Here is a 136,778-nt window from a genome sequence, read left to right as displayed (position 1 = left end):
CGGAAGAGCAGTTTTTTCCATGGAAAATGCTTCCTGGAGAGCCAACGATGCCTAGAAAGCAATTTAAGAATTGTCAGGAGAAGCCACCATACGCATTTATCTCCATGATGATTCAAGCTCCAGGTGAACCCATTTTTTCATCCATCTGCTCCCTCCAAGCCTGGACCAGCACCTCTGTGAGTGTCCAAGAAGGTCCCAGTGGTTCCCATTGCTCTTCCACACTTGGCCTGTTCTCCCAGGTTTATATACCGTTTCCCTATGTTCCTGTTCCCACCCTTCACCATTGTTAACATCCCCAGTAATGACTTACCACCCCTTGGGAGCATCTGATGCCATAAAGTCTTAAATATAATATTCTCGGTTATATTTCCTTCTCTACTCTACTTAAAATTATACTTTCTTCGCAAAATCTTTCACTGAGAAAAAGTGGCAGGTGTTCCCTCACCTTTTAAGTCCTGCTCAATTTACAAATATCTCACATAAAAAGAAGCAAAGGAAACATAATCTTCTAGATCTAAACAACAGCTTCTAGAGAATGGAAATGTATTAAGCCCTATTTTAATCTTCTGCTCTGCTTAGAATTTTCTAGAGAAGCCAAAGACTGGGACAGGAGGAGAAATCTGAAGCAAGATTTGACAAAACTATACTCATTTTACATGGTTGAATTACGTCATAGAAAACAAAAAGAGTAGCTACAGTGGCAAGGTAGGATTGGTTGGCAGACAGACTGAAAGCAAGAAGATAAGTTAAGAGGCTCCTGGAGAAATCTAAGCTTGAAATGCTAAGCACCTGGTCTAAGATGATGGAATAGTAATGGAGAGAGAGAAACAAATACAAGATGATTTGAAGGAAGAAACAACAGGACTTGGTGGCAGACTGGATCCACAGGTGAAGAGGAAAGAGTCAAAGATTCCTCTAAGGCTGGGGTCACAAAGGCACAGGCCCTCCAGGGCCACGCAGGAAGTGTAAATGTGAGAGGCAGCTGGATGGGGATTCACAAACCATGAAGGCCCTGCTCCATCTAGAGTGGATGCTACCACTCTGGGATGGAGCCCAGAGTCGCCAGTTCTTACAGTTTTTCCTTTGGACTGTTTTAATGCCTCTGCGACAGGTCTCTGGACCTCCAGTCCCACCTCTCTCTAATCCATCCTCTGTGATGACAGGTTCAGATGCCAGAATGACCCTTTTGAAACAAAAACCTAATTATGTCACTTCTCTGCTTGAACTTCTTCAATGGTTCCCCATGGAAGCTGTGCTTTTCACAGTGATATTTTTAGCAGCAAAACCCTTCCTTCAAACAAAAGTTTAAATGTAAAACAGAAAAGAAGCCCAGGTGCTCCAGGAAAAGTAGTAGAAGTGAGCCCAGAAATCCACAACCCCTGCCCTTCATGCCCTCTCAGAGAGAGCTTCTGAGCCCTGAACCTCTGGGCGGTAGCCTTCAAGCAAGGGGAGTACAGAAAGATTTTCCAAGGGCTATGTATATACAGATCGTTTCAAGGGAATCCATTTCCAGGCCCTAGTCTTCCATATGTACTCTTTCCTAAAATTCATCTTCTGGAAAATGAACTTGGGCTCACATAGTCCTTCCCCCGCTTTACAAAAGAAAGGCATGTCCCTTGCCGCCAAACCTTACTATGATGAATTGTTCTAGAGTGTAAATACTGGGGCACACAACAAAGGGATATATAAATGAAGATATTGGTTAGGGAAATGTTTAAAGATTAATCAAGGGGCCTTAAACTAATGGGGCTTCTTGCCTTCCTTACCATATACATATTTCTGTTAAGGGTAAAACGTGGCATTGTTAATGGGGTGTTTAGCCCATGCTGGGATTCTCTACAATTGGCACAGCCAAAGGAAAATACATTAGTAACATACTTTCTTTTAAAAGTAACTGGAATCAAAAAATCTAGAAACAATAAATGCTGGAGAGGGTGTGGAGAAAAGGGAACACTCTTGCACTGCTGGTGGGAATGTAAATTTATATAGCCACTATGGAGAACAGTATGGAGGTTCCTTAAAAAACTACAAATAGAACTACCATATGACCCAGCAATCCCACTACTGGGCATATACCCTGAGAAAACCAAAATTCAAAAAGAGTCATGTACCAAAATGTTCATTGCAGCTCTATTTACAATAGCCCGGAGATGGAAGCAACCTAAGTGTCCATCATTGGATGAATGGATAAAGAAGATGTGGCACATATATACAATGGAATATTACTCAGCCATAAAAAGAAACGAAATTGAGCTATTTGTAATGAGGTGGATAGACCTAGAGTCTGTCATACAGAGTGAAGTAAGTCAGAAAGAAAAAGACAAATGCCGTATGCTAACACATATATATGGAATTTAAGAAAAAAAAATGTCATGAAGAACCTAGGGGTAAGACAGGAATAAAGACGCAGACCTACTGGAGAATGGACTTGAGGATATGGGGAGGGGGAAGGGTGAGCTGTGACAGGGCGAGAGAGAGTCATGGACATATACACACTAACAAACGTAAGGTAGATAGCTAGTGGGAAGCAGCCGCATGGCACAGGGATATTGGCTCGGTGCTTTGTGACAGCCTGGAGGGGTGGGATAGGGAGGGTGGGAGGGAGGGAGACGCAAGAGGGAAGACATATGGGAATATATGTATATGTATAACGGATTCACTTTGTTATAAAGCAGAAACTAACACACCATTGTAAAGCAATTATACCCCAATAAAGATGTTAAAATAAATAAATTAATTAAATAAAAAATAAAAGTAACGAGTACACATTTGAATTTTACCATATATAAATTATACCTCAATAAACTGACTTAAAAAAAATGTAATTGGAAAGTCTTACGGGCCACAAAAAAATTCAGATACACTGAAAAAACCCATGGATAAAAAATTCAGTAACTTATTTCGTATTTGGCGTGCTCTATTCAATAAGATAGTTCAAAGTCTACTTTGTCAAATCATCGTGAAATATTTTTTATGATTATAGTCAATCCTCAGCTTATTTCAACTTATAAAATGATTAGTATTTTCTATCTCCTGTTAACAATACATAAATGTAAACTTGGATAATAAATGTTAGGTTTCAACTTAAAACTGTGTGAGGAGGCTATTGTTATTTTAGGGAGCTCATGAGCAAAACATCTGAGCTCTGTGGCTCCAAACAACACTTTGGAAACCAATGGCTACATAGTGGCTCTCGATCCTATCAGACCTAAGTCTCCATTCTTCTAATAAATATTTTAAATAACAGCACCTTTACTAACCTAAAATGAAATTCATAGATAATACAAGCTATCTATACACATAATTTCAAAACACCAATAAAATGTCCTAAATCTAATATAAAAGAGAAATAAAAAACAATAACTTATAATAAAATAATAGGTATTTCAATACATAAATGATTGGACATGACCATCATAGAAGACTTACTGAAGCACTCAGATTCTTGCACCTAATTGTAAGGAATGAGTAAGTTAGGGTTTAAGAGAAGTAAGATCAGAAGCCGTTCCTTTAAAAAAAAAAAAAACCAGATTAAACACCAGTGTTAGGATAAGTAACAACAGACCAGATTTATTTATATATGACACCCTATACAAATGTTTAGTGGAACATTCAAAAATCATGCAGAACTCAAGTCATTTGACATCCAAAATGTATTGCCAGTGTTGAAGTACAAAGATTAGCAAGATAAAAAGCCCTTCTCAGACTTCCCTTCGTGGTCCAGTGGTTAATACTCTGCACTTCCACTGCAGGGGGCACGGGTTCAATCTCTGGTCAGGGAACTAAGATCCTGCGTGCAATGCAGTGCAGCCAAAAAAAAAAAAAGTTCCTTCTCTCATAAAATACATGACCTAGTGGGGTACGCAGGTATCTTCTTAAAGACAATATATTCTTTTTTGTTTTATTTTATTTATTTATCTTTGGCTGTGTTGGGTCTGTTTCTGCACGGGCTTTCTCTAGTTGCAGCGAGCGGGGACTACTCTTCATTGCGGTGCGCGGCAGTCTCATTGCGGTGGCTTCTCTTGTTGCAGAGCAGGGCTCTAGGTGCGCGGGCTTCAGTAGTTGTGGTGCGTGGGCTCAGTAGTTGTGGCTCGCGGGCTCTAGAGCTTAGTTGCTCTGCAGCATGTGGGATCTTCCCAGACCAGGGCTCGAACCTGTGTCCCCTGCATTGGCAGGCAGATTCTTAACCACTGCGCCACCAGGGAAGCCCTAAGATGTCGTTTTTAAAGCAGGTAGTTACTTTCTACCCTACCCGGCTAGTTTGTGTATTCTACAAGGGAAAATTTTCTTTCATGTTTAATCTTTGTACGTCAACAGGGGCAATACATTTAAGATGTCAAATAAATGTTTTCTCAACGAACAAACAAGAGTACAGATGGAGGGATTCACTTTACAGAAAAAGAAATATATCCTCTTAGACTGCAGGGGAAGATGGAACAATGAATTCAGCGATGGATTTAGTGATAGATAAATGTAACTGTTGGTTGAGCATTGAACTCAGCTAGGTATAAACATTGCCACCCACCCCATCACAGTCTTCATCTGTGCCTTGACATGTCTCCTTCCCACTCCTCACAATAGCACAGACAGATTCCACAGCTCCCCGCTCCTTTTTAGTTATGTGACAATTCAGTCCAATCCAATTGATTTAAACTCCAATCTCAGGTCCAACCCAGAACTCGTCTCCTTCCCTCTTCCAGCCCAAGCCTGAGCCATGGCTGAAGGAACCTGAAGTGGGCAGGAGAGCATGCTCCCTCCTGTGGCTTCTCCTCCTCTTCTACTTCTCTAGAAGGTCCTCTACAAGGGGTCTAGCTCTACAGGGGTTGGGAACCAGGAGGAGAGCAGAGAGGGAAGAGATAACTGTCTCCTCACTTAATAAGGTATCTGTCATCACAAACCACTGTTGGCTGTGGATGACAGGCCACCAGAGCCTGTTGTTTGACAGATGTCAAAATGCCAGGTCTCTTATAGGGCACTTGTGAGGCCTCTCCACTGAGCTGTGCCCTAGTGGAAACAATCCCGCTCCAGGTCACCTCCTTTAACCCTCCTAGCTTCTGTCCAGCAGGCAGCCTCTTGCATGGACTACCAGCAAGATGGCTCAAGCCCAGCTATCTTCCTCAGTATCCCCGGAACCACGAGAAACTCACATGTCCTTTTTAAGCCAAACAGAAGGAATACAGGCTATTCTACCGCTAAGCCCCTGTCTTTCACGCCTAATTGCCTTTCTTCTTCTCAGATAAATGCAGAGCTAAACAAGTCCACTGTCTAAACACAGAGTCTAGCCAGAGAATGAGAAATCAGCCTCTCTTTCCTGTAGACTCTCTTTGATACCCTCCTGCTTGGTTTGGGGAGCAAAAGGAGGGGGAGGTACTCCCTGGTAGGCTCATGACTCCCTCCCTTGAGTCCTCTTACACCTCACACAGACTAGGAACAAGGTGAGGTGATGAGGGATGGGTGGGGTTAGTGGTTAGAGGTACCAGGGCCAGTTCTGCTATCTCTTTGTAAGCCCTCGAGAGGGTGACTGACCCCAGCCATTAGCTGCTCTCTCCAGAATGTGTGGTGCTTAGTGTTTCTTTGTCCCCATTTTTAGACCCTAGTCACCAATTCCAGGGCAACAGGAAAAATTCGACTCAATATCTTCTATAATATGACAAGTTCTATGAAATAAGGGGCTCCACTGCATGCCTTAATGAAGATGCAAAATCATCTTCTGAGTGAGGGAAAGAACTAGGAGTTGAAGGTTCAGGCAGAATAAAGAAAGAAGACAGAGACAGGCTGGGGGTAGAACATTGAATGAAAGCCATGGACACGTTCTCTCCCTACCCCCCACCCCCAAAAGGCACATACATACATTACACACAAAAGTTTGCATATCGTTTTGGGGACACATGGACCCAGGATCTTCTGAGACCCTTGAAGGCCAAAGGACCCCAGATTAACAAGTCTTAGGCTAAGAGAAAGCAAGCAGGAGGTGAGAGTCCAGTGTTCTCTATGTAGGAGGAAGGGGTGGTATTTATGCAGATAAGGCAAATCCTGAAAGGTCAGACATTTAGGGACGTGCATACACCCAGAAGCAGTCCACACCAGATGTCAGTTTTCTAAATAACATGTTTTGTCCAAACTATTCTGATTGGTTAACACTGTTCAACTTATTTTTCCATATCATGCCATGATACCCACTTATACACAGATTTTCTTTTTCGATTAAATAGGTACTACAGTACTACGTGGTTGGTTGAATCCGCAGATGAGGAACCACGTATGGAGAGCCACCTCTACAATTATACATGAATTTTAAACTGCCTGGAGGGCTGGTGCCCCTAAACCCCATATTACTCAAGGGCCAACTGTACATATATACATATTTGGATGAGAATAGGGCTCTAAAAACAACAGGTGTGCTACATATGACTGCAAAGACCCCATGTCAGTAGATGAGATGGTCACTGTCTTCAAACACCTGCTAGGTCCCTGAGAGAGAAAAATGGAGCAGTGATGTGATGCCAGTCTCTGCCAACAAACGGCAGCTGAGAACATGTCCGTCAGCTACTGAAAGTAACTAAACTGTCTAACAAAAAGGGCCGAGAAGATTGCCCACTATCTGCGATTCAGAAGAGAAGAACCCTGATGTTTTTCTTTCAAATCTAAGCTTTACGCTAGTCTGACAGAGGACAAAGAAACGAATTCCAGGATCCCCAGATTAAAACCTACTTATGATGAAAATGAATGTAAAAGTACTTTGTAAGTTGTAAGGCATTATATAAATGTTAATTATTATGGTAATTATTACGGATATTTCCTACCCAAAAAGGAACTAGACCCCACCATCAGCAGTTTGAGGTCACAGCCCGGAAAGGTGAAATGTTTGAAGACAATGAGTCTGCTTGTTTTCATAGCAACTGTGCAAAGGTCTTCAAAATTTTCATCTCCTCACTGAAAAGTCTAAGAAGAGGAGCCAGTCAGTGATACATGCCCAAAAGAGAGTTTAGGAATTCGGTTAAATTCGGTTCAATATAACAAATATTTATTGAGAGGACTTCAGAGGACACAAAAATAAGTCAGAATATAGTTGCCTGCCTCACCCACCCTGAAGAAGTGTACTACTAACTAGGAAGGGACAAAAGCCAGTTTATGTGGCAAAGTGGTGACGGGCTCCTTCCTGCGCCCACTGGCCCAACCCACCCATTCAGTCCTTGGCCTGTTTCTTATCAGATCCACACCGCTCCCTCTCCAGCGAGGCTGACATTCACAGACTGAGCCCTTGGCTCCCAGATCCCTGCTGAATGCTGTCAGCGAGGGGCACTGACAGAAGAATGTCAGAAGGAAGCCAGAGCCAGTGTTTCCTCCGCTTCTCCCTCTGCCTTGGCCAGCATCTCCCGCAGAAGCTGTGTGTCCCCTGTGGCTGCAGCTGCCCTCAGGCAGGCGCTCCCCAGTTCCAGCATCTAACTCATCCTTGTTCCTTCAGCCCAGGGATGATAAGACGATTCCTGCTGTTGCTAATCTCTGGGTTGCCTCGCCTTCCCTTGAATGGCTTCCCAGCTCTTCCTTCACTTTTATGGCTAATTTTCTGGATGAAATTCCCTCTGACTTAAATACTTAGAGTGATTTCTGTTTTCCTGGCTGGACCTCGAAATGTGGCAGCTAAGCCAAAAATGAACTGACTGCTATTGAGAGCAAAGACCCCGATTCCAACATTGCTAAATTCAAAGCTCACTGCTATTGGTGTGAGTTCAGACTGAGTTACACAGAGGAATGAAGAGACAGAATTGATTTTCCTCTTCTCCCAAAAGAACACAGGAAATCAGGAGAGAAAAAGAGTTGGGGAAAAGAGAGAGAAAGGAGCATTATGGACTCACTTCCCTGTCATCAGGATAACTTGGGGAAGGGGCCGCTGACAAGGGCAAGGACAATCCCCCCCTTAAAATTCGGATGAGTCAAAGAGGAGACTAGACCTGTACAGGGCCAAATTAGGGTCTTTAGAAACCCCAAACACTGAAAGATTATGGTATTCCACCCGCCAAAAAAATTAATAAAAATAAAATCAGTCCTTTACACTTATAATACAATGTAAATATAAAGAAGTACAATAAATTTGATTTTTTTCCCACAGTAACTACTTTCACATTTAAAAAAATATATCAAAATCTTTTCCTCCAAATCTATTTTGTGGCCCTGCTTTGCTGGTGCCCTAAGCACACATCTAGTCTACCCATTGGATCATCCAGTGATGGACCTGGGCAGCCTGCCTTGTCCAGAGGTCCAGTGGCCAGCCTCTCAGGGATGGTGCATGTACTCTTATGGGGGGTGCGGGATGCTGGAAGGCTGAGTCTCCTAAGGACCCGGGAGTGGAGAGAAGGGATTCTTAAATTGATATGGGCCCAGAGGGAACTGTAGGCTTTAGAAGGGAAAGTGAGCTGGAGTGCCAACCCTAAGAGTCTCTGAATGAGCAAGGGGATGTGCAGGGTTCACCTGCTGGCGGTGAGGTAGACAGTGGACATGTCTCTAAGGAGTTATCTATGCATCCATCAAAACCACCACTGGCCATCATCTTCTCAGAACCAGCTATTGGTACTCAGCCATAAAAAAGAACGAAATAACGCCCTTTGCAGCAACATGGATGGACCTAGAGATTTCCATACTGAGTGAAGGAAGTCATACAGAGCAAGACAAATACCATATGATATCACTTATATGTGGAATCTAAAAAAATGGTACAAATGAACTTATTTACAAAACAGAAATAGAGTCACAGACATAGAAAACAAACTTATGGTCACGGGCGGGGGGAAGGGAAGAGGGATAAATTGGGAGACTGGGATTGACATATGCACACACTACTGTATATAAAATAGATAACTAATAAGGACCTACTGTATAGCACAAGGAACTCTTCTCAATACTCTATAATGACCTGTATGGGAAAAGAATCTAAAAAAGAGTGGATATATGTATATGTATAACTGATCCACTTTGCTGTACACCTGAAACTAATACAACACTGTAAGTCAACTAGACTCCAATAAACATTAAAAAAAGGACTAGCTATGGGGAAAGGAGAACGTCACAATCTGTTGCAGAGGGAGGAAATGACCAAGACGAGACTCATAACAAGGATACAAGCCTCCCTACAAGTGCCTGGCTTGCATCCTTGAATTGAAATTCTGAAGGATAGAACTAAACTGGTAGAATGCCCAGAGATATATACCTGAAATGTACAAGAGTAAGTTTTCCTCTCTCAGTGGAGATGGGGGGATACCAGTTCTAAAAACAAAAGTTAAAATCTCTACACCTCCAAGTCTGTGACTTGTGCAATTCATACCAATTACACATTTATCCACTTCCATGATTTTAGCTAGTGCCAGAGGTTGATAATACCTAGATTTCTATGTCCAGCTTTACTTGCCTTCATGCTCAGGTGATTCCTTCTGCCAAGAAAACCCTCCCCACTCCCATCCCATATTTCACAAATTCAAATCCTAACCCTTCTTCAAGGTCTGGTTCAAATATTGCTGCCATCTGTTAGAGAACTGTCTTTCACCTGAACCCTCGCGGTGCTCTATCTGACCTCTTCTGCGAGGCTTTCGCTTTCTGCCTCATATTAGAGTAATGAGGGTACATCTCATCCCTCCTGTGAGGCAGTAAGCTACTTGAAAACAGAAGACATGTTTTATTCGTTTTTGGATCCTCTCAGCACCTACGGTATTTGTTGATGGAAAGAACAGTATCCTTCGGAGTCTAGATGATCACTCCCAAGATGATGCCTTTAAAAAACTGTTTCTGAAACTTCACTTTTGATGCTGCCTTCAGCCAGTTTGAGACCACACGAGAAAATCAGGCTCATCAATGACTACTGCTAATATTTATTCTGTGCCGTATGCCAACTACTGGGCCATGCGTTTTGCATCTAGTTGTCTCATTTAATCTGCCTAACAACTCCCTAAGACAGGTACTATTATAGTGCTCATTTGGTAAAGACTCTGAGGCCTAGAGGCATTAACCAATTGCCCAAGACTATCCAGTTAGTAAGTGACAGAACTGGGATATGGCCACTTCAGGGTCACATCTACATTCAGTCAAAAACTGTACTACCAAGATGGATCATTCACCTTGTTAAAACACTTCTGTTTTAATAAAATTTATCTTCGAAGAGTAAGTATTTGCCACCAACGAATATATATATGCACACACACACACACACACACACACACACATATAAAATGGCTATAAAACTGAAATAACAATGAAGGACTATTTTTTCACCTATAAAAAAGGTTTTTTGAAATAATAATACCTGACGCTAGCAAGTGGGTAGGAAAATGGTACTCTCACATACTACTAGTAAGAGTACAATCTGGAACAACTTTAGAGAGCAACTTGGTGATTTCCATCAAAAGCCGTTAAAATATTTTTACCATTAACCCACCAATTCCACTTCAAGAATTTTAGCTAAAGAAAACAATCATAGATTTAGCTTCAAAGATACTCAATACGGCACTGTTTGTAATAATGAAAAATTAGGAAAGACCTTAAGTTTCTAATAATAGGACATTGTATAATTAAATTATGTTACACTCATACATTAAAATCCAAGCAGCCCACTAAACATTGTTTCAGAGATGTGTGATATCAAAGATTGTTCATGATATAACATTAAGTGAAAACAGAAAGTTGGAAAATGTATGGAATGAGCCCAGTTTCATTAAACACACACATACACACATATAAATACATAGTAGACACCTGGGATGATATAAATCAAAATGTTAAGAATCACTATCTTTTGGGGATGAGTCAGAATTTTACATATAACTGTATTTTCAATGATTATGTATCACTTTTATAATAAGAAAAAATTAGATAAGGATTAAAAAAAAAGGTATCACAGGGATGAAAGGATACCAAAAGATGTTTCTTCAAATGTCACTGAAATAGGTCTGTAGTTTCCATTTAACAAATATACCATTCCAAACTGATGGAGCTTTTTTTTTTTTTTTTTTTTGCGGTATGCGGGCCTCTCACTCCTGTGGCCTCTCCCGCTGCAGAGCACAAGCTCCAGACACGCAGGCTCAGCGGCCATGGCCCACCGGCCCAGCCGCTCCGCAGCATGCGGGATCCTCCCAGACCGGAGCACGAACCCGCGTCCCCTGCATCGGCAGGCGGACTCTCAACCACTGCGCCATCAGGGAAGCCCCTGATGGAGCTTTTATATACAAATTAACCAGTATATTTATTTAAAAAGACATATTACTTTAAAACACTTTCTATCTCTTTTATACAACCCCACCACAGTTAGTATGCAGCTCAGTAAATAGTTTTTTTTTTTTTTTTTTTTTTTTTTTGCGGTACGCGGGCCTCTCACTGTTGTGGCCTCTGCCGTTACGGAGCACAGGCTCCGGACGCGCAGGCTCAGCGGCCATGGCTCACGGGGCTAGCCGCTCTGCGGCACGTGGGATCTTCCCGGACTGGGGCACGAACCCGTGTCCTCTGCATCGGCAGGCGGACTCTCAACCACTGCGCCACCAGGGAAGCCCTCAGTAAATACTTGTTTTATAGAATTGAATAGTCTAGTGTAAAATTTTTATAAATAATCGAGATGAGGAAGAACCCAGTGAAGCTCCTACTTTACAGGGGACAGTAAGTTCCTCCACTATACTTCGAACACATTTGACACTGTCAGCCAACACCTTCTTCTTAAATCTCTTACCATGGCTTCCACCACAGCTCATCCTCCTAGTCATCCTTCCATCTGTGTCCACTGATCGCTCACTGTGGTGTAGATCCTCTTCCTCCTCTGAACTGTGGCCATCCACCCCAACCCCCATCTCCCCACCAACACTCTGGCCCTCTGCTTTTGGCATTCTTCTTCCCATAGTCATTTCCTCGGAGAGTTCATCCACGATCATGGCATGATCTATCACCTCAATGGAGATAATTTCAGGTGGAACATGACCTTGTTTCCCTGGGTGTGGGCATGTGTGCTGTCATTGCTACATATATAAGGCATTTTGATATTGCACAACAGTAATGATTAGAATTTTACAGTATAATTTACCAAGGAAAAGACTGCTTGGAGGAACTGAGGAAGAGTTGTTGGCATCGATGGCAGTAAACTACTTCCCCCGTCCCATAAAGTAAACCAAATAAAAATACACAAATAGGGACTTCCCTGGTGTTTCAGTGGGTAAGACTCCACGCTCCCAATGCAGGGAGCCCGGGTTCAATCCCTGGTTGGGGAACTAGATCCCTCATGCATGCCGCAACTATGAGCCCGTATGCCACAACTAAGACCTGGTGCAGCCTAAATAAATATATTTAAAAAATACAAACAGAAAAAGTCAGCAAAGCATGTGTTTAAAATTCTCAGGTTAATGGTATCATACTTTGTTTGGGGAAGGAAGAAACTAAGTAAATGAAATACTTAGCCTACAAAATATTTTTTAAAGGTCCTAGATTCTATATTTATAAAACTCACTTATATGAACAAAGCACATATTTTTATTAAGCATATCTTTGTTTTTTATTTTTCTGGTGATCAGTCCTAGTCAGCTGGTCACATTACTCTTTGGACTCAGCTTCAAGATGAATCTTCTAACCGCCTCCCTCCCCTTCCAATCAGATTTTTGCCCTTAAGCTTCTGTATAGAAATTACAAGCCACCACTGGGCTTACAGATTCATTATTTAGACCCAGGGTATGTTAATCATGGGTCCTGAAATAAGCTAAGGGCTACAGTCATCCCTCAGACCCCATACATGGAACATAAAGGTTACAAACTTTTGGAATAGGAGGGTAACAATTTGGGGCTAATTTTTGACTAATCCTGGCAGGAAAGAAAGCACATGGTAGAAAGCTCCACAGAATATTACTTCACACGGAAAGCCATCAAAAGCCTTAAGGCCATGAACAAGACTGGGCCCAGATACTAGCCCAGAATAATAGATATAAAAGTTTCACTGAAAATCTAGCTAATAAATATGCTTCAGCCAAGCAAAACAGAAGAGAAGGAGATGACTGAGAACTGAACTTCCAAGGCTCAGAGCAACTAACACCTCTAGAGGGGTAAAGGAAGCACCTACACTTATTTAGGCCTATAAAACTGGGCTGTGCTCGGTGGTGACTGCTTACTACAAGCACAAGGAGGCAGCTTCCAGGGCCTGTCAGTCAAGCAGAGGGGTTATTAGAAGTATGTATATATGTACACACTGCTGCATTGAAAATAGATAACCAATACTGTATAGCCATGGAACTCTGCTCAATATTCTTTAATAACCTAAATGGGAAAAGAACTTGAAAAAGAATAGATACATGGGGGGCTTCCCTGGTGGCGCAGTGGTTAAGAGTCTGCCTGCCAGTGCAGGGGACACAGGTTCGAGCCCCGGTCCAGGGAAGATCCCACATGCCGTGGAGCAACTAAGCCCGTGTGCCACAGCTACTGAGCCTGTGCTCTACAGCCCGCAAGCCACAACTACTGAGCCCGTGTGCCACAAATACTGAAGCCCGTGCACCACAACTACTGAAGCCCGTGCACCTACAGCCCATGCTCTGCAACAAGAGAAGCCACTGCAATGAGAAGCCTGCGCACCGCAACGAAGAGTAGCCCCCGCTCACCCCGCAACTAGAGAAAGCCCACGCGCAGCAACGAAGACCCAATGCAGCCAAAAATAAAATAAATTTTTTTAAAATTAAAAAAAAAATACTTAAAAAAAGAATAGAATACAAGTGTATGTATAACTGAATCACTTTGCTGTACACCTGAAACTAACACATTGTTAATCAACTATACTCCAATATAAAATTAAAATTAAAAAAAAAGAAGTATGTATATATGAAAGCTACTCCTCAGAAAGGGAGAGCAAGCCAAACTAAATCAAAGATCAAGAACCAAGGGGAACCAACTGGGCAGCAGAATCAGAGTGGCAAAGACAGAAAAAGAAAAAAAAAAGATGAGGATACACTTATACACTTCTAAGAAGTGATAAGAATGCAACCAAATCTGTGGGAGGGCTCAGGTCCATAGACTGGGATTCACTCTGATCGTTCCAAACCTCACCAGGTTAAAGGCAGAGGCTTGACGGTAATACACCTGTGTGAGAACCATTTCCTTCCTCCGAGCCCCTGCTACCTCCTGGAGTCCAGGTTTCTTCAGATTCGACAGGCAGAAGGCTGCTTGGTTATTAAGGTAGGTGGGGAGCTCCAGGTGTGCTCCTCTGGTCCTCTGTAGCCCACCCACCCCATCAAACATTATAGGTAACTTCAGCACCATCAGGAGTCCAGCCAAACGCTCTGACACATCTCTAGAGCAAACTGTAGCGGCACACCTTCTGTGACACCACACTGCCGGTTCCTTCCAACCAGTTCTCTCTGTCTCTGACCGACTCTTCCTTCTCTACCTGTCCCTTGGGTTGACTGGTGTTCCTTGAGGCTCTAGATTTTCTCCACCCAACTCTCTTGTCTACAATTATATCTATACGCATAACTCCAATGACCATTTCTACAGGCCAAGAATGAATCACCAGTCCATTTCTGTCAGCTCTAAACTAATATACCCAATTGCCTACTGGATCTCTTCACTTGATGGCCTTGCAAGCACTTCGAACTCCTGTGTCCAAAACCTGACACGTGATTTTCCCCCCCAATATCTTCCCACCCCATTGTTCTCTTACTCAGTAAATGACCCACCATCCACCCAAATGCTCAAGCCAAAAACCTGAGTCATCCTTGAATTCTCCATCTCCCTTACTCTCCACATCCATGTCTTGCTGGATATACCTCCAAAATATGCCCTCAAGGCCATCCACTTCTCCATTGCCTCTACCCTATGGAGTCCAAACCACCATCGTCTTTCATCTGGACCAATGCAACAGCCCCTTAAGTGGTCTCCCAGCATCTAGTGTTGATCCTCTCCAGTCTTCTGTCTATAGAACAGCCATCATGCAGTGCTGGCAACGTCAGTCCTCTGCATAGAAACACTTGAATGGCCTCCATAGTAGGATGAACTACAAACACCTTATTATGGATTTCATGGTGCTCAGTGATTCGGTCCCTGCCTATCTCTTCAGCCTCATCTCACATCACATCCCTCCCCCCCCACCAGGCTCCAGATACACTGAACTTCTTTCATTCCTTTCATATCTGTCACCTTTGCACATACTGTTCCCTCTGCCTGAAACATTCTTCCCACCTTTCACCTGATCACCTCAAAATCATTCTAAAGGTCACAGCGTAAACATCACTACTTCCTTTGTAGACGAGGTCCCCCAAAAATGTGTATTCCAATAATGTTCTGTACTTTCTTAGTAATATTTTTCAAACTTAATACTGCTCAAACTTCATTATAGTTATTTGTGTTTATTTCCTTACCGCTACAAAATACTGTATCCTCAGTGCCTAGCACAGTGTATGGCATAACAGACTCAACTAATATTAGAATAAATGAGTAAATGACAAAATCCAAGAAATTTGGATGACTCCCCAAAAAATGGTCTCCTCAGGATGAGTGAGGTCAGATAAAAGGTAGATGCCAATGGAAAGAGCAGATCACAGGAATCTGTCCTCACAGGTTTGACCGGGCCAGGTGTAGTGGATGTGTTCCAGTCACATGGTTCTTCCTTGGCCATGGGTCCAGCCAGTGCTGGGACATTGGTGGTGCTAAGGCAGGTACACATGGGTAAGCAGTCCCCCTGAATCTGAGTGCACTGAGCATCCATCCTAACCTACCTCAGATGGGCCCAATTAGCCCCTCTTGGAAACATGTGCACAGGCCTGCATCATTCCTCATTCACTCCTGCCTTACCTCGTCAAAGGTGGTAGATGAACTGACTGACACCTTCTACTCACATAAAGGTTTTGTACATCTTCACAGCTGCTGACACCACATCCTTCAGAAGCCCCTGAACCAGTCTAATGTAGTCAGGTCTGATCATTTAAACAGTCTTTAAGGTACTGCTCAGACTCTCTTGAATAAAACTTGCTCAGTCTCTCACATAGCCACCTCTCCCCTGCTTCTCTAGCTGGAGATGGATCTGGATGTACGAGGGGAAGGGGACTTTGTAGCAGCAGGAGAAAGCTGAACTCCTTGAGCTGGTGGTCCTCTGGCTTCCTAGATCTCCAGAGCAATGTTCCTTTGCCCCTGTTTGCTGCTTATTCTGCTGGCTGGTAAAACTCTAGGGTCTCTCCAGGCCTAGAAACGGCCTGAATGGCCCCCTCCAGCAAACTAAATTGCACTGTCTTCCCCGGCACCATCTTTCTTCTTCTTCTTATTTTTTTGGCTGTGTCGGGTCTTAGTTGCCGCACATGGGATCTTTCATTGCAGCGTGCAGGCTTCTCTACTTGCGCTCGGGCTCCAGAGCGCGCGGGCTCAGAAGTTGCAGCGCATGAGTTCTCTAGTTGTGGCACACGAGCTCCAGAGCGCATGGGCTCAGTAGTTGCGGCGCACGGGCTTAGTTGCCCCACGGCATGTGGGAATCTTAGTTCCCCGACCAGGTATCGAACCCATGTACTCTGCATTGAAAGGCAGGTTCTTAACCACCAGACCACCAGGGAAGTCCCCTGGCACTATCTTTCTGAGCCTGGTTGTGATGCCCATCACACCCCTCAGATGCTTGTATTTTCAGCACAGATGCAACAGAAACCCTTCACAGTCTCTGTACCAAGGGCTTCCCGGTTGCACATGGGAGATGCCCCACATCTTAACCTCCAGGGTCAGACATTTTCACTGATACCTCTTTCAAAATATCTCTCCATTTAATGTCTACGTTTTTTTTTTCCTATTATCTAGTTCTAGTCTTACCGGGCTGTGTCCAGGCTCAGTAAGAATGAGTGCCACGATGAACTAATGACATTTGCTATGGCTAGATTATAGGGGAGTTATACCATGAATGGTGTATGTGCTGGTCCTTAATCTCTTTTTCCTCAAATCCATTAAACCAAATTAATCCACCCTCCTTATTTAATCCACCCTCTTTATTATCAACCAAAATCCTACTTAACTTTCAGGACTAGTTCAAGCTTTATTTCTTCTTTAAAGGTCAAGTGGGCCATAGTGATCTCATCCTACTCTGAATTAACACCACTTATTATCTGGTTATCTAATATTAGTACTAGTTTATAAATGTTAATAGTAAATGGCACTTATACTTGAAGTGGCTTGAACAATGGTGGTATATTTAACACAAATAAATTATGACTGGTTTTAAAGAACATACGAATGGTTAGTTATAGAAGATATCTGGCATTCTGGCTATCAGGAAAGAGATCGAAGGGTTCTCTGAAGATACAATCAGTGAAGTCTTTTTGGCAAAAAGACATCAAAAACAGGATTAGAGACAAAAACAAAACGCTTAGCTTAAACCAAGGAAGAGAGCATTAAGTCCAGTCACTATACCTCAGCAGTAACAGGAGCATGAGACCATTTACTACCATTTTCCATCCTGTACTGCTACACCACTTCCCCTACTGCATTATAGGCGGCTGTATGCAGCCCAAGATCCCTTTTCTCTACAGATTAGTGACCCTTTGTGGAAGGAGGTTCCTGCTCTATCATACAATAAGATTAAGCAGATTGCCAAGGATCTGAAATACTTCCTTCAATTGAGGAATCACAGATAGAGGCAGTGACATCTTCTTGACTTTGCCATGCATACAATGGATGCTCACTAAAACCCAACCTCTCCCATTAACATGTAAACTCCACAGAGCAAGGACAGTGTCTAGTGTGTTCATTGCTGTATCTCCAGTGCCTGACTTACAGTAGCTGATGATACATATTTTACTAATGAATAGTTAATACATAGTATTAGATGAAGACAACAATATACAGAAGAAAAGTTTAATATTTTGTTCTACAATATATCTTCTTTTGAGAGAGGTAATCATCTTTATTTTAGATTCCCCCTTTCCTACTGCATCTGTTGTGCAGTGAGTACAAAGTTAAGGAAGTGACCCAAATGGATCATAAACATAAACAGACCTAAATGTGAAAGTCAAAACATAAAACTTCTGGATTGGGCTTCCCTGGTGGCGCAGTGGTTGAGAGTCCGCCTGCCGATGCAGGGGACATGGGTTCGTGCCCCGGTCCGGGAAGATCCCACATGCCGCAGAGCGGCTGGGCCCGTGAGCCATGGCCGCTGAGCCTGCGTGTCCGGGGCCTGTGCTCCGCAACGGGAGAGGCCACAACAGTGAGAGGCCCGCATGCCACAAAAAAAAAAAAACAAAAAAAAAAAACTTCTGGATATAGAGGAAAACACAAGAGAAAATCTTTGTGACTTTGATTTCTTATGCAGGGCACAAGAAAAAAGTAAGAAATTACACTTCACCAAAATTTAATACTTCTGCTCTTCCAAAGACACCGTAGAGAAAATAAAAAGGCAAGCCACTGAATGTGAGGAAATATTTTCAATTCATATACTCACAAAGGACTTGTATCCAGAATATTTTAAAACCTTTATAATAACAAGAATATATAAAGAACTCTTACAATGCAATAACAAGAAGCCAAACATTCTAATTCTTTAAATGTGCAAAAGATTTAAAAATACTTCACCAGATATAAGATACAGGTGGCAACTAAGCACATGAAAAGATGTTCAGTATCATTAGTCTTTGAGAAAATGCAAACTAAAACCACAATGAGATATCACTACACAGCTACTAGAATGATTTTTTTTTAACTGACGATACCAAGTACTGATGGAGATGCAGAACACTGGAATTTTCATACAATGCTGGTAAATGTAAAATTGAACAGCCACTTTGGAAAAGTTTGGCAGTTTTTTCTTTAACAAGTTAAAAACATTCAATTAACACAGGACCTAAGATTTCACTCCAAGGTATTTATCCAAGAAACATGTGTACATATCCTCAAAGACTTGTATGCGAACGTTCACAGCTCGAAGTGGAAAATAACTTAAATGCCCATCACCAGGTGAATGGATAAACTAATTGTGGTATATCCAACAATGAAATACTACTCAGCAATAAAGGGATGAACTATTGGTATACACAAAACCATGGATGGATAGAAAAAACATAATGCTGAATTAAAGAAGCCATACACAGGATACATATCGTATGATTCCATTTACATGAAGCTCTACAGTAGGCAAAACATCTACGGTGAAATCTGATCAGTGGATGTCTGAGGTGGGGTGGGGAGAGACTGACTGCAATGGGCAACAGGAGAATTTGGGGAGGGTGAGAAAAATGTTCTACATATTGACTGCAGAGATGATTACATGGGTGTAAAAATCTGTCAAAACTCAGTGATTACACATTTAAAATGTGTGCATTGGACTTCCCTGGTGGCGCAGTGGTTGAGAATCCACCTGCCAATGCAGGAGACACAGGTTCAAGCCCTGGTCCAGGAAGATCCCACATGCCGCGGAGCAACTAAGCCCGTGCGCCACAACTACTGAGCCTGTGCTCTAGAGCCCGTGAGCTACAACTATTGAGCCTATGTGTCACAACTACTGAAGCCCATGCACCTAGAGCCCGTCCTTCACAACAAAAGAAGCCACTGCAATGAGAAGCCCGCGCACCACAACAAAGAGTAGCTCCTGCTCGCCACAACTAGAGAAAGCCCGCGTGCAGCAACGGAGACCCAACACAGCCAAAAATAAAATAAAATCTTAAAAAAAATTTTAAAAATAAATAAAATGTGTGCATCATCTTGTTATTTCAATAAAGTTGAAAAAATAATTATTCTGCAACAGTTAAGGAGCTATTTAAGTCTTTTTTTGTTATTAATGGTAGCTGGCCAATAAGTCTTTACAGAGGTTAATCAGTCCATTGTGGTATAAGATTATCCCTGGTCCATCAGCCTTCTGAAACATACCAGAGGAATGGACTCTCTAACCAGCAGAAACAGAGTTCGGTCAGGGAATTTGCTTTCCAGTTCACAGAAGTTAGAGTGTAAATTTGCACACCCTCTTGTGATTAACTCAAGTTAATTTTCAAAACGTCAGGCCTAAGCTATGTTAAGAGGTGAAGAAAGGTATTTTTTATCAGAAGGTTAATGCTTCAAAAGTGAAGAATCCCCCCTGTGAGAAAACAAAATACTTTTGGCACATAACTCTGATTGGGGTCTGGACCTTCCAAATACGGCAGACAGTCATCTGGTGTGTGTGCTGGCAGGGACACATACGTGGGAGAGGGACAGAAATGCCTCCCTGGCCACAGTCTACATGACACAGGGGAAGAATGGCTCCTCCATCAGAGGAGCAGGTTGTTAGAACAGCCAGAGGGATAAGGGTTTTATTTGTAACTGGACTCACAAATGTTTATTATGATCATTTTTTAAACTGTCAGTCACTGAAAAGGCTTTCTGTGCAAGCATAGGAAGGGGAGAAAGCAAAGTAAAACCTGCTAACTGCCCTCTCTACCTGCCCTACCTTACCCTTCTCCTCTGCCCCATCCCCTTAACTCACTGCCCCTCATTCTCTAGTAAAGGTTAAAACCACACCAGAGGGACTTCCCTAGCGGTCCAGAAGTTAAGACTTCCACAGCGGGGGGCATGGGTTCGATCACTGGTCGGGGAACTAAGATCCCACATGCTGTGCGGCGTGGCCAAAAAATCTTCAATACATAATTGAGAAGTAAACGCTTCCATCTTAAAAAAAAAACTAACAAAAAACAAACCACACCAGAGGGCTTGGTTGAGCCAAAAGAAAAGGCAGGCCTAGGATCCAGATGCAGATAGGTGGGGGAGGGGTGATGAAGTCAGTGGACATTTGTCATTTCTAGCCCCCAGCATCCTAAGACTACTCTGATGTCCTTTCAGGCTACTGACTCTCCAGCTCTGTGTACAGCCTTGTTGGGAGAGTAAAATCAAATGTTTGCCCTCCCTCGACAGAAACCAAGGAGCTTCCCTAGGGGGTCCTTCCCCCAGATCCTTTCTCTCTATATCTTGATAGGGCCACAGATGGGCCATGACTTAAGCTTGACCAATCAAATCGTCTCATGCGACTTTTATTTCTTTCAAAGAGTGATGCAAGAGGCAAAGAAATGGCTTGCAGTGGAGCCAGGCAAGACAACTAAGCAGTTCTTTCTCTTGTCAGTTCCACGCCTGGTCCCTTAGGTTTCCCTTCCACTCTGTGAGGCTTTCCTCAGTGGAGAAATACATATTTTAAGTTCCCACCTTCCTCCCCTACTTCCCAACTTTTCTTAATCCCCCTCATCAGAGTTAATGTCTGCCACCAGTTTGGTGTGTTTTTTTCTAGTTTATATATATCTCATTTTTGTTTCTAAAAAATGCATGTGTCATATAAATTGGATTATATTATACGTATTGTTATACAACTTGTTTTTTATTAGCTGTGATCTTCTATTTCTTTTGTATCTTATCATCATCCCTGATTAAAAATGTACATAAAAATTCTACCAAAGTTGGAGTCTAGCAGTAGGGTGGGACTTGATTAATCTCACTATTACACAGCCCATAAGAGAATGGGCTCAAGTTCAGCTGGCTGAACAAGGATCCTAAGGAATGCTAACTATGTGCCAGGCTGTAAAGTTCTCACAGGCAACATAAAGGTTCTTGAGCAGGGAAATCTCATGATGAAGACAATGTTTCATGAAGAGTAACTTGGCGACAGTGAAGATAATATAGACAAGAAGTAGAGATTGGACAGCAGGGAGACTAGTTCAGTGGCTAACAGAGAAGAGTAGATCTGAAGAAATAAAATTCTGGATTACTGCGGTGGTCAGAAAAATGGAGAGAAACTTTTCCTGAATTATAAGGTAGACTAGTAGAGTGGAAGAAACAAATGATTGGAATTAAAAGAGTTAGATTTGAATTGCAGCTCTGAAATTTATTAGCTGTGTGACATTTGGTAAGACACGTCCCTGCTCCATATCTTTTCCCCTGCCAATAAGATGAAGAAACTGGAATATCAGGGCCTTTAAGTGTTGGGGTTTTTTTCCAGCAGAACCCCCGCTCCCTGCACAGGTAAAGGGCTCAGAGCCCCAGCTCTCCTTCATTACACCTCTCAGCCACCTCTGAGGCATTCCTGAGGAATCAACAGAAGACTAGTGCACAGCATTAGAGAAGTCTCTAAACACTCTACTACCAAATCTAATATTCAATGACTCACGTGGGTAAACTTGGCAGAAGTGTCTCGGAAAATCATACTGACCACAATAGGTGCCACAGAATCATATTAGAAAAGGTGAATTGACTTCTGATAAATCTGCCTGTTTCTCTTTACAGGTCAAATCCAATTAAATGTCCAAAATCTCATCCAATGCTTTTGCAAATGGTAATCTGACCTCTATATAAACAATACAGTCACAAATAATTCATTGCCTAACAATTCAGCTCATTCCAATTTGAGGTCCTCTAACTATTCAACTGCTCTTCCTTATTAAGTCAAAATTTGTCCGCCATCACTGCCATCTGAAATAAAGGTCCTTATTCCACCTTGTGAAGCTAAACCAAGTAAATCTAACCCCTCTTCCACAAGACAGTCCTGCAATTGTTTGAGAAGAGCTCTCAAGTCTACCTTATCCCCCCTTATTCTCTCTTGCTCTGGCCTACCAGGAATGTTCCACAGAAGTGGCCTGCTCCAGTTTTGTATCAATTCAACATTCTCTGAGCATCTAAGTACAAGTAGATCTGCACTTATTCACAGCTTTAAAGACTTAATCAAATCAGATGGTCTTCCTTGAAACAAATGACTAGCTTTATAATAAAGTGTAAATAGAACCTAAATTCATTATCTGGTAACCATTATTTTCTTACTAAACATTAACTGGTACCAGTGTATCAGAAGTAGATTGCTAAATCTTTTAACCCAAAGCAAATTGTGAAAACATCTACTCAGGGATCCAAAAAGATCCAAGACTCAAGGTGCAATGTAGCAAGTATAAATAACATAAATAAAGCTTATACTCTCATCAGCTCTCAGGGGAATGGAATTCTCACTGGTACAAAAGTTAATTATTACCAAGGTGACTTGGAATATCAGCGTTAGTAAGAAAGCTTCATTCACCATTCCTCATCCCACCCACTCCACATTCCACCACCAGGTCTGCAAAATCAGGGGTCTGTGGCTTAGGCCTGGGTATCCTCCAGTCTGGGTAACTTGGGGATGGGGATTAGGAAGTGTGACTGAGTCCCTAAGGAGAAAGCGAGCTGGCACAGCCAGTCTGTGATGCCTGTGGGAGTGCTGAGCCTCTACGGTTTCCTGTGCCCTGGTTGTCCTAGTAACCTGAGGCCTCCCTATTTGTGTTGGCATCGTGGGGTCAAGAGCGGAAGCAAAGCTGAAGCACCAGGAAGACTTGCAGGGAAAAAATGCGGGTAATGCAGCAGTTATGCCACAGGAAGGTCAAGCCTAGGGCATAAGAATTACCTCTCCCTAAGGGGAGCTGGAGGACGAGAAGCACACCCAAGAACCCTTCTCCAAGGAGCAGGGGGCAGAGGGGTGCTCAAAGAGCATGGACGAGGAAGGCTCAAGGAAGAGGGGGAAAGACGTTTCTGAGAAGGAAGGGAAGAGAAGGGAGAGGGACTTTAGGGACTCTCAGGGAGAAAGATTAAATGAGGGATTTTTTTTAAGTGTTGCTTTTGAGATATGGGAGATGAGATATAGCCTTCATCTTCTACCCCTTCTAAGAAACTTCCAACAAAAACTGACATTACTCATCAGGGCTTTGGGGGTTGGATTTGTGTTTTTTTCTAGTTGTGACAACATGTAAGACTGGCCTCCAGACAGATCAAGAGCCCAGTTACACATGTTTTTACCAGGTCTGAGGTGACCATAAGATTTCTGGAGCAGCCAAAAGACAGCCATGTGACAGTGTACTAACTCCCAGAGTTTACAGCTATGCTAACACAAGACTCACTCACCTCCTCCAGCTATTTAAATTTAAATTAACTAAAATTTAAAATTCCATTCCTCAGTCACACTAGCCACATTTCAAGTGCTCAATAGCCGTGGCTAGTGGCTGTTTAGACAGGACAGGTAGAGAACATTTCCATCATCATAGTAAGTTCTATTGAACAGTGCTGGAGTAAAGAAAAAAGCTTAGATAAATAGCTAACAAAATACAAACCCTTTCAAATCTTTAAAGAGCTGCCACATTGAAAAACAAGTAGACTTTTCCCATATGTTTCAAGGAGCAGAACTACGGGGAAAAAAATGAGATGCTATAGCAAGGCAGATTTAGCTGAACAACCTCTAGTACCTAAAGCTAGATGACAATAGAATGGGCCACCTTCACCACAGGTGGCAGTAACCCATTGCATTCAGTAGAGACAGTTAAGCAAAGACCTCCTTGGTCATATTTCAGAGATAACAAAGAACTAGATGCCTTCTCAGTATCTAGTTTTGAGTCTACAATTTTAAGAAAAGAGCAATTTACAAATGAGATAAAAGTGAGAGTCATAAACGGCATTTTAAAAGTCACTACTACTACAAGTAGACTGTGGGGCAGGCAGGCAAAATTAAAGCATATAAGTAGATAAATAACTTAGTCAAAATTAATGATGGTTAGCTGGGGGTTAATTATTAGTGGTAGGGCTATCATTTATGTACCGATTTATAAGCAGAAAAAAATTAAAAAGAAAAAATTGGTAAGAATGGTTCTAATGGTGCAGAGACAAGGCCGGAAAACTTCAATACAGGTTATCAAGAGAAACTTGACTGTAGTTGAAACCAGTACCACAACCCAAGAATCTTTTATATTCTCTAGCCAGAGAGAATATGAGCTGTTTGGGTACAGCAACTGTCTGTTCTTAGGACTCTGCCCCCTTCATCCCATCCTCCTGCCATTCACCACAGCCTTACAAGTCATCTCTCTCAACTCCTGAAACTCAGCCACCTTCAAACAGTCTCTTGATCTCCACAGGCAAGACTCTCTCCTCTCCTTCTCGTCTGAATACGGAATGCCAAAGGATACTGTCTCTTAACCTTCTATCCTAGCTATGAATTTACTCATCCTCATCTTCCACCCCAAAGCGTATTTGGCTTGATTATAATGTAATATACTGAATATACATATTCATAGTCATTTACTGACTTATGGTTCTGTTATCTGTGTACTTTGGTGTGTATACATATGTGAGAACATTCATGCACACACATGTGATAACATCCATTATTGGTAAGCATTTAGGAATCTGGCACCAGGATTATGAAATGCACTATCACAGTGCCTAGCACGACACCAAGCTTAGGTGGTCACTCAATGGACTTTACAGTAATAGCCACGTCATGACTCTGGATGCAAAATGTTGGAAGACGAGACTGAAGTAGATGTGAATTTGACTTTTTTTTCTTGTAGGAAACAGAATGGAAGCATAAGCATCTTGTGTTGTATATAGAGGAAGAATGTTTAATCACAAGGAGAAGGTTGAAGCCTTGCTGAAAGAAAGCATAATAGAGTGTACAAAGAGTCCAGAATAAGAAAAAAGTGATAGAAGAGGAAGGAAGACAGAAGTGGATCATGCAGAATAAATAAAGCCTAACCTTTTAAAAATCCGAGGTCTTACCAAAGAGAAAGGAAGAAAAAGAGATTTCAACATAAGAGAGTTTAAGATGGAAAAGAGCCAGAAAGGGCTGTAGGCTTAAAAGAAACAAGATCAATGAAGAAGCAGTGGTGTATGTTGGCAAAGAGAAGTGTAGAGTTGAGGGGAGGGAGAGAATTTATGGTAGAGGAAATTGGTGTGCAGTTTTCCTCTAAAGATGCCCAGCAGAGCAAAGAAGGAATGAAGGCAAAGGCCACTAGGAATAAGGTAAGGCTGGGGCTGAAACAGCACAGGAGAAAACAACAGGGCCCAGAGTGGGAAACTATATTCTTTCTAAAAAATTAACTGACCCAGATTTTCTTGCTTGGGGCCAAAGGCAACTGGAATTTAAGGATCTTGAAAATAAATTATAACAATCCTAATCTTTGCAATTGCCTTTGGCCCAAGATAACATCAATTTAAAAGATCATGATAGAATTAGTGTCAGTTTCTGACACTGTAGAGTTGATTTTAGAACATAAATAAGACTAATAAATTGCTTTGTTTATAGAAATACTATCCTGAATAACAACTTTAGCTGTATCTCTCCATCAGCCACAGGGTAAATATAGAAACTTTATAGTTACATAAATGTCCACAGACGATAATAAGTAACCTAACATATATGGTAAAGCTGGTTACTTATCTTTCTATACTATAGCCCAATGAAATGTTTTACTGGATTTAGGATACATAGTGCAAGTTAAAGGGCTGCACAGACAAAAGTTAACGTTAAAAGTAAAGACCGTAAGATGAGGGAGAGGAAAACTAGAACTGCTATGCTACTGACATAGAAGTGAAGCATTAACAACACAAGAACTCCCACGCATCAGTGAGGGGAAAATGGCACAAAAGCAAGACAAAGGAAAAGACTCCATGCCCTGTAACTAATCTTGGTAGCCTCACTTTTGGGTTTTAAATCAAATACTGAATCAAGATTCTTCAACGTTTCTCTTTTTAAAAATTCAACGAAATTACTTAACTCGTTTGATAAATGTAGTCATCCAATTTTAAATGACTATAAAAATTAGAGGATCAATGCCTAATCCTTTGGCAAAGACCGAAGGCGGCAGTAGTGTTAGACACAGATAACCTTGCGTTTAAGCTCCTCACTACTGCTTAGAGACCATCGATTCTGCCTGCGAGGCCAATCCGAATTCCTCATCTCGGCATTCAAAGCCTTTAGTGACCTCGCCACAACTGTACCCAAAGAGCCCTAACTCCCGCTACTCCCTAATCTACCTCTCACTCTCGGAGCGCACCGGCCTCTGGACAGACCTGATCTCTGGGGGGGTGGCCATTTCCCCTTTCCCGCCTGGGTGGAAGTCTCCTTCCATCTAAGGCTCTGGCTGGCCCAGGCCTATCCAGCACTCCAGCCAACCGCGCTGTCGCTCCGCAGCCACGCACTTCTCCCGGCCCTTTCCGGGTCTCTCCTCCCCGACTCTCTCGGTGTTGCCCCGGGGCCCCTCTCCCTCAGCTCCAGTGTTCCCCTGGGGACTCGCCCGCCTCCCCGGGCAGTCACAAGCTCTGCGGGTCGGTGGGTGTCTGTTAGGTGCTTCGAGCCTGGGCGAAACCCAGACCCGGACCCCTCGGGGCCCTCCCCACAACTCTTTCGGGCGCTTCTACGACCCTCCCCCGGCTCCCCACGCCAGCCCAGCTGCCCCTTGGGGCTCCGGCCCCCAGACCTCCCCGCCGCCGCTGCCAGTCCTTCCTATCCTATCCGGCGGGGGTCGGCGGTGACTCACCGAAGGGCCAGCGGCTGGGGGGTCGGAATGCGCTCACTTCCTCCCCGCGCGCACCTGCCCGGAGCTGTTGGAGCGCCGCCCAGCCGAGCCTCCGGCGGATGTTTTTCTGTCCCCGCGTGGGCAGCGCTCGCCAGCCGCCCCCTCCCAGCCCGAGAGCCAGCCGTCGCGCCCCCCCCCCCGCCCACCAACTGGCATCGCGGAGTTGAGCGCTGACCACAGAACCCCCAGCCCCCAACACACGCGCCAACAAGCGTGGCCTCTGGCCCCAAGAAGCTAGGCAGATGCACACGCGAGCGCGCACACCCGCAGGCGTGCAAGAAACGGGTTCAACCAACACCTCCCCGCCGCCCTCTCCCCCACCCAACTTCTGGGAAAGGGCTCCTGGCTCCACCCCAGCCTTTCTTTCCAGAAGACCCCTACTCCTGCCCCTATATACCTACCTCATCTTCATTACAGGCGGTTAACTCTCACCTCTCCTGTCCCATGACCTCACACACACCAATCCCCATCGGGCCCCCCCTGCCTACAGCATGACCACCACCACCACCTTCAAGCTCCCTAGCTCCCCCCTAGGGTCCGCCCCCTATTGGTTTGGCTCCAGGATGCAGGAGCAGAAGGTAGTCTATGGTCCAAACATCAAGGGTGTCAGCTGGTGCCCCACAAAAGCACCAGCAGAGCTACTGACCACTGACAAGACTTCTGGGCCCTTCTATTAGTCAGGCCTTCTAATCCACCTGCTCCAGCCCTGAGCAGTCCAAGGCCATGCCTCCCACACGCCAGCCTACATCCAGGCACCTTGCTCCTCTGTGAGTTTTCTTTTCTTCTCTTGGTGCTCCTCTGAAATGGAACGGATATCAGACCTGACTGGGGGAAGGTGCGGTGCAGTCCGCATCTCCAGCCACTTAAGCTGTCTTCTTGGAAGAAAACAGATAGGGAGTTTGGGGTGGACTGGCGAAGTTGTTTCTGAATGGTGAGGAGGTGAGAGGAAGGGTATCCCTCTGGAAAAGTCAGCCAGAAGTAGTTGGATCTGAACCACTGGGTGGCAGGGAGTGGGAGTCTTGGGGTAAATGGAACTAGAGACTTACAAGGAAAAATAGAATAAATGCCAAAGTGATTGGCCCTGTGGGTAGGAGGAGAATAGCTGGAACAGGGGTCTTTGAAGTGTGAAAAAGGGAAAGAAATCCAGCTTGATTGGGGCAATTAGTACCAATGAGATGGCCAGCATTAGACTGGTCAGAAAGGAGAACTTGAGAGTTCACTTGAGTGAGGATGGGAAGAAGTGGATCAAAATCCTTACCAGAAAAAGCAGGAGTCCTAAAGTTAGCTGGAAGGATGGAAAAAGGATACCTCTTCCCAGGGTAGAAGTGAGGGTACTGACCTAGGAAAAGTAGTCTTATTAGCAACACTGTTTCTCAAAGCAGACATTTAGAATTTCAAGCATACACCAACCAAAAGCAAAATGTTGCTGGAGGCAGGTTTTGAAAGTGGTAGGGATGACAAGAAGCTTAAGTGTGAAAGGGGCAAAAGTCTGTGCCAGGAGATAGCAGCCTCAGCAGAAGCTCTCAGCTGTGCACACAGAGCTGCTCACCATCATTCAAAGAAAGGAACGTCTAGCACCAGCCACAGTAGTCACTCTTTTCGGAGGGCTATGTGCCAGGGACAGTACTAGGAGCATTACACGCATTATCTCATTTCGTCCTCTTGACAACTCTATGAGTTAATATTGCTATCCCAATTTACAGATAAGGAAACAGGTTTAGAGAGGTGAACTAACTTGCCCAATGTCACACAGCTCTTAAGTAGAATCAGGATCTATATCCAGAGTCTGACTCTATAACCTATACTCTTGTGGGTTTTTTTGTTTTTTTTTTTTTTGTGGTACGCGGGCCTCTCACTGTTGTGGCCTCTCCTGTTGGCGGAGCACAGACTCCGGACACGCAGGTTCAGTGGCCATGGCTCACGGGCCCAGCCGCTCCATGGCACGTGGGATCTTCCCGGACCAGGGCACGAACCCGTGTCCCCTGCATCGGCAGGCGGACTCTCAACCACTGCGCCACCAGGGAAGCCCTATAACCTATACTCTTAATCACCCATCTTTAGGTTCTCCAGAACCTTCAGGAAACCCAAAAAAGGATGTCAGAGGATAAGTTCCTGAATTCTCATTCCATAATGTACAGGAGATAAGGGCGGTATCTCTGTGAAACTGGAGTGACCCATACCATTAGGGCATTTAGAGATGTTCTTCTTTGAAAGAACCATCCCCAGACATGGGGAGAACCTTTATTTGCAGTATGTTTAGGGGTGATGAACAATGGATAATCTCTGGGATGCCTGTAAAAAAGAGACACCTGCCCCCTAGCCCTAATCTCTGAGGGGCAGCCATATCTCTAGGATACTGCAAGGAGACCCTGCCCTAGGGTCTGAGAGAAACATTCTCCACTCCAGGTGCCCGTTCGCTCTCCTGGAGCCTCTGGCTGTCGCACCCTACTGCATCTCCTCGGTTTGGCTGGGGCACAGGATTAGCCATCCCCAGGAAATGCCTCCCTCCGGTCCAGGCAGGGATCCCAGCGTACACACCCCTGGAGTGAGAGAGAGAGAGAGAGAGAGAGAGAGAGAGAGAGAGAGAGATTGTGTGTGTGTGTGTGTGTGTGTGTGTGTGTGTGTTACAGGGGCTGGGGGGAGATGGTGGAATGCTTCCTCTCCAGGCCAGGGAGGAGTTCTGGGGACCACCTGGGGGCCCCCACCCGTCCCACCTCCTTGCTGGGGAAGTGCCCAGTCCAGTGCCCCTTCCATGGCCACCTCCCTCCCCCTAGCTGTGTGGGGCATGAATCAGCTCTCACAGCTTGTTAAAGCTAGACCTCTTGTTTTCATGCCCTCACCTCAGGAAACAGAGTTACAGCTTTTCCAGCTCTACTCAGCAGGGGGCCAGGGTCCTCACTTTATAAACATCCCCAAGCCTGTGAGAGGGCACGGAGATGGTGCGAGACAGGAGCCCAGGGGAGAAAGACAGAAACTAAGACTCGACGAGAGAAACAAAGAAAAGCCAAGGAGACAAGACCAGAGTAGCCTGAACAGAAGCCAGGAACGGTCTGAAAGGGCCGTACTGCAGGAATGGCCTTATGGATGCTATGGGCTGGACAGGCTAAGGGGACCCTGGGCGGCTGGGGGATCACCTGCTTGGTGATATCTCTGCTCCTCCAGCACCCAGGAGTCCACAGCAAGTGCTACTTCCAAGCTCAAGGTAAAGCAGGGTGAGGCGTTAGGGAAGGACAGGAGCAGAGGGCACTGGGAGGAAGGGGGCTCAGGGGTGATCCTGTGTCAGAAGACCCAGACCCCCCGAGCTGGGAAACAGGAGAGGGTAAACGCGGGGGCGGCAGCACTTACTCCCTGCGCTCCAGCACACTAACATTTCCTGCTCTTCCCTAGCGCCCTGCCACCATGAAGGGAAATATTTCACCCTGGGCGAGTCTTGGCTCCGCAAGGACTGTTTCCACTGCACCTGCCTGCATCCCGTCGGTGTGGGCTGCTGTGACACGTGAGTGACCACTGAGGGCCAGAGAGAATGGCTCTGATGTGAGTGACTGAGAGATGGCCAGGGCATGACTAGATTGCTGTGGTGTGAGAATGAACAAAGTAGCAGTATGAAGCTGGCCGAACCTGAAGGTACCAACAAAAATGTGAGAGAGAAGGCTTCAGGCTACAAAGTAAGGGGAGCTGGGGTGGATCTGGAGGGAAAATATTCCTGCTATGAAACGAAAAAAATCCATATACGGCAGGCAAGAGCTCGGTCAGGGGGGACAGGGGCACTGGGGGAAGATATGGGAGGAATGCTGGGAGGGGGGATGCGAGGCAGGGATAAAGGTGGACCTTCACTGTCCTGACTCCTTCCCCGTCCTTTGGTTCCCCAGGTCCCAACATCCTATCGACTTCCCCGCTGGGTGTGAGGTACGTCAGGAGGCAGGAACGTGCCAGTTCTCCCTGGTGCAAAAATCTGACCCCCGGCTGCCCTGCAAAGGGGGAGGGCCCGACCCAGAGTGGGGCTCAGCTAACACCCCTATTCCTGCGGCTCCTGCTCCCCACTCCAGCTAAACTCAACCGACCACCCTTTTGCTGACTGCCCACTGCTGCTGCCACTTCCAGGGAAACCACTAGAAGCTGCCCATTTATTCTGAATAAATAAATTAATGCTACAGCTGAAAGCCTGCCTCTCATTATCTGTGCCACTGGACCCCAGGTGGAAAAAATGGGCCCTACTAGAGTCCAGGTGCTGAGTTCTCAGGATCCTGAAGAAAGCAGTGCCACGTGGGCCAGTTTCAGATGGTTATGGTGCTGGTGCTGGGGCCTGGGGCCGCATATGAGGCCAGGGTAGGGCTTGTAGGCAGCACCTTGATGGGGAGGTCCCAGCTGAAGGTGTCCACAGGCACTTGCTCAGGCCCTGTCCAGGTGACAGGCTCGGGCTGTTCCATGGGAGGGAGGAGCACCAAACCTGGTTCTCGGGATGTTACAAATTCAAAATGCAAACGCCACTTAAGGGATACTGTGGGAAAAAAGATAAAAGTAGAAGCATTAGAAGCCAGGAGTAAAACCCAATGACAGGATGTGGTTAGCAAATGAGAAAAAAAAACCAAACCTGTATTCAGGAAGAGCGGGGAGGTGTGGGTCAGGGAGCTAGGATCGAGAGTTTGGCTGAAGAAATCTAGTGTGTAAACTGGAACCGTGACAGTAAGGATGATGGCATCAACTACCTAATAACCCAAGTGTGAGACAGTCAAGACTTCGTAGCTTGAAGTAAATGCAATGGCGAGTCAGAGATCAGTGCATCACAGGGTCCCAGTGGGTAGGGGGAGTGAAGATGTGCAAAGCTGTTAAGAATTTAGGGGTCAGTGCACCCAGGAAACAGGCTGAAGGTCTGAGAAAGTGTTGAGGGTCACAGACTGGATATGGGTATGTCTGGGAGTGTGTTAGGAATCAGGATTCATTATACGCTACCTAAGCGCAGCATCTTACCGTGCCCCCCCACCCCCGGTAATAGTCAGGGTCTCACCAACGGCTGTGCAGAAGCCTGGTGTGGAGCTGAGAGGGATGGGGAGGGAGAAGCTCGTTCTGGTTGTATGTAGGCAGGACTCCTGGTGCCGGGCATGAGTGACATGAGACACAGAGGGGGCACCCCCTGCCCCGCGGCGCCGCTGGTACTCAGGCTGCACACGCTCCTCCGTCTGTAAGCTCACTGAAAACTGGGAGCAAGAAGAGAAGTGCGTGCTGGCAGGCGCTGGGATGCGCTGACTCCGGGTGGGAGGGCAGCCCAACCTCACGCTGTTTTACCAGAGGGATCCTGGGTGACCTCACTGCCCATTTCTACCTGCCACCCCTCTTTATGCAGGCCCTCTCTTTCCACCCAGACCTTCAGACCCAGTTCCCCCAAAGTCCCTCTCCTTTCTCACCTGCAAACAAGCTACAGTTCCTTCCCCTAAGTTTAAGGTCCCCACCACGTCCTCGCCAAGTCTGTATACAGATTTGAAGATGCCAAATGTCCCAACTTTTCCTCGGCCATCACTGATGTTGTACAGATCTGGGGAGAATGGGACACAGTAAGCCTGGGGTCTGCACTGGGGAATGTCTAGGGCTGGAAGCCAGAGGCCAAAAGGTGTGGCTTTTCCTTTAGAATCTGGGGTGAGGTACCACTGGATCCTCGGGAGAATGTGGCAGCTAGGAGACTCAATCTCTGAGACAGGAATACTGAGGGGAGGATGGGGTGGGACAACGTGAAGGGCTTCTCACGGAGGCTGCGGCAGGATGTGGCAGCCATGAGGCGCTCCCCAGCCAGCTCAACGAGCCATGAGTCCTTCTTGCCACATTCATCCTCTTCCAAGAATGGACTGGATGGGGCAACTGCCTCCTCCTGGGGAAAGCGGACATCTTGAAGGCCTGGAGAGAAAATGAGTGGAGAGGTGGTGGGAGAGAACAGAGAGAAGAGTAGTGGGTAGGGTTTTAGACTCCAACCTGAGAGGGCTGTAGGTAAGGGACGCCACAGCTGAGGTACACATCTCACCTATGCTCCAGAACCTTCTCTCCCCAACCCCCTCACACCTTCACTAAGACCAGGAAGCTTCCCTCCAGCCCCTCTCACAAACCCTCTAAGGATCATTTCTGCTTTGGTGAGGCTCTCCTCCAGCCCTTCCCTCCAGGAACCCTTACTTACCAGTCAGCACAAGAACCCTCAGAGGGACCCTGAGTAAAGTGATGGGTGAGTTGACACGCTGGCAGCCAATGGTCAGTTTGTAGACATACTTGACTGACTGACCCCGAAAGGAGGGTGGTCCCTCTATAGGCAGCACTTCGCTGTAGGAGTCTGGTTGGGAGGTAGTAGTCAGGGCAGCCAGAAGCAGCCAGAGAGGTCCTCCCTCCAGGAGCCTTAGAAGGCAATCGAGGGGTCAGGGGGCAGTCACTCACATGACTTCGACTCTCCAGGGTCTAGCCTCAGGTCACAGAATAGGATTTTTGGTGGAGTGGAAAGGATACACTGACCCCTCTCACCTAGAAAAGATAAAACTGCAACTTAATAACCCCATTGTCTAGTACTGGAGGAGGTTAGCACAGCAAGTGGGAGCAGTAAGCACTGCCAACAAAGGGCAACCCAAACCAAGCCACTCCTCTTTTCTCATTGTGAGATAGGAACAGTTTTACGCCGCCAAAGCAATAACTACACTCTTCCACATCCCCAGTGCGACAGAGACTATAATGACCCACCAGAACAATCTGACAATTTCACCCTTGGGTAACAATGATTCCGTCCCCCTCCAAAGGCAAATGCCCCATCTCTAACCTCGGTGTGGTAGAAAGACAGTCTGGCTCTCAGGCTGGACATCTGGCTGATTGGAGTCAGGGGGAGGCAGTGCTACTCGACTCTCACTGGCATGGAACTGGCAGTGGATTTGGGCACTGGCCCATGCCAGAGCCTCACTGTGGGAGGAGGAAAAGAGGACATCAGAGGGCAGTTCCTGACCTTACAGATGCTCCCCCAAACTTCCTACCACTGAGATGACCAACAAACACAGTGAGGCGGCTGTCCTCTGGATCAGAGAATCCAGAACCCCAAAGAGAAACCATTAAACAAAGAGAAGTATACTGGGTAAAAGGGGGAGTGGGGGAGAAGAGAGGAGAGGAGAGTGGAGGGCTATGTCACCCACATCTTAAATTTTAAATAGCCTTTCCTACAATGAGAGCTCAATGAGCAAGAAGATGGTGCTGTAGTCACAGGACAACCTGAGCTCTGGCTCAGCACTATAGATACCAGGCTTCCTCCCAGAAGGACCACCTTCTTCAGTACCGGCATCCCCACCTGGATGCAGAAGTGGCCGTGGGGGGCAGGGGGTTGGTGACGGTCACCACACACTCCAGCGTCTCCCCTGCCAGAAACACAGGACCTCTGCTCAGCTCGGCTACCACTTCAATCATGGCAGCTCCGGAATCGGATCTAGAAGGAAACAAGGGGTATCAGAGGTCAGTACCACGGCCCGGAGGGGTGTCTCAGGTGAGCCTGGGGGTGAGGACCCGGGGAATGGGCGTTCAGCACCAGGGTGTCAGAGGGAAGCGCCCAAATTTGGGATGCGGGAAGGCGGAAGGGAGGTATGGCGGCAGCTGACTCGGCACTGCGGAGAGAGAGGGAGTCGTTCTGGATCCCAGCCCCCAGCCCCGCTCAGCGCCGAATATTCCCCCTACCCCGCCGGGACCCCCAGGCCGCCTCCGCCCCCTTCCCTCGAGGTTCCACGTCCCAGCCCAGGGCCACGGCCGCCCGGCATCTCGCGTCCCTAGCCCGGACACCTCGCACGGTCGAAACTGGGGGCTCGGTGCACCGAGGCCCTCGGTCGCCCGCCCCACCGGGCCGGGACCTAGTGCGTGGCTGCGGCCGCGGCAGAGGCGGGACTTCCCTCGCCCCCCCCACCCCCCGACCTCTTCCCCCTCGGAGCCCCTTCCGGCCGGAAGCACCCGGCCGGCAGGGCCGGAAGGGGCCCGAGTGGTCCCGGTGCCCTGCGTCACCTTCCCACGGGCTGGCACCCGGGTGCGAACGCCGTCCCGGATACTGGCCGGCGGGACCCGGCGCCCACCCCTGGTGGGGGCCTGGTGCCACGGCCCAGAGAGTGGGCCGGGGCTGCCGCGAGCTCCCAGGCCGGCCCCGGGGGCGGTGCCTGGCGGGCTGGTCCCGAGGGCTCCTCCCCTCGCCGCGGGCCCAGTCGCCCTTTGGCAGGGCCAGCTAATCACCGCGGCCCAATGACGTCGAGGCCCGATCCTTCCCGCCCAGGACCCAGAGAGAGGACCGAGGGGGAGACCGTGGCGGCTTTATTGCTGTCGCCGCCACCGCAGCAGCAGCAACAGCTCCCCGGCTCCACGGAGACACTAGCTCACCTCAGCTTTCCCCAGAGGCCGGCCCTCCGAGAGAACACCTAACAACAATCCGCGCCCACATCTGGGCTTGGCTGGCCAGATACTTTGTACCAGAAAGCTCGGGAACCGAGACCACCGAGGTCGTGGGGACCCAGAATCCAGGGAATATGAGAACCGGAGTCCCAGCCTCGGAACAGACGAGCTGTGCCAAAGGGGGTCCACAGGCTTATTGCCCTGAAAATACTGAAGGCACTGAGGCTGTGCAGGTTACAGACTGCCAGAACCCTGAAGACAGTCAACCCCAGAATGAGCAGGGCTACAGCAATCCGCAGGACTTTGGGCAGCTGATGGCTTCCTATGAGGGTAAAGCCAAGGGCTACCAGGTGCCTCCCTTTGGCTGGCGCATCTGCCTGGCTCACGAGTTTGCAGAGAAGAGGAAACCCTTTAATGCCAACAATGTCTCGCTAAGCAACCTAATGAAGCATTTGGGCATGGGCTTGAGGTGAGTAGATCCCATTGCCTAGACTACCTTATTATACCTCACTTTGTTCCAGCAGCGGCAGGAAAGGGTGAGAAATAGGTGGATACCTTGTCCTAGTCAGGTGGCCCCCATTCCCAACGTAATTCTTAAGCCCATGGTTTTGGAGGGTGAGACCAGGTCACATCTCTTTGCAACCCCCTTCCTTCCTGTAACTTGTCTTTTTAGCAAGAAAGAGCAGGAGCATTTGGGCCTTGTAGTCATTTAGGCTCCCTCTCACATACACCCTCTTTTCCAGAGATTGCTCTTTGGGATTAGCTATACTTTGTGACAAGGTAGGAAGGGATACTCTGGCAGCTGTGGTACTGATACAATGTTGTTTTCTGGGGAGGGGGCGGGATTCTCAGCCCCAGATTCTCCTGAGCAGCTGGAGTATTCACTGAACTTTTTTAGGCACAGCAATTAATAGTCCCAACACCCATCAGCTTCTTTCCTCAAGCTTTGGCTCCAGGGAAAGGGTGAGAGCCTTCCTGCTCTCAACCATATGGAGAGAGCGATAAGAGGTGCTGTTCACTCTATTCCGGAATAGACGGCCCGTTATATAAAAAGCAAAGACCTTTGACCAGAGAGGCACTGCCTTAGGTGTCCCCAGAGCTTAGTAATAATCTTCTAGAGCATTTCCTGGTCTCCCCCCACACAAGGGTGGCGGACACTCCAAGAGCTTATCCTGGGCTGTAGAACTCCTCCAGATGCCTCTAGATCCCCACTGAGTTCAAAGACTAGTGATGGGGCCAAGACCTATTAACAGGAGCAGGTGGATGTGAGAAGAGAAAGCATCACCCAGAGGTCATCCTGAGTCAGTCCACACAGTAAACACAGAGCTGGGGAGGGAGGCTTAAAGTTCGGGAAACCCAGGCCTGGCAACCTCTTAAATAGGGGCTCCTTCTCTTCCACAGTCAGTGCTCTGGGGCTGGGGTGGGGAGCCCGTGTACCTAACCCAAGCCCTAGGCAGTGGGAAGGGCCTGTGGCTGCCTGGGTATCTGACTCCTTTGCCAGCTCCCCTGGGTGGCCTGTACCAGACAAAAATAATCCCTCCAGGCTGCTTCTGAAATTGACCCTGCCTAGTTTTGACCCCCAAAGGCTTTGGGTCAAAATAGGATCTAGGGCTGGGGTACTGAGAACAGCACATTGGGGTGCATGTGGTGGGGACGTGGAGGTCAAGAACCCATCTGTAGGCATCCTACCCCCCAGTCCCTAAGTATGAGCCGAATCACAGAGGCCTGAAGCTGTGCTCAGCCCCCTGGACTTGGCTCTGCATCCCAGGACAGGGTGGGGATCACTGACACAGGGGTTTGGGAATGAGATGAGGTCCTGCATTGAGGAGAAAGCAGGGGTGAGACAAGGAAGAATTCTGAATGATTATTCTTAAGTGGGGGCTGAAATTATGGAAAAGGCCAAATAGGTCAGGAATGGCCAGCAGCTAAGTGGAGTGAGAGAAAGGTGGGCTCTGAGAGGGAGCTGAACTGGGGGTAGGTACTGTGATTAGGAGCTCCAGCAAGACAGAGTTCTCTTGGCCTTAGAGCGGTAAGAACTCAATTTTGGTTGCTCTCCCTTTCAGCCAGAATCCATTCATTCAGTAAATATGTATTGAGTGCTTGTTCTGCGCCTGATACTCCTTTGTTCTGCCTATCTTCATATCTTGCATTTCTCCCTCACTGCCCTAATCCGCGCTGTGCCCTCCCTCCCTTCACCAATCCTTTGTGGCCTCCAGTTTCAAAGTCCAGTTTCCTCTAAGCTGGCAAAGAAGATCTGCCTTCCAATCATCCCATCCTTCGTCTTCCCTCCCTCTCCTCTCACCCCCAAAATGTACCCTCCCTGTTCTTTAGTCAGATTTTCCCTCCCCTTGCTCCTGTCCCTGTTCATTTCTCTTATGCCCCATTGTCTGTACATAACGTTCTTTGTAAATTCAGCAAATAGTTACTGACTGCAGACCATGTGCCCTGCCCTGTGCTTGAAGCTGTGGGTAATAATCAACTAGTCTTTGTCACTGTCCCTTTCCCCAAGAAACTTAAAAGTATGTCAGACTCACATGAGGAACACTAAAATAACAGGACAGTGTCTGATTGGGAGTTGAGACAGTGTATGCACAGATATTCCACTTTGTGGCTTTCCTATCTGCTGTGCCATTTGCCCTTCCAACCATTCCTTGAGGTAGGAAGGGCAATAGGTATCCCCATTTTGTAGATGAGGAAACTAAGCCTCAGCGGGGTTACCCAATTACATGGTTACAAGTGGTGTGCTTGAATAATGTGTATAAACTAGCTGGTGAGGGAGAAGAGTGGAATTGGGAGAGAGTTTGGCAGGGCAGGGGTTGCTTAATGAGGACCCACTCTGAATGGGAATTTGTAGGAAGGAAGATTAGAAAATAGACTTGAGAGAGATGTCAAAGCCTTGAATCCCAAACAGAATCTTTTGCCTATTGGATACAGAGCTGTGATAAGACCAGGAAAATGTTGGGGTTTTTAGAACGCTTTACTGGGATATTATGAGAGAGCAAAATTAGAAAGCTTACAGTTTAAATGCTGAACTTAAAAGAAAAAGGAAAAAAAAAAGAAAAAGACTTAAAAGGAAATGCCCCAAAATGTAAACACTGGCTGTATATGGGTGGGATTTTTTTCACCTTCCACCTAGTGCATTCTCCAAATTTTCACCTTTCATAATCAGGAAGAAAATCATCATTTTAAAAAGAAGAAAGTTATCGCAGCAGCCTATGCCTGTATGTGGGGTGGGAGTGATTATAAATCAGGAAACCGTAACTGGCCCTTTCAGCACCTCAGACGAAAGTTCCTGGAGTAAATTAAAGCAGTCGTGTTGGAGTTAGTGGTGTGAAAAGATCAGAAAGCCCCTTCTAAGGAGAGTAGAGAGGAGAAACAAAGACAGTCCCGTACTGTGACCTGGGGTGACTGGGAAGATGAGAGGACCTTGAATTGTAGAGATGTTGAGAGTAGGAGAGGTTTGGAAGTGAAGGCGATGGATCCTCGGGACATTTAATGGGAAGTCACAGCTGGGTGTCCAAAGAGAGGCCGGTGACTGCCGCCCGCTGCCCCTCCACTCACACTGCCCCTTGCTCCTTAGGTACTTGCAGTGGTGGTACCGGAAGACCCAGGTGGAGAAGAAGACACCTTTCATCGACCTCATCAACTCTGTGCCCCTGAGACAGATCTATGGTGAGCCTCACTCCAGCTCTCCCCAGTCACAGAGGGCCCAGCGTCCAGGCCTACTGCAGAGCTAGGCAAAGAGGCTTTCAGCTTATTTAAGTTGCACTGACCCATCCCCTAGGGTTTTTTCCCCAGCTTTATTGAGATATAACATATAGCATTGTGTAAGTTTAAAATGTACAATGTGTCGATTTGATATCCCCATGGTGTTTAGAGGAATCCATCTTTATAGTCTAGAAAGGGAGAAATGGGCTCGTTTTCCTCTCCCATGCCCCACTAACCATCCTGATTCTTTCTCTAGGTTGTCCCTTGGGTGGCATTGGGGGAGGCACTATCACCCGAGGCTGGAGAGGGCAGTTCTGTCGTTGGCAGCTTAATCCTGGAATGTACCAGCACCAAACAGTCATTGCTGATCAAGTAAGAGCCAGGAGGTGAAGGAGAGGTCCAGGCAGTACTTCCCAGGCCAGGAAGGGTCTCTTTGCTAGTGTAGGATGTGGCAATTAGAGATGTACATGATTCAGTCCAGTAAGTACTTTCAGGATGCTTTCTGTGTGCCCAGCCCTGTGCTAGGATGTACTATAGGAACGAGACACTCAGAGCACACGTTCCCTGAAAGAAAAAAGGTACCCCTGTGCCCTTCATTTTTCTAGTAAATGCTTCCTACCTACTTTGCTGCCCCAGTTCCACTAGCTGAGCCAGTAGCCAGCCACAGAGAGTGAGAGAATTCCAGGATCACTTAACCTGGTTGAAAGATCAGAAGGGAAAACAAACCAACAGTCTACAAATGCACAGGAGGACAGGATGCACAGAGCGCCCACTGCTCGCCCTGATTTGCCAGGCTTCAGCCAGAGGCCAGCTTCTCTGCTGGTGGTCACTCCTCTGGAGGTCTCTCTGGCTGGGGGCCTGGGAAGCCCCTCTCCCAGGCATAGATCTCCAGACTTCTTCCCTTTTCTGAAGCTTCACTTCTTTTCCCTGTGTTCCTTCATCACGGAGTGATGAAGGCCTTTGATTGCCAGAGGCATGTGGCCTACCTTTCATCATATCTCTCTAGTGCCCTCCCATGTTGAGTTGTCCACCAAGTTCCTATTTCCTGTCTGAGGGAGGCCTCCAGCTTTCAGCTTATCTTCAAAGGAGAAATGACTAGCAGACCTTGAGTCCTGTTAATGATAATGCCCTTCCTAGTTCAGGTTTACCAGCCTTGCCCAATGGCCCAGGCTTCCTCTGTGGCTCATCCCTGAGGTATCCCGGGGGAATGTCTTCCAGCCTTGTGACTCTTTTGTATAACATTTAATATTTAAAGACAGTCCTACAAGGGAAGTACCATTATTAGGCCCATTTTACACATGAGGAAATTAAGATTCAAAGAGATTTAGTAATGTGCCCAAGGTCACATGGTTGGTAAATGGAAGCACAGGGATTCAGAACCAGTTTTCTCTGCGGTTAAAAGCCTGTGGTCTTAACCATTACCTACTATTCCAACAACATAAAAAAATTATTTGATATATACATTAAAGATAACAGACATATATACATTAAAGATATCAGGCATACTTTGAACCAAGGAAGAGATATTAATCCCTCATAACCCTCCCTTCCAGAGGAGTCAGAGAGTCAGAATGTGAGCACATTATAACATGCTAGACTAGAGGGGTAGGGGGACACACAGCAGAATGACTCACTGCTTGAGGAGAGGAGATGGCATTTGACCTAGGCCTTGAAGGATGAGGGGTTTTACCAAATGGAGAATGAACATGAGCAAAGGCATGGAGAAGGAAATGTAGTGCTCTCAAGGAACAGTATTTGATATGAGCAGAATATAAGGGCTCGAACAGGTAATGAGTCTGATGGGCGGGGAGAGGCCACATCAAGAAGGGCCTTGAAAGCCAGGTAGATGAGTTTAGGCTTTAGGCTGAGGGCCACGGGGAGTCACTGAAACTATAAACACAGACTAACATATCTTGATTTCTCTGTAAGAAAGATCAGTCTGAAATCCAAATTTCAGAAGAGGCAGAAGAGTAAAAGCAGAGATGGTGAGGGCCTGGCTTAGGGCACTAAGACCACATTAGTGAAGGGAGATAGATGGGGGAGGCACGACTCGGTGGTCACTCCGAGCCTGGGGGAAAGGCCTGGGGGATGAGAGAGGCTGTGGTGCGTTGGTCGCCACTGCGGGCTCTGGCAGGGCAGGAGCTACTCTGAGGAGAGGGAGACTTGTTTGAGGTACCTGTAGGTTACCCATTTCCAGCCCACGTACCTTCTTGGTTTAGTTCACAGTGTGTTTGCGCCGGAAAGGGCAGACTGTGTACCAGCAAGTCCTGTCTGTGGAGCGCCCGAGTGTCCTGCAGAGCTGGAACTGGGGCCTGTGTGGGTACTTTGCATTCTACCACGCCCTGTATCCCCGAGCCTGGACTGTCTATCAGCTTCCTGGCCAAAATGTCACCCTCACCTGCCGCCAGATCACACCCATCTTGCCCCATGACTACCAGGTGAGGCTCCCCTTCTGTGTTTCCTCCATTGCTCTCCCTTCCCCAGGATCTGTCTCTCCTGGAAGTTCCATGACCTATGCAAGAGGGGGTGGAGAGTGAACATCACACTGGTTTCCCAGGACCACCGCCCAATTGGTCTTCTGTCTCCTGGCAGACAGCCTGCCAGGCAATATGGGGAGATGCAAGTGGAAGACAGAGTATATTGCCGGGTATTTGAGTCAGATCATCGGTGCCAAGGACTGATCCTGGGGAGTGGGGCCAGAAGGGATACGCTGGGACCATCTGAGTCTGATCTTCTGCTCCCAGGACAGCAGCCTGCCTGTAGGAGTCTTTGTGTGGGATGTGGAAAATGAAGGGGATGAAGCCCTGGACGTGTCCATCATGTTCTCCATGCGGAATGGACTGGGGGGTGAAGACGATGCCCCAGGGGGGTTGTGGAATGAGCCCTTCTGTCTGGAGCGTGATGGGGAGACTGTACAGGGGCTGCTTCTGCATCATCCAACCCCTCCAAATCCCTACACGATGGCTCTGGCTGCACGACTCACGGTATGGAGGAGGCTGCCCCATACCATAGCCTCTGAACCCCTACTCTCAGCCTGGCCCTAGCCCACCCCCCATGCCACCATGGTCTCTTCACTTCCTTACCTCCTGAGTCCCACCCTCACCACCCTAGCCTCTGGAACTTGGAGGCGGGAATATATTCAGGGGAGTTAGGAGCCAGTGTACCTGTGGAGTTTCTCCTCACAGAGTCTTTGGTCCCTTAACAGGCAGATACCATGGTAACCCACCTCACAGCCTTTGACCCTGACAGCACTGGGCAGCAGGTGTGGCAGGATCTACTTCAGGATGGACAGCTGGACTCCCTCGCTGGTGATGGGGGGTCTGACAGGGAGGTGGTGGGAAGAGAGGTTGTCCCTGTCTTGGGAGCAGGGGGGGGAGGCCTGGTAATAAGCAGGCTTTATTCCCATGTTAGGGACCCCTGCGGCTGAAGGGGGTGCCTGTGCTGATTCATCTTGCGCTTCTCTCAGGCCAAAGCCTCCCCTCGCAGAAAGGAGTAGGCCTCGCTGGGGCAGTGTGTGTTATGGGCAAGCTGCCACCTCGAGGCCAGTGCCGCTTGGAGTTCTCACTGGCTTGGGACATGCCCAGAATCATGTTTGGAGCAAAGGGCCAGGTCTACTACAGGTGATGGGAATGAGAGAGCACAGGGTCCATGGTGCTGGGGCTCTGAGCTGGAGCCCACATTCTCATCCCTCCCCTTTCTCTCCACCCCAGGCGGTACACAAGGTTCTTTGGCCCAGATGGTCATGCAGCATCCACCCTTAGCCACTACGCACTGTGCAGATATGCAGACTGGGAAGAGAGGATCTCGGCTTGGCAGAGCCCGGTATTGGATGACAGGTGCCAACGGGGCCCATCTCTTGCCTTTCTCCCAGGCACTCACACCTCAGCTGGGACTCCTTGATTCAGTCTCCACCCACCAAAATCAGCAGAGTTGGGCTGGGATTCACTTGGGACCCCTACTCTGCTGAACCCCAGAATCCGTCCTTTCCTGGGAGGTCCACACTCACTGGACTGTTCCCTCCTCCTGACTCCCCAGATCCTTGCCTGCCTGGTACAAATCTGCGCTGTTCAATGAACTATACTTCCTGGCTGATGGGGGCACAGTATGGCTGGAAGTTCCTGAGGACTGCCTACGAGAGGAGACGGTGGGGAGCATGTGTCAGCTCCGCCCCCTCCTACGAGAGTATGGTCGATTCGGCTACCTTGAAGGTACGGGCCGCTGGTGTTCGCAGTATGGCAGGCCATATCCATGAGGCCAGTTGGTGCCCTGCCCCCAGGCGGGATGATGGGTTTTGCCTATCCCAGGGTACTGGTTGGGATGAGGGGTAAGTGTCAGGTATGGAGTGTGACAGTGCCCCACCCCCAATGCTAGAGGAGCAGCTAGGCAGGGCAGTATGAAGGAGCAGCAGGAATCCTGGCAACAGTGTGTCTCCCTCATTCCTCCAGGCCAGGAATATCGCATGTACAACACATATGATGTCCACTTTTACGCTTCCTTTGCCCTCGTCATGCTCTGGCCCAAACTCGAGCTCAGCCTGCAGTATGACATGGGTGAGGGTCCCTTTTGTGCCTCTTCTGCCCTCTTAGCTCCCCACGCCCCTGAACCTTTGTGGTCCCTCACACTGTCTCTTCCACCCAAACATAATGTGGATCCTGCTTATTGGTTCCCCTCTGGAGTCATACACACACAGTTCTGTGCCCTACCCCAAGCCTACCCATTCCCTGCCCCGCGCCCCCCGCTTGTGTATCTGCTCCCCCAGCTCTGGCCACTCTCAGGGAGGATCTGGCACAGCAACAGTACCTGATGAGTGGGATAATAGCACCTGTGAAAAGGAGGAACGTCGTGCCTCATGATGTTGGGGATCCAGGTAAAAGTCCTTCCACCACAAGTGAGCTTCTCTTCCTCAGTTTTTGCACCCTCTACCCTACCCTGCAGTGCAGATGAAACAGGTTTTCTCCCCTCCCCAGATGATGAGCCATGGCTCCGGGTCAATGCATATGTGGTCCATGATACTGCGGACTGGAAGGACCTGAACCTGAAGTTTGTGCTGCAGGTTTATCGGGACTATTACCTGACGGGTGACCACTGCTTCCTGAGGGACATGTGGCCTGTGTGTCTGGTAAGGGATGCATGTGCAGTGGTCATGCCAGGGGCATGCTGCCTGGTGTTTGGGGAGAGCCCGGCTGGCTACTGTTGTCTTTTCTTAGCATCTAGGTCTTCAGTATCTTGGTCCCTCTCTAGGCCGTGATGGAGTCTGAAATGAAGTTTGACAAGGACCAAGATGGACTCATTGAGAATGGAGGCTATGCAGACCAAACCTATGATGGATGGGTCACCACAGGCCCCAGGTTGGGGGGTAGGGATTTCCAGGGGCCTGAGGTGGGGAACTGAGCATCAAGGGATTGTGGGCTTAAGGACAAGTGACTGCCTATTATTTCTACATGGGAGTGGCTAGAGCTGCCAGGCTAATTCGCTGAACCTGTGTCTCTGATCAGTGCTTACTGTGGAGGACTGTGGCTGGCAGCTGTGGCTGTGATGGTCAAGATGGCTGCTCTGTGTGGGGCACAGGAGGTCCAGGATAAATTTTCTTCCATCCTTAGCCGGGGCCAAGAAGCCTATGAGAGACTGCTGTGGAATGGTGAGTTGGGGGATCCTAAGGAATCTTAAGGCAGCTCTGGGGAGGCAAGGAGCCTTACTTTGTCCTTCCCCTCCTCCAGGCCGCTATTACAACTATGACTGCAGCTCTCAGCCTCAGTCCTATAGCATCATGTCTGACCAGTGTGCTGGCCAGTGGTTCCTGAGGGCCAGTGGCCTAGGAGAAGGAGACAGTGAGGTGAGAGACTAGGAGGAGGAACCGGAGAGAAAGGTAAGGGTTTTTCCTGGAGGTGGGAACCAAGTTTAAGAGACTGTGTTTCTTCCCTTGCCCCATTAGGTATTTCCTACCCCACATGTGGTCCGTGCTCTCCAAACTATCTTTGAATTCAATGTCCAGGGCTTTGCAGGAGGGGCCATGGGGGCTGTGAATGGAATGCAGCCCCATGGTGTTCCTGATAGATCCAGTGTCCAGTCTGATGAAGTCTGGGTGGGTGTGGTCTACGGGCTGGCAGCCACCATGATCCAAGAGGTAATTCACTCCCTTCCCCAACTCTCTGCCATCTGTACCTTGGCCTAGCAAACTTCCTCAGCCATCAGACTTCTGTACAGCCTAATTCAATGTCATCTTATCCATCCAGAGAGCCTCCCCCTTTTCCCTGGCATGCATTCTATCTCCTGCCTTCAGGCTTCTGCCTGTGAGTCAAGTTTATCTCCCCCACTGGCTGGGAACTCCCTGAGGGCACAGACCCTATTCTCTCCATCTGTCCAGCTGAAATAGCTACTCAGAGGTTGCCAAGTAATATGACTGCCATCTCTCCCGACAGGGCCTGACTTGGGAGGGCTTCCGGACAGCTGAAGGCTGCTACCGTACTGTGTGGGAGCGCCTGGGCCTGGCCTTCCAGACGCCTGAGGCGTACTGCCAGCAGCAGGTGTTCCGCTCGCTGGCCTACATGCGGCCGCTGAGCATCTGGGCCATGCAGCTGGCCCTGCAGCAGCAGCAGCATAAAAAGGCCCCTGGGCCAATCGCCAAACAGGACATGGGACTAAGCACCAGGCCCAGACTTGGACCAAAGGAAGCCGTGGCAAACCCAAGCCCAGAATGCGCCTCGTGAACTGTGGAAGGAGGCGCTAACAGCCCAGCCTTCAGCCTGGCCCTTCCTCCTCCTCCACACCCACCCCAACTCTCCTGCAGCCCTGAGCCACCAGGACAATCATGCCCTCCCTTCTCCCCACCCAACCGCGCCAGTAAAGAGGGGTTGAGGGTGACCCATGCATCAGAATCACTTATTTATTTCTTTCTTCACCCCATCCCCTCACTGCATGAAGTGTTCAAGGAGGTCAGTTGATTCCCCCAGGCCCATTCATGGGGTGACAGACATACATGGGTACAAATAAAAGACCCAGAAAGCCAGTAAGTGTGGTGTGTTTGAGTCCTCAGGCTTCCTGACAGGGCACCAGGACCTGAGGCGAGCCCCCTCCCGTCCCTTTTCCTCTGAACACAGACTGGGGGCTGCAGACCATGACTGAGGCCCCCACATCCTCACACCTAGCCTGAATATCTACCCGGCAAGATAACAGACGTGGAGCCGTGGGTAGGGAGCCATCCTCCCTCACTTGTGAGATTTGCATGCAGGGGAGAGATGGGACCTGGGCAGGAGGATGCTGAGAAACTGTCAGGCAGTGGCAACTTCAGGGGAGGCTCTGCGCTAGGAGCTTGAGGCATGTGATAGAAGAGGCAGCAAGAATTGCTAGGAGCCTGGAGCTCATGGTCCAAGCTGTCCTTTGGTACCTCTGACTGAAGGGCAGGCAGCTCCAGCTGGGGAGGGTCCTCGCTGGGGAGGGCACGAAGCTGGCGGGACAACACTGAGGAGACAAATGCCGTTCAGGGCAGGCTGGGCTTCTCCCCTAGCCCTTCCTTAATGGTATCCTCAAGGATCTCACCTCCACGCTCAGCTGGCAGACTCCCCCTTGTGTCCGATGAGTACATCACAGGTACGAAAAGGAGACAGAAAGAGAACAGCAGGACCTAGAGCACAGGAGAAAAGAGATGAAGAAGGGCTTTGCATTGCACCCCTATCCGTGCCACCTGAGAAAAGAATCTCTCCTTCCATCACCATCCTCACCAAGACACAGGTGCTGCCGCTGCTGGCTTTGTTTGCTGTCTGAATCATCATGGCCTGGAGTTTCCTCAACTGATCCAAAAGGGACCTAGAGGAAGAGAGGGGACAGACAGCAGCCCCTGGCCTGGCACCCTGACATACAACAAAACCCTCCTGTTAAGTTCATCTCCTCCACCTGTGCACTGGATCCTCTCTTACTTTTGTACCTATTTTTGCAAGTGATCTCTTCCTCTCTGTGAACAAAATGCCTGACCTCACTAAAACAAACACACACGTCTCTGCCCTGATTTAAACTCCTTTTGCAAACCCCTTCAGTGGTTCTACACTGCCTGATCAGCTCTGCACACAATCCTCACTAGGGATTATACGTTCTCTACCTTCCAGCCCAACTCACCCGTGTTAGGGTTCCAGCCAGACTGGACTATGCTGTGTTCTCTCTGCCTAGAATGCTCCCCACACCTCCACCCAAGAATCCTATCTACTATTAAATGCCATCCGCCACATGAGGTCTTTATTATTCCCTCCTTTCTCCTTCTTGATACTTACCCATAGTTACTTGCAAATTTATTCCCTGCTACTATGAGCTTCTTAGAATCAGAGACCCACTAAAGGCCAAGCACCAGACCTTACACGTGGGAGCTGCCTAATTAGAAATCAAGTGTGGAGCAAGAGAAAGACTGAGACAGTATTAAATGGGAGAGATGAGAAAGGACTGATGTCGAAGAGTTGCTTACAGATTCTCCTCCTCCAGGAGCTGTACTTTGTTCTGTAGCTCCAGATTCTGGGCTGTGTATTTCAGAACCCTGGAGGAATAACAGGGATGTGGGGGCATGGCCTGTATCCACCCTTAAAAAACCTAACACTTCCAATTACCTCTGTTCTCTCCACCCCCGAGTTCCACTCCCTTTTATACCTGCTCTCTAAACGCCCCACATACACCTTCTTCTTCCTGCGGCTCTCTTGAGCAGACTTTTTGTTTCGAATCTTCCTCCGCACTCGTTTCAGAACTTGTTCCTCCATCTGAGAGAAGACAGGAAAAGGGGTATCATCCGAGGAACATTAGACCAAAGAGTTTGGAGGCAACTGAGTTCGATCTTCCCAATGTGGAAATTCCTTCTACAGCTTCCCTGACCAACAGGTACTCTGCTTCTGTCTGAGTGCCTCTGAGGACCAGTTGTTAATGCCGTCATAAGCCAAGCCACTGTAACAATTTTATTAACTAAAAAAAACCTTCCTTATCGTGAGCCAACATCTGCCTCTATTATTTCTACCTATTAGACTTACCTAGCACCTGATCTCTGGGGCTGTAATAGAACAAAGGTCTTTAGCTATTTAAAAGCACTTGACATTTCTTCAGAGTTTAAAAAAAACTGGGCAAAAAACAACTCATCATCTTATCTGCTCTTCGCAGGATGGACTGCATCCTCTTAATATCTGTCAAAGATCGGGGCTCAAAACTGGACACTAAGATGCTTTCTGGCCAGTAAAAAGGAGAGCAAGACGGTTACTGCCCTTCTAGCAGCAACACTGTTAGTTTACTGGTATCCGACGATACAGCTTCCAAACTCCATTCACTTTGTTAGTAGCCATATCACACTGTTGACTCAACCTTTTCTTTTTTCGCAGCTTGTGGAATCTTAGTTCCCCGACCAGGGATTGAACCCTGGCCCTCAGCAGTGAAAGCACAGAGTCCTAACCACTGGACTGCCAGGGAATTCCCTCAACTTGTACTTTTAAGAACTTAAAATTCTTTTAACCTTTCTGTTAATGAACATTGATTTCATCACAGTATCACAATGCTGTGCATGTGAGGCCGCCACTCACTGCTTGACAATCGGGATTTTACACTTATTCTTGTTATACTACTCAATCCAGCCTTGATGAACCCTAATACTTAATTCTACTATTCAGCTATAGGTAGATTAGTGCGAAACCAGTGAAATATAAGTGTCAGGGACCCATGCTTGCACAGTACTTTCCAAATCCCTTTACTAACATTACCCTGATAATTCTGAATTTTTACTTAAAAAGAACACCAAACTTTGTACAAGCCCTGCAAAACCACCATCTGCCCTTGCATCCAGCTTCCTGGTAACAACAAATGTGCTAATCTCTCACCTCAGTTCTTTTTCAAGTTACTGATATAAAATTAACAGAACTGGCCTACTTGGGACTCACAACCCTCCTCCAATGGGAGTCTTACCTTAGTAAGAGGAAGCGTCCCAGGCAGGGTAAGCCCCTCCTTCTCCAAGAGCCTCTTCTCCTCTTCAGTCAGTATTAGCCTAGCAATCTCCTGGGGTTCCTGAGAGGTGGGCAGCAGAGTTGCAAAGGGATGTCAGAAACGAATGGGGAATCCTGCCCCAACCCGTGCAATGCGGGGAATAATCCTCCTGTAAATCAAGTCAAGTACCTGCTCTGCCGGCTCCTCCACATGCAATGGAGTCATCTGAGCCCCCTCTTCTCCATATCTCTCAGTAGCTGAAAAAGGGAAAGTATGAATAGCCAGGCCCGTGAGTCCTCTCCTCCCCCAAAACTTCACTTATTACAGACTTACCTAGATCTATGGAGACATGCTCCCGTGAGAGAGAATAGGTGTGATCATGGTGGACAAGACAGGGGTTAGAATTGCTGAAAACGGTCAACGATGCTGGGGGACTCGGCAGGCAGCTCAGGAAATCCTCTACGTCCCAATTGCTCAGGGCCTGCATAGGGTTCAGATTAACAGGCTTTAACGTATCACCTCCCACTGCCTCAGGGACACACCCCACAACCGGCCCCGGGTCTCCCCGACTCAGACCCCTACCTACCTCAAAAAGTGGCAGCTCCCAACCCAGCGGAGCCTCCAAGGCCTCATCGGGCGCCGCCACCAAACCTCCGCTTTCCTCTAGCAAGAAGCCCAGCAGGTCATGGTCACCCGGGTCCAACGCCAGCTCCATATGAGACATCTACGGAAAGGATGTGCAGAAACGCAGGAGTTCACCCCTCCACCCGGCCCCAATCCCCAACCCTACGCGCGACCCAGACCGTCAGTCGACCCCACCTATAGGTTCCTCAGCGGGGTTTTCCTCCTAGGTGCTAGCAGGGTCTCTGAAAACGGACCCGCCTCCCAGACTCGATTCCCCGCAACTTCCAACACAACACAAGTGACGCACCTACCCGAGAGGCATTCCGGGACTTGGAGTTCCCCCCGACGCGGAAGCGGCGTCGGTGCGCGCCACGTCCCGGGCGCTATGCAAATAGAGGGTACTTGCCTGCCGCCCCCTCACTCCCTGGGGGCGGGCATTCTGGGGAACCGCCCTCGCCTTCTCCCCGGGCTAGAAGAAGGAAGGATTAGAGCCTAAAAGGGAACTCCGGCGCAGTTCGGGCGCCTTCTCTGGCTGCGCCGCACCCTCGCTTCCTGCCGGGGAGGGGCTGCCGGTAGTCGGCGGGCTCCCGAGCATCGAGAGCTGGAGCCAGAGCAGCTTCCTGCAGCCCCCGCGACCATAGAGCGCGGGCCCAGGGCGCCGCCCGCGGGTGGGGGACGTTCCCGGGACGGAAGTGGCCGAGAGAGTGTCGAAGAGAGGGCGAGGCCGGAGCCTGAGAGCCACCCGGAGAACGAGAGGGTTAGCGGACCAGCGGGCGGGGCACAGAGCCGGGCAGCGCAGGTAGGGAGGACCGGGCGAGCTGGGGCTTCAGGGTGGGGCTGCGAGGCCAGGTCCGGGAGGCGGGTGGGCGGGCGGGGCCGCTGACTCTTCTGCGTCTGTTTCGGGTCCTGTTGGAGAGATCAGCGTCCAGTGTATCTCCGCTTGTGCTCGGAGTTAAATAGGCCGTTTTTCGGGAGCCAGGCCCTTCCTGGGAGCAGATGAGTTTGGGGGAGGGTGAGGAGTGGGTGGCAGTGTGGCGCAGGGCGGGGATCGGCTTTGAGGTTAGTTGATAGCGGGTGAGTAGGAACACATTGGGTGAGTTGCGGATTAGGTGGAGTTGGGTTTAGGAGTTAAGGTTAGCTTTTGGAGTTATAAAACCGGGGTTAAAATTTAGATTTATTAGTGTGAGTCAGGTGCGTTTTGTGTAGGTGAAGTTTGGATTAAGAGCATTATTTTGTTTTCTAGGATGGCCAACATAAGTCAAAGTTAGAGTTCAGGGTCAGGTTAAGGGTCACCAACAGGAACTAGGTTAGAAGTCCAGTTTTAGGGATTAGAGAAGGTTGGCATAGTCAGTATTAGGGATAAACGGAAGGGGTGAATCAGGAATCAAGTGTCAAATGAGCTTTAGGTTTAGGGGTCAAGATTTAGGGTTAAGGTCGGGATTTGGTGCTAAAGGTAAAAATTTGATCAAAATTAGGGATCAGGGATTGGATTCAGGTGTGTGCTAAGAAAGAGATGAGTGTCAAAGCCAGTACTGGGAATCAGGAGACAAATTAGGGTCAGGGTTAATGTTAGGAATCTCGGGCAGTTCTCGGTGTTGTAGTTGAGGTCAGGGTGGTTGACCTCGGGCAGGTAAATTTAAGAGATTGGCAGTAAGTAGATGCCCTTGTTTTGCGGGGAGGGCTCTTATGCCTCTGTAGTCACAGGGGCTTCTTTGGCCCAGAGAAATGACAAACTAATTTCAGGCAAGGGTTCTGGGCTTCAGCTAGAATTGCAAGCATCTGGGATTCCAGCTTCATTCTACTGTCTAAGCCTAGGGCTCTTGCTGTGACCACCACAGTTGAGGGGCAGGGGTTCCTGGACCATACTGTTTAAAAGATAGGAGATGCGAAAGGGTTAGAGACTCAGGAGGTATACAAGGCTTAGTAACACGTGGGGGACTGCCTAGGGGAGACGGGATGGTGATTAAGGGGGAAGCAGACCAAGGAAACTGCTCCCATGGGAGAAGGGGATGGCTTAATCCTCTGAAAGTTCAGCCCTACTGCCTCCGTCTTCCCTCATTCCCTGGATATTAAACCTTCCCCTCCAACTCTCCTCCCTGGCCCTGCATTTCACACCCTTCAGGCCTACCCACTTACAGAATACTTCCCTTGCCTTTAATGCTCCCGTGTTGTTCACCTTACCATCCATTCTCAGTGTCAATTCTGCCTCCCTTCCCACCCCTGAATCCGCACATCCTTCTGTCATGCAAATCTGAGCTTTCCCATCATTTTAAAGCACTCTCCCACCATTTTCACCCACTCATTCAAGTGCATACCTCCTGGTCATCTGCTGAATACCCCACCACCAGTCCAACACTACTGCCAGGTCTTTACGGTCCCTGCTATGTGCCATTCCCTGATTCTAAGCCTCCTTAATTTCTTGGTCTAGTTATAGTTCCCCTTCCCCCACTGCCCCAAGAGAAAAGAGGAAATGAGACCCAAAGAGGAAACTGGATCTTGCTGATCCCACGCCCAGCCAGGCCACTGACCACACCCCCATTTCACTCCCAGCCTGACCCTGCCACTGACCACAACACTATCCCCTACTCAGCCTGACCCGGCCACTGGCTGCATCCCATTCCCCTCAACTCCATCTTTACTTAGACACTGCCAACGTCCCTTCACTCTCCCCCCATCCCACTAATGTAGCCTAATTTAGCCACTTACCACATCTCTTCTCAACCTCTTGCAGCCTGACTTGGCCTCTGACCTCACTCCATCATTCCCTGTCTTAGCCACCATCCACATAATTATTCTTCCTCTTCCCCCAGCCTGATCCAGTGACTAACTATAGATGTATTTTTCCTACTGTTACCTTCCCAGTCTTTCTTTACACTTTGTCTTCCCCATTTCCAGCCTGATAGAGTCACTAACCCCATCCCTTCTGCCCCTACCTGGCTGCTAACCACATCCCCTAACTGCAGCCTCATCTTCACATTCTCAGCTCCATCTGCTCCTTTCTTTCCCCCTTTCCCAGTTCCTTGCCTAAACTCAAGCTCTCCCAGCCACTCTGAGTGCCTACTGATGACGCGAAGCAATGGGACCCCAGCCTGACTTTGGGCCTTTGTTCCTGAGGACAGACTGTCATCAGCTCCTGTCAGTTCTCCCTCTTAAAATTTGTAATGAGTGATGTCCTCCTCTCCACCTTTCTAACTCTGGCTTCATTACCTCCCACTTGGGCTAATGCAGTGTCTTTACAACCAATCTCCAAGGTAGATGCCAGAGTTATTTTCCTAAAGTTTACTTCTGATTATGCCCCTTCTCTGATCAAAGCCTCCCTTTGCCTCCTGTTGCCCTCCGGTAGGTGAAATTCCGCATACTCCTGCCGAGTTCTCCCCTGCCTTTCCACCCTAACCTTGACTTCCCCATCACTGCTCACTTGCAGGTACCCTGTGCTTCAACCAGCCTGCCTCCTCACTTCCCTGAATGCCCCTCCGTGATTTTCTGCTTCTCCACCTTTGCTTATGCTATTCTCTCTGCCTGGAATGCCACCCCTGACTCATCTCCGGCTGGCTGGAATAGTGGAGAGAGCTTGGGCTTCGGAGTCAGAGACCTGGGTTTGGATCCTGGCTTCACAGCTTATTCGTTTGTGTGACTTATTAGCTGTGTGACTTGTTCAAGTTAAATACTTGAACAAGTGCTTAACTTCTTTGAGCCTCAGTTTCCTAATCTGTAAAAATGGAAATACCGACACCTACCTTGCAGGGTTGCTGTAAGGATTAAATGAAATTACACAAAGAAATTGACATATAGTCAATAAAAGATAGATCATTGTTATTTTTTATTATCTTTATTTTTTTTAATCCTAACTTCAAATGACACTTTTCATGAAGACATTTTAGTCCCCCTTCCCTGACCTAAAGGGATCTCTCCTGTGAGCACATGCCACCTGGTTCTTACCACATCCTGCCTTCTGTAACTTTGTATGTAGCTCATCCACTCTGCTGACCAGGAGCCCATGGAGGGCAGAGGCTAGGGCTTACCCGCCACTGAGAGTTTGGCCCAAGGCCTTCCCATAACATGCCCTCGAAAATGCTCACTGGATGGATGGAAGGAGAATGTCTGTATAATGAGAGGAGAGGTGCTGGGGCCGAGTGCTGTGTGCTTGCCGATAGAGGTGTATTTGTACGTCCCAGCTGTGTGCGTGGGGTGGAGTCCATGGGAAGATGACGTGGTTGTGATGGATCTGTGTAGGGCTGTGTGTTTGAGATAATGTGTATGTAGAGACTGTGTAAGTAGCTTTGTGGGAAAGAGCTCTCTGCATAGGCTGGGGTACATCTAGGGAGAAAGAATATGCATGGATCTGGATGTAGGTGGGGAAGGGTCGTGCTGGGGGAAGTCAGGTCCAGCCCTTCAGCTGCCCAGTCCAGCCCTAAATGAGCCTCCAGCAGCCTGAGGCCGGATATGTCAGTCTCACCCACAACCCTCCCCTCCCTCTCAGCGGTTACAGACTCAGAGGCCAAATTTGGTAACAGACTGAGTGTTACTCCCCCAGCCCTCTTACATTCTGACTCTGTCTTCAGCTTTCTCTCTCCCTTTGTCCCTCTCTGTAACTCCCTGTCTTTCTGCAGCTCCCTTTGTGGGTACCTGCTCTGACTCTATTCTCTATGTACCCCAAATTCCTTACCCCCAGTACATTTACATTCCATTCCTTGCTGGGATTTGACCTCCTGTCCTCTATTCCCCCCCCCCCCCCCCCACAATTGCCCAACTCCTCTGGAATGTATCTCAGGAATGTCTTGAGGGAGGAGGAGTTCTCTGGGAGGGGGACACGGAGGGGGGAGCATTGTTGCTGTTCCATAAAACATGATAGAAAGGGGAGCAAAGTTCTCAGGCCGGAACAGGAATTGGATAGCTTCTCCCCATACTTCCAGGGGCCTGGTTCTGTGCTATCATCGCCCCCAACTCGCTCAGTTCCCTTTCCTCCCTCACCCTCTTGTAGCCATGTGGATGTCCACTGAGGACCAGCCTGAAAGTGAGGGTAGCCATGACTCAACTCCCTTATCGGGGTCTCACCAGAGGTTTCCGTGCTTGAGGAAGAAGGGGGTGTCCATATGTCCGGAGGAAATGGGGGGAGACATGCAATTTCAGCTTAGGGTCTAAGGTCTTTTCAGTGTGCCCTCAGCTTCGCAGACCTTCCAGCGACCCAACAGCCAGGTCTGTCCAGCTATGGGGAGAGGTGCTCCAGGAATGGGGAAGGGAGTAGAAACCTAGTAGTGGGGAGACTGGGAGAGTCCGCTCTTGGGAGTAACGATAGAGGACGAGCTGTGGCTGTTGCTTTTTTGAGACTCTGTACTATTTATAAGGTTAGAAATTGTCTATCATATCCCTGGTCCAGACCTTTCCCACATCTGCCTCCCGCCTCCTGTTTCTACCTAGATTTTCAATCCCTCCTAATCTCTTCACCCTCCAAAAACATACCCCTTGCCAAGTTCCCTGATCCTCAGCTGCTGTTTCCTAACACCCCCACCTCTGCTTCCAGCCTTCTCTCTAGTCTGCTTTCTCCCCTTTGGGGCTAGCAGTTTGTAGAGAGGGCAATGGGCAGGCTAGATTTGCTCACTCTCTTAGGTAAGAGGCACCAATCTCTGTGCGGAGCTGGGTCACATCATCAGCTGCTAGGCAGACGTGTGGTCTGGTACACTCTGCACTGCCTGCCGCCTCCACTGAGAGGTGGTGCCGGGAGGGCTCGGTGAGACTGGTGTCCCTGGCCGCAATGAAAATACTATCAGGAGAGGCAGCTGAGGTGGAGGGCAGAGTTTCAGAAGGACTAACTGAAGATGAGAGAGCATAGGAGGAGTTACAGTGAGAACTGGGTAGTAACTTGGTGACTTAGAAGGAGCAAGGACTGAGTTAGAAGGACTGGGCTCTTTCTCTGACCTGCTTTGAAACACACACACACACACACAGACACACACACACACAGACACACACACACGCACACACACACACACACACACACACACATACACGGTCTGATTCCCCTTCAGCAAAATTAAAGAGTTGATTAGATCACTTCTGAGATCCCTTTGGGTTAGAAAATCATGATTCTAGCTTGACTGCTGGGAAACCAAACATGGGCCAAGCTCCTCTGGGAGGCCCCCAGCACGTCAGGTTAGAGGAAAGCTGAGACAAGTGGGCCTGGATGGATTGAACAGCAAGTGTTTGGCCTCCCTGCCGAACTAGCTAGAGACAGTGTTTGCAGGTCTCAGGAGCCCTTGGGGATTATCTAATATAACGTCTTCATTCTGCAGAGGAGGAGGCTAAAGCTGTGAGAGGGAAGATCATATGATGAGTCAGGGCAGAGCTCTGAAAATTCCAGACGGGAAGAAACCAGCAGGGTATAGTAAGAGACAAAGAGGGAAGAAGACTGAACCAGGAAGGATGAAAACAGGGCAGAGGCGGGGCTGGGAAAGGAGGTGAGCAGGGACAAGGGTAAGAGAGAAACACTTGGAAGAAAAAAGGGAGGCACAGATTCCAGTGCTGGGGGCGGAGCGGTGTCCTCGGGTAACACTGCGTTTCAGACCTGCTTTTGTACCTTGCAGACCAGCCTCTCCTTCAGATGTCTTAGACACCTTAGGCATCCATCTGATGCAACTCATCTTTCATTCTTTAAAATTATTAAATAAAACAAAACCAACTTCACCGCTATCTGCTTTGGTGACTCCCTTTCCTGGGCCTCTATCTGGGGGGCCTCCTCTCCTCCAACAAGGGTGTATTCTAATGCCCTGATGCCACAGGTCAGGTATAGCCAGGCTGGAGAGGAGAAGCCGCCACCATGGTTGCACTTTCGCTGAAGATCAGCATTGGGAATGTGGTAAAGACGATGCAGTTCGAGCCATCTACCATGGTGTATGATGCCTGTCGCATCATCCGTGAGCGGATCCCAGAGGCCCTGTCTGGCCCTCGTGAGTCTGACTACCCAGATGGCTGGGGCGGGAGTCCTTGGTCCCTTCTCATTCCCAGGCTCTTGGCCTTGGGGGATGACTTTCTTGTCCCCCAAGGCTTTTCATCTCTCAGGTCTGTGCTCCTTGGTTCCCTCCCTCCCCTTTAGGCCTCAGATCACTGAGAAAATAATAAGGGGCAGTGGTGCAGCCATTCAGCCACATTGGGGTCCTTATGAGTCTGAGGTGATCCATCCTCTCTTTTAGCCAGCGACTTTGGGCTATTTCTGTCAGACGATGACCCCAAAAAGGGTATATGGCTGGAGGCCGGGAAAGCTTTGGATTACTACATGCTCCGAAATGGGGTGAGTATGACTTCATCAAGGACCACCAATATCCTCTTCCATCACTTCCCTCCTTCCGCTTCCTATTTTCAGCACCCGCATCTGTCGTCTCTGACCTCCCCCATGCCTTCTTTCTATTACAGGCAGTCATAATACCCTGCTTTCGAGCGAGCCACCATAGTCTTCCTTTTAGTAATCTACTTTCCTCCCGCCTCTGGCTGCCTGAAAAGGAAGTAATACCTTTAGCTTAAAGTGGGCCCCTGCCTCCTATTCCTGCCCCAATAGGACACCATGGAGTACAGGAAGAAACAGAGGCCCTTGAAGATCCGTATGCTGGATGGCACTGTGAAGACTGTCATGGTGGACGACTCTAAGACCGTCACTGACATGCTCATGACCATCTGTGCCCGCATTGGTAAGGGGCTAGTGGGGCCGGAGGCTCAGGGGGAGGCCCCAGTTCTGCCAGAAGACCTGGCTGCAGTGCCTGGGATGCTGCCAACCCACCCCCTCCCCCAGGCATCACCAACCATGATGAATATTCACTGGTTCGAGAGCTCATGGAAGAGAAGAAGGAGGAGGTGACAGGGACCTTACGAAAGGACAAGACACTGCTGCGAGATGAAAAGAAGATGGAGAAACTAAAGCAGAAATTGCACACAGATGACGAGCGTAAGCAGAAAGGGACAGAAGAGGGCATTCGAAACAAGCAGGGTGGCAGGGGCAGCCGTTTCTGTGTTATTTACTGAATACTTGCTTTTGCAAGGCAGTTTAAACACTGGGGATGCATCTGTAGTAAAACAAAGTCCTACACTCACGGAACTTAACATATTAGTGAGAGAGGGTAGGAAATGAAGAAACAAACAAAAAGCCAGAGATTAGATGGCATAGGGGCTCTAGGGGCTTGACATTGAGGGGACTCTCTGTGTCCCAGTGAACTGGCTGGACCATGGCCGGACGCTGAGGGAACAGGGAGTGGAGGAGCACGAGACGCTTCTGCTCCGGAGGAAGTTCTTCTACTCAGACCAGAATGTGGACTCCCGGGACCCTGTCCAGCTGAACCTTCTCTATGTGCAGGTAGGGAAAGGACTTGCCTGGCATGGGGTGGTAGGGAGAGAGGCAGAAGCGCAGTGGGGGTATCTCTGTACCCCAGACAACATTCGCCTCCTTTCGCTGTGCTCTGCAGGCACGAGATGACATCCTGAATGGCTCCCACCCTGTCTCCTTCGACAAGGCCTGTGAGTTCGCTGGCTTCCAATGCCAGATCCAGTTTGGGCCCCACAATGAGCAGAAGCACAAGGCTGGTTTCCTCGAGTGAGTGACCCTCATCCCATACCCTGGCAGGGCCCAGGACTCCCTGCCACTGTGGCCCCAGCACAATGGGCCTGTCTCCATCCCAGTCCTTCTCCCCTGTTTCCTCTTCTCAGGTCCCAGGGTCTGACCCATATGGGTACCTTTTCAGCGTCCATCGTCCATTTGTCTCCTCCCTGGCCTCATGTGGAATATAAATGTAGTCCAGAATCCCTGCCCCTGCCCCCTACCTCTGAAGTGAGCTTGTAACTTTTCTGAGGTGCTCTGAAGAATTGTACTGCAATAGCCAGAGGGAAAGTACATTTTCGTCACAGGGAACATCAGATTTCCGAAGTCTCACAGGTCTCAGCCACTGGTGTTTCTCAGAATATCTACAGTTTGGTGTGGCTTTCTCAGCTTCCTACAAGCATGGTCATCCTTCTTGTGAGCTCCTTCTGCCCTTGGTCCCCTAAAGTTGTGCTCTTGACCCTCTTTTCCTGAAGGAATGAGCCTCCAACTCAAGTTCCCTTAGTCTCTTTCCCTGTAAGGAGGGACACAGGCTGTATTCAAGAGTTAGTATGAAGTCATCTCGATTTCAGGGACAATCCAGACTCTAGTCCCTTGAGTCTTCTTTCTCCCCAAAGATAATACTCTCCTAGACATTTCCTTACAACCCTAGGCCCACAGTCCATGGCCCACATAGCCCTGATGCTGTCCACTACATGCTGACCCTCCCTTTTCTGGTGTAGCCTGAAGGACTTCCTGCCCAAGGAGTATGTGAAGCAGAAGGGAGAGCGTAAGATCTTCCAGGTGAATGGGGATGGGGACAGTGTTTGGGATGACCCGGGAGCTTTGCTGCTTAATCCTACTGACTAAATGGACCCCCGCCCCCTCCTTGTCACCCCTACCTTGCTTCCACCCTCCAAGCTGTTCTCCCACCCCTCCTGCACCGAGAAAGCAGAAAACCTGGGCTTCTGGTCTTCACCTGCACACTGCATCTGCTGTGGAACTCAGTTCAGTAATCTTGTTTTCTTTTCTTTACCTCTAACATGGGATAACTACCTTCCCTGAGTAGGATTGATAGGGGAATCAAACGAGGTGGTATGCCTAAATTACTGTGAAGAGTATATATCTTCGTACAGACGGAAGGTGTTATCCCCACTCTTTGAATCCTCAGCCCAAAAGGCCTTGTATTTGACCTTCTACTTCCTAACCATCCATTCGTGTCTACAGAATGTCTGCAAGTTCCTTAACTGTATCCTTCACTTCTTGAATAATTGCTTCTGCATATCCTTTATCAGCCCCATCCCCTCACCTTCTCATTTTTTATAGCCTGCATCCCCCTAACTCTTCCTCTGTTCCCATCATGCTCTCCCATCATAGTTCACATCCCAACTTAACTCCTCATCTGCGATATCATCCTCCCCACATTTTGCTAAATGTTTCCCCATTTCATACTCGAAGGCACACAAGAACTGTGGACAGATGAGTGAGATCGAGGCCAAGGTACGCTATGTGAAGCTAGCCCGTTCCCTCAAGACGTACGGCGTCTCCTTCTTCCTGGTCAAGGTGGGTTACGGATACTTCTCTCTGCCCGCCCTTACTTCCACTCTTACCCTTTCCTCTCTGAGTCTCTAACCCTGCCCCCAGTCACATTTCCCGTTGTTCCCCAAGAATCTCATTCTCTTCCTTGTGAAAACTTGCCCCTTTGTCAGTTCTCCACCATCACTTCCCTCCTTACCCTGCATTTTCCTTCCCTTTCCCTTTATCCTAACATAGCCTTGTCCCAGGTCCATCCATAGACACCCTGGTTCACCCCTGCCCACCTCAGCACCCCACTGTTGTCTGGATCTGATCCCCTGACCAATAACACCAATGACAACCTCTGCCCTACAGGAAAAGATGAAAGGAAAAAACAAGTTGGTGCCCAGGCTTCTGGGCATCACTAAGGAGTGTGTGATGCGAGTGGACGAGAAGACCAAAGAGGTGATCCAGGAGTGGAACCTCACCAACATCAAACGCTGGGCTGCCTCTCCCAAGAGCTTCACCCTGGTGAGCTGGGGTCTCGGGGGAGAAAGGGCTTTGGAGTTTTCAGAGAAGGGGCAGCCACAGAGGTCTCCCCCGCACCCCTGCTCAGGGGTAGGTGCACTGAATGCAACTCCAGAAAAAAGGAAAACTTTGGAACTATTGCAGGAACGTGGAGATTAGAATAGAGGGGAAACTCTCCTGGAGAATGAGGAAAGCTTAAATGAAACATTTTTTTAAAATCAACAGAACAAAACTGTAGCCAGCAAGCTGAGATCACAGGAAACTTGGGGAGAGGGAAGAAAAAGGTGACAGAAAGAAAAATAAGCCTCCCCTCTTTCAGCAACAGCTACTTACAGTAGTTTCCTCCTCTAGCTTTATGTTTTGGCATTATGAATTGAAAACTGATCCCACCTTGAGGAAGTGCCCCACTGAGAAGGGAAATTAGTAAAGGTGGTTTTTCCATTTTGGGTACTAGTACTAATCCTTAACTATGGTCATTTAATGATAAATGATAAGTGTGTCCTCCCAATTCAGGGTGAGAGAAGAGAGATTTCCTAAATGCCACACATTTGAAACTGTAGCATAAAGAGCACTCCTCGGAAATAAAATATTTCCCTCCAAGGAAAATAAAGAAATAGGAGATTGAAGAAAGGCTGTTGTCCTAGAGGCTCTTGGCATGGGACGGGGAAGCGCCCCTCATCAGCTCAACCTTGGGCTCCTGCCCCACCCTTTCCCATCCTGGGTGGATTCAGGCTTTCCCACTGAGTCCCCACCTTGTCCCCCTAGGATTTCGGGGACTACCAAGATGGCTACTACTCGGTGCAGACAACCGAGGGGGAGCAGATCGCACAGCTCATTGCTGGCTACATCGATATCATCCTTAAGAAGGTGAGCGCTGCCTGACCCCCACCTTCTCCTTCTCCTCCCTTACCTTGTCCCCAAGCCGGTCCTTTAGAAAGGGGGACCCAAGTTTCAGAAGATGGCTGACTGCGGAATGAAAAGGCTGCCTTCCCCACTTCCCTCTTCTTTAACTCTTGTTCTTTTTTTCTCCCTACAGAAAAAAAGCAAGGATCACTTTGGACTGGAAGGAGATGAGGAGTCTACTATGCTGGAGGACTCGGTGTCCCCCAAGAAGTACGAGGGGAACTGGGCTGACCCCATCCCTTGGGCAGGGAAGGCAAGGCAGAACCCCCAGGGACTGTGGGAGGTGGGGAGTCCTTAGGATGCCTCTAACCAGTCGCAGGCTGTGGTGAGACCTCACGCACCGCCCAGACCATAGGACGTGCGGAGGCTGTAGAGCGGGGTGGGAAGGGATGAGAGGAGGAGGTCCTCGGAGTGCTCCCCGTACGTCCCCTCTCTAGGTCAACAGTCCTTCAGCAGCAGTGTAACCGGGTGGGGAAGGTGGAGCATGGCTCCGTGGCCCTGCCAGCCATCATGCGCTCCGGAGCCTCTGGTCCTGAAAATTTCCAGGTGGGCAGCATGCCACCTGCCCAGCAGCAGATTACCAGTGGCCAGATGCACCGAGGACACATGCCTCCTTTGGTAAGAGTGCCCCCACTGCCGCCATGATTCCGGGCCTAGCCCCCCTTGGCTGGGCCTAGCCAGGAGTTCGGCAGTCTTTCCCGTGTCCCTATTTGTCTCCTTCTCGGCCTCAGGCTCTCTTTTGCCTTCTCTCTCCTCTGAATGTTCCCTGTTACTTCTCTCTTTGACTCATAGACGTCAGCCCAGCAGGCACTCACTGGAACCATCAACTCCAGCATGCAAGCTGTGCAGGCTGCCCAGGCCACTCTGGATGACTTCGACACTCTGCCCCCTCTGGGCCAGGATGCTGTGAGTATGGGATGCAGGAGAGGCCGATGGTGCTGAAGCTGGGACTCCAAGGAGCAGGGTTGGGGTTAACTGCAGCAGAGCAGATCCTGAGGTTTGTTCCTCTTTCCTCTCAGGCCTCGAAGGCCTGGCGTAAGAACAAGATGGATGAATCAAAGCATGAAATCCACTCCCAGGTAGACGCCATCACAGCCGGTACTGCCTCCGTGGTGAACCTGACAGCAGGTAGGCTGGATGCCCAGCCCTCTGTGTGCGGTGGCGGAGGGGAGGGCGAGCATGTGCAAGCGTGAGTGTGACTGGCTCGGTGTGACTGCACCTTGACTCACGGGAGGGACTTCGTGTGTACGTCTCTCTCAGGACGTGTGTGTGACTAACTGCCTGTGACTGGCCTCCTCTTCTTCCTTCTGCCCCCAGGGGACCCTGCCGAGACAGACTACACCGCAGTGGGCTGTGCAGTCACCACAATCTCCTCCAACCTGACGGAGATGTCCCGTGGCGTGAAGCTGCTGGCTGCCCTGCTGGAGGACGAAGGTGGCAGTGGCCGGCCCCTGCTGCAGGCGGCGAAGGGCCTGGCGGGGGCGGTGTCAGAACTGCTGCGCAGTGCCCAGCCGGCCAGTGCCGAGGTCAGGGGCCAGGGGTTGGCACTAGGGAGAGGGGAGGGTTTGAGCCCAAGGAGAAGGGGGTGGTCCATGTTGCGGGATGGAAGGGTGAGACCCATGGGCGTGTAGGACCCGTGGACATGTGGGCAGGGATTAGGCAGCTTCTGACCGGTGTTCACTCTCCACAGCCCCGTCAGAACCTGCTGCAAGCAGCTGGGAACGTGGGCCAGGCCAGTGGGGAGCTGTTGCAGCAAATTGGGGAAAGTGATACTGACCCCCACTTCCAGGTTGGTGACTTACCCAACCCCCAGAACCCCAGCTTCTAGGAGGTAACCTCTGATCCTGAATCCAGCTACTGTCCTTCTACTGTAAATTGACCCCTCAGAGCCAACCTGAACCTCTGTTTCCAGGGATGACACTGGGAACCCCCAGTCCCTTTTTTGGGGATAAGGATTCAGAACCCCTGAATCCAAACTTAACCTGTTAGTTCACCCTTGGCCCTTATTGGTGATACGTTTTTGGCTGCCTGTCATCTTTCCCGTATGTAGCCCTCACCCCAACTTGAGGGCATCTTGAACCCCAGCTTCCAGTCCTGTGGACCACACACCCAGAGGACGCTGTTCCTCTCGCTCCCCCTTCCCGCCCCATGCCCGTCTCCTCAGCTGACTTGTCATCCTGGATTTCCCATGCAGATCTGTGCGCCCAGAGGGGCTGGGGTTCCATCTCCCCCCGATCCCCCCACGGTAACGGCCTCTGGCCTGGGCCTTCCCAGCTTTGTCCTCTCTGAGCCGCATACACTCGCTCTGCCCCCTCCCCTGGCCTCCTGGGGGAGCAGAACATGACGGGAGCTGGGGAGGCACGGCCCAGGCAGGACTTGAGAAAATGGGGTCCGAAGGGTAGTACAGGGACTTGTTCCCAAGACTCCAGGGTGACTGCTTCCAACCAAGATTGAGAAGAAATGGAGAAAAGACGCTGGGGGTGGGAGGGACCCCTCCCTCCATCCCATTGTAACAGCGCTGCCCACCCTCCCTCCCCATTGCCGTCCGAGTGTATCCGCCTCATGCGTTTCTCCCTTTGGTGTAGACACTGTTTCTCTCGGTGTGGGTTTGTTCCTTGGTGGGGGTTCTGTCCCACTTGGTGCTCGAGGCGGGGGCTTGGGGTAGGTTCTGGTTGCTTCTGCGCACACTGTTCTGTGATTGGGGTCGGTGGGACTAATGAAACAGCTCATGCCTCTGAGAAGGTTCCGTGGACCCCAAGCTGGATCTCAGGCCATGCTGACTGCTGTTTTCTCACAGGAGGTGCTCATGCAGCTAGCCAAGGCCGTGGCAAGTGCTGCAGCTGCCTTGGTCCTCAAGGCCAAGAGTGTGGCCCAGCGAACAGAGGACTCAGGGCTTCAGACCCAGGTTATTGCTGCAGCAACACAGTGTGCCCTGTCCACCTCCCAGCTGGTGGCCTGTACCAAGGTGAGCCCCAGAGGTTGCTGCAGCCTGTGCCTAGGGGTGATGCTACCACACACACAAGAGCCTCTCATTTTACCTCTTTGGCCCCCAAGGCCTCACTACCCAACCTAATAACTATTGTGAACACCACAGACACCCCTACCTCACGACTCCTTTCCCTCGCCTACATCTCTGACACTCACTTTGCCCACAGGTGGTGGCTCCTACTATCAGCTCCCCTGTCTGCCAAGAGCAGCTGGTGGAGGCCGGACGACTAGTGGCCAAAGCCGTGGAGGGCTGTGTGTCTGCCTCCCAGGCCGCCACAGAGGATGGGCAGCTATTGCGGGGAGTAGGAGCAGCGGCTACAGCTGTCACCCAGGCCCTGAATGAGCTGCTGCAGCACGTGAGGGCCCACGCCACAGGGGCTGGGCCTGCTGGCCGCTATGACCAGGCCACTGACACCATCCTCACTGTCACCGAGAACATCTTTAGCTCCATGGGTGATGCTGGTAAGGACAGCCCCCCTGGGAAGACAGAGAATCCCAGTGAGGTTCCCCGAGTCCACTGGAAATTCCCGTGCAGACCCATCACCCCCTCCACCAAGCACTCAGCACAGTGGGCTGGGTGTTTAATCTCTGAAATCTCCAGTTCCCCATCTGTAAAGCAGGAATATGATACCCGCTCTGCCTTCCTCGGTGTATTTAAAGAACATACCAACGTGTACACAAAAATAGATGGAAAATGATATTATTAAGAGATAGCCATCCCCATTCTACTCCCTAACCCCCAAAATCCTTCACAGAGTCTCTCATCCTCTCAAGACTACTTACGGAAAATACCCATTGGAGACTGCCCCCCCCCGCCCCTCCTCCCATCAAAACGCACCAGGAAATCTTTTCCTTTCCAAGATCCTAAACCCAGGAAACAGTAACTCCAGGGAAATCACTTCAAGAACTGTCCCTAAAAGCCCTACCTACCTTGCCTGCACCACTTTCCTCCACCCCCAACACCCTCTCAGTGTCTCTGGCTCCCTCCGCTGACTGTGCCTACGCTCTCAGGTGAGATGGTGCGACAGGCCCGCATCCTAGCCCAAGCCACCTCTGACTTGGTCAATGCCATCAAGGCTGATGCCGAGGGGGAGAGTGATCTGGAGAATTCCCGCAAGCTCTTAAGCGCCGCTAAGATCCTGGCCGATGCCACAGCCAAGATGGTGGAGGCTGCCAAGGTAGAGAGCCTTCTGTGCACACCCCCAGACTGGGGCCCTGTAGGGAAGTAGAAGGGTCCAGATAGTCACCCTCATTTATGGGAGGCGAAAAGCAGAAGATACAAGAGAACAAATACAGGAGCACTGAGGAAATAAATGCGCCCCTAGGCGGTGAGTGGATGGCACCAGGCTTCCAGCCAGTGTGACTCCCAGAGTCCTTGCTGACTGATAGGAAACTGTACCCTTTTTCTTCCTCTAAGACCAAGGCCTGCGGTTCCTACTTTGCTGCCACCACCTGTCTGCTTCCTGGATCCCTCTGCTTCCTGGTCTTCTGTGAATGCACGCGGGCATTCAGTCCCAGGGGATCCGCTGCTAGCAGCACAGAGAAAGACAAGGCGGTGGGACACAGGGACACAGGGTGCAGAGGACTGTCAGGAAGAAGCCAGTAGATTCCCAGGCTCCCTGGGCTCTGGGGCTTTTCAGTTTGCAGGAGTAACCAGGGCCCCTGCTTTGGTATCCCTGAGATCCCTGCTCTAAACCGCATCCTTGTCCCAGAGAGCCCTGCTCACCCCTATTTGCTAGTGGTGTTTTGTGTGTGTGTGGGGGGGGGAAGAAATATGGCTGCTTCCCCAGAGAGGGGAAGCAGAAACAGTCCTACCCAAGAAAGGGATTTCAGCATCCCAGACGGAAGCCAGAGCCCCTTTAGGCTCCCCTTTTGCCTGCCTGAGGTAGCTCGTCTCAACTATGATTACCTTTCAGTGGGGGTAGTTAGAAATGACTTCAGGAAAATACCTCTGAGTTTGGAGGGGTCAGGGAAGAGCTTATTTAGGGTCCACAGGGACGCAGGGTGGTAACTGTCCCCTCGCCACCTCTCAGGGAGCAGCCGCCCACCCTGACAGTGAGGAGCAGCAGCAGCGGCTGCGGGAGGCAGCTGAGGGTCTCCGCATGGCGACCAACGCAGCTGCACAGAATGCCATCAAGAAGAAGCTGGTGCAGCGCCTGGAGGTGAGGCTGGGAACCAAGCCAGTGTAGGTGCTCTCGGAGGAATGAAACTGGGAGGGATGTGCGGGGACACTGATGTTTCCTTGGGGGATAGCACGGGCAGGGTAAGCCAGGGACAGGGTATAGGAATGTCTGGGCCTCGTCCTCACTATTCTGTCCTTAAAGCACGCAGCCAAGCAGGCTGCAGCCTCAGCTACACAGACCATCGCTGCAGCCCAACATGCAGCCTCCACCCCCAAGGCCTCTGCCGGCCCCCAGCCACAGCTGATGCAGAGCTGCAAGGTGAGACGCCAGGAAGCACATGGGGGCGGGAGGAGGCGTGGAAGATGGGGGACTTTCCCCCAGCCTGCGGAGAGGTGGCCCTGATGACATTTTCATCTACAGGCTGTGGCAGAGCAGATTCCACTGCTGGTGCAGGGCGTCCGAGGGAGCCAAGCCCAGCCTGACAGTCCCAGTGCGCAGCTAGCCCTCATCGCTGCCAGCCAGAGCTTCCTGCAGGCAAGGCATCTTCCACTCACCGCTCAGACCAGACCCCTCCCACTCCTCTATGAGACCTTTAGATTTAATCATTTTAAATCTCTGCCAATAGCCTCTCTCCCAGTACTGAGCCCCAGTGCTCACCACATTCTGACCGTCATCAGTCCCTGTACCCAAGCCCAGAGGGCGTATGGTACACTTCATCTGCCTACCTGTTCCCCAACAGCCAGGTGGGAAGATGGTGGCAGCCGCGAAGGCCTCAGTGCCAACAGTTCAGGACCAGGCATCGGCCATGCAGCTGAGTCAGTGTGCTAAAAACCTTGGCACCGCACTGGCTGAACTCCGTACCGCTGCCCAGAAGGTATAGGAGCTGGCTACCTTTTTGGAAGATGAGGGGGGAGTCCTAGGATGATGGAGAATCTGTTCAGAATATCCTAAAGTGGGTAATTGTGTAACCTGAGGCGTGAATGAGACACAGTGTACCTCCTACACCTCAACACCCCCTCCCCGCCCCACATATCTTTGTAGGCTCAGGAAGCATGTGGGCCTTTGGAGATGGATTCTGCTCTGAGTGTGGTACAGAATCTAGAGAGAGATCTGCAGGAAGTGAAGGCAGCAGCTCGAGATGGCAAGCTTAAGCCCTTACCTGGGGAGACGGTAGGTATTCGAAAGACCTCATTCCTTCTCAAACCCTGAGGTCTTCCTTCTCACCTGTGCCCCAGAGCTGCCCAGAACCTTCACTCAAACTGCCAGCTGTCCCTGAATAGCTGCTCAGGTTCCCTCTTCCCAGTTCCTCCTGCGCCTGATCCCCTGAGTCTCCTCCTTCATCCCTAGATGGAGAAGTGTGCCCAGGACCTGGGCAACAGCACCAAAGCAGTGAGCTCCGCCATCGCCCAGCTGCTGGGGGAGGTTGCCCAGGGCAATGAGAATTACGCAGGTACGTGGACAGGGCTGGGAATGGGGCATGTGGTGAGGAGGATGGGGGAATGGGAGCTGTACGGAGGAAGCCACTGGCATCAGGGCCTGGCAGTGACGGTGCCTTTTCCCCTCCTTCCTCTCTCCTTGTTTCCCCAGGTATCGCAGCTCGGGATGTGGCAGGTGGGCTGCGGTCACTGGCCCAAGCCGCCAGGGGCGTAGCTGCCCTGACATCAGATCCTGCGGTGCAAGCCATTGTGCTTGACACAGCCAGTGATGTACTGGATAAGGCCAGCAGCCTCATCGAGGAGGCGAAGAAGGCAGCTGGCCATCCAGGGGACCCTGAGAGCCAGCAGCGGCTTGCGCAGGTCAGGTATTGGGACAGGGCCACTCCCTGCCTCTCCCCCAGATCCCATCAGAAGGCCCACCCTGACGGGGGAAGAGTCTCATCGACACCGCAGCTCCTCTCTGGATTCCGTCCTTCCTTCTCAGTCTTAGTAGACTAAGTGTCTTAGCTAGACTGAGGCAGGGGCCTAGCTGAAAGCCACATTTGGGGAAGTTGGGTCACCATCACTTGATACCCTAACGTGATACCCTGGCCTATTCAGCTAAAACACCCCTTTTCTGCTTTCACTTTCAGAGTCTCCCATGGGTGGAGGAGGGGATCTCCCAGTTGTTTCCATTTTGGCAACCCCCGTCTCCTTTCCCACCTCAGGTGGCCAAAGCAGTGACCCAGGCCCTGAACCGCTGCGTCAGCTGCCTGCCTGGTCAGCGAGATGTGGACAATGCCCTGAGAGCAGTGGGAGATGCCAGCAAGCGACTCCTGAGTGACTCGGTAGGAGGACAGGGGTGTGGGGGGAACACAGGGAGGATGAAGGACTCCAAGCTTCTACCTCTGGACCTCTCCTTGACCCTGACTCCCCAGATGTATCCCTTTTCATTGCCCCCAGGCTCTGTGCCCACCTCTCAGCGCTCCTTTACCAGACTCTCCCTCACGTCATTTCCCATTCTTGCACCTGACTTTGTCTCTGACCCTGCAGCTTCCCCCCAGCACTGGGACTTTTCAAGAAGCTCAGAGCCGCCTGAATGAAGCCGCTGCTGGGCTAAATCAGGCAGCCACAGAACTGGTGCAGGCCTCTCGGGGAACCCCTCAGGACCTGGCTCGAGCCTCAGGTCGATTCGGACAGGACTTCAGCACCTTCCTGGAAGCTGGTGTGGAGATGGCAGGCCAGGCTCCGGTACGAAGAGGCACTGGGTCCTGTTCGAGGGTTAGATCAGAGGCATCTCTGTGACCACAGAGTCCTCACCTGCTCCTGGCTCACTCCCCTTCCCGGTCTCTAGCAGTACTTGAGTGTCTGGGACAGAAGATCCCTTTTAGAGACAGATATGAAAGGACTGGACAATGTGTTGACCTTCTTGCCTTCAACAGAGCCAGGAGGACCGCGCCCAGGTTGTGTCCAACTTGAAGGGCATCTCCATGTCTTCAAGCAAACTTCTTCTGGCCGCCAAAGCCCTGTCCACAGACCCTGCAGCCCCCAACCTCAAGAGTCAGCTGGCTGCAGCTGCCCGGTACGTGGGAGCTGGGAAGCCCAGCCCTAGAATGTTGAAGAGACTGGGGAGGGGACATCTCATGAGAAGTCCCTGGCTTAGGAGTTGTTCCAGGCAAAAGAGAAATGGCTAGACTTCCTATACGTACAGGATGCAGAAATGATGACCTTTGCGCCCATTCACTTGACTTTCTCTTCCTCCCAGGGCAGTGACTGACAGCATCAACCAGCTCATCACCATGTGCACCCAGCAGGCGCCCGGCCAGAAAGAGTGTGACAATGCCCTGCGGGAATTGGAGGTGGGCCCTGTCAGGCTAAATGGGGTTGAGGTTGAGGAAAGGGTTCTTGGTTGGAGGGTGAGGGGGGTGTCTTGGATCTCACTTCACCCTCCCCCTCTACAGACGGTCCGGGAACTCCTAGAGAACCCAGTCCAGCCCATCAGTGACATGTCCTACTTTGGCTGCCTGGACAGTGTCATGGAAAACTCAAAGGTAAGTGCACCCAGGAACCCAGGAGGGCAGAGGACAGGAAGATGGAACTAACCGGGGGCTGCTCTGTCCCTCTGAGGACAGGCTCTGACTCTCTTGACACACTGTGTTCCTCAGGTACTGGGTGAGGCCATGACTGGCATCTCCCAAAATGCCAAGAACGGAAACCTGCCAGAGTTTGGGGAGGCCATTGCCACAGCCTCCAAGGCCCTCTGCGGCTTCACCGAGGCAGCTGCACAGGTTATGCTCCTGAGATGGTCCCTGGAATGCCCCTGCTTTCCCTCCCCCACCTCCTCGCAGCCTGACACACTTGCAGAAAACTCAAAAAGTTATGCTTGCAAAGCCAACTGTATGGAAACTGGGGATCTTTCCCCCTTCTAAAGTAGAGATATTTGTCAGCAATCATAGAACACCAGCAGTTCTGATCACTGTCACCCCTGAGCCCTGGTGCTTTGAGGTATGGTTACACTGTCCAATCATTGGGCTGTTTCCAGACCCAGTTTTCTTGGTATATGCTGATTAGCATATGCAAATTATTTTCACATAATTATTATTTGGGGGGGCGGGGCAGGGGGGTGTGCCGCAAGGCATGTGGGATCTTAGTTCCCTGACCAGGGATCGAACCTGGGCTCCCTGCAGTGGAAGTCTTAACCACTGGACCACCTGGGAAGTCCCCACATAATTGTTACTTTATTAGAATAGTACCAGGGACTAAATTTCCAGTTACTTGCGTCACCACTTAACTTTGCCTTTTTCTACATTATGAAGTGTAAAACGACCTATTAGCTCAGAGTATTCTGCTTTCGTATATGAATCCTTAAAACAAACTGGCTTGAGAGTTCATCATCTCAGACTGTGTCCCTGAAGGCCTATCATCCTGCTCCTTCAGTCGCCCTACCTCCCCGTGTCCTGTTCTGTTGGGTGGCCTGCGGTATATGGTTTAACTTATTTCTGGAATAGCATGAAGAGGAAAAAGCAAAGTTACCATGTGTTGGGTGAAGTAAGAATCAAACCTTATGATGGTCTTCCAAGCAAAAACAGATTTTGGCAACCATTATACCCATCCCTTGCCCCCTTCCAAATCTCTGAAGCTTGGAGGTATCGTAAGTGTTAATTAGCCTAACACCCTCTATAGTTTTACAGCTATCTCTAAAAGGGGTTTTGTGTGTGTGTGTATGGGGCTTTCAAACTTTTTTTTACTGCCACTTACAGTAAGCAGTACTTTTCACCTTAAGACCCAGCATACAAACACATACACATAGAATTTTAATAAAAACCTTATTTTGTGTCTTTCCTTTTTTTTTTTTTTTTTACTTTTTTAATCTTCTGAAATGTTTGAACAAATTTAACAAAACAGGAGAGGTTTTTTTCCCTCTTATAGTATAACTATAGCTAGCTAATATACCTCCACTCACATAGAACCCTGGCCACTAAACTTAGCCCTGCTCCCCTTTGTCCCCACTATCGCTATTCAAGTCCCACCTAAGGAATATTCCTTATTCCTCACCCCACCTCTTCTCTCTCCCCAGGCTGCATATCTGGTTGGCGTCTCTGACCCCAATAGCCAAGCTGGACAGCAAGGGCTGGTGGAGCCCACGCAGTTTGCCCGAGCAAACCAGGCAATTCAGATGGCCTGTCAGAGTTTGGGAGAGCCTGGCTGCACCCAGGCCCAGGTAACTCAAAGGGACAGGCACCATGGACAAGCCTGGGAAAGGCTGCTGAGCCAGGACAGACCAGCCCTGTGAGGGGGAGAGGGAGATGCAGGACATGTGGGGAAGGAGAGGTTGGGGCCCCAGCTCTGACCCCCTACCCACAGCATCTCTGGGTCATTGTCTTCTCCTGCCGTGCTTCTCATTGTTCCTCCACTTACTGCCAAGTTCACCACCTCTTTATGGGTGTTTGAGCTCACTCTCCTACAGAGCCTGTATTATTCCTCCATTAGTGTGTCGGCTTTTCATCTTTCTTTCCCCCACACCCTGCTCATGCTCATCTTTGGGTATCTCTCTCTCCCAGATCCTGACTTTTCAGGTGACTTTGTCTTTCCTAATTAGACTTCTAAGGGTATTGCTATCCATCCCCCAAGCGAAAGGGGCTGCTCCCTGGAGTGGACACTTCCCTCCTGCCCTCATTGTGGCTCTTCCACGTTTCTGTCTCCTCAGGTGCTCTCTGCAGCCACCATTGTGGCCAAACACACGTCTGCACTGTGTAACAGTTGCCGCCTGGCTTCTGCCCGGACTGCCAATCCTACAGCCAAGCGCCAGTTCGTACAATCGGCCAAGGAGGTGGCCAACAGCACAGCCAATCTTGTCAAGACCATCAAGGTTCCCGGTGTTGGAATTCTCAGCCTCTCCCTGACCTATCCAGTTTTCTCTCCCCTGACCCCCTGTCATTCCCTGAGGCTTTCTACCAAATCCCACCTGCCCGAGCCCAAGGCCTTTCTTATCCACGCTGGTCATCACCAGCCTCTCCCCACACCCTTTAAGCTCAGGAGGGAGACCTGGGCTGCACCGCCTTTGTCTACAGTCCGTCCTGAGGGCCTCCCCATCACTCCCTTTTCAGGCGCTGGACGGGGCCTTCACGGAGGAGAACCGTGCGCAGTGCCGAGCAGCAACAGCCCCGCTGCTGGAGGCTGTGGAAAATCTGAGTGCCTTTGCGTCCAACCCTGAGTTCTCCAGTGTTCCCGCCCAGATCAGCCCCGAGGTGAGGAGGCCGGGTGAAGGCAGAATGGATGGGCCGTCTGCCGCTTCATCTTCCCAGGAGTCTTGAGATTCACCTCCCTGCTTCTCCTCTCCCCAGGGCCGGGCTGCCATGGAGCCCATTGTGATCTCTGCCAAGACAATGTTGGAGAGTGCCGGGGGCCTAATCCAGACAGCCCGGGCCCTGGCAGTCAATCCCCGGGACCCCCCGCGCTGGTCGGTGCTGGCTGGCCACTCCCGTACTGTCTCAGACTCCATCAAGAAGCTCATTACAAGCATGAGGTACAGGGGGCGGGCTGGAGAACCGGTGTGACTGGGGGATATACGTTGTGACAGAATGGAGGGGTGGGCACTTAGGTGCAATGAGATGGGATGGTGTTGGAGAACACCTGTTGTCCAAGATTCGGGGGATACGGGGAAAGGCAGGCTAGCCTTATATTAAAGGGACATTCTTGGTGTTGGAGCCTGTGATGTGTCTGCAGGGACAAGGCTCCAGGGCAGCTGGAGTGTGAGGCGGCCATTGCAGCTCTGAACAGCTGTCTGCGGGACCTAGACCAGGCTTCCCTTGCCGCAATCAGCCAGCAGCTTGCTCCCCGTGAGGGAATCTCTCAAGAGGTAAGGGGGAAGGGGGTTCTATGAAAGGTGTCTGGGAGGAGCGATGGCAGGCTTGAGGAAGGTGGGGGATCTGGGAATGGGCTTCATAGAAACATCGAGGGTATGGAACATGCCGAGAGGGTTAGTTAGTTGGATGTGGAAGGAAGAGTGGGGTCCTGTGCAACTAGAGGGTCCCTTTGCAGGTCACAGTCAGAGCTAAAGTTCGCTTCCTCCCCAGGCCTTGCATACCCAGATGCTCACTGCAGTGCAGGAGATCTCCCATCTTATTGAGCCACTGGCCAGTGCTGCCCGGGCAGAAGCCTCCCAGCTGGGACACAAGGTACCTGGGGAGACACGTGGGGAGACCGGGATAGGGTAAACAAGGGTACCTGGCCCGGCTGACCCATTCCAAACCCTTGCCTCAGGTGTCCCAGATGGCCCAGTACTTTGAGCCACTCACCTTGGCTGCAGTGGGTGCTGCCTCCAAGACCCTGAGTCATCCTCAGCAGATGGCACTCCTGGACCAGACCAAAACCTTGGCCGAGTCTGCCCTGCAGTTGCTGTACACGGCCAAGGAGGCTGGCGGTAACCCCAAGGTACTGAGGGCCGGGTTGAGAGGCTGCTACTACAGTAAGAGAAGCAGGAACAGCTGGGCCCCAGCTCACTCAGTCTGCCCCACAGCAAGCAGCTCACACCCAGGAAGCCCTGGAGGAGGCTGTACAGATGATGACAGAGGCCGTGGAGGACCTGACAGCCACCCTCAACGAGGCAGCCAGTGCTGCCGGGGTTGTCGGCGGCATGGTGGACTCCATCACCCAGGCCATCAACCAGGTTGGAGTCTTGGGGTGCCCATGGACAGAGCCTACTGTGGACCAGGGTCCCTGAGCCCAGTGGCAGAGACCAACAATCTTTCCTCTTCCCCCATTCTCTCTCCTTAGCTAGACGAAGGACCAATGGGTGAACCAGAAGGTTCCTTTGTGGATTATCAGACAACTATGGTGCGGACAGCCAAGGCCATTGCTGTCACCGTTCAGGAGATGGTGAGTTTGGGAGAGAAGAGGACTGCTCTTGGAAAGTTGAGTTTGGACATAACTTCACTTCTTCCACTGTCTCCAGGTAACCAAGTCAAACACCAGCCCTGAGGAGCTGGGCCCTCTCGCTAACCAGCTGACCAGTGACTATGGCCGTTTGGCCTCACAGGCCAAGCCTGCAGCTGTGGCTGCTGAAAATGAAGAGGTAACTTGGAGGCAGTTGTGACCTTCCCCAGCGCCTCACAGAAAACCCCAGAGGCATGCCCCTTGTCCCATCATGTCAGCCTCTGGGGCTGTCCCACCCTCGCCCCCTCTGATCTCTCATAGAAAGGGGAACTCCTCAGGGCCACTCCATGAAAGAGTGATCAGGGCTCCGCATAGGGACAGCATCAAAGCCTTCGGTCACAGGCATAAAGGAGACAGCCCAGGATCTAGAGCTTTCCTGGTCTGCCACTGTTTCTCTGCTGACCCTCTTCTGGGCCTGTGGCTGTGCTGCAAGCCTGTATTCCCTTCCTGGTTCTTCTGTTGTAAAGCCCTGAAGCGCTTCCTTCCCTAAGCTCCTGGCTTTCCAAGAAAGCAAGTAAAAATGGATCTTAGCGTGATACACCTAATCCCCAGCCCCAAACCCCTCCACAACCGCACCGCACACAGGCCAAATTGTAAGCCGTGGCCTCTGACTCAGATACCCCAGCATGAAGTGCTTCTCCCCTCCTCCTCACCGTGCTTAACAAGGTCCTCACAGCTGGTGCCCACAGGCCAGTATTTTCCATGTGTGGGAGGTGACCTCCTGACTAAAGGCTGTGAAACAGGACAAGTCTGTGCTGGGCGCTTTTTCTCACTACCTCCTCAGTCTGCAGTGCATGGTTTCTTAGGTCCTTAGTGACTCCTCCGAGCGCACTGGACGTACCCGAGCGCCTCTCGTAAAATTCATCTCCCTCTTTCATCTGCTCACAGATAGGTGCCCACATCAAGCACCGGGTTCAGGAACTGGGACACGGCTGTGCTGCTCTGGTCACCAAGGCAGGCGCCCTGCAATGCAGCCCCAGTGACGCCTACACCAAGAAGGAGCTCATAGAGTGTGCCCGGCGAGTCTCTGAGAAGGTGACAGAGCTCATCCCCACGGACTGAGGGCCAGGCTCCCCAACCCTGCAGCCTTTCCCATCCTCCTCCAGCCCTCTCCTCTGTCCCTTCTCTCAGACACCGGTGACCTTTCCCTTTCACGGGACACCGGCCACAGTCGCCACATGACTCTCCTCCCCCAGGTCTCCCACGTGCTGGCTGCGCTCCAGGCCGGGAATCGTGGCACCCAGGCCTGCATCACGGCAGCCAGTGCTGTGTCCGGCATCATTGCCGACCTCGACACCACCATCATGTTCGCTACCGCTGGCACACTCAATCGAGAGGGCGCTGAAACTTTCGCTGACCACCGGTGAGGAGGGCACTGGGCCTCATGGAGGCAGGGTGGGGTTTGGGCCACAGAGGATGGAGGGGCCGGGGGAGGCCTGAGAAGAGCTGACTGGGCCGGACCCTCCCCCAGAGAGGGCATTCTGAAGACTGCAAAGGTGCTGGTGGAGGACACCAAGGTCCTGGTGCAGAACGCAGCTGGGAGCCAGGAGAAGTTGGCACAGGCTGCCCAGTCCTCTGTGGCCACCATCACCCGCCTCGCCGACGTGGTCAAGCTGGGTGCAGCCAGCCTGGGAGCCGAGGACCCAGAGACCCAGGTATCCAACTCACACCCCTAATTCTGGCCAGAACCACTTCCTGTTCCCCCTTTTCTTCCCACGGACCAGAGCCTCTGCTCCCCCACACAGGTGGTGCTGATCAACGCAGTGAAAGATGTGGCCAAGGCCCTGGGAGACCTCATCAGTGCAACAAAGGCTGCAGCTGGCAAAGTTGGGGATGACCCTGCCGTGTGGCAGCTCAAGAACTCTGCCAAGGTGGGAGGAAATGAGAGCTGCTTCTGGGGAGGGAGCGGACCATTGTGCTTCCTCCTGTTCCTTAAAATGATCCCTCCTTCCCTCCCTCCTCTGATGCTCCCCAGGTGATGGTGACCAATGTGACATCACTGCTTAAGACTGTGAAAGCTGTGGAGGATGAGGCCACCAAAGGCACACGGGCCTTGGAGGCAACCACTGAGCACATACGGCAGGAACTGGCGGTGAGTGCAAGTCTGGGGCATCGGGGACTTGGGTCCGAGAGCAGGGTCGTGACAGATTGTGAACTTGCGCCGCACACACACACACACAGATGTAGATACACAGTCTCCTGCTCGTTGCCAGACTTCTTACACGAGCTGCACTCTTGTCTTCCCCTTCCTCACCTATTTCCTCCCTAGCGTTTGACACCTCCCTTTCATCCCCCCACTTTCTCTGGTCACCAGTGGCCTCTTAGTTGCCACATGCAGTGGCCGCTTCTTGGCCTTCATCTTCTTCAGACATTTCCAAAGCAGTTGACTCCCTTAGCAAGCCTCTCTTTGAAAGCCTTTCTTCCTTTGGCCTTCTTGACACTGGCTTTTCTCTTGCCTCCCACGTCTCTTCTGTAGTCGTCACTGAATCACCTTCAACCTAGTAAACGTAGAGGCCTTCCCAGGACTGCACATATCGGCCTCTTACTCTATCCTCTTCTTTGGCAAGTTTAACCACTCTCTTTATCGTTCTCTAACAAGTTGAATTCCAATTCTGAGTTTAGTTATTTCCAACTGCCTGTTTGACATCAGCACCAAGATGCAGTGCCTCCCAACCAGCTGTTCTTCCTGACGTGCTGCTTCCCACTAACGATGGTAACAGCCTCCCGGTCCTGAAGGTTCCCTCAGTCATCTTTGACTTCACTGCCTCACTCACCATATTCAGGCCATCGCCAGGTCCTGCCAGCCACCCTCCTCTGTTCTCTTTTCCTTTCATCCCTCCTCTCCGGGCCCACTGGCAGCATTCTCCCTCACTTTGACTGCTGTGCCAGTTTTCTACCTGGTGTCCCTGCCTTCAACCTCTGTCACTTTCATCTTTCCTACTCATCTTTCTAAGTTGTTTTTTTTTTTTTTAATCTATTTATTTGGCTGCGTTGGGTCTTAGTTGAGGCATGCGGGATCTTTCGTTGTGGGCTCCAGAGCGCGTGGGCTCTGTAAGTTGTGGTTCGTGGGCTTAGTTGCCCCACAGCATGTGGGATCTTAGTTCCCTGACCAGGGATCGAACCCGCGTCCCCTGCATTGGAAGGCGGATTCTTAACCACTGGACCACCATGGAAGTCCCTCATCTTTCTAACTTCTAAATTCATCTTTCTCATCTTCTGTTTTCACCTCTCCTTAGAGATGTCTAAATTGAAATTCCTAACTTTCTGCTTCCCAAACCTGATCATTCCCTCATCTTTCCCATATCAGTAAATGGCACCTCTTAGTAACTCAGTTCCTAAAGATAGAAACCCAGCTTTAACATCTTTCTCTCATTCCCTACATCTGAGCCCATCAGCAGTTCTTTTAGTGCTCCCTCCAAATAGATCTCATTTGCCCTTTGCCCCATCTCTGCTACCACCACCTTGTCCAAACCATCATCGGTCCTTAGCTGTGTTTATGTGATAGCGTCTGTCTAATCTCCCTGCTTCCCCACTCCACTCACCCCCTCCAGTCCATCTTCTCTACACGGTAGCCAGAATAATTTTTTTTTTTAGGCCGTGCCGTGCAGCTTGTAGAATCTTAGTTCCCTGACCAGGGATTGAACCTAGGGCCATGGCAGTGAAAGCGCCACGTCCTAACCACTGGACCGCCAGGGAATTCCCAGAATTATCTTTTAAAAATATACATCAGGTTATGTCACTTCCGTGCTTACAACCCTTTAGTGACTGCCCTGGCATCTGTGGTAAAATCCACTCTCCTTACCATTGCCTCCCAGGCTCCAGGGCCCCTGCTCTCCTCCCCTTCCAGGCCCCAGGCCCACTGCATTCTCAGCTCTGCCCACTGCAGGCCCTCGCTCTTGCTCTCTTCCAGCTTTTTGAACATCTGGTTCCTTCTACTCCTTTAGGCTTCAGCTTAAACAACCCCTCCTCCTGAGGCCTTCCCTGACCACCTTTATGAAAAAGGACTTCCTTTTTCTTTCTCATCACAGCACCCTCTTTTTTTCCTTCACAGTCTAGTTTCTCTGCTCGTTTCCCTATGTATAATCTGTATCCAAAACCAGATTGTAAGCTCCACGAGAACAAGGGCCTTCTCTATCTTATCCCCCATTGCATTCCTAGCACCTCACACAGAATCTGCCACGTAGCTGATCTTTAGTAATTTGTTGGATGAACACATACATCAAAATATTTTTATGACTTTTACATATTATATGAAATTCTAACTTCCTTATTCTGATATTCAAGACCCCCACAATCTTTTCTCCTTCATCCGTGTATTCTAGAACATTCCTTGATACTCTCCCACTTGATGTCCTGGTTATTCATGCTCTGCCACTTGCCTAAAATGCCCTCCCAGAGCTTCCCTGGTGGGGCAGTGGTTGAGAGTCCGCCTGCCAATGCAGGGGACACGGGTTCGTGCCCCGGTCCGGGAAGATCCCACATGCCGCGGAGCGGCTGGGCCTGTGAGCCATGGCCACTGAGCCTGTGCGTCCGGAGCCTGTGCTCCGCAACGGGAGAGGCCACAACAGTGAGAGGCCCGCGTACCGCAAAAAAAAAAAAGCCCTCCTGTTATCTATATTTCTTAAGACCCGGCTCCTTGCCCACCTTCACCACTCACCCTGTCAAGGCTTCTCTTTACTTTACGAATGAAAACCCAGCTCAGAGGTACTTCTTTAATTTCAAACAGATAAATTCTCCCTGATCACTTCAGTCAGAAATGACGACCAGTTGCCTTCTATTATATTAGCTGTGAATGTGTGAAAGTCTCCAAGCACTTGACCTATGATAAATATTCAGTGAATGCTTGTTGAGTGAACACATGGATGAATAAACCAATCACATGACTGCTGTGCTATCTTACAGCCTCACTCACTGTGGAATTTTTCTGCTTGTTCTACCCCCAACAGGTCTTCTGTTCCCCAGAGCCACCTGCCAAGACCTCCACCCCGGAAGATTTCATCCGCATGACCAAGGGTATCACCATGGCAACAGCCAAGGCTGTTGCGGCTGGGAACTCCTGTCGCCAGGAGGATGTCATTGCCACAGCCAATCTAAGTCGCCGTGCAATCGCAGATATGCTTCGGGCTTGCAAGGTAGACATCCTTGTGGTGAGGCAGAAGTTTGAGGCAGTGAGGCAGCTTTAGGGCAGAACATGGTAGGGAGAAACTGTAGGGACTTGGGGGACTGGGAGCTCCCGAAGGATCCTAAAGCTAACATATTACCCGGTGCTATAGGAAGCAGCCTACCACCCAGAAGTGGCCCCTGACGTGCGGCTTCGAGCCCTGCACTATGGCCGGGAATGTGCCAATGGCTACCTGGAACTGCTGGACCACGTGCTGCTGGTAAGGCAGGAGTTGTCTGCTCCTCACACCAGCCTCCCTGAACACACAGTGCTCTTCCCACAGGCCTCAGACCCCGCTCTCTAATTTTTTGTTCAAATCTCCCCCCAACTCCACCATCTATTCCCCAAATCTGTTCTCATTTCCAAGTCTCCTTTCCACTGGGGCCCCATCAGTCTTAGCATCTTTGGTTCTCCCACTCATCTCTTCCTCTTTTTGTTTTCTCCTCTCTTCCCACCTGACCTTCTCCTTCTCTACCTCGTCATCTCTTCTTTCTTCTCATTTCATCATTCTCCTTGTTCCTTGTCAGCCGGTGAGTGACTCACAGCCCAGCCCCACTGTCTTCTCCATGTGTGCCGTGTGATGCCTGGAGTCCACCTGCATAGGCTGTGTGGTGTTTGAGGCTGTGGTGTGGAGCGGTCTAGGAGTGGGGGCGGGGTGGGGAGGGTTTTGATCTGCCCTTTTTCAAAGGTCAGGGTAAACGCTAAGATCTGATGTTCCCTGCTCCCTGCCCCCGTCTTCCCCAGACCCTGCAGAAGCCCAGCCCAGAACTGAAGCAGCAGTTGACGGGGCACTCAAAGCGTGTGGCTGGTTCAGTCACTGAGCTCATCCAGGCTGCTGAGGCCATGAAGGGTGAGGGGGCGACCAGGGGCAGGGAGGGAAGGGAGACGCTTGTCCCAGGGAGACCTCTACTTCCGGTAGTCTGCTCAGAGCTGGCCTCTGCCCATAGTCCTCACAGATGCCAAGGCCCCGGTGCTAGTAACCGTGCTGCCCAGTGCCCCTGACCTCCCTGCTCTGCCTTAGCCTCTTCCTTTCCCACTTCGTCCCACCAGGAACAGAATGGGTGGACCCAGAGGACCCCACAGTCATTGCTGAGAATGAGCTCCTAGGAGCTGCGGCTGCCATTGAGGCTGCAGCCAAAAAGCTGGAGCAGCTGAAGCCCCGGGCCAAACCCAAGGTCAGTCCTGCTCCCTCCCTCTCCCCTACCCTCAGAACATCTGCACCTTCAGCCCCTCTTACTTTCCATCTCTCTCTGCAACCTTCGTCTGTTCTTTGCAGGAGGCGGACGAGTCCTTGAACTTCGAGGAACAGATACTAGAAGCTGCCAAGTCCATCGCAGCAGCCACCAGTGCCCTGGTGAAGGCTGCATCAGCTGCCCAGAGGGAACTGGTGGCCCAAGGGAAGGTAAGGACTCGGATAGCCAGCAGAAAGGGGACAGCAGCAGCTTTGCCGTCCACACCTGCCTGCATTGTAGCTGGGAGGCCCCTTAGGACCTGCGGAGAGCACAGGTCTAAGCAGGCTCCCGCCTTCCTCCACAGGTGGGCGCCATTCCAGCCAACGCACTGGATGATGGGCAGTGGTCCCAGGGCCTCATTTCTGCCGTGAGTGTATAACTCCCCCTACATCCCTCTGAGCTTTAGAGACTTGAGAAGGCTGGAGAGGGGATGGACCAGAGCAAGAGGCATATTGTAATCTAATCTCCCTGTTTCAGGCCCGGATGGTGGCTGCAGCCACCAACAATCTGTGTGAGGCAGCCAATGCAGCTGTCCAAGGCCACGCCAGCCAGGAGAAGCTCATCTCATCAGCCAAGCAGGTCGCTGCCTCCACAGCCCAGCTCCTTGTGGCCTGCAAGGTCAAGGCAGACCAGGACTCTGAGGCAATGAAACGGCTTCAGGTGAGGAACCCTGACCCATCCCATTGTACCCTGAGCTGTGCTGCTTTAAACTGTCAGCCCCGAGGCATGCTTTCTGTGAGGGAGTTGAGGGACTCTCTCAGCTGGGACCCTACCTGAGTTCTCAACTCATGCTGCCTTCTCTCTACCCAGGCTGCCGGCAACGCAGTGAAACGAGCCTCGGATAACCTGGTGAAGGCGGCACAGAAGGCTGCAGCCTTTGAAGAGCAGGAGAACGAGACAGTGGTGGTGAAGGAGAAGATGGTCGGGGGCATTGCCCAGGTAAGCTCTGTGCCAGACACTCTGAGGGACACTGTCAGCAGGGCGGTCCCAGTGCCCGTGCCGGTCTCAACAACCCTAAACCCTAAGGCACATACGCACTGACCTGAGTCCCTGATCTCCATCCCTCAGATCATTGCCGCCCAGGAAGAGATGCTTCGGAAGGAACGAGAGCTGGAAGAGGCACGGAAGAAGCTGGCACAGATCCGGCAACAGCAGTACAAGTTCCTGCCTTCAGAGCTTCGAGATGAGCACTAGGGCAGCCGCTTCTGTTCGACGCAGACCCAGCCCAGAGACTGTGCCTGCCACCACCAAAGCCTTCTGGGCTGTCGGGCCCAGCCTGCCACCCCAGCACTGCCCGAAGTGCCTGCCAAACCCCGGGCCTGGCCCTGCCCAGTCCCACTGCACATCCCCTGTCCCTTCCCGGATCCAAGTGCCTTCATGCCCTAGGGCCCCCTAAGTGCCTGCCCCTCCCCAGAGTATTAACGCTCCGAGAGTATTATTAACGCTGCTGTACCTCAGTCTGAACCTGCCAGGGCCCCAGCCCGCTGCACCCCGCCAGCAGCTTCCAGCCAGTCCCCACAGCCTCCGCTCTTCTCCTCCTTTTTGATACTGGCGAGCCCCACCGCCCAGCTACCTGTGGGGGCCGTGAGGGTGCAAGCCCCCAACAGGTCATGCTCCAATAAAGGTGATTCTGCCTGCAGCCTCTGCCTGGCTTCATGAGGAGGTTCCCCCAGGGCAGGGCAGAGAGAGTGGGATTCAGTTATGTACCCACTTGATCTGGCTCAGAAATGGAGCGGGGGCAGACCGGCAGTCTGCCCCGAGGCCCCTTCCTCCTACTTGCACCCAGATCCCTGAAGTCATCCTCGTCGGGAAGCTGTCCCCGAGGAGTCGCACTCCTGTTGTCCCCTAGCTCACTGGCCAGCGCCTACGCCTCACCAAGTGTCATTCTTCTGCTGCTGGGACAGCAGCTGCCGCTGCTCTTTGTGGCTGCAAGGGATACTCTGTGCTTCATCACTGCTCAGAGTATGTGAACAAATCCAGTCCCTAGCCAAATCCGAATTTTCAAAAAGCAGCTTTGCTGAAAACAGTAAGCCTATGGATACAAGTGTCTGGGCCTAAGAGAATTGTGGCCACAGATTTGGTTGAGGCAGTTAACAAGCAAAAAATCCAACCTGAGGCTGCCTCAGGTAGGCTCAACTGTTGACTGGGTTGGGCACTTCCAGGCCCTCCCAGGCCTTGCTGCTGCACTGGCCTAGAATAGCGCTAGAACAGAAGTAACTGAAAAAGCCGGACCCAAGTGTGAGGCCGCATAATCAGAGACCAGAGCTCCCCTAGTGGCCAGGCGGGTGCTCGCAGCCCTGTTCCAGCTGCCCTGCTAACCTGTAGGTTGAGTGGAGGGAAGCGGTCAGGGAGCTGGGTGCTGTGTGCTTCCACTTCCTTCCACGTCCGCCCACGCTGCCCACACTGCCCACACTGCATGGACCACCTGGCAGTCCCCTCAGATCTGCCGCTACTTTCATGCATGATTCTTTAACCAGCCCTGGGGCCCAGTTATTTCCTTGCTTCTCCCTCCAAGTAGAACACAAGTACCGCCCATCTGCTGCTACTCTTGTCACCTCCTGTCACCTCCTTGAAGCCATGACATCTTCTACTCCTATACCATTAGAGTAAGTTTAAAGTAGACAGAATGAGTTTGTCCTCCCCAGGGCTGCCCATTAGGGGAGGTGCCAACTTCCTACCATCACTCCTGTCGCCTGTGAGTAATTCATTCAATATTTACTAAGCCATGCCCATGCTAAGCACTGGAAAACAGAGATGTATTATCAGTACTATCACCTCTCTGACGCAGACTGGCAACTGCAATACGTACTGCTGTGGCCCCCTAACCCCGGATACAATGTCCTAGCATCGTTGAGGACCTTAGAGATCAAATCCCTTTTAAAACTTCCCCAACAAGTGGTAGTCCAGACTGTTTGAACTCCTCCAGCTATGAGCCCAGGACAGCTGCTGACTCCTGCTACCACTTCCCTGCCATATCCTCAAGAAGTGTGACCAATCACGTACCTCTCACTAGTGATGCCTCAGGGAGCCTTCTGGGGAGAGACTTGAATACCCATTAGACCAGCAGTTCTTAAACTGTGGTTGGCCCTCCGTCCCCTAGAGGTTCCCAAGACCCTTTCAGGGGTCCATAAGGTCAAGATTATTTTCATAATGATACTAAGACATTATTTTCCTTTTTCACAGTGTCAACATTTGCACTGACGGTGCAAGAACATTGGTGGATAAACTGCCTTAGTACAAATCAAGGCAGTAGCCCAAACTGTACTACAAATAGTCATTGTAGTCTGCACCACCATGCACTAGCAATTTAAGAAATAAGTGCTGGCTTCTTACTTAAGAATGTCCTTGACGAGGCAGTAAAAAAATATTAATTTTATTAAATCTTAGTCCTTTAGCAACAAGTCTTTTCAATATTCTGTGTGATGAACTGGGAAGTATGCATAGAGCACTTCTGCGGCACACCGAAGTACGGTGGTGTCTAAAGGAAAGCACCTAGACAATTCTTTGAGTTGTGAGCTGAACTAGCTGCTTTTTTCATGGAGCGCCACATTTACCTGCAGGAATGACTGACAGACAAACCATGGTTATCAGACTTGGGTATCTGGCAGGTCTTTTCTCGAAAAACAATACAAAAAACCAGAGTGTGTCACTTCAGGGAAAAACCTGACGGTACTTGTTGCCAATGATACAATTCAAGCTTTCAAGTGAAAACTAGAATTTTAGAAAACTTGTTTCTGCCATGAGCTTTACAGCTTCCCCACACTTAAACTTTTCTGTTGAAACCATCATGATTTTTTAAATAATATATAATGAAATGTATTGACATTTGAAACATCTGCATAGCTCAGTGAATCATTTTCCAAATGACCAATGCTTGATGTTACAAAATTATCCCTGGGTAAAAGATCCAACCAAAGTGCAATACAGACTAATTGGTTACAATGAAACGTTGTACAAAAAGGTTATTGATATAGTTTCATTGCAACTAACCCTTAAGAGCATACCATCTGTCAAGTGTTGATGTAGCATCAAAGAAGAATATCCAGGATCACACAAAAAGGCTACAAATACCAATGACCCTCGAACAACATGGGTTTGAACAGCACTAGTCCACTTATATGTGGACTAGTTTATTACAGTACTATGTGATCTGTGGTTGGTTGAATCCAGGGTTGCAGAATCATGAATACTGAGGAACCGAGCATACAGAGGGCTAAGTTATGGGTTTTCAACTTCACAGACCCCTGTCTTGTTCAAGGGTCAGCTATGTACTATTCTCTTTTCCAACTACGTATCTGTGTGAAACTAGATTCTCTTCCTATACGGTACTTTAAACAACCAATACATAGCAACAGATAGAAAGCTCAAGTAGATTTTGAGAATCCAGTTGTCCTCTATTAAGCCAGATATTAAAGAGATTTGCAAAAATGTAAAATAACTGCCATGCTCTCACTAATTTGGGGAGGTGAATATAGTTATTTTTCATTAAAAGTATGTTAACATGGTAATGTGTAATGGGTTTGTTTGTTACTTTTAATGAATTAATAAATATTGAAATTTTTTCTTAGTTTCCATTTTAATATGGTAAGTATTGACAGATTGATAGATATGATAGATATGACTCCAACAAAAGCTTTTTGGATCTTCAAACGCCACTCTCAATTTTTAAGAGTGTATGGGGGTTCTAAGATGAAGAAGTTTGAGAATTGGCCCACTAGACCATGAGTTCCCCTAGATCCACATAGTATCTTTGTGAATTCTGAACCTGGTGCACAAAAAATTCGCCAGGCAAATGTTTACCAAGTGCCAACTCTATGCCTGATGCTGTGCTACACTGGGGATTCAGAATTGAAAAAGACAGTCCCTGTTCTGGAGATCAGTGAAGGAGGCAAACAGGTACAAGGACAGTTATAACAGGGACTATGAGAATGTCAGTTAGGAGCCTTCACCAAAAACATGCACCTATTAGGTGCAAAGGGTGGTCGGGACAAGTGGCTAGGGAAGGCTTCCCAGAAAAGCTGCCACTTGGTCTTTACAGCCACCAGGAATCAGCCAAGGGAAGAGCATTTTAGGGAGAGAGAACAGAAAGGTGGAAGCTTCAAGAAAAGTATGGTGATTTCCAGTTCCTGCACTTAGCTCAGTATGAATGCTGCACAGAAGTACAAGTCTGTGTACTGGGGGTGAGGTTGGAGATGAAAGGAGGTAGAGCTAGAGAAGTGGGCAGGAGCCAAAACAAAGGGCCCTATATACCATATTAAGAGATGTGGATTTTTCCCATCAAAAGAGGGAGGGCGAAGGGAGGGGTTTGGGAGGATTTTAGGGTCCTATTTGCACCAACTTTAAAAAAAGACTTCTGTGTAACAATGTGGAGGAGAGCTGGGGAACCAGGAGTAAGACCACAACAGACACAGGCAGGAGGTAATATAAGGAGCTGCCCAAGGCAACCCCAGAGACTTCAGAGGAGGAACCTCATTTGTAGGAAGTAGAACCTACAGGATTAAGTGGATGTGGGAAGTGAGGGACGGGAGCTCTTGATTACCAGCCAGGGGTCTGGCACTGGCTACAGGGTGGATGGAAGCGACTCTCAAGAGTTTGGGGAAACAAGGAGACGGAGTGAACACCGCGAGATCAGTTTTGTTCCATGTGTAGCAGCAGTCGCCTAAGCAGATCTAAATACATTTCAGAGCCCCCTCCCTCCCCGCCCCCATCTCACCCGGGGCCCGGGACCCCTGGTTCCCACGGTTCCCGACCCGCCAGCAAAAGCCAGGCCTCCCGCCCCTCTGCCCCTGGGGAGCAAGGCTTCCTCCGCCTGGTCTCCCCGTTCCCCCCTTCCAAGGCAGCTCTCCGCTTCCTCTCCCCCCACCCCACCCCGAGAAAAACGAAAACAGCCTGGCGCCCGTGCCTCTGATTTCCCGACCCTAGGCCCCAGCTCCCGGAGCTCTTTCTGGTGGCCTCGGCCCGAGGGGACACCGCACCCCCAGCTCCTGACGCCCAGCAGCTCAGTAACTCTTACCCTCGCCCCTGCCTTCTTCGCCCCAGCCCGGCTCCGCCTCCCCACGGGAAACATCCCAAAAAAGGGCAGAAAAGAAATTTCAGCGTAAAGCTGGCTCACAAGGGAAGAGAGGAGAGTCCGCCGGGAGAAGGGGAGGAGAAGGGAGGGCGCACGGGGAGGTTAGGCGAGAGCGGGGGTGGGTGGGGGTGAGTGGAGGAGTGGTGGGTCCGGTGGAGCCCGGAGCAGGGCAAGGAAGGGACGCAGAGGGACGCGTCCCGGGAGGGGATGGAGACGGGGGAGGGGAGCGCGCCGCGTCCTGCCCGGCAGAAGCCGCGTGGAAAATATGCGGGGCACGTGGGGGTGGGGCAGGCGGGGCACGGAGCTGGGTTCCGAGGCCCGGCGACCATGGAGGAGGGGCCCTGGCTCCAGAGGCAGGGGCTGGAAGGGGCTGGAAGGGGGAAGAGAGGTCAGGCCCGCCCTCGGGGACAGCCAGCCGGGCCTCGCCGCGCACTGTGACTGGGGCTCTGGGCTCCCCTCCTGACTCAGTTTCCCCAAGTCCCTGGAGAGACGCTCCGCTATCACTGCCACGTCGGTAACGCAAACCCAGAGTCTGGGACTCAGGGTAAACTGAGGCACTCGAAAGGCGGAGGAGCCCCGCCTTCCAAGAGACATTTAATCCGAGGGGATTTACAGGAAACTTCTAAATTAAGTGCAGCGGCTGCTGCAGCTGATGGGGGGGACACTCCGGTCCTTGCGCCCGGGCAGCTGCCGTGAGCTCAAACCCCGAAATAGCCCCAGGGCCCCCAGCCGCAGCTGCCACTGGGCCGGGCTGTCACTCATAAGAAGCGCGGAGCCCCCAGCCCCAGGGTCCCCTCCCCTCTGCAACGCTACGGCGTTTTCTTTCGACAGACTCTCCATCTACTTTCCCTTCAGACGGCCGTGGGGGGGGGGTTTGGGGGGGGAAGGGAGGGGGGAGAGGCGGAGCCCCGAGGGGGTGGGCGCAGGGGGTGGCCGCGCCCCCCGACCCTGCAGCGCTTCTGCCCCTACAAGGTTTGGGCTGCGGTGGGGGAGGGTCCTGGCCCCCGGCTCCGCCCGGTCCCTCCCCGCCTTTTAGGCGCCCGCGCGGCTGGGACATCCCAGTCCCGGTTGGTCCTCCTTGCCTGCCACCCGTGCAACCACTTCGCGCAGCCAGCCCAGTCAGCCAGGTCCACCCCACAGCCCGCCGGCCGGCCGGTCTCCCACCGCAACCATGGACGCCATCAAGAAGAAGATGCAGATGCTAAAGCTGGACAAGGAGAATGCCATCGACCGCGCTGAGCAGGCTGAGGCCGACAAGAAGCAAGCTGAGGACCGCTGCAAGCAGGTGGGGGCCCCAGGCCCGGTGCATCCCCTGCCACCACCCCACAATGCGGGTGGGGTAGGCCCTGCCCGGTGCCCCCCAGCCTCTGGCCTGCTGTCCAAGGCTCTCTACTGTCCAGTGTGAGGGCCAGTGTGAGGGCTGCTGGGCCTTCACGGTGCCCCCCAGGGCCCTAGCCAGAGCCACGCTTCATCTCACCCATCATAGCCTGGGGAGCCCCGGTGCCCCCCTTTCCACTCCTGCCCTTGCAGAGCCATGATGGCCCTTGCTCCTTGGGGTCGGAAGCTCTCTCTCCCCTCCCGCCAGGTCCCTACAACACCCCTGGCTGCACTGTCCCTCCTCTGCTATCCCTCTTCCTCCCTGACAGCCTCTACATATCTCTTAGTACCCCCTCGCACGCACCACTGCCTCCTGCCTGGGCCTGGGCCTGGCTGACTGAGGCTTTTCTCTCCCAGCTGGAGGAGGAGCAGCAGGCCCTCCAGAAGAAGCTGAAAGGGACGGAGGACGAGGTGGAAAAGTATTCCGAATCAGTGAAGGATGCCCAGGAGAAACTGGAGCAGGCTGAGAAGAAAGCCACCGATGTGAGTGTGGACCTGGGGGATGGTGGGAGAGTTAGTGCACTGGGAGGGGTCCCAGACATGGGGATGGAGGGGACCTTCAGCACCAGGACAGAAACCGTTTCCTCGCAGGAACCCAGGCTAGGGCAAAAGGTGGCACAAATAATCCAAGACAGTGGGTAAATCAAAACCACTTCCCACTTCCCCCAGAGGACACAGTGTTGTAATTTCGTTTGGTTCCAGCTCTTAGTGTGTACAGTGACCAAGCAATGAGTCACCGCGGGGGTGGGTGGTACAAGAATTTACCATCCATCTCAACTAATCCCCCAGCCGAACATGGAAAGGAGCCTGCAGCTACCTTTTCGGGGTGCGGGGCAGGGGGAGGGGAGAGGAGTTCAAAGAGGGGCCCTGACTTGAGCTACACCCCCGGGGGGGCCATTAGAAATTCCCTGGCCTTGACTTCTGGCTCCAGCGGCCCTGCTGTGCACTGGGGCGCCAGCTCAGGTTCTGTCGGTCCCTCACTTACCCTCATTAAGCTCTTGGCCTTGAGACCATGCCAGGCCACAGGGCAGAGGGACAGAGCCACAAACGCCACGGCAGCCACCTTGGCAAGTTCTGCTCACTTGGAGATTCCTCTGCCCACCGCCCGCTAACCAGACTTCTCCACCTCCTGCCATTCCCAACCCCCCCCCCCCACGAGGTAGGAGAACGGCCATCAGACTTTGGACATGGTACTTTCTCTGCCTCATGCTCCCCGTTTGCCTTCCACCCAGGCTTAAGTTTAAGATGAGCCTGCGGTTGGGTGGATGGGGGGATTCGCATACGCACGGTCTGAACATCCAAGATCAGAGATGACATTACTGTTCATACTGACCATTATCCTTGTTCCCCATCCCCCCCTAGCCCCAAGGTTGGTTTCTCTGACCTCCAGCCTTCGGTTTTGGTTCTTCACCAGCCCTGGCACTTGGGAGGGAACTGACCTGCAGCTGCTAGTGAAGACGACCCTGGGCATCTGACACTCTATAAATAACTGAGGCCCAGTGCAGCTGGAGTAAGGACTGGAAACCCAAGGAGCTAGGTGGGGGCTGGAGGGAGGAGGGGAAGACAGGGACAGAGCTGGGGAAGCAGGGCAGCAGCACCAGTAGAAGATAGGAAACGGTGCCCAAACTTATTGTGTGACCTTGAACACAGCACTTAACTTACACGGTGCCTCAGTTTCTCCTTTCTCTCTTGCTTCTTATTTGTGCAGAGGGGACAGCACTGCCTGTCCTGCAGTTAGAGGGCAGCATCCGTAACTGGGAAGAACTTGAGAAGCAGAAAATGGCAAAAGTCATTCCTGTGATGCGGGCCCCAGGACTTCCCAGATTCGCCAGTCATTTCTCACCCCACTACCATGAAGAGTTTCCCTTTTGCAGAGTCTCATCTCTCTCTAGAATAGACCTCCAGTGTCCCCCAGAGTCATTCTTACCAACCCCAGTGCTGTCCCAGAATCCTTCCACACTGAGTCATATGGCCCTGTGCCCAGGATGGGCTCTTGTCACTCTAGGTGGCCTTCAGCACCTGGAGGATAAGCTGCAACTACTTTCTATATATGGTGTTGTTTCCCCTGCCCTACACTATCACTCAGGACCTGCTTTCTACTCCCTCTACCCCCAGTGCTGCCACCCATCTCTTCCCTGTCACTCTCTTCTTCTCCTACACTGGTCCTTTCTCCTTTCCAATCCTAAATCCCGCGGTTTCTGTGTTTTGTCCTTGAGGGAGAGACAAGGGATAACCTAACGTTTATGGGGTGTGGACTCTGCAGGCACATATTCAAGTGCTTTCTGCATATTATTTTACTATTTCCCAAGATTGCTTATCATCAGAATCCCTTGGAAGCTTTTTTAAAAAAAAAAAAAAGGGGCTTCCCTGGTGGCACAGTGGTTGAGAGTCCGCCTGCTGATGCAGGGGACACAGGTTCGTGCCCCAGTCCCGGAAGATCTCACATGCCATGGAGCGGCTGGGCCCGTGAGCCATGGCCGCTGAGCCTGCGTGTCCGGAGCCTGTGCTCCGCAATGGGAGAGGCCACGGCAGTGAGAGGCCCACGTACCGCAAAAAAAAAAAAGATGGAAAGATTTCCAAGCCCCTGCCCTGGAGATCTCAGTTCAGTGGCTCCAGCATGGAGCTAGAGAACCTGGTATTTTTTATACACCTCCCAGATGATCCTGTTATTAATCCAGTATTAGAAGCACTGCATTATCTCAGAACAGCCTACAAAGTAGGAACTGCTATTGTCAACTCCAATTTAAAAAGGAGGAAACTGAGGCTTAGAGAGACTAAATAAGTTACCCAAGGTCACACAAGTAGCTCAAAGACAACAGTGTCACTTAGAGCTGACGCTCTTAACACCAAGTTGCACTACTTCTCTCATTTTCCTTTATTGGGGCCCTTCTTGCTCTGTCCTCTCTTTCTCAAGGTATCGTCTGTTTCTGTGCACGTTCTCCAAAACCACCATGATTTTGCCTCTGTACTGCAGGATCAGTGGCTGATCTGCCACTCACACTGCCCTCGCACCGACCTCACTTGCCTCGGGCATTGGCAGGGAGTACCCTTGGTACGGCCTAGGGTGTCCTAAATAGGCCTGGCTTGCTTCCGGAGCCTCCCGCTAGGGGTCTGCCTGGCAGCGAGTGACATCACGTAGCTTGATTCTGTGATTGGCGGTTTTTAGCAGCACTGCAGTCTGGTTGGCCTGATTCTTCCCCACCCCTTGCCTGAGCCAGGCTCTGTGGAGGAGTCGTCAGGGCTGCCTCAGACCTGGTCCCAGCAGTTGGAGGGCTCTCAGGAGGGATGGAGGGATCTGTGTGCAGATAACCATTGGAGATTATGCACCGTGCTAGAAGAGGCCCTGTAGCAGGGGAGTGGAGCTTGTACAGGAGGGCATGTTTTGGGCTGGAGCACAGAGTCTGCACAGAAGATGGTTGGTTTGGGGGAAAAAAAAATAGGTTGAAATTCTGGAGGTCAGGAAACCTAGGTTCGTTCTGACAAGAATCTTAACCATCCTCTGAAGCCTCTCTGACCTCTGACCTCTGACTCACAGGCCGAGGCAGATGTGGCCTCCCTGAACCGCCGCATTCAGCTGGTAGAGGAGGAGTTGGACCGGGCGCAGGAGCGCCTGGCTACAGCCCTGCAAAAGCTGGAGGAGGCTGAGAAGGCAGCTGATGAGAGTGAGAGGTGGGCAGGGGCGTCCTCAGAGGGTGGGCCGGGGAGGGGGCTGGGAGCCTGTCTCTGCTGGTCCTAACCCGACCCCTACCCCTCTCCCTGACTCTCAGAGGAATGAAGGTCATCGAAAACCGAGCTATGAAGGATGAGGAAAAGATGGAGCTGCAGGAGATGCAGCTGAAGGAGGCCAAGCACATCGCTGAGGATTCAGACCGCAAATATGAGGAGGTGAGAGCCCTGCCCCACTTTCTTCTCACTCCCAAGTCCCAGACACCCCCAGTCATTCACCATGGATCTCCTCCTCCTCTCTTCCCCATCCCCACAGGTGGCCAGGAAGCTAGTGATCCTGGAAGGAGAGCTGGAGCGCTCAGAAGAGAGAGCTGAGGTGGCTGAGAGGTGAGGACACCACAGGGCGGCAAGTGAAACTCGGCTTGAGCCCATGGCTCTGGGGTACTCTGCACAGTGGGGAGGCAGTTTCCCAGGCGTGGGACCACAGGGACAGGTCCTGCCTCTGACCCCTACCTGCTGCCCCCAGCCGAGCCAGGCAGCTGGAGGAGGAACTGCGAACCATGGACCAGGCCCTCAAGTCCCTGACGGCCTCAGAGGAGGAGGTAGTCACCTCTCTGGACCTTTCTGGGCAATGGCACCTTCTCTAGGCTCACCTTCCCCTCCATCTCAGGCTGCTCTCTCTCACCTGCTGGGGGCCGGGAAGGGCCTGGGGCTCCTAAACTCTGCCTGCTGTCACTCTCACAACTTTGCTCTTCTCTTCTCTCCTCCACCCCTCCCCCACTGTGCCATCTCCACTGTCTCCCCCACTGTGCCCTCACACCCCACCCTGCCACACACCCCCTGCAGTAAATGTGGGGACCTAGAGGAGGAGCTGAAAATTGTTACCAACAACTTGAAATCCCTGGAAGCCCAAGCGGACAAGGTAGAGGGGGGTAGAGGGGCAGTGAGGATGGGGTCCTTCAGGGGAGGGAGGCGATGGGCCCAGGCAGGGCAGGGCCGGATGTTTGATGGAGACAAAATCAGGAGTAGCCTGTGGGGCTCCGTGGAGAAATGAAGGACTTGTGGAGGCGATGAACTGATGGCATGTGTCTGTCCCTAAAAGTATTCCACCAAAGAAGATAAATATGAAGAGGAGATCAAACTGCTGGAGGAGAAGCTAAAGGAGGTGAGAGTCCTTCCAGTCCAAATCCCCCTCAAGCCCCCCAGTACCCGCCAGAGACCTCCTGTGGCAGGGAATTTGGGGACAGGGACGGAAGAGAAAGTTGATAGCGTCTGGGAGGGCCTAAGCTCCTGTCATTTTCCCCATCTTGCCTTTATGCCCAGGCTGAGACCCGAGCAGAGTTTGCCGAAAGGTCGGTGGCAAAGTTGGAGAAAACCATTGATGACCTGGAAGGTAAAAGGGATATTCCTCTGTACCCCTGAACCTTTTAAAATAGGTCCATATTCCCCATGACTTATCTTCCCATCCCATGATACCTGCCAGTGGTAAATTAGGGTTGGACCACCTAGGACTCCACAGACTCTGGCGGTCTGTGCCTCCCATCCAAGCAGATGTAGCCCCGTCAACTCCAGTGCTTCTCGAACTTGAGCGAGCATGAAAATCCCCTCAGAGTTTTTAAAACACAGATTCCTGGGTGCTGCTCTGAAGCGACTGCTGACTTTGGGCTGAATCTGTGTCTAACGAGCTCCCGGGTAATGCAGATGCTGCTGGTCCTCACATCACACTCTGAGTAGCACTGATCTAGACAATTCTGTGTCCAAGTGCAGCACCTTCTTCATTAAATAGAGAGGTATTTGGTTTAATATCTAGGTTTTCATGATAACATTAATGGAAAATACTTTTTGAAGCTAGATTTGGTGAAAACAAGTATCCAGGGATTTGCTAGTCTGTAGCTACTTCTCACTGTTACCGACAACGTTGTGCCTAAAGCTGTCTTTCCTTTTTACTTCACTTTCACAACTCGCTCTTCTCTTGCTTCCAGCCTTCTCAGGCAAGCCTCAGTTTTCTCTCCAACTTTAGGACTTTAGAACTTTCTGGCTTGAGCGCCCTCCCCTTGAAGCAAGCACTCCTGCTTATGCAAAGCACTGTGTCCCCAGGCCCCTGGGGGAGGCAGGAGCTCCTGGGGGGAAGCACCAGTTTGGGGTACAGAGAAGAGCAAAAGACATAGGGGTACAGAGAGGGGAGGAGGGGGCCCTGACAGCTGTCCAGCCTGTTCTCTGGCCTGTCTCTCTCACTCCATCTTCATCCACCTCTCTCTGATTCTTGTTCTCTTTCCATTACCCTCTCTCCTTCCGTTCCTCTTTCCCTCCATTCCCTCTCCCCACACTCCCACCTGGCCCCCCTCCCCTGGACCCCCCAGACGAAGTCTATGCACAGAAGATGAAGTACAAGGCCATCAGCGAGGAGCTGGACAACGCACTCAATGACATCACCTCCCTCTGAGCCTCTCACCAGTGTGGCCCACGGCCCCTTCTCTCTTCTCCTTTCCATTCTCTGTATGGGGAGGGGGGCAAGCAGGAGGAGCGGAAATTGCCAACATTGCACAGCCAGGCTGGACGCAGCCTAGGAGAGCCCCCATCACAGCTGCTGCCCACCCTGGCATTTGCTTCATCCTTCTATATCCATCCACTCCTCCCTCTACCCGCCAGCCTCTCCCACTCTCTGCTGCTTAATAAACTCAACTTGGTCTCCACGCTGTTTTCCTGCCCTCCAGAGAGCACTTCCATCACCCCCACAGAGCACTGCTTCACTGCTGAGACCCTGGCTCCTACGGGCACCCCTGATCTTGTGACCCCCCCCTCCTCTACTGATCTCACCCACAAAACACTATGGCCCACACCGGAACCCCCTCTGCATGACTCTTACTGCTGCATGTGGGCACGTATGACCACGTCAGTCAACCACGGGCCCTCTGGTGCCTCTGAGACACACGCCCTTCTACAGATCCAGGCATGTCACTGCCCTTGGAGCATTCAAGCTGTGATTCCAGGATCTAACAGAATGACTGGAAGGGAAGTGGAATGGTGAGGTGCAGGGGAGGGGCGAGAAGGTTGTGAATGGTCTGGGATGAAGTTTGGAGAGACACTGGATGGCAGCACCATGGGGCTTTCCCTGCAGGTCTGTTTTCTGCCTCAAGTCTGTCTGTCTGTCTGTCTGTCTGACATTCCCTTTCCTGGCTCAGTCTTTGTCTTTCCTCCTGCTTCCAACTCTCTTCAACCTTTTAAAGAAGGAGGGTAAATTAGTTTATGACTCAGGCCTTCCCATCCCACCTCCACGGCCCCAAAGCCTTGAGTGAGGCATCCCTGTCTGCCTTGTTCAGTCCATCCATTTGTCCCACCCACAGGGTCCTCAGATCCCTGAATGTTTGGGTCTTCCTGTGCCTCCAACCCACTCCGTGTCTATTTGTCACATCCCCTGTCCATGACTCCCCATGTTTCTCCCCCACAAACCTCACGGGTTGCTTCCCCTCACAGAGACCTTGGCCAGTGCCAAGGAGGAGAACGTGGAGATCCACCAGACCCTCGACCAGACCCTGCTGGAGCTCAACAACCTGTGAGGGCTGGCCCTGCCCCCAGCCAGGCTGTAGTTGCCACCAAATAAAACTGATGTTACCAGTATCATGGGGCCCTTTAAGCCTTTCTTGGGTGTTGGGGATGGTGGTGGTGGTTTTCCAAAATGGAGAAGGTAGAAAGGATGCCCCAGGGGAAGAGTGGAGTTGGAAGGACCCCTGCGTGAGCCAGAGGGGTGGGGCACTGGGCTCACTGAGGAGGGGTTGTGAACAGGCTGTGTGAAGCAGAGAAGCCTGGCAGGGCTGGGGGAACATCTGGCCCTTACTCCCCACAGAGCAAAGGAGCTGCTATCAGCGGCACTGCCCCATTCCAGCAAGCAGCTGGGCCGGACAGCACAACTGGAAGGCAAAACTGTAAAGCTACATAGCTTTTACTTGAGCAGGGTGAAAACCCAAAAGCCTCAGTGTGATTTTAAGCCTAGAGACCAAGCCTGCCCACACACACACACACAGTCATTCCAACAATACCGGTCGTTTCTCCCTGCTTCCTGATAACATCTACATGAGGCAGAATCATGTCCCCCCACCAAAGATGTCCATACCCTAATCCTGTGAAATATTACCTTACATGGGAAGGGGACTTTAGTTAAGCTAATGATTTTGAGATGGGGAGGTTATCCTAGGTTAACTGGGTAGGCCCAACATAATCACAAGGGTCCTTATAAGAGGGTGGCAAGAAGGTTAAAAGCAGTTGTAGGAGATGTGACAATGGAAGCTAGAGATTGGAGTGATGCAAGGAAGGGGCCACAAGCCAAGGAATGCTTGGCTTCTAGAAGCTGAAAAAGGCAAGAAAATGTCCTCTCCTCAGGAGTGTCCAGAAGGAACCAGCCCTGCCAACACCTTGACTTTAGCCCAGAAGATTCATTTTGAACATCTGACCTCTAGAACTCTTAAGAGGATAAATTTCCGTTACCACTGTTTGTGGTAATTTGTTACAGCAGCAATAGGAAATGAACACACCATCCTGTTGATTTGGGGAACAAGTATACACCTTCCACAGATTTTATTAGAAATATTTATTTAAAAAAAATATCTTTGGAGGCTTAAAAGGAAGTAGTGTAATGGGCAGGACAAAGTCTCCAGCTCCCCCTCAGATTCCTCTGGCCAGCTTCTCTGCACATTCTCCAAGTTGCAGGCCTCTAGGCAACAGTCTCCGTGACCTCTGCCGGGTGGTACCTGACACTTCCTTTGGTCCCACTTGGGTGTCTACACAACAGGGAACCCTAATCAGAAATCTCACCAAGGATGAGCTCATTTGCATGCAATTTGCATGAAGCTGTTCTGGACTCCACTTGGGGAGCAGGGGCTGGGCCTAAGGGAGAGGGTTAGTAAAATACCTTTGCTGCCTTCTCATTTGCACAAGGAAGGCGATGCTGGTAACAGCAAAGAGAAGGCCAAAAACCAGGGCCAGGATGTCTCCTGGAGGGAGGAGGAGAGAGACTGCCTAAGGGAGTGAAGAGGAGTCTGTAGGGTTCCCTCAGAGCCTCTTCCACCTGAACCCCACCCCTGCCCCAAGTTCTCCAGCTGCCCCCAGCGTCTCCAAATCCAGCAGAGGCCAGCAAAGGGATGGGGGTGGATAAACAAGAAGGGGTAAGATAAGCACTTTTTTCCTCTCTAAAAACAAAACGAAAGAGGTTGTTTGGGAAGGAGGATGCAAGGAGATTTCTGGAGCTTCATTCTGACCAACTCTTGCACTGGGGACAACAGGGGAACCCCCCTGCCTTGATCTGACGCTATCCTATTGGGGTTGGTGTGTGCTCTGCAGAAATAGAGAGGCAGCAGTGGTGGTCCTGACTAGCCCCTGAGGCTGATCGGTGCCAAGGGATGCCCCCAGCCTCAGGAACCAGAGGAGGGGCACAGACTCACCAGCAGCGAGACAGGAATTCAGGTGGACTGAGGAGAAAAAGGAGACGTTAGAGCCAGGGGTTGTGATCACCAGTGACAGACAAATGAGGACACATGGGGAGGATGAGGGACCTGTGGCTGGGGGTAGGGGGCATGGCATCAGTAGACAAAGCTGCACCTGGCCCAACGGTCCCAGGGCTGCTGTCCACTCCAGCAGGGAAGGAGGCCTCAATTATTCGCCCATTCAAAGGCTGTGTAGCTCGGAAGTTCAGCTGTAGCCGAGTGTCATCAGGTCCCCACAGGGAGTCAGAGAGGGCGTGGAGCTAGGGAGGTCAGCAGACAGTGGGGGTGGGCTCATGACACAGAAGCAAAAGGGTCACAGGCTTACAGCCAGCACCTCAGGGACCCACTGTCCACGTCCCCCTCATCCCCAACACGGCCACTTCATCTCTTTATGCCTCCTCTTTCTCACCTCCACCTACAACCCTTTCCCCCTCATCCCCTATGTCACCACCACACCCCAGCCCCACCTGCTTAGCACTCAGCTTTACTGTCTGGTTGAACACAATCCAGATGACTCCCTGGGCACAGGGGGGTGTGGTGAGAGACCCCTCATATCGGAAGTAGCGGCTGAGGTCAGAGGGCAGCAGTGCAGATACATCCAGTCCTGGGACCCAAGTCTCAGAGTCTGTGGAGAGGACCTGTGCTGGAGTCCCACATAGATTGACCCCCCCCTGCCATACACACAACAAAGCTTTGGGGTACAGGAATACATTTTTATCTCCCAGAAGCCAAGCTGACTCAACTCCCTGAAACCACTTCTTCACTGAGTGTGTCCCTTCCCATAACTCAGCACAACAAGACATGACTCAGGAGGAAGTAAAAGGCTTTGGGGCGCACAGAGTGAGAGAATTGCTCCCCTGGCCCTCCCTCTGAGTCTTCACTCTTAGTTTGCACACTGTGATAACACACTGGAATGCAGATTTAAGCCCAGAGTAAATCAAAAGAGAAAATGAGTTGAATAACTTGTAAATAAATACCTATAACTTTAAAAACAGACACAAAACTCAAAAAAACACAGTTCTCTCTAGTTTAGCAAAACTTAAGGTCCAGTTGGGCAAGTGAGGTTTAAAATGACCTAGAGTGACTGAGAAGGAAAGAAAGATTTCCAACAAAAGCATTTACAAATTTAAAATATTTGATGCTTATGAAGGAGTAATAGACATCTCTCAGAAAAATTTTAGACTCAACCAGACTCAACCCCTGAAAGTTCCAAACACTATTTTTTTGGTCTTGTTTGGTTTTTGTCTTATCTTAGTTTCTGTTTGGTTTTTAAACATAAAGCCTGTAGCCAGCAGTTTGCCTTTGCCTGCTTGCCTGTGTTCGGCTTCATAGTTATTATCAAGTTCACAGTAGGCCAGTTCACATTTCAACCCCTCTGTGTGGGAGGGAGCCCTTCTCCATCCTCAGACCTGAGGCTCCCCAAGCGCGGTTCTTTATGAACAAGGGTATCAAGGATAGTGGCCAAACCAACAAACTGACCTTCCTCGGCGATTTCTCCCAAATGTGACAGCAACTGCTCGTAGGCGCTGTTTTCTTCGGGGCCTTCCTAGGAGATGATAATGCAAGATAGATTCATACATGTATTTAGGGTCATGGCTGGAGGCCTGAAGGTGAGGTGGGTTCCCATAGTCCTCCCCCAGTTCCCAGCTCTGAGAACGCTGGGGAAACACAATATCTCATGTATTATTACTCAAGGTCGATATACTCCTACTTTGCAAACTGATGTAACTAGGCAGACTAGTTTTCAATGGCAAATTGGAGGAAGAGGAGGATGGTGGGTCACTTTACTAGGATACAAGGTTCTCAATGATGGGCTCTACTTACTTTTCCAATCTCACTCATTAACTCCACACACATTCTATGTCTCCACCACAGGAAACCCCAATAACCTTTGTATTCATGTTAGCTCTGCATTCACCTTAATAATTCATGTGTTTTGAGTTTTGGAGCCAGGGCATGCTATTTCCAAGGTGCTTCTCTGAACTTTGCGCTGTGAGGCTGGCGTTCATGAGTCAGGGAGGGAGTGAGCCTAACAGGTGTTTCACCATCCACAGGTGTCTCACAATCCCTCCAACCTACTAGCCTCCTCTAATCATTGTGTATGTACTCCTGATCAGTATAGGTCCAAAGAGGTCACTAAATACTTCTCTAGACAATATTGCATTTTGCAAAGGGGAAATTATGGGTTATAAGAGTATTAGAGAAATGACTCTTCCTTATGTCCATTCTACTGCATCTGCCATTCCCCGAATGGGCCATATTCTGAGTCTTTACATGTACCGTTCGCTCTGCATGGAATATCTCCTTTTCTTTCCCACTAGTGAAGGCTTCAAGTTTCACCTCCTCTGTGAGGCCTTCCCTGACTACCTTGTTGACTCTGCGTCCTGTGTATATGTCTATCCTGTCAGCCTCCCTCACTGGCTGTGGGGAGACAAGGATCCACAGTTTCGGAATCTTTTGTTGGAGCCCAGCTCACAGTGGGTGTTAATGAAAGAACTAATGAGTAAATGAAGATGATAGCCAGGTGCGGGGTGGGGTCTCTGGGGCAAGATACTCTGAGCCCGAGGGCTGGGGAAGCAGGGGTGGGGGGTGTCCAGGGCTGGTACCTGCAGAAAGGCAGCCAGCACGGCCAAGCCCCCCGGGCGCCCCAAGGCCTCGTCAGCTTTGGCAAATGCAGTGCTGAGGTGAACCACGTGGATCTGGAGAGGACACGGTAGGAGTGGGCGAGATCCCCTACCCCGCGCCCCACTTCGACCCTCCGCGGACAGCTGCGCGCTCACCTCGGCAGGGAAACGGTGACCGCCAACAGTGTGCTCCGAGCCCGGGCGACCCGCAGCCCCCCAGTGCAGATGCAACTGCAGGGCCCGGTACTCCTGCCCGGGACCTAGGGCCATCTCCAGCCCGGGAGGCAGACTCAGCTGCACTGCGCGGTGAGAGGCAGGTGAGCCGGGCCCGCCCCTCTCTCCGCAGAGCGCTAGCCTAACTCCCAGGGACAGTCCCTCATCCCCAGCTAGCGTCCGCCCCTTCCCCGAGGCTCCGCCCCGAGACCGCCTCACCGGTGTGGCCATTGTTGCGCAGGCGCAGTTCTGGTTGTGGCGGGAGCTCAAAGCCAAGGAGTTCCAGGGGTCGCAGGGCTGGGCAAAACGCGGTGAGCTCTGGACGGATATCTACCGGGGACTGAAAACGGCCAGCGCAGGCGGGGGACACCTGGGGCCATGGCGGAGCGCCTGGAGTGGGAGAGTATGTACAGGAAGTTTGATGACAAGATCAGGAACTTTTAGGGAAGCTGAGTAGAAAAAGTGATGGGGTCGAGTCAGGAGGCATCCAGACAGGAGATAGAAATAAGGGATGTGGAGGGAGAGAGGCAGCGGGTGGTGTCAGGGACTGGCAGACGTGGATGCGGGGGAAGAGGGCGGGGGGTGCAGGCACTAGCAGAGCTGGGTGCCCACATTGGGTCTGTACAGGGGGTGGGTGTCTCACCTCCATAACGCCAATGACTGTGGTCATCCCCTGCATAAATGAGAAGAATGAAGCTGATCTTTGAGCCCAGTCCCTCCCCAGCGGCCAAAAGGAGGTGGGTCTCCTTCACTAGCAGAGGTTCGCAAATTCAGATGTCTTACAGAAGCATAGCAGGTAACAGAAATGCCTGAAGCAGGCCAGGTGTAAAGCACTATAGATGGCAGCCAAGTAAAACGCCACAGCTTGACGGGCCACACAAAGATCCTGCTGGCCCCGGAGATACCAGTTTGCGACCACTGTCTCAGGGTCTCTAAAATGGGTGGAGGCCTCAGTTCCCAGGCCTAAATCTGTAGACCTTTTTCTCTCTTATTCATCCCTCCTCCCCACTCATCCTGTTCCCTTTCTGGTCTCCAGCTCATTTTCCAAAGTTCCTGGCTTGAGAGTCAAGATACCAGGTTCTCCTACCTGCTGTTTCCTTAGTCCTAGGTCTCAGTTTCCTCATCTGTAGGCTGAAGATGAAGTAATTTTTACAAGCCCTTCCTGCTCTCCCTCTGGTACACCCCCGTCCTTCCTCTTCTCTCCCCTCATACTCTTACTTCTCTCCACCTTTGTTTTCTCTCCACATTCCTATCTTTCTCCTCTCCAGGATCCCCCTTTCTTCTTTCCCATCTCTTCCTGCTTACCTCTCTCCATCTGTGCCCCTTTTTGTCTCCCCATCTAGCTCTGAAAGGGGGTAAAGGGCTAGTGGCATGGGAGCCCCTGGGGTTGGGAAAAACTACATCAGAGTACAGGCTCCTCTCCTTCCCTGAATAATCCCTACCTGGGTTGGGGTTTAATGAGGGGAAGCATCAACCTCCTGGAGCCTAGATTCGCAGAGCTGATGACCACTTACCTTTTTTGTCTCTGTGGGCATTATTCTGGGGGCCTTGAGTATCCCTGGGAGTCCCAAGAGTAGGTAGATCCTCTATCTTCAGAGAATCCTCCTCTCCTGCTTCAGTCTTCATTCCAGGTGGATCCAGCTTTCCAGGTGGGTCCTCTTCTCCAGGTGGGTCCTCCTCTCCAGGTATATCCTCTTCACTGGGCAGGTCCTCCTCACGCAGTGGATCGTCTTCCCCAGATGAATCTCCTCCTGTGGTGGGAGCCCCCTGCATCCAGAGCAGGCTCTGGGGATGGGCAGGCACCAGGAGGAGCAGTAACAACAGCAACTGCACAGCGGGGCCTGGGGCAGGGGCCGGGATCCACAGAGGGAGCCAGGGGCTGGGACACAGGGGAGCCATGCGGCTGACTGTGGGATGTCCTGGGACACGGTGTGTAAGGTCTGTACATGCATCAGAAACAGGAGCTGGATGGGGGAGGAGCAAGCCTGGAGGGGAGCAGACTGGCTCACAGAAGGTCCTTTTGTAGAGATGGAGCCAAAGCCCTGCAGGTCTGTCTGGCCCTGTGCCCCCTCCCTGATAGCAAAGTTGGGCATGGGGTGGAGTGAGCGGCAGGTATGTGCGCAGGCAGAAGGTTATCAGGGTCATGGGCTCAGCTTGGAACCCAAGGCACCACCTGGCACTATACAGGTTCCACCTGGCACTATACAGGTTCTCCCTGGCACCGCCTGGCTGCTCGCCAGCCAACCTCAGCTAACCCTGGCCTGCTTCCCAGTCCCAGGCAGCTGGGGACCCCACATCCTCTGGCTGAGAGGGGAAGCAGCCCATATATACATCCCTGGCCCAGCCAGGGAGCAGGTGAAGGGGTAGGGCAAGCTGCGGGGGGAGTCTGGGGGTGGGAGGGTGGTTGGATGGGTAGGTGGGAGGCGAATTTGAGTATGAATGGAAAACTGTATATATTTATTAGAGAGTCTGACAGGTTTAAACTAAATGTATTATTCATCATATTACACCTTTGCTCAAAAACCTCCATTGGCTTTCCACACTCTACCAAAGTATCTTCTATCTGCCCATCTTCTCCCTCTAGTTGACTTCCAAGTCCCCTCAAAATACTACCAAAGAGACTTTTCCATCTTTTCTCCTACTACTCTCCCTCATACCCTAGCCAAATTAAACTATTCATTTTTTACCCAAACCTTTGACCGCCTTTGTTCATTTAGTTCTCACTGCTGGGAATGCCTTTCACTCTTCTATTTATTTAGCATCTACCATATGTCAGGCATTGGGCTAATAGACTAGATGTATGGAAATGAATAAGACGCAGTCCCTGTCCCAAGGAGCTTGCTGTCTTGTGAGTGAGGGCAAAAATTATCATAATATTTGGGGAAGAGAGATGAATTCTGCCTCAGAAAGTAATACAGAAGTAGGCAAAATTTGATCCGGGCTTAAAGAAGTAGCAGTTCAATTGGTTTAAAAAAGAATGGGGGAGGGGCTTCCCTGGTGGCACAGTGGTTGAGAGTCCGCCTGCCGATGCAGGGGACACGGGTTCGTGCCCCGATCCGGCTGGGCCCGTGAGCCATGGCCGCTGAGCCTGCGCGTCCGGAGCCTGTGCCACGACAGTGAGAGGCCCGCGTACCACCAAAAAAAAAAAAAAAAAAAATGGGGAAAATGGCATTCTGGGCAAAAGGGAGGCACCAAATACTTTGAGCAGAAGAATGACAGAATCCAAATCTCATTCTAGGTTATGTTGAAGGGTAGTGTGGAGTACGAATTGGAGGGGGAAAGTGGGTGCAAGGAGATGAATAGTGAGAGGACCCCAACAATGGGCTGGGATTCCCAGTCTGCCTATTCACTTAACATTTGGTAACCTTCCTCTAGTCCTCCAGGCACTGTTCTAGACCCTAGGGATGCAGCATTGAACTGGAGAACAGCCTCTGCTGTTCTACAGCTCACATTCTAATAAGGCCCCTATGGCTTCAACAAACCAGAAGAGAGTAAGGCCATCTCAGGAGATCCATATCTGGGGCTAACATTCAGTAGGTACACACACCAGTATGGTTGTATAGGTAATTAAATATATTGAAATATTTATAATCTGGTTTGTAACTAGTCCCTAACTCCAGGGTGCTCCTGCTACCCCACTCCTCCCTAGGGACTGTCCTGACCTTATGAACTCACTAAAGAAGTAATGCTTGACACAGCAGGGGCTCCAGGACCCCACTTGAATGCCCCAACCAGTTTCCACTCTGGTAGGTCAGTAGTTGTGCACGAATGCACCCACTAACATGTTAAACAGCTTTACTATCTCCTCTGTCTAAATCCCTTCTATTATTCAAGACTCAGTTCATACAACCACTATGGAAAACAGTATGGAGGTTCCTTAGAAAACTAAAAGTAGAACCACTATATGATCCAGCAATCCCACTCTTGGGCATATATCTGGAGAAAAACATAATTTGAAAAGACACATGCACCCCAATGTTCATTGCAGCACTATTTACAATAGCCAAGACATGGAAGCAACCTAAATGTCCATCGACAGAGGAATGGCTAAAGAAGATGTGGTCCATATATACAGTGGAATGTTACTCAGCCATTAAAAAAGAATGAAATAATGCCATTTGCAGCAACATGGATAGACCTAGAGATTATCATAGTAAGTGAAGTAAGTCAGACAGAGAAAGACAAATATCATATGATATCACTTATATGTGGAATCTAAAAAAACATGATACAAATGAACTTATTTACAAAACAGAAACAGACTCACAGACTAGAAAACAAATTTATGGTTACAAAGGGGAAGGTGGAGGGGAGGGGTAGATTAGGAGTTTGGGATTAACCTATACACACTACTATATATAAAATAGATAACCAACAAGGACCTACTATATAGCACAGGAAACTCTACTCAATATTCTGTAATACCCTATATGGGAAAAGAATCTGAAAAAGAATGGATATATGTATATGTATAACTGAGTCACTTTGCTGTACACCTGAAACTAACACAACACTGTAACTCAACTATACTCCAATATAAAATAAAAATTAAATAATAAAAAAAAAGACTCAGCTCAAAGGCCATCTCTTCTAGGAGGTCTTGCTTGACCAACTTTACACCACAGGAAGAGATTTCTGGTGCCTCTGAACCACCACAGTTCTTTGCCCTCACTAACAACCTTGTCTAGCATCCAATTCATATTAAGGTGATTTATGACATTATATCTGCTCTGATAGCCTCGGGGGCCATAAGGGCAGGGTCCAGTATTTGACTGATTGAGTCTGTCTTTTGTTCAGTATTACTTTATTATTGATCATCTTTCTCTCTGCAGATCACCGAGACAGGGCTTGAGAAAAACCAAACTAAATGCCTTCCCTGCCCTCAGGGAGCCCATTGTCAATGGCCTGTGTGTGTCAAACCGCAATTATTCCAGGAGCAGGACATCACATTTCTACAGCATCCCAAACTGTCTGCCTTGTCAGAGTGACTGTCATACTGTATGCCAAAACTTGTATGGCTGAACAAGCAGTCTTCTTAGGAGGTAGTCAGCCTAACGATCTAGGTTGCCATTTCTGGAGCTAAATTAAGAGCCATCCATGGCAATCTGATCCAGTGTGAACTCCTGATGGTCAGCTCATTGTCTTGGTCAGCTGTGTTGTCAGAACCTTGGTTGGACCCAGACACATGGAAAGTACCTGGTAATATCTAAATTGGATGGGCCCGGACAAGACAGAATGTGGTAACAACTAATCTAGTTGAGGTGGAGGAGGTCATGGGAAGCATGGAGGACAGAAACACCATGCTAACTGAAGTCTGGAGTCTGTATGTCTAGAATTTTCTCCAATACCAATCTTAGTTTTATTTCATTTTCCCTCTTTCCAAATGTTTTGAATGTTTCCACCTTTTTCCTTTTTAGATCTCCGTCAGGGTCTCCTTGTACAATTCTCCTTGGCACTTCTATGTGTCCACGTGTCTCCCCTCCATCTCTGCTGCTTTTTCTCAGTATTTCAGAGTCCAGATTGCATCTAGGTACAGCTCTCTCTGTGTTACAGCTCCCTAATTTCCCAAGTGCCATTCTCCATGGTGCTGTCTCTTCCTTGAGCTCTCTGTCTCTGTGTGTGACTATGTCTCTGGTCTGGGTGGGGAATGTGGACTCTGACCCAAGATTGTGCTTTTGCAACTGGGAGTCTGCCAAACCCTAAAACAGGTTTGAGCTCCCAGAGTCTTGTTTCCTGAGTCTCCCCAGGGACAGAGTGTACTCAGGACTGATTGACTGAGGACACCCCCCTCCCCCCACCCCGGCCTGACACACGACCTCTCTGTGGTTGTTTAAGGCCAAGTTTTTGGTCATTAGGGTCTGTGTCTTAAGACATCGAGGGCCATGTCTCTGCTTATCCCAGGGCTGCAGAGGAGGGAGCTATTTGCTGGTGAAGTAGGAGGAAAAAGAGCCCCCTATTCCCCAGATATGGATTGGAAGCAAAGACAAATCACAGCCCTTCTGGGGCGCTGGGGACTTGTCTGTAGACTATAGTCTGTACAGGAACTACAGGGACTTACCTGTAGTTCTGGCCCAGCTCACCATCAGTATTATTTTCCTAGGGCTGCTGTAACAAATTAACACAAACTGGGTGGCATAAAACAACACAGATTTATTCTTTCACAGTTCTGGAGGCTAGAAGTCTGAAATTAAGGTGTTGGCAGGGCCCTGTTCCTTCTGAAGGCTCTAAGGCCTCTTCTAGCTTCTGGTGGCTCCAGGCATTCCTTGGCTTGTGGCTGCATAACTTCAGTCTCTGCTGCTGACTTCACATGGCCTTCTTCTCTTGTCCTTATGTCTTCTACTGGATGTCTCTTATAGGAACACTTACCATTGGATTTAGGGCCCACCAGGATAATCCAGGATGATCTTAAGATTCTTAATTTAACTACATCTGCAAAGACCCTTTTTCCAAATAAGGTCACATTCACAGGTTCTAGGGGTCAGGACATGGACACATCTTTATGGGGGCCACCATTTAGCCCACTACACCATCAGCCATTTTGGAACTGAAGTGGGTGCACGGGATGAGAAGGAATGAGCTTGTGCTGGGGACCCTCATGTCTTCTGCCCATATCCCTCTTCATGTCCTTTGTAGGCAGTTTCATTTACTCCCATGGCTTCTATACTAGATGACAGCCAAGTATCTCCAGGTTGGACTACCCCATGTCAGATCTATAACCACCTGCCAAATGGATATCCCCACTTGGATGTCCCACAAGTATCTCAAATTCAACAGGCATCTAGCCAAATTCATTTGTCCCCAAAACCTCTTCTTCCATACTCCACCAAGTGGTCTAAGCCAGGAACCTGGTGCCATCTTTCATCTTTTCCTTCACGTCTGAAGGAAAGTCAAGTCATCAAGCACTACGGATTCTACCTTCTAAACTTTTCATCCTCATTTTTCATCCTAGTCCACACTTCCATCACCTCTTACCTGGGTAACTGCACCAGCCTCCTAATGGGTCTTGCTGAGTCCAGCTAGCCAGGGTGATCTCTCTAAAATGCACATATAATCTCACTCCCTATTTAAGACCTTTGAATGTTTCCCATTGCCCTCAGGATAAAGTCCATAGTACTACTTGACATGGCCTTCAGAGGGCAACTTAGGTGGGTCCAGTCAGAGTGAAGCTCTCTGTCTCAAGTATTTGATAACTGAGGGAATTCACTTTCACTTTGTCCAGACATGGATGAGGAAACACACAGCCTCTGGAACTGTGGGCAGCCACCTTGTAACCCCAATGGAAGCCAGCCTTAAGATGATAAAACCATGGAAGGCAAAGTAGAGTGGTAGAAAGCAGTCCCTGGTGATTTGACTGAGCTGCTGGATTAAGCTAATCCAAGTCCCACCCCCCCGCCACCGCCCCGTATCTGGACTTTTCAGTTGCATGAGCCGATAAATTATCTTATTGTTTAGCTACTTTGATTTATGATTACTTGTGACACAGTCTTACTGATATAAATTCCCTCTATGGTTTGGCCTGTGTCTACCTCTCCAGTCTCCTTTCTCATCACACTTTCCTTTGCAATCTGTGCTCTAGTCTTATTAAACTTATAGCAGTTCCTTGAATGCATTGCATGCGTGTGCATGTGTGTTTTATCTCCGAGCCTTTGTCCATGCTATTTGTCTCTCTGTCCACCGCACCCACATTGCCGGCCCTGCCTAGCCAGGTTTTGTTTTGTTTATCCTCCTGGCATCCTTCAGTTCACATGTCACTTCCTCCAAGAAGCCTCCCTGACTCCTAGGCTAGGGCCTGTCCCTTCACTCCTGCATGCATAGAAGCCTATATTTCCTTTGTTACGTGTATCTCACTTTATGGTGACTCCTTACCATGTGTGTCATGCTGGATTAAAAGCATTCATAAGGGCAGGGGTCACATTTCTCTTGTCCCCATGCCTAGCATAAGACCTGGTGCGTGAGAGGCATTTAATTTTTGTAGAATGACTGGTAATTATTATTCAAAGCATCCCTAGGGCTTCTTCAGTGAGTTGAAAGCAGAGGTTGAGGGTAATTAAAGGACAGAGGAAAAAAAAAAATTTTTTTTGGCCAAGCTACGTGGATTGTGGGATCTTAGTTCCCTGACCAGGGATTGAACCTGGGCCCCCAGCAGTGAAAGCGCCGAGTCCTAACCACTGGACTGCCAGGGAATTCCACCCCCCCCAATTATTTTTATTTTTAAAATTTATTTATTTGCGGTACGCGGGCCTCTCACTGTTGTGGCCTCTCCCGTTGCGGAGCACAGGCTCCGGACGCGCAGGCTCAGCGGCCATGGCTCACGGGCCTAGCCGCTCTGCGGCATGTGGGATCTTCCCGGACTGGGGCACGAACCCGTGTCCCCTGAATCAGCAGGCGGACTCTCAACCACTGCGCCACCAGGGAAGCCCTAAATTTATTTTTTTAATAAAGTAATTAATTTATGGCTGCGTTGGGTCTTTGCTGCTGCGCGCAGGCTTTCTCTAATTGTATTGAGTGGGGGGCTACTCTTCACTGCAATACGAGGGCTTCTTATTGCGGTGGCTTCTCTTATTGTGGAGCACGGGCTCTAGGCGCGCGGGCTTCAGTAGTTGTGGCTCAGGGGCTCTACAGCACAGGCTCAGTAGTTGTGGCACATGGGCTTAGTTGCTCCACAGCATGTGGGATCTTCCCAGACCAGGGCTCGAACCCGTGTCCCCTGCATTGGCAGACGGATTCTTAACCGTCTTCCCTGGCCCCTCTTTCCTTTGGCTTTAGGGGGGAGCTGCAGGCAGAATATGGTGTGCCTGACTTGCTCTGTGGGACACTTGGTCCCCAGGGAATCAGTTGTCTCCAAGTGTCCTCACTGTGTCTTGCTCAGCTTTGCCGTCTTCTTCCTCAAAAGTTGAGTGATTTCCCAACCTGAGCTCACAGCAGGCTCTATTCCCCTGTCTTCTTCCATCCACCTAAAGCACATTCGCACACTGGCAGGATACCCAAACACACCCATCACTGACTGCGCCCTGGGAGTGTGCTCTGTTCCCATTACCTGGGCTCATGGTGATACCAATTGTCATGAGATTATCTGCGCCCTTCCACCCTTGAGCTCTTAGTGTGGACTGTCCCACATTCACCTGAGACAGTGTAGCCAGTCCTCCACCTATGTGGCTTCACCAGTTCCCCTGTGACCCGTCCAAGGTACAGTCTGACCCAAACTCTCTCTTGCCTCCATCGAGCCCTTCAAGTTTTTCCCTGATCTAAGTCCAGCATTTCTCCTTCCTCAGCATACTTAGAATGTCAGAGAGCTAGAGGCGACCTCAGAATCCTGACAATACCCTGGTTCTTGGCTTCGGGCCCAGATTCTTAGGAGTCCTCAGTGGTAGGAATAGGGTCTAAAGTTTCTAACATTTTGCTTTTTAATAGCTTTTTTTTTCTAATTACAAAGTAATGCAAGCATGCTCAAGCAGAAAACTTGGAAAAAGCAGAAAAGTATAAGGGAATTTTAAAAGTCACCCTATTTATCCCATTCACCCCCTCAGTGGGCCAGTGCCTGGAACAGATTTGGTGTGTAATAAATATTTGTTGAATGAATTATCTTTGATCCCATCACCCAGAGATAAAAGCCACAATCACCTTTTGATTGTTTATCCTTCCAGTCATAGATATGTTATACTTCCTAAATAAGATCATATTGTACACAGTTTTACGGCCTGCTTTTTTTCTCTCAGCAATATACTATGTGTTTTCCCATATTGATAGCTTTTTTACATCATTAATGCTTTCATATTATTCTTCAAATGGCTCTACCATAATTTTCCCAGCCAATTCTCTACCATTGGGCATTTGTGATTTCCAGTTTTCTGTTGTTACAACATCTTGCCACCCATCCTAGTACATATGTTTTTGTCCACATATCTATTTTTTAGGATGCATTCCTAGAAGTGGAATTGCTGGGTTAGAAGAGTAGGCACATTTTAAGATATCTCATGCATACTGACAAAATGGCACTGCTAATTTACCCTCCAAGGCTATTGCCAGTTTTCAAAAAGACCTAACTAAGTAAAGAAAACCGGGTACATTTTATCCCTGGACTAGATAACACAGACTCATCAACTCTAAGCTTTTGGCCAGAATTACAGCAATTCCGACCCACCATGTTAGTTATTGACACTTGCTGACCGGAAGCTAACTGGCTATCAGGTTTTGGATCAGTATGGAAAGAGAAAGCAAGTTAGTGACTTAAAGCCTATCAACTTTTCCGGGGGCCAAAATATTCAAAACCTGGTGACCCGTGAGGATTCCTAGTAATAAAAGCATTGGGGACAACTGGACCCCAGTGTCTGGCATGGGCCCAGGACAGAATCTTAATTCTACAGGTGGGGCACTGCGACCCTGCCCGTGTCTAAACCCCCAACTCTCCTGACTCAAAGTCCACGCTGCTGCCCCAACTTAGCGCTGCTCAAAGGAGGGCCACCCACTTGCCCCAACCTGCCCTGCCCCGAAAGGTGCCGCACACCGGCAGCGCCGCCCTGGCGGTGACCTGATGCGGTTCAGCTGGCAGCTGCGCATGCTCCGTCCTGCGCGCAGCCTCTAGGCGCCAGAGGGCGCGCTCCCCTCCAAGGCCACGCCCCCACGGCCCCGCCCTCTGAGCCGTTGGGATTTGAATCTCCCGCGGGCTGCGGCTGGAAGTGCCGACCCTTCAGTCCGGCATGGGGAGCCCGGGCCCCAGCGTACGGTGCCCGGTGCAAGAGCAGCGTGCCCGTTGGGAGCGGAAACGCGCCTGCACTGCCCGGGAGCTGCTGGAGACCGAGCGGCGCTACCAGGAACAGCTGGGGCTGGTGGCCACGGTGCGGGGCCCGCACACCCTCCCGTAGGGGCGGGGACCCCAGGGTGTGAGAGGGCCCCTACGAGGTCGGTGACCCTGACTGGGGTACCGTGGGTCCTGACCTGGACGCCTGCACGTAGGGACCTCAGGCCGACTTACACAGTTTCTAGCGGCGCCTTGGCACTGGCTTCATGTTTCTGCGGACTGCATACCGGTATTCTCTCCTTCCGCAGTACTTCGTGGGGATTCTGAGAGCCAAGGGCACCCTGCGACCACCAGAGCGCCAGGCCCTGTTTGGGCCCTGGGAGCTCATTTACGGCGCCAGCCAGTGAGTAGAAGGGGCGTGGGAAGAGAGAAGGAGGGAGAGCTCTGGCCTCTGGCAGTGCACGGAGCTCAGAGTCGGAGCGACCCCGGTTCCCATTCGGAGTCTGCCAGTTACCTCACTTGTGGTCTTGGCCCAGTGCCTTAATCTGCCCCAATTCTCCACCCGTAAAATGGGGTAATAGCACTACCTCCGGGGCAGGGGTAGGAGAATTAAAAGAGGTGGTGCTTGAGTAGTTCTTGGGCTGCTCTTTTATTGTCCTGACCTACGCAGAGAGCTGCTTCCCTACCTCGAAGGAGGGCGCTGGGGACAGGGGCTGGAGGGCTTCTGCCCCCACCTGGAGCTCTACACCCAATTTGCTGCCAACGCTGAGAGGTCCCGGACCACCCTGCAGGTAACCTGAAGATGACCTCAAGTCCTCCTTCCCCTCTTCCTCCATACATTGCCTCTTCATCTGCAGACCCAAACTTCATTTATACTGTTCCTGCATTTATAGAGCCCTGTGGGTGTCCAGCTCTGTACTAAGTTCCCTGTAGGGAGACGGGGTTCTCTCAGGAGCACACAGCTTCCTGAGGGCTGGGGATGTGTACCCCGAAGAATACAATAGTAGGAGAGGCTTCTCTCCTTGCTGCCAACTCTTTCCCTGTCACTCTAGGAGCAATTAAAGAAGAACAAACGTTTCCGGAGGTTTGTGCGACTTCAGGAAGGTCGCCCTGAGTTTGCGGGCCTTCAGCTCCAGGACCTGCTCCCTCTGCCTCTGCAGAGGCTCCAGCAGTGAGTGAACTCACCCTGACTCAGCCAACTTCTCTTAGAATTCTAAGTCTGTATGATTGCTGCTCTCAGCTTTGTGGGATTCCATGGGATTTGTCCCACTGTGTCTCTCCTGGGACAAATTGCTCCCAAAAACTTTGCAAGAGTAAATGTGAACCCACTGGAGTACCTGGGCTGTGCAGCCTCAGGCCCTTAGCTGGGATCGTGGAACTTACACTGAAGTGAGGGGCCTGTAATAAGGCTAGCAACAGGGTTTCTGGAGATGAAAGGCTCGCCTAGCTTAGAATTTGTCCCTGCGGATGAGTCAAGAACTTAGTTGTCTGTAGCATCCTCCTTAAGTTGATTAACTTTCACCTTGGGATCTGGCCTCCTGAACCTTGGTCATTCTGCCCCTCTGACTCTTCAGTGTGGAATGGAAGAGGGCCATGTGGTGTGAACCCAGCTTCTGAGTCTCAGATGAAAGAGGGGGATAAAATAGCCACAAGCAGGTCTTTCCTGGCTTTGCAACTGAAGTTTGTACAGGGGGTGATCTGTGTGTCAGGCAGAGGAAATTTTGCCCAGCTCTACTTCCCCTCATAACTTCCAACTGTCTAATTCCAGGTATGAGAATCTTGCCATTGCTTTGGCTGAAAACACAGGTCCCAACAGCCCTGACCATGAACAGCTCACAAGTATGTTCTTGCTCCTCCACAGCAGTCCTTGGAGACTGCTCCTCTTGTATCCATTTCTGGTTCTGACCTCCAACAATGTCTGATATGCCCCTATCTTCCAATGACTTGTATACAATGTTCCTATTGCCCTACATACTCTTCAAGAAGTTAGACTCTGACCCTGGTCCTCTCTGGAATAGCCTGTCTTTCACCACCACCATTCACCCAAAGTCAAAGTTGTGTTGGGAGTGGGGCATGGAATATTATTCCAGGGGCTGCCCGGCGGATAAGTGATACTGCCCAGAGAGTCCACACCATCAGTCAGAAACAGAAGAATGACCAGCACCTCCAGCGTGTCCAGGCTCTGCTCAGTGGACGGCAGGCAAAGGGGCTTATCTCAGGTAGTCTGTGTGCTTCCCCTCAATCCTCAAGCTGCCCTTTTCCTACCCCCATCCTCTCTTTTGCCAGCACATACCCCCCATTTCCTCAGCCTCCCTTTCCTTCTATTCCTTGCATCACGGTCCTGAAGCTGCACCAGAATAACAGCTCTCCCATCCCCCAGGTCGCTGGTTCCTACGCCAGGGTTGGCTGCTGGTGGTGCCTCCCCGAGGGGAGCCTCGGCCCCGAATGTTCTTTCTCTTCTCTGATGCACTCCTCATGGCCAAGCCTCGACCTCCATTGCATCTGCTGCAGAGTGGCACCTTTGCTTGCCAGGCCCTCTACCCCATGGCTGAGTGTCAACTCCACAGGGTCTTTGGCCACTCAGGAGGCCCCTGTGGTGGACTGCTCAGCGTAAGTAACAGGCGAGAGCCCTAGGTGAGCTAGGAGAGGCCCAAAATATACCTCAAGGGCCTGTGCACCATTCATCTCCTAGGCCTGGACCCCCCTCACAGGAACTGAGCCACCTACATTGAGAGCATAGTAGGGCTTGGGGTTCATACCTGGTTCTCACTTCAGCCCTAAATTACCTCAATGGAAACAGCAGGGCCTTTAGCTTAAGGCTGGACATTTCTGAGCCATGTGCTAAGAGGTGGTCTCTCCCTAGCTGTCCTTTCCCCACGAGAAGCTACTGCTTATGTCCACAGACCAGGAGGAGCTGTCGCACTGGTACCGCAGTCTGACTTTGGCCAGCAGGTAAGTTATTTTCCTTCAGAAGAGCGCTGTGGTGAGGCCCACGAGCTGGAGGCAGCAGTTTGGGGCCTCTCTCACATGTGGAACTCACTCGCACCCCTCACCCCACTCCTCCATCCAACACCCTTGGTGGTTTTGTCAGAATAAGAGTGCTCGTGCCAGTGCCTGAACTATCTTCTCTCCACAGCAGCCAGAAGAACTAGAGGAATCTTACAAATTCGAGTCCAGGATACCTCAGAGTCGGGAGTACAAAGGAATCTTCTTCAGTACTAACAAAACACAGACTCTTCACGGTTTGAGAAGGGTCATTCTGTGTTTGCGTGAGACCAAGACACGCCATGTCATTTGACCAGCTCTTGAGAATCCGGACACCAAACCTGACCCAACTGAACCTCAGCTGAACCAGCTATTTTTATGTTGTATGTAGTTTCTATAATTTATTTTCCCACAGGATTTTAGTAAAGTTTTTTCTTTTTTGGAGAAGGCTTTTTATCTCAGCTATGCAATATGAGAAAAGGGGTTTCTGTGCCCTGAAGGCTGGCATGACGGTGGCCTCAGGAATACAAAGAGAAGGACTGGAGCTCCCTCTGTCTTCTCAGCTCCTGCACTGGAAGACAGCCTCTTTATGTCCTAATAAGGGAAGCTTTTCAAGAAGGCCCAGTTGTTTTTAGGCACCTAGTATGGGTGTGTGTGTGTGTGTGTGTGACCAGCTGGAATGGAAAAAGCACACAGGATCATCCAGTCACAAGAACAGACTCTGTTTTACTAAACTGTCAGCTGTTGTCCCTCCTTCCCGGTGGGGGCTGTGACTGGGGCCCTTTGCTGCAGCCTTCCGGCATCTTCTCCTTAGCCCCTGCTCCATTTCCCTGGGAGTAGCTAGGTTCCTCGTCCCTGTGCTCCAGTTTAGGGGCTCCTCCCAGGCCTGACTGTCACCAGCCTCTTCCTCGTCCTCCTCTATAGATAAGTCCTCAGGAAAGGGTGTGCTGGCCTCTGTGAAGAGGAAGATCAGGCATGTTCCAGTCTGAGAGGCTTTGTCTCTACCTCCACCAGACTCTCACCTCCCAACCCTGTACCTGGTTCTGGAACCTCCACACCCTTGTTTGGTTTGCTCTCTCGTAGCAGCTGGTGGATGGCCTGTAGCTTCATGTGCAAAAGCTCCTGCTGGGCTCCAGCCAGGGTAGTCACACTGCAGATATGTCCACTCAGAGGCTGCCCAATCTCTGTGCCCACCTCTCCCACCTACCACAAGTTCCCCTGGCCACAGGGTCATTGCTCTGCTTACCGCTCAAAAAGGGGCTCCAGCTGGGCCATCAGACTGTTCAGGTGTTGTTCTGTCTGGGCCAGCTGTTGTGTCAGCTTGGCCAGCTGTTGCTCTGGGGGTAAGGGAGAAGAGGAGAGCAATGGTTACCAACCTTCTGCTGTCCCTTAATCCCCCCCCAAGTACAGATTTCTGCAAAACCCACCTGACTGCAGTGAATCCTTCTTGCCTGCCTCCTCTTGGAGAAAAGTAGCCTCATCTTTCCCCTGCTGTGGAAAAAGGCAAGGGCAATGAGGTTCTCAATAACCTCAGTCTTGGGGCTTCCCTGTGTGGTGCAGTGGTTAGGAATCCGCCTGCCAGTGCAGGGGACACGGGTTCGAGCCCTGGTCCGGGAAGGTCCCACATGCCACGGAGCAACTGGGCCTGTGCGCCACAACTACTGAGCCTGCGCTCTAGAGCCTGTGAGCCACAACTACTGAGCCCACGTGCCACAACTACTGAAACTTGCACACCTAGAGCCTGTGCTCTTCAACAAGAGAAGCCACTGCAGTGAGAAGCCCGCACACCTCAGCAAAGAGCAGCCCCCGCTTGTTGCAACCAGAGAAAGCCCACGTACAGTAACGAAGACCCAATGCAGCCAAAATAAAATAAATAAATTTACAAAAAAATAAGTAAATAAATAACCTCAGTCTCCAAAGCCAGAAGGAGGAGGAGGACAATTTCAGGTAGACAAAACTAGTGGGTTTTTACCTCAGAGAATCACAATCACAACTCGTCCAGCTCCTCACCCAGGAAAGGAAGCAACATGTCAGTATGCCCCGCACGTGGTTGTTTAGTCTACTGAAACACTTCCAGGAAGGAGCAGCTGTCATCAGTTTGATAAAGTTCTGGTTGTTAGTTTATACACAAAGCCAGAAACTGTCCTGTGTGCATCTTCTTTTCATGGTACTGATCAGAGCCTTCCAAAATCATATCTTTTCAACGTGATAGCCCCTCAGGAATTTGAAGAAATTGGTCATACCCCCTGTCTTCTCTGGTTTCATAGTGCCAATCTTTTGCAGTCAGTGCTCATTTGACACGGTTTTCTCTGGTTGCTTTACTCTGGTTTGTTTTAAGAGCATGTACTGCTCTTAAAACAGTGCCCTCAAGATAGTAAAATTCTCCAGGAGTGTTCTGATCCGAAGATAAAGCACAATACCTCCTTCCTAGCATTGATTTGGGAAGTGGGTTATCACATCACACAACTGAACTCTGTCAAATAATAAACTGCGGCCAAATTACGTTTCTTTCGTACTATACTTGGGTCCAAGAAGAGAATTTATTATCTATCCTTGTCAAATTTCATCATTATATTCAGTCCCTCATTCTAGCCTGTCAAGTCTATTCTGGATCACGATTAGCCATCCCTTCTAGTTTTCATATCATCTCCAAATTGGCTCAGACCTCTATATTCCAATGCAAGTAAGTGATAGGGCCAGGGCTAAAGGGAGAGAGCCCTGGGAGGTACTACTTTCCATTTCAACAGTTTCAATCCACCACAATATACTGTCAGTTCACATTGCAGGGCCTCCTTCCCAAGGAGAACTTGAGACTGCTTGTTACCTCGAACTCTAAAAGCACTTTGGCTACAGTAATCAACTGCTCGTGCCAAGGTTGGAATCTCACCGGGAACTGCACTTACTGTAGTATGGACATTTGCTGGGTTCAAATCCCAGCTCCACCAGTTACTAGCTCTGGGTGGTCTTGAGCAAGTGACTAAACCTTTTCACTGGATTGTTGGGAGGATTAAATGTGATGATCATTATTTATTTACAATTTACCAAGGGCCCTTCATATCCACTACCACGCTGGATGCTCAAAATAACCCCATAATTTTAGAAAGCCAGGGAACTCTTGTCATTTTACAGACTGAAGGGAAAATGTGTCTTCTTCTTGGTACCATAGCGTCCCCCTGGGAGATTCAGGCTCGGGGCATCCCCACCCCTGGTCGTCCCGCACCTGTAAACACTTGTATAGCACAAAAGCCACGGCGGCTGCGGTGTACAGCGCCCCCAAGGGCAGCGCCCCGGCCCAGGCCCGCTCGCGCTGGTTCTTGGGCGGTGGCGGCGGCGGCTGCCGCCGGGTTTCCGTGGCCCCAGGGCCGACCTGGGCGGCGTCCCCTGAAGAGGAGGGCAGAAGCGGTCAGTACAGCTGGGGTTTGGGGCCTGTGGGCAGTCCCAGCCTCCCTCCAGCTGCCCTCGCTGGTACCTGGGTGTGCCCGGCGGTCGGGGCTGGTGCGGTCTCCGAGCACCTCGGGCAGCGCTGACACAAGTAGCAGCCCCAGCGAACCCGCGAGCGACACCACGCTCGCCATTGCAGGAAGACACCACGAGAACCGAGGCGGCGCCGGCGTAGGTCGGACGCACCCTAGCGCTCCCGAGCCCGTTCAGCTCCGGGCTTCCCAGGAAGGTCACGCCCACCTAGTGTGTGGGCGGGGCCAGGCCTATTTGCATAGCACTGTGGGTCCAGCTTAGTTCATTTAAGAAATTAGCTCATTTCTTACCTCTATATAGGTGTTCTGTTAGCCAGGATGTCTCCAGAAGCGTACAGTCTTAGAAGATTATAACTGGAAGTGGTTTTTATTTGGCACGCCACCAATTTCCTCACCCTAACCGTAAAATAAATTTCCCCGTGGAGCTATAAAAGGTTACAGCGCGCCACTTACGACGTAGCTCGTGCTGAAGGCCTGTTTCCTAGGCTACGAACGGGGGACTAGTTCCTTACTTGCGCCTAGGGGAAAGTCCCCGGACTTCTGGCAGAGAGTGCCGCGTGCGCATGTACGTTAGACCTTCCCTGCTTCTCACAGTTAAGCCCGCCAAGAAGCGATCCCCGCAGCTGATGGGGGAGCCGAGCGGCGTGTTGCTGGGGGTGTCATCCGTCTACTTCTATAGTTACGCAGGCAGTGCGCCATCATGCGCACCAACCACACGGGGCTCATTCTCAGTACGGCGGCTACTTTTGTACCCTTATAGAAAGTAGCAAGTTACCCCTGAGCTACTCCTTAATCCTCCCCTTAACTACTTGTTCCTCCTGTGGCCTAATACATCACTGTATCATTTTTATGCAATTCCCATTTCGTGCAACGGCTGCCTCTTCCCCACCCTTTCCATCTGGCAAGTGCCTGTAATATCCACCATTTATCGTGTAGCATGGTAACACGATAAAATTTGATCTCTGCCTGGGCTAGAATCCTGCCTCTCCTATTTGACTAGCCGACCACCCAGAGGCAGCCTGGGCTGCAGAGCAGAGTAGTCCAAACCTCGACTCTAAGCCAGTTGACATAATCAATGTAAATAAGTGGTTCAGGCCAGGTGTAATAGGATAAATGGGCCCCAGCTGATTGTTGCCTTTAGGGAATTTGGGTCCACTATTGCCAGGTCTTCTGATTTTTTTCCAATAGATCAACAAATCGGGATTTCAAAATTTGGAAATCTCCAGTTTTTAAATGTTGACGAGGAATCAGTGGCAGACTAAGCATATTTGACACCTGAGAGATTTTTAAAGTCTCCTCTTCTATATAACAAAATTATTTTCAGTAATAATCAGGAAATGAAACAATAGGGTCCAGAAAAGAAACTAATAAGGGCCAGAAATTCAAACAGTGAATTATTTCTTTTATTGAACTCTGTAGATACAATCTTGACAATATAAAAAAATAGTTAAAATTAAATATACATTACAGAACAAGAAAGGGTAATGGGTTAATATTTCTTAGTTACATTATTGTTATTTTTTGAGAAAGGGGCAAAAAACTTATACTTACATTTAACCTATCTGAGTAATGGATAACTCTAATTTCTTTTTTAAAGTTAACTTCTGCAAATTCGTCAAAAGTAATTTTTGCATATTCCTATTTAATAGAGAATATAGCTAGATTTGTCAATCTCCACGCATAGTTGATTAAAGAATGCTTTTTACTAATTTTCATATCAAAAAAGTTTCTTTCACATGAAGCAACAGACATACAAATAGGAAAAGAAAGTCTTAAACATAAAGATGTTTGGCAAAGATTCATTAAAATTCCATTTGTCAGTAAATTCCAGAAATTTTCAATACAAATAAAAACTAAGTGGTCACCTAGAATGACAGAATTAAAGTAACTCAACGTCATTTTATTTGACTTTTTAATCACTGTGCTACCATTGTTCATTGTAAATCTACTGGTTAAATGCAGGACTGTGTAATATCATAGGAGACAGAAATTGTGCCCAAACCAAAGAATAACTCCAAATGGTTAAGAACTAATTCTGGCTATAAACACATGTAAGATGAACCTGTTTGTGTCAGGAGCCAGTTGTATAACTGGGCGTTCTACAGATTAACTTCCATGTAGATTATAATAGTTTTTTTTTTTTTTCTGGCCGCGCCACACCGCAGGCAGGATCTTAATTCCCCTGACCAGGGATGGAACCCTCATCCCCTGCAGTGGAAGCATGGAGTCTTAACCACTGGACTGCCAGGGAAGTCGTGAATTAGAAAACTTCTAAAGGATAAGTAATATAAATGTGCTAATTTGAAGCTTATATAGTAGTATTAAAACTCATCAGTAACTACAACAATTTAGAATGTAGATCTACAAAATATTTTTGAGAAAGGATTATGTTATCACTGACATTTTTTAGAATTGCTGAAACTTGGTGATAATAAAAAAGGACACTGATTTTTAGTCAGTTTTGTTTTTAAATTCTCTACAGACAATACCCTCTTACTGCCTGGAGGGGCAGGATCTCTCCTGCCAACCCCATCCTTGGCACATTACTGCAATGATTTTAAATTTTTAAAAAACATTGTATGGGCCAGACAAAACAGATCTCTGACCTCTGGGTCTAAGGTTTATATTTGGAACTTAAATCCCTCTTCCCACATCAACAGCCTCCCATGTGGTTGGGCTGTTTCTGGGCAGGGCAGGTACTCTGCTGCTCCCTGAAGCAAACAAGTGCAAACACAGGGCTGTTTCCCAGGACAGATCTGGGGCAGAGGTTGCTCTAATTCAGCTAACTTTTTTTTTAAAGCCATCTTTAAATTTATTTTCCAAATATAAATCTCAATTAATGTTCATACACTGTCATTTAGCTTCAGGCTTTTTTAACCTAGAAAAAAATTCTCTTTTAAAAAGTACATCTATTGAGGTATAACTGACAAACAATAAAGTACAAACAAAGGTGCACAATTTCATGATTGCTGACATATGTATAATGCATGAAAGCACAAGCATCACCAAAGCAATGAAAACATCCATCAGCCCCCACTCATCTTCAATCTAGAACACTGCTCCTGTCCCTCCCCATCTCTGTCTTTCATGATATTGACTTTCAGGAAAGCTTAAGGTCACTTGTCTGGTGGAGTGTCCCCCATTCTAGATTTGCCTAATTGTTTCTTCATAATTTGATTCCCATTGAACATTTTTGTCCAGGACATCACATGGGCAATGTAGAGTTCCTCCCACTGCATCCCATTAGGGATACAGAACATCACTTTGGGCACTTGGTTCAAGAGGCGTCTGCGAATGTCACGATAAAGGTCCCTTTCCCTGTCATCATCACAAGTGGTCTGTCTCTGGTATCCTGTTCCTTAACAAAGGCTTTGACCACCCGTGAGGATTCTTGCTGGCTCAGTGATGGCATTGTGGGTAGCAGATGGTGGTTCTCTAATTCTGCACAACTACACTTCACAGCTGGCATCTTCTCTAAAGAAGACCTTTCCTTCCCCGCCTCCCGCTCCTGTGTTTTTAAAGGCACCCTTGCGTTCATGAATTCTTTTCCTCCATCCAATGTGTGTAACCCAATATCTTCCTTTTTGAGGTCCTTTTTGAGTGTGCTGCAATGTGCCAGTAGAGCCCTTCACCCTGCCTCTGCATCCTTCTGGGTCCTAATTAGTTTTCAAGTACATCACTGCTGTCAGATATGAGCTTTCATTCTACTTCTTTCCTGAGAGTGGACCCAGAGCCAAGCATTTCTCCATGACACCCTGACTGCCTTTATTGGTGAAGGACATTGAAAAATCAAGATCTGGGGAAGTAAACCCTTTTCAGTGTTTGATGTAAAACATTTGAGGGTGTACATGTTAAGAACTATGAAGGATCTGAATCAGCTAACTTTTGAGCTTGACAGCTCCTAGGGACAGTTTGGATGAAGTGGACCAGGGGGAGGGAATCAAGCTTCCTCTAGCCCCCAAGCTATTATACCAATAATAATAACAACGACAAAGGTCATCTTAACACATGCCCCTCGGGTCAGCCTTAGGGTGTAGTGGGACTGTAAGTACCAGGGGGCCCCCTCATCACATTTCACTTCAAAACATGCTCACTGAGGAATACGTTCTCTGTTCTCTGTCATGGGACTCAGAGTTGGAGAGAAAAGGCATACACCCTGTGGCAGAAAGGAATCTCTGTCCTAAGGCCTGGCTTCCTTGTCTTGTCGCTCCCACCTCATGCCACTTCTGCCCGCCTTGGGGTCTTCATGAGCTCACCTGCCCAGTGGCTCAGTAAACTCAGGCCTGCCTCTTCTCTGGCCGAAGTTGCTACAGGGTACAGGGGAGAGATGGGGGTGGGGGCGGAAGCCCAGGATCTGCTGGGTAGTGCAGGTGCAGGCACAGGGTGGTGTCTTTGTTCTTTCACTCATCCCTCCCCGCCCCCTTCCTCCCCGGAAACCAGTAACTTTGCCACCATCCGTATTGGAGGTGCTGAGCCGTGGGGGCCAGGCCCAGGGAGGGGTGGGAGTAAAGGGGGCTGCCGCAGCTGTGTTGGGCCATAAATCAGGCTGACCCCTTGGCTCAGGGCAGGATGCCTGCAAATCTGGCTTCTGTAACAGCAGGTCTGAGCAGAAGTGACAACTACACGGATCTGCTAGTGCCTGGTGAGATGGGCGGGGCAGGGGCAGGGGGAGGGGTCACGTGGCTCCATGTCCCACCTGCTGGGACCTGGAGGGTTAGGCTGGGCAGTAACACACACCCCCCCCCACCCCCATCCTCTCACATCTACAGGAATCCCCTCCGTGACCAAGGCCTGGGGACTATGGGCCCTCTTAGGGGCTGTGACGCTGTTGCTTCTCATCTCACTGGCTGTGCACTTATTCCAATGGACTAGTGGCTGGAGCAGGAACCATCCGGGACAGGGACGGTGAGTGGGGGGCAATAGAGATGGGTTGATCGAGAGTTCCCCCTTACCAACAAGCACCCTCTCATCCCCTAAACTCTGTGTTGCAGGCCTGGAGAGTCTGCGGAAGAGGTCCCTCTGTACGGGAACCTGCATTATCTACAGACAGGTAGGAAGCTTTCAGAGGGTAGTGGCACAGTGGCCAGGGTGCAGGGGGAGGAACAAGAAGTGACCAGATTCCTGTTCCCTGTCCTAGGACGACTGTCTCAAGAACCGGGGCCAGACCAACAGAATCCAACACCTGGAGGCCCTGCCAGGGTGAGTCAGTTGTGGCTGAAGAAGAGGGGAGGAAAGGTAGTGGGGGATTTTTCAAGGGTCCAGTGAACTTCTAACAGCCTTGCATCTCCAGGCTGCAGAGGAGGTGATGTGCTATACCAGCCTGCAGCTGCGGCCTCCTCAGGGCCGGATCCCCAGCCCTGGAAGCCCCATCAAGTACTCGGAGGTAGTGCTGGACTCTGAGCCAAAGCCCCAGGCCTCGAGCCCCGAGCCGGAGCTCTACGCCTCAGTGTGTGCCCAGACCCGCAGAGCCCGGGCTTCCTTTCCAGACCAGGCCTACGCCAACAGCCAGCCTGCACCCAGCTGAGACAGAGGGCCTGGCACAGTGGGGCATACAACTCCCCTGCCTCCTCTGTTGCCAGGGTTACCCTGTCTGGGGCATGACTGTTTCCCAACCACCCCCTAAAGACAGGCAGCCATTGCTCAGTCACAGGAGTTATGCTCCCCGAACTTCCTATCTGAGCTGTGAGGGAGACATCAGAGGAATGGCAGGCCCCCCGTTTCTTGAGGGTGGAGGAAGCAAAGGCAGTGGCCCCCTCTCCACCGGTTTTTTCCCTCTATCTATTCCTCTCAACCCCCAAACTCCCAGGTTCTCACTCCTCCTTCCAGAGCTTAACCAGATCCTCCCCACTCTGGCTGCCTCTTAGTCTATCCCTGACACCACAGTGTCTCCTCAGACACAAGAAGTGGGGGGGGGGGAGGGGGTAAGAGTCTGAGAGGACACAGATGGGCATCCTCCTCAGGAGGGGTCCTGGGGCTCAGTGACCTGAGAAACCCAAGCATGGTCTCTGACTTGAGAACCCTGGCAGAATACCAGTCTCCATCCTGCCATCTCTGTTATGTGCCCAAGTTTTTAAATAAAACTTCTGAAAAAGTGTTTAGATTTCACCTAGAAAGCCACACACCTGCAACAGGCCCCACATGGTGGGGCGGTGACCTCTGCTCTCTGCACAGAACACTTCTGGGAGCGTCTACCTGGGAAAGAGGGGCCAAGAAGGGCCGCAGCATCAGTGATGCAGGGGTGGGTGCTACGGGTGGAGGCCGGAGCCCAGCTGCTGCGGGAACGTCCCCAGGATTTGCACACAGAGCCTCCCCACTCCCATCACCTGCGGTCTGCAAGTTTCCCACCCTCTGACCTACTTTCCCCAGGGCCATCACCCACAGCCTGAGGTCTGGGCCATTTTCCCCTCCAGCCTCTGTAGCTCTCTTGACAGACCCTACTGAGGTTTGAGCAGAAAAAAAGGGGAAGCTGAGGCTTTTACTTCCAAACTTCTCTCCTTCCTACTTAGAGTCCCAGAGAAAATCACAGAGAAGGGAACCTTGAGCCTGAGACCAGCCTGGTGGTCCCAATGAGAAGGGTGACACGCCTCTCCACGCACACACAATAACCCAAATGCCCCAGGGTTCCTGGACCTCTGAGGACCCCCAACCTGGGCCTCCCCAGAAGAGGCCCCGGCCGCGGTTAACGGCAGGCAGCTGGGACCGTGTGGGAGGGAAGATGGCTTTGGGGGCGGGCACCGGATGCAGGGAACCGCGGGCAGCGGGATGTGGGGTTCTGAGGGCTGCTGCGCTAAAGACGGCTCAACGTGTCCGCGGCCTGGGAGACGTGACGCCCTGACCTTGGAAGAAGCAAGGGTTGGGGTCCCGCCAACCTCCTGGGACGAGCCGGGAGCCGCAGCCGAGGTCTTAAACGCCGCCAAGCTAGGAAGCCGACCTACGCTCCGCGATCTCCCTCTCCCCGCGGGGTTCCGCGGCGCCCGAACCAAGGCCTGAGCGCCCCCGCCTGGTGCGACGCGGCCTCGCCACCACCTCTGCGCAGACGTAATGCTGCCCTGCCCACAGCATGCTGGGAGTTGTAGTCCAGACCGTGCGGGGCTGACCCCGAATGTCTCTCGGGACTTCTCGAAGCACTGGCCGTGTAGCTCTCAGAGCTGCCGCCTCCCCCGTTCGCGGAACCTACCGGACTCACTCTGTCTGAAGCTGGGTGCTATTTGAACTTTGTTCTCCTTCCAGTTCCCGAACGGTTTTTCTTACCGTCTTATCTCGCCTATCACCGAGGCTCGTGCCCTAGCTTAGGCCCCCAGGACTGAACGCCAGGACTGTGGCAACTTACTAATTGATCCCTGAGTCTAGGAAATAAGTCGGGGTAGCCAGATCCGCCTCAGACACCCTTGCCACATCTCGCTAGCTGATCAACTCGCCTCACGAAATACCTGGTAGTTCTCGCCCCTTCCACAGCTCCAGGTGCTTTCCCTAGCAGCCTACCTTCCCTCACTGGTGTCTGTTTCCAGCCAGAAGGAGAGCCCTGTCCTCGGCAAATTCCCAGGGGCGAATCCTTAGGGGAAGCCACCAGGGCCCGCGGGGGTGGGGGTGTGGCCCCGCGTTCCCCCTCTTCCTGAGATTCCGGCTGGGAGAACAGGGTTACGCTCAAGGCTCAAGAAGCAAACAGGCAGGGTCTTTGGGTCGTCAAAGGCTTAATGATAGGAAGTTCTTAAGGAATTACTTATAGGTGGGGGAGGGCCTCGAAGGCCCTTCAGGCAAGGCCCCTCCAACGTTGACCTTGCTCTGCACTGTCAAGATAACTCTAAACTTACAAGCTGGTTTTGTCTACAAAGGAGGGAAACAAAGCTGGGACACGGAGAGAGACCAAATCTTAATGACTTCATCTGAAACCTTGAATCCAGCCATGCCCAGAGCTAGACCCGCCTACTGAAGTTTTTGGTTATGTAAGCTAATACAGTTCCTTCTTTGCTTAAGTCAGACTAAGTTAGATTTTCTAACTCTTCCAACTACGAGTTCTGACTAATTCTGTGGGGAAAGACCAGCTGACCAAGGCCAGCTGAAGATGCTAAACCTCATTGCTCAACTCCTCCACCAGCCACCCTCCTCTGATTTAATACTTGAATGTGCTATCATGCCATTTGACCCTAAGAGATTTCTGCATACTCTGTGAGTTAACCTAGCCTCTTGCCAAGCTTTTACATTTCTATAGCATTGTATAGCTGGAAGGAGGCTGACAGATCTGACCCAAACTTATACCCACTGCAGGAACCACACTGTGAGCTTCTTCTTAAACACTCCCAGAGATTCGGAGCTCACTACCTTACCAAATGCTGCTTTCCTATCTTTCTTATTGAGACTTTTTTTTTTTGGCGGGGGGAGCAAAATCTGCTTGCATGTTACTTTTCACCAATTCTGCCTCCTAAGCTACAGGCATACAATCAGTCTTCTTCCTCCTGTACATGACAGCCCTGGAGGAATTGGAAGCCAGCCTTGCTGGATGGCCTAAGCCTTTTTTCCCCCCTTCCTCCCAGGAAGAGCTTTCTAAAGTTCCTTTTACAGTTCTTTTATAGACCATATTTGCAGCCTACTCATCCTTCCCATTGTTTCACTTGACCAGAATCTCTCTTAAAGTGTGGTGCTAAGAAGGGAATATAATACTGGCAGCAACAGTGGGGAGCCATCTCTTTATTGGGCACTAAATCTACAGGGACTTTGCTGATAATCAATACACTCATTTAGCCTAGCTTAAGTAAAGGGGTATTTATTGTAAGGAAACCTGGGGTAATTAAGAGACTGGATGGAATGGGAATCCCAGAACAGTGGCTGTGATCTGACTGGGCCTGTGCAGACTGTTATTGGATCTCAGATCTTGGCATCACTGGGGACCTTGGGACAGGAGGATGTGGGTCTTCACACTCCTGCTCCTCCAGTCCTGTGACTCAGATTCTCCGTCTCTGCCTCTTTTATTTATTTCCCAATTTCTTCCCACTCTGCTAATTTGCATCAGCGTCCCTTAATGTATATTCTCTACTTCATGCTTCTGTTTCCTCACAACAGCTTTGTATTTCCTCCTCTGTCTCATAACCTCAGTTAAATGTTTAATTATAGGAATAGTGTGAGCACATGATAAAAAATCAAATAAATCTGAAGGGTATACAATAGTGGTTCTCAACCAGAAGTGACTGTACCCTCCAAGGTTTATTTGGCAATATCCGGAGACATTTTTGGCTGTCACAGTTGGAGAGGGAGTGCTATTGGTCTATAGTGGGTAGAGGCCAGGGATGCCGCTAAACACACAGATCAGCCAATCTCAACAAAGAATTTCTGGCCACAAAAGTTAAAAGTGCCAAAGTTGAGAAATCCTAGAAGAGGGGGAAAAAGCAAAGTAAAAGGTTGTAGTTCCCAGAGGCACCTACTATTAATGGCTTCTGTTTTTAAGTCTTTTGGTGAATATCACTATATCTGTCAATAATACCTAGACTACCCAGAGCAAGGGGATTCTGGGCATGTGGCCACCCTATAGAAGCTTCCACACACCCCCAAAAGCTCCCAGCTATAGGTGATGAACTTTTTTAAAAAAATTTATTTATTTATTTTTGGCTGCGTTGGGTCTTCATTGCTGCACGCGGGCTTTCTCTAGTTGAGGAAGTGAGGACCACTCTTCGTTGCGGTGCATGGACTTTTCCTTGCAGTGGCTTCTCTTGTTGGGGAGCACGGGCTCTAGAGCACAGGCTCAGTAGTTGTGGCGCTCGGGCATAGTTGCCCCACGGCATGTGGGATCTTCCCTGACCAGGGCTCGAACCTGTGTCCCCTGCATTGGCAGGCGGATTCTTAACCACTGCACCACCAGGGAAATCCCTAGGTGATGAGCTTTACGTGGGCTCTGCTGAACTCCTGGCTGAGAGAATTCCCTGCAGACAAGTTTCTGGAGAACAGTCTCAGAGCCAAGAGCAAAGACCTTCAGGAAGGCAGCAAGTACCAGAAACAGCCTGCTTCCCAAGAACAATGAATGGCTTTACTGAGTTTCCCTGACTCTCCAAAAAATTCATGGTGGATTGACTTTCTCAGCCCTTGAGGCTGGGAGAATGCAAACAAACCAGAGGGCAGAGAGACCTGCTGGAGGAAACAGATGAACCTCTGACTGAAAAAACGAGAGCCTGGAGGAGATATGTGTGAAGCCCAAACACAAAGGATTTTCCTGAACGTGAAAATGTGATATCAGAACTAAAAATGTCCATAGATAAATCAAAGGAGAGGATAGTCACTGATAAAACTCAAAAACAGGTCTAGAAAATCAAATAGATGAAATATCTCAAAGCATGGAACAAAAATATGCAGATGCAAATCATGTGGTGAAAGATGGAAATTGGAACAGACCCAGGAGACTTAACTGCAAATTCTATGAGTTCCTGGAGAAAAAGGAACAGGAGAGGAGTGGTCATAGTTAAATAATAGATGAAATTTCCCTGAGCTGAAGAAAGACTCAAGTTACAGACTGGATTGGTAGGAAAACACACACACTTATGAAGGCAGTCGAAAGGCACAAACTTCCAGTTATAAGATAAATACTAGGGATGTCATGTACAGCATGATAACTATAACTAACACTGCTGCACGTTATATATGAAAGTTGTGAAGAGAGTAATCCTGAGTTCCTATTACAGGAAAAACATGTTTTTCTATTTCTTTAATTTTATATCCATATGAGATGATGAATGTTCACTAAACTTATTGTAATAATCATTTCATGATGTATGTAAATCAAATCTTGATGCTGTACACCTTAAACTTATGAGTGCTGTATGTCAATTATATCTCAATAAAGCTAGAAGAAAAAAACCACACACTTAGCCACATACAGGTTAAAATTCCTAAGCTCTAAGGATATGAGAAATCTTACACATATCCAGGGAGAATGAAAGTTCTTTCTTCTTATCTGCTACCGTGGAAGTTAAAAGACAGCAGAACTGAATTTGAGTTAATGAGAGAAAAGGCCTGCAACCCAGAACGAGCCAAGAAAGAAAGAAAGATCTTTGAAGATTTGCAATAATCACTCAGTAGCTCATCTGAGAAATACTTTTAAGAGAAGACTCTAATGAAACAACAAATGAATCAGAACAGAGACTTCAAGATAGGGGAAGATGAAGAGAAGAGGAAAGAAAGCAGTGGGGAGCAACGAACCATGATCTATGTATTTATATCTATATCTCTATGTATTTATAACGTGTAATAAAAATGCTAAATAAGGATGCTTGGAACAGATGGAACACACCGTGAGGGAAATTCTAATAATGACTAAATTATCTCAATAAAACTCTGGAATCAGGTAGTGGAGATAAGGGGAAGGTAAGTGTTCTAGCACTTAAGTGGCAAGGGGTTGGGAGGATGAAAGAGAGAGGGAGGGGTAGTGAAAATCAACTAAAGACCATATCTTATTCGGGTGTAGAGGAAGTAGAAGATAAATCGAGTAGGATGGAAATAGCTGTTCTGGGTTCACACACTAGGAGAGTCATGTGTGCCTATATAGAGAGCAGGGCAAAGGATAGTAACTATTAGTAGAATGATGAACTCCAAATAACAAGGGGGGAAATGGGACGAACGGCCATTCATTCAATCCAGCAAAGGCAAAGAAAAGAAGAATTCACAACAATGTTAAATTTAAAAACAAGTAAGATGGAAATAAATCAAATACATCACTCATTACAGTAAACATGAGTGGACTGAATTCTTCCATTAAAAGTCTGTCAGACTCGGTTATAAATCAAATTCTGGTCCATATTATTTAAAAGAAACACACTTAAAGTGATGAAGAAACTTTCAAAATAAAGATGTGGGAAAGGGATACTAGGCAGATAAACAGAAAACAGTGGTAATGCTGATATCCAACAAACGGAATTTAAGTTTCAGGCTGAAACTGGTGTGAGGACTGCTTAGAAAGCAGTAGGAGAGAACTTTTGGGGTGCTGGGAATCTTCTGTATCTTGACTGTGGTGGTGGTTACATGACCAAATACATTTAGCAAAACTCATAGGATTGTAATTTAAAATTGATAAAATTTAATGTATGTAAAAAAACTTAATATATATATAAATTGCAATACAGTAAAGCTGGTTTTAAAAAATGACAAAATTACTGTGTTCGCAAAATTTAAATGCTGAATGAAAAAATAGTGTAATACCAGAAACCATCTCAATTACCCTGTATCATATAATATATTATATCCCTGAAATACCATAAAGATAGCAAGCTTTTAAAAAGAGAGGTAAAATAAAGGGGATAGTTATTTCAAAAAATTAGAAAAATAGCAAGGAAAGAAACCAAAAGTAATCAGGAAATAACAAAAGCTGACATGAATGAATGGAAACAAACAAAAATACTAAGAAGCACAAATTTTTAAAAAGTTCTTTAAAAGTGCTAATAAAATAGAAAAACTTCTTGCAAGCCCAAGCGAGGAGAAAAAAAGAGAGAGTAAAAATAGAAAACATTAGTTATGAGAAAAAAAACATTATTACAGTTAGAAGAGAGAATTAAAGAATTATTAAAAAGTGCAACTTAAAATTACTCAGCAAACAGTTTGAAAATTTAGAGGAAATGGATACATTTCGGGAAAAATATAAATTACCAAAATTGACCCAAAAGAAAGAGGAAAGGTTGAATGGTTCAACTGATCTTAGAAAAAACTAGAATAGAAAGGTAATTAGGGATCTATTTTTGGAAAAGACTGCGTTCAGTTGGTGCCACAGCTGAGCTTTATCTAACATTCAATAAGGGTAATTTCCATGCCATTTAAACTTGTCATAGAAAAAGAAGAAAAGCTCCCATATTTAATACATAGAGCCAGCATAACTTAATACTGTTCCTAATAAAAACTCTAAGTAAAAAAGGATACTGCTTAAATATATCAGACTTTTTACTAAATAGCAAGTACTGTTCTTAATAGTGAAACACTAAAATCACTTTATTAAAATAAAAATGTAGACAGAAATGTAGCCTGTTATTACCCTCATTGTTTAACATATCTTGAAAGTTTTATCAAATGCAGTAAGACAAAAGAATGAATTGTTATGATTATCTGAGAAATTATAAAGCTTTTTTTTTGCTGATATGATTATATTATCAAAAAATTCCAGACTAGTAAAAAAAAAAACTAGTAAAAAGGCAATACAGTTTGGAAAGTTGACTGGATACAAGATAAATATAATGAAAACAAATTGCTTTTTTCCTATTCTAGCAATAAGCATCTTTTCAAATTGAAAATGGGGAAATATTCAATTCAGTTATAAAATTATAAAATTCTTGGATAATAACAATTATAGTCACCATAATGCCATGCACTCTTCTAAGCAATCCTCACAACACCCTCTTGAGATCAATTACTATTATCATTCTTATTTTACAGAAAAGAACACTGAGAAACAGAGAGATTAATTGATTTACCCCAGATCACTGGCTGGTAACATGTTAAGTGTTCAGATTTGAATCCTGGCAGCTGGCACTGAGACTACCCTTGTAACCACTATGGTATAATATGTAAAGTTTTTAAAAATTGAGATATAATTGACATATAACATCATATTAGTTTCAGGTGTACAATATGACTCGATATTTGTATATATTGAGAAATGATTACCACAGTACCTCTAGTTAACATCCATCACTGCACATAGTTACATTTTTTTTTTCTTGTGATGAGAACCTTTAAGATCTACTCTGTTAATAAGAACCTCTGTATAACACAGGGACCTCTACTCAATACTATGTAATGACCTATATGGGACTAGAATCTAAAAAAGAGTGTATATATGTATATGCATAACTGATTCACTTTGCTGTACAGCAGAAACTATTGTAAATCAACTGTACTCCAATAAAAATTAATTTTAAAAAACTACTCTCTTAGTAACTTGTTTTTTAATAAATTTATTTATTTATTTTTGGCTGCATTGGGTCTTCGTTGCACGGGCTTTCGCTAGTTGTGGTGAGAGGGGGCTACTCTTCGTTGCAGTGCACGGGCTTCTCATTGTGGTGGCTTTTCTTGTTGCGGAGCATGGGCTCTAGGCGCGTGGGCTTCAGTAGTTGTGGCATGAGGGCTCAGTAGTTGTGGCGCACAGGCTTAGTTGCTCCATGGCATGTGGGATCTTACCCGACCAGGGCTTGAACCCCTGTCCTTTGCATTGGCAGGCGGATTATTAAGCACTGTGCCATCAGGGAAGTCTGTAACTTTTAAATATACAATACAATATTATTAACTGTAGTCACCATGCTGTACATTACATTCCCAGGACATTTTTTTTTTATGACTGGAAGTTTTATAGTATGTAAATTTAGTCAAGAATTGACTTCATATGTACTCATATGAAGAAAGTTATACAATATAATTAAAAGATACAAAGCAAAAGTAGGACAAACAAGAGAGCTTCCCAGGTGGTGCAGTGGTTGAGAGTCCGCCTGCCGATGCAGGGGACACGGGTTCGTACCCCAGTCCGGGAAGATCCCACATGCCGCGGAGCGGCTGGGCCCGTGAGCCATGGCCGCTGAGCCTGCGCGTCCGGAGCCTGTGCTCCGCAACGGGAGAGGCCACAACAGTGAGAGGCCCACGTACAGCAAAAAAAAAAAAAAAAAAAAAAATGACTTCATATGTACTCATGTGAAGAAAGTTATACAATATAATTAAAAGATACAAAGCAAAAGTGGGACAAACAGAAAATGCAACCATCTCTTTGGCGGTGAAAGTGCTGAATCCTAACCACCAGATCACTGGGGAACTCCCTCAACCCTCCCTCTTCCCTTCCCTTGGAAGGGAACATAAAATATCAGAAAAAAATGTCAATTCTTCCAAAATTAAAGTATACCATTAAGATAGTTCCAATTTGTATCTCAAAGAAGAGTCAAGGACAAATATTTTAAAAGAAAAAGAGAAATTTGCCTTACCAAACATCAGAACGTGCTCTAAGACCACTTAAATCAATAAGTAAAAGGGAATCAATAGGTAAACAGGAATCCCAAACTAGGTGTTTGTGTATAAGGGAACATGGCAATTCAATTCATTGGAGAAAGGATGATATAATAAGAAATGGTCCTGGAACAGGAGGCCGTCCTTACTGAGAGTGGAAGCTGGGCTGGGACTGTGTACCAGCTGGGCTTTTGTTCCAGAGCAGTGGCACCTGGTGGGGGAGGGCACAGCTTCTCTTGTAGAACACTCACAGCATCATAGCTGGAGGTAGTAAGAGACTGACTGGGCTTCCAAGCTGTCTTCATGGGTCTGGCTTATCCCTGCCCTCCCACTTTCCATTCGCCTTGCCTCCCCAGCTGCCTGCCCTGCAGACTCCAAACTCCAGCATCAGAAGCAAAGATAATGACCTTTCAGAGACCGTTTAACTAGTTCTTATAAGTGCATTAATTGGGTAAGGGCAATTTCCTGTAACAAATCTCTGAATTGAAAAAAAATTATGTGCGTGTATGTATGTGTGTACACATACCCTAATGGTCTACTTCTCTGCCCCATTTTTTATTGAGATATAATAACATTGTGTAAGTGTAAGGTGTACAATGTGTTGATGTGATACATTTATATGCTGCATTATGCTTACCACCATGGTTAGCTAACACCTCTATCATGTCACATAATTGTCATTTCTTTTATGTGGTGAGAACAGTTTGAGTCTTGACTGGCATACTAGATGAAGGACATATAAGTATTCATTGTATTATTCTTCCAAGTTTCCTCTAGGCTTCGAATTTTCAAAATAAAATTCTGGGGGGAGAAAAAGAATACAAAGGATCTAACATCAATAGAAGAGCAAATCCAACTGGTTAACAAACATGAAAGTATGTTCAAATTCACTAGGAGTCAGGGACATGCAATTTAAAGTAATAAGGAGGTACCACTTTACATCCATGGTGGAAAACTGGGGCTCAAAGCCATTGGGAAACGCTGAGAGCCAGTGTAGACCATGTGCCCTCAGTTAGCCCCCCAGGGTGAGGTTGCTAGGGGGTACACCAGTTCCCACCAGTCATCGGTTGAGCTGCTCTGGTGCGAGGTACTGATTTCCAGCACTTTCTCACTGCCTGCCAAAGAAAAGCTGCAAAGATGCTGGCAGTTGGAAGCCAGGCTGAAGCACACCAAGTGGAAAGACCAGGGGGACAGGGATGGCTGAGGCTCTGCGTGCTTCTGCCTGCATCACTCAGATCCACTCATGCCCCTCCTTAGGTCACGCTGTCACTGCTTCTCCAAGGTCACAATTTCTTAAAAGTGGAGGAGGAAAGAGAGGAAGAAAACCTTACACTAGGAGGGTTAGTGGGATAAGCTACACTACTGTAGCTGGTGCTAAGGCTGCAGCGGAGATTCTTCCTTCTCTCCATCCATTCTAGACTCCCCCTCGCTCTCAAGCAGCACTTGATGCTGGTCTAGATGGCTTGTCTGGTCGGTAACCCAGACCTTCATTTCCAAGGGGTCGGAGCTCCGACAACTGTGTCCTTTTCAGGCTGGGGTGGTCATCCTTGCCCATTTGTGGATAACGTATCACTGGGCACGAAGCACCAAGGGGTGCCCACAACTCTCCTGCGTGCAGGCCCGCTCCCCCTGCTCGCGATAGGTAGCAGCAACCCCATCTCCCTGTGATGGTCAGGCTGGCTTACCTGCCGGGATAATCCCCCTGCCCCAAGTGTGTGAGAGGGTTGGAGCCAGGCACAACTGCTAAGCGTGGGAGGCTCTGGGCACCACATGGACTCTCTCTCTGCATCCTTTCGCTTCTGCTCCCACTGCTACCTAAGTGCTCATCTCCATGTTCTCCCACTGAAATTCCTGAGAACGAAAATTTGATAAGCTCACATCCTCTCTGATTTCCAGGCCAGGCCACCCCAGAGGCCACTGGCTGGTCTCTGAACAGGCCAGCCTTGAGTTTGCTGTCCACTTGGTTATCTCAGTCAGCTGAGGTCAGAGGGGTTGGAGGTCACATAACACAATTCTGGGGGTCTAGGGCTACCTCATCAGCAGGGGTTTGGCCCCCCTTAGAAGGGGCTGTAGGTGTGGCTGGCACAGTGTTTGGCATATTTGGTAAAGAAGCTGTAGTCCTATGGGACAGCCTTGTGTCACCAATCCTCCTAGTCATACGGTTAATTCATAATGAACTTATAGCCCACTGAGTGTAGTTTCCTAATTTGTAAAATAAGTGGGTCAAACTAAGATCCTTCTAGCTCCAGAACAACTGACAACTGTCTCTCCCCTCAGACATGTATACATAAACTATTTTTAAGCCAGGACTGCCTCCAACCTATGCTTATGTAATTTATTTTTTGAGCCCCAAGTTTCATTTTTCAACAGATTCTAGCTGTTTTATTTATCTTTATTATATTTCAGTCTGTGGTTGGAGCCATCATTTTGCTCTGCTGCAATGTTTGAATCATGAGTTTGCCTTTTGGTGTATTTGCTTTTCTTTCTTTTTTTTTTTTTTTTTTTGCGGTACGCGGGCCTCTCACTGCTGTGGCTTCTCCCGTTGCAGAGCACAGGCTCTGGACGCGCAGGCTCAGCGGCCATGGCTCACAGGCCCAGCCGCTCCGCGGCATGTGGGATCCTCCCGGACCGGGGCATGAACCCGTGTCCCCTGCATCGGCAGGCGGACTCTCAACCACTGCGCCACCAGGGAAGCCCTATTTGCTTTTCTTCAGAGCTCTGTGCCATCAGCATATATGAATGTGCTTTCTGTGTCACCATTCAAGACAGGGCCAAGCAGAGGCCTAGGGCACTCACTGGAGACCTATTGGCACTCTGCCTTCAGTGATCAAAGAGCTGCACGAATCCCCTTAATAGTGCTGTCAGATGGCCCACAGTCCTCCCTCCTGACTCTGAAGCTATTTCAACAGACTTTTAGCGATGCTTTTGCTAAAATTAACACCTACTATATCTCCAGCCATGAACCCCTTGAGTGATGTCAGATATCATCTAGAAAATTCCATATTTTACAGATAGGAAATTGTGACTTGCCCTAAGTCACACACTGTGGCAGGGCTGGCTTCTTTATCTATGCCATGTTCTTTCCATTACATCATGCTTCCTCCACAGTTCAGGAAACTTATCTCTTGCTGCCATCACAAATTACCACAAATTTAGCGGCTTACAAAATACAAGTTTCTTATCTTACAGTTCTGTTGGTAAGAGGTCTGACACATATTTCACTGGATTAAAGTCAAGATGTCAGCAGGGCTGGTTCCTTTCTGGGGGCTCTAGCTGAGGATGTGTTCCTTCGCCTCTCCCAGCTTCTAGAGGCTGCCTGAGTTCATCAGGTCGTGGTTCCCTCCCTCTAGCTCCAGAGCCAGCATCTGCAGGTGGAGTTCTTCTCATGTCATATCTCTCTGCCCCTCCTTCCATGGTTGAATCTCTTTCTTCCCATGGCCCTGAAAGCTTCATCCTTCCAAAGACTTGTGATTAGATTGGTCTCCCGGGATAAAACAGGATGATTTCCCCATCTAAAGGTCCTTAACTTAATCACGTTAACAATTTTATCAGGTAAAGTAACCTATCCTGTCCACCGGTTCTGAGGATTAGATTGTGAACATTTGGGGGAGGCCATTTTTCTGCCTGTCACATGCTATCTGTAGATTAGGACCTCCTGGAGTCAGTCAGTGGGTTAAGGTAATGATGATGGACAGAACCTGACTTTCAGAGTCTCAGGAGACTTCCTTGACTTCCTGATGTTGGCTGGACTTCACGAAAGTTTATACAGATGAGCCCCTTTTTTTAAAAAAAAAAAAAAAATTTACTTCGCTGCACCAGGTATTAGTTGCGGCATGAGGGATCTAGTTCCGTGAGCAGGGATCGAACCTGGGTCTCCTGCATCAGGAGTGCAGAGTCTTAGCCACTGGATCACCACGGAAGTCCCTAGATGAGCCCCTTTCCATACAGCACATTCTTTCCCGAAGCCCTCATAGCTGGGCTCCCTCCTCTTGTTTACTGTAGAACCACTCCCTGAAATAAGCATGGAGGGGTCAGGAGAGGGCAAGAAATGGGCTTTGGTGTTTGTCCTCTAGGATCTCAGATGAAATTATGATTCTGGAAACGCTGAAATGTACAGCACCGGCCCCTCAGCTCTGAGAAGCCCCCAGGCATTCCTGACATTTGGGTAGGTGAGGTGTAGCTCAGAGTTACAGCTGTCCTTTCTGATGTCCAGCCTCGAAAGGAAATGTACATGTCAATATTGCAAAGACCCCATGTGGCACACATGGGGAAGGAGACGTACTCTGCTCTCATATCTTCTTCACCAAAGAAGGCCACACGATGGTCTAGGACTGAGGGAATGCAGAGTGTCATAAGGAGATGTGTATCCATCACCAAAAGAGCTAAAGAGGACAGAAACACAGACCGGCTGGCCTAAGACA

General features: G+C 49.7%; 10 protein-coding genes across 19 annotated transcripts; 6 read left to right on the top strand and 4 right to left on the bottom strand.

The window, feature by feature from the left end:
• Window positions 1-30,353: 30,353 nt before the first annotated feature.
• On the top strand, window positions 30,354-31,331 carry MSMP (microseminoprotein, prostate associated). The gene is made up of 3 exons (XM_065879589.1): window positions 30,354-30,483; window positions 30,669-30,777; window positions 31,151-31,331. The coding sequence occupies exons 1-3, from the start codon at window positions 30,354-30,356 to the stop codon at window positions 31,329-31,331; spliced, it is 420 nt and encodes a 139-aa protein (XP_065735661.1).
• Window positions 31,332-31,555: 224 nt separating this feature from the next.
• RGP1 (RGP1 homolog, RAB6A GEF complex partner 1) lies at window positions 31,556-34,697 on the bottom strand. The gene is made up of 8 exons (XM_065879588.1): window positions 34,582-34,697; window positions 34,066-34,202; window positions 33,693-33,776; window positions 33,442-33,591; window positions 33,021-33,167; window positions 32,684-32,811; window positions 32,287-32,476; window positions 31,556-31,779 (listed from the first exon to the last, which is right to left on the bottom strand). The coding sequence occupies exons 1-8, from the start codon at window positions 34,695-34,697 to the stop codon at window positions 31,556-31,558; spliced, it is 1,176 nt and encodes a 391-aa protein (XP_065735660.1).
• Window positions 34,698-35,588: 891 nt separating this feature from the next.
• On the top strand, window positions 35,589-46,371 carry GBA2 (glucosylceramidase beta 2). 2 transcript variants are annotated; one of them, XM_065879647.1, is made up of 17 exons: window positions 35,589-36,126; window positions 39,238-39,329; window positions 39,622-39,737; window positions 41,585-41,803; window positions 42,110-42,349; window positions 42,571-42,673; window positions 42,832-42,985; window positions 43,076-43,201; window positions 43,401-43,573; window positions 43,811-43,915; window positions 44,125-44,232; window positions 44,333-44,484; window positions 44,607-44,713; window positions 44,861-45,003; window positions 45,083-45,198; window positions 45,298-45,489; window positions 45,785-46,371. In XM_065879647.1, exons 1-17 carry the CDS (start codon window positions 35,792-35,794, stop codon window positions 46,070-46,072), a joined length of 2,769 nt encoding a protein of 922 aa, XP_065735719.1. In that variant the 5' UTR covers window positions 35,589-35,791; the 3' UTR covers window positions 46,073-46,371. The 2 variants fall into 2 exon arrangements, with proteins under 2 accessions (XP_065735719.1, XP_065735720.1); XM_065879648.1 differs by lacking the exon at window positions 45,785-46,371 and adding an exon at window positions 45,633-45,659 and having other exon boundaries at window positions 35,792-36,126.
• Window positions 46,235-50,521, bottom strand: CREB3 (cAMP responsive element binding protein 3). 3 transcript variants are annotated; one of them, XM_065879650.1, is made up of 10 exons: window positions 50,233-50,521; window positions 49,888-50,025; window positions 49,635-49,782; window positions 49,491-49,558; window positions 49,284-49,373; window positions 47,994-48,100; window positions 47,815-47,883; window positions 47,084-47,168; window positions 46,902-46,986; window positions 46,235-46,823 (listed from the first exon to the last, which is right to left on the bottom strand). In XM_065879650.1, exons 2-10 carry the CDS (start codon window positions 50,023-50,025, stop codon window positions 46,507-46,509), a joined length of 1,107 nt encoding a protein of 368 aa, XP_065735722.1. In that variant the 5' UTR covers window positions 50,233-50,521; the 3' UTR covers window positions 46,235-46,506. The 3 variants fall into 3 exon arrangements, with proteins under 3 accessions (XP_065735722.1, XP_065735723.1, XP_065735721.1); XM_065879651.1 differs by lacking the exon at window positions 50,233-50,521 and adding an exon at window positions 50,121-50,224; XM_065879649.1 differs by lacking the exon at window positions 50,233-50,521 and having other exon boundaries at window positions 49,635-49,806; window positions 49,888-50,177.
• Window positions 50,439-82,418, top strand: TLN1 (talin 1). The gene is made up of 57 exons (XM_065879646.1): window positions 50,439-50,724; window positions 56,707-56,869; window positions 57,113-57,210; window positions 57,475-57,604; window positions 57,706-57,858; window positions 58,121-58,263; window positions 58,373-58,500; window positions 59,226-59,286; window positions 59,941-60,045; window positions 60,373-60,528; window positions 61,291-61,392; window positions 61,562-61,638; window positions 61,866-62,046; window positions 62,221-62,334; window positions 62,448-62,556; window positions 62,746-62,954; window positions 63,119-63,217; window positions 64,226-64,393; window positions 64,584-64,878; window positions 65,428-65,594; window positions 66,450-66,578; window positions 66,741-66,857; window positions 66,960-67,073; window positions 67,279-67,413; window positions 67,581-67,709; window positions 67,887-67,989; window positions 68,127-68,335; window positions 68,683-68,802; window positions 69,008-69,205; window positions 69,397-69,536; window positions 69,720-69,813; window positions 69,916-70,005; window positions 70,120-70,242; window positions 71,532-71,675; window positions 72,162-72,323; window positions 72,562-72,702; window positions 72,799-72,980; window positions 73,181-73,313; window positions 73,531-73,632; window positions 73,718-73,888; window positions 73,974-74,123; window positions 74,231-74,332; window positions 74,409-74,528; window positions 75,278-75,424; window positions 75,586-75,752; window positions 75,861-76,044; window positions 76,135-76,260; window positions 76,365-76,481; window positions 79,336-79,521; window positions 79,663-79,770; window positions 80,295-80,400; window positions 80,601-80,725; window positions 80,827-80,952; window positions 81,087-81,149; window positions 81,260-81,442; window positions 81,593-81,721; window positions 81,851-82,418. Exons 2-57 carry the CDS (start codon window positions 56,740-56,742, stop codon window positions 81,974-81,976), a joined length of 7,626 nt encoding a protein of 2,541 aa, XP_065735718.1. The 5' UTR covers window positions 50,439-50,724; window positions 56,707-56,739; the 3' UTR covers window positions 81,977-82,418.
• Window positions 82,419-87,837: 5,419 nt separating this feature from the next.
• TPM2 (tropomyosin 2) lies at window positions 87,838-95,511 on the top strand. 7 transcript variants are annotated; one of them, XM_065878496.1, is made up of 9 exons: window positions 87,838-88,137; window positions 88,587-88,712; window positions 91,765-91,898; window positions 91,997-92,114; window positions 92,212-92,282; window positions 92,422-92,497; window positions 92,998-93,060; window positions 93,219-93,288; window positions 95,370-95,511. In XM_065878496.1, the coding sequence occupies exons 1-9, from the start codon at window positions 88,024-88,026 to the stop codon at window positions 95,450-95,452; spliced, it is 855 nt and encodes a 284-aa protein (XP_065734568.1). In that variant the 5' UTR covers window positions 87,838-88,023; the 3' UTR covers window positions 95,453-95,511. The 7 variants fall into 7 exon arrangements, with proteins under 7 accessions (XP_065734568.1, XP_065734566.1, XP_065734569.1 ...); XM_065878494.1 differs by lacking the exons at window positions 92,422-92,497; window positions 95,370-95,511 and adding exons at window positions 92,742-92,817; window positions 94,256-94,353 and having other exon boundaries at window positions 87,919-88,137; XM_065878497.1 differs by having other exon boundaries at window positions 87,933-88,137; window positions 94,256-95,511.
• Window positions 95,512-96,603: 1,092 nt separating this feature from the next.
• CA9 (carbonic anhydrase 9) lies at window positions 96,604-102,108 on the bottom strand. Its single transcript, XM_065879606.1, has 11 exons — window positions 101,724-102,108; window positions 100,853-100,882; window positions 100,429-100,599; window positions 100,153-100,295; window positions 99,979-100,071; window positions 98,852-98,918; window positions 97,840-97,997; window positions 97,488-97,632; window positions 97,331-97,357; window positions 96,808-96,883; window positions 96,604-96,670 (listed from the first exon to the last, which is right to left on the bottom strand). The coding sequence occupies exons 1-11, from the start codon at window positions 102,106-102,108 to the stop codon at window positions 96,604-96,606; spliced, it is 1,362 nt and encodes a 453-aa protein (XP_065735678.1).
• An 8,757-nt stretch (window positions 102,109-110,865) lies between these two features.
• ARHGEF39 (Rho guanine nucleotide exchange factor 39) lies at window positions 110,866-114,304 on the top strand. The gene is made up of 9 exons (XM_065879303.1): window positions 110,866-111,044; window positions 111,256-111,350; window positions 111,618-111,738; window positions 112,000-112,118; window positions 112,716-112,786; window positions 113,038-113,166; window positions 113,328-113,557; window positions 113,811-113,899; window positions 114,084-114,304. Exons 1-9 carry the CDS (start codon window positions 110,907-110,909, stop codon window positions 114,097-114,099), a joined length of 1,008 nt encoding a protein of 335 aa, XP_065735375.1. The 5' UTR covers window positions 110,866-110,906; the 3' UTR covers window positions 114,100-114,304.
• Window positions 114,305-114,638: 334 nt separating this feature from the next.
• On the bottom strand, window positions 114,639-117,551 carry CCDC107 (coiled-coil domain containing 107). The gene is made up of 6 exons (XM_065879531.1): window positions 117,402-117,551; window positions 117,153-117,313; window positions 115,360-115,423; window positions 115,179-115,269; window positions 114,970-115,082; window positions 114,639-114,886 (listed from the first exon to the last, which is right to left on the bottom strand). Exons 1-6 carry the CDS (start codon window positions 117,505-117,507, stop codon window positions 114,639-114,641), a joined length of 783 nt encoding a protein of 260 aa, XP_065735603.1. The 5' UTR covers window positions 117,508-117,551.
• Window positions 117,552-117,968: 417 nt separating this feature from the next.
• SIT1 (signaling threshold regulating transmembrane adaptor 1) lies at window positions 117,969-122,929 on the top strand. Its single transcript, XM_065879912.1, is given in 7 exon segments — window positions 117,969-118,095; window positions 121,872-121,930; window positions 121,933-122,047; window positions 122,175-122,310; window positions 122,397-122,455; window positions 122,543-122,604; window positions 122,696-122,929. Coding segments are annotated over 7 exon segments (792 nt in total).
• Window positions 122,930-136,778: the final 13,849 nt, after the last annotated feature.

The sequence above is a fragment of the Phocoena phocoena genome, chromosome 6, assembly GCF_963924675.1.
Source record: "Phocoena phocoena chromosome 6, mPhoPho1.1, whole genome shotgun sequence".
NCBI lineage: Eukaryota > Metazoa > Chordata > Mammalia > Artiodactyla > Phocoenidae > Phocoena > Phocoena phocoena.
The sequence above is the reverse complement of the archived record's forward strand: the minus strand, read 5'-3'. Positions and strand labels throughout refer to the sequence as shown.

Excerpts from the sequence above, each read along its gene's own strand:
- TLN1 (XM_065879646.1), top strand. The coding sequence starts at position 56,740 with ATGGTTGCACTTTCGCTGAAGATCAGCATTGGGAATGTGGTAAAGACG. Across the intron at positions 70,243-71,531 it reads TCACCGAGGCAGCTGCACAG|GCTGCATATCTGGTTGGCGT; the intron begins GTTATGCTCCTG and ends CTCTCTCCCCAG. Across the intron at positions 74,124-74,230 it reads TCACCCAGGCCATCAACCAG|CTAGACGAAGGACCAATGGG; the intron begins GTTGGAGTCTTG and ends CTCTCTCCTTAG.
- RGP1 (XM_065879588.1), bottom strand. The coding sequence starts at position 34,697 with ATGATTGAAGTGGTAGCCGAGCTGAGCAGAGGTCCTGTGTTTCTGGCA. Across the intron at positions 34,203-34,581 it reads ACGGCCACTTCTGCATCCAG|TGAGGCTCTGGCATGGGCCA; the intron begins GTGGGGATGCCG and ends CTCCTCCCACAG. Across the intron at positions 33,168-33,441 it reads GAGGGTTCTTGTGCTGACTG|GCCTTCAAGATGTCCGCTTT; the intron begins GTAAGTAAGGGT and ends TTTTCTCTCCAG.
- CREB3 (XM_065879649.1), bottom strand. The coding sequence starts at position 50,025 with ATGTCTCATATGGAGCTGGCGTTGGACCCGGGTGACCATGACCTGCTG. Across the intron at positions 49,374-49,490 it reads TGGAGGAGCCGGCAGAGCAG|GAGATTGCTAGGCTAATACT; the intron begins GTACTTGACTTG and ends CAGGAACCCCAG. Across the intron at positions 46,824-46,901 it reads TCTGCCAGCTGAGCGTGGAG|TGTTGTCCCGCCAGCTTCGT; the intron begins GTGAGATCCTTG and ends TTGTCTCCTCAG.
- CCDC107 (XM_065879531.1), bottom strand. The coding sequence starts at position 117,507 with ATGGCGAGCGTGGTGTCGCTCGCGGGTTCGCTGGGGCTGCTACTTGTG. Across the intron at positions 117,314-117,401 it reads CGACCGCCGGGCACACCCAG|GGGACGCCGCCCAGGTCGGC; the intron begins GTACCAGCGAGG and ends CCTCCTCTTCAG. Across the intron at positions 115,270-115,359 it reads GAAGGATTCACTGCAGTCAG|AGCAACAGCTGGCCAAGCTG; the intron begins GTGGGTTTTGCA and ends CCTTACCCCCAG.
- TPM2 (XM_065878493.1), top strand. The coding sequence starts at position 88,024 with ATGGACGCCATCAAGAAGAAGATGCAGATGCTAAAGCTGGACAAGGAG. Across the intron at positions 92,115-92,211 it reads CAGACCGCAAATATGAGGAG|GTGGCCAGGAAGCTAGTGAT; the intron begins GTGAGAGCCCTG and ends CCATCCCCACAG. Across the intron at positions 93,061-93,218 it reads TGGAGGAGAAGCTAAAGGAG|GCTGAGACCCGAGCAGAGTT; the intron begins GTGAGAGTCCTT and ends CTTTATGCCCAG.
- CA9 (XM_065879606.1), bottom strand. The coding sequence starts at position 102,108 with ATGGCTCCCCTGTGTCCCAGCCCCTGGCTCCCTCTGTGGATCCCGGCC. Across the intron at positions 100,883-101,723 it reads TGCCCACAGAGACAAAAAAG|GGGATGACCACAGTCATTGG; the intron begins GTAAGTGGTCAT and ends TCATTTATGCAG. Across the intron at positions 97,633-97,839 it reads TAAAGCTGAGTGCTAAGCAG|CTCCACGCCCTCTCTGACTC; the intron begins GTGGGGCTGGGG and ends TGACCTCCCTAG.
- ARHGEF39 (XM_065879303.1), top strand. The coding sequence starts at position 110,907 with ATGGGGAGCCCGGGCCCCAGCGTACGGTGCCCGGTGCAAGAGCAGCGT. Across the intron at positions 112,119-112,715 it reads CCTCTGCAGAGGCTCCAGCA|GTATGAGAATCTTGCCATTG; the intron begins GTGAGTGAACTC and ends GTCTAATTCCAG. Across the intron at positions 112,787-113,037 it reads TGACCATGAACAGCTCACAA|GGGCTGCCCGGCGGATAAGT; the intron begins GTATGTTCTTGC and ends ATATTATTCCAG.
- GBA2 (XM_065879647.1), top strand. The coding sequence starts at position 35,792 with ATGAGAACCGGAGTCCCAGCCTCGGAACAGACGAGCTGTGCCAAAGGG. Across the intron at positions 41,804-42,109 it reads TCTTGCCCCATGACTACCAG|GACAGCAGCCTGCCTGTAGG; the intron begins GTGAGGCTCCCC and ends TTCTGCTCCCAG. Across the intron at positions 43,574-43,810 it reads TCGATTCGGCTACCTTGAAG|GCCAGGAATATCGCATGTAC; the intron begins GTACGGGCCGCT and ends TCATTCCTCCAG.
- MSMP (XM_065879589.1), top strand. The coding sequence starts at position 30,354 with ATGGCCTTATGGATGCTATGGGCTGGACAGGCTAAGGGGACCCTGGGC. Across the intron at positions 30,484-30,668 it reads GTGCTACTTCCAAGCTCAAG|CGCCCTGCCACCATGAAGGG; the intron begins GTAAAGCAGGGT and ends GCTCTTCCCTAG. Across the intron at positions 30,778-31,150 it reads GGTGTGGGCTGCTGTGACAC|GTCCCAACATCCTATCGACT; the intron begins GTGAGTGACCAC and ends TTGGTTCCCCAG.